Source organism: Ranitomeya imitator, chromosome 10, assembly GCF_032444005.1.
Source record: "Ranitomeya imitator isolate aRanImi1 chromosome 10, aRanImi1.pri, whole genome shotgun sequence".
NCBI classification, from domain to species: Eukaryota; Metazoa; Chordata; class Amphibia; order Anura; family Dendrobatidae; genus Ranitomeya; species Ranitomeya imitator.
In genome coordinates this window covers 15893621-16028979 of record NC_091291.1, presented here as the reverse complement: position 1 = coordinate 16028979, position 135359 = coordinate 15893621, and the positions used below count along the sequence as shown (strand labels likewise).

The 135359-nt window shown below is 45.5% G+C and overlaps 2 protein-coding genes and 1 long non-coding RNA gene across 5 annotated transcripts; 2 read left to right on the top strand and 1 right to left on the bottom strand.

Moving 5' to 3' along the window:
• Window positions 1-22040: 22040 nt before the first annotated feature.
• On the bottom strand, window positions 22041-76246 carry LOC138650885 (zinc finger protein 574-like). 2 transcript variants are annotated; one of them, XM_069740740.1, is made up of 2 exons: window positions 32333-32405; window positions 22041-25276 (listed from the first exon to the last, which is right to left on the bottom strand). In XM_069740740.1, the coding sequence occupies exon 2, from the start codon at window positions 25241-25243 to the stop codon at window positions 22499-22501; it is 2745 nt and encodes a 914-aa protein (XP_069596841.1). In that variant the 5' UTR covers window positions 25244-25276; window positions 32333-32405; the 3' UTR covers window positions 22041-22498. The 2 variants fall into 2 exon arrangements, with proteins under 2 accessions (XP_069596841.1, XP_069596842.1); XM_069740741.1 differs by lacking the exon at window positions 32333-32405 and adding an exon at window positions 76178-76246 and having other exon boundaries at window positions 22374-25276.
• A 2621-nt stretch (window positions 76247-78867) lies between these two features.
• DEDD2 (death effector domain containing 2) lies at window positions 78868-114970 on the top strand. Of its 2 annotated transcripts, none has more exons than XM_069742094.1 (5): window positions 78868-78998; window positions 93724-94243; window positions 97279-97389; window positions 98825-98953; window positions 113430-114970. In XM_069742094.1, the coding sequence occupies exons 2-5, from the start codon at window positions 93787-93789 to the stop codon at window positions 113801-113803; spliced, it is 1071 nt and encodes a 356-aa protein (XP_069598195.1). In that variant the 5' UTR covers window positions 78868-78998; window positions 93724-93786; the 3' UTR covers window positions 113804-114970. The 2 variants fall into 2 exon arrangements, with proteins under 2 accessions (XP_069598195.1, XP_069598196.1); XM_069742095.1 differs by having other exon boundaries at window positions 78917-79091.
• LOC138651696 (uncharacterized) lies at window positions 100520-107291 on the top strand. The gene is made up of 3 exons (XR_011315518.1): window positions 100520-100656; window positions 101443-101546; window positions 107256-107291. It is a non-coding gene; the product is annotated as an uncharacterized lncRNA (long non-coding RNA).
• Window positions 114971-135359: the final 20389 nt, after the last annotated feature.

Sequence of the window (135359 nt, the reverse complement as noted above, 5' to 3'; positions counted from 1 at the left end):
CAGAGCCTACGGCAAAGTCTGGAAAAAGTTCCTCTCCACGTCAGGGGTTATCCTATCAAATCAGATGCCAATTCAGGAAATTTTAGAATTTCTTCAAAAAGGATTAGAGAAAGGCCTAGCAACAAATACTCTGAAGGTTCAGATTGCAGCATTGGGTGCCCTTTACAACTAGGATTTGGCGGGGAATCACTGGGTAAAAAGATTTATTAGAGCATCTACTAGGTCCAGACCAGTTATACATCTCACCGCTCCTCCCTCGGATCTGAACTTAGTCCTTTCAGCACTAACTAAGGCACCATTCGAACCTTTATCTCAGGCTTCACTGAAAATAATATCTTGGAAAACCTGTTTATTGGTGGCCCTAACCTCAGCTCGCAGGATTAGTGATCTGCAGGCCTTATCAGCCTACCCACCTCTAACACAAATATTAGATGACAGAGTAATCCTTAAAACTGACCCTTCTTACCTTCCCAAAGTGGCGTCAAAATTCCACAGATCTCAAGAGATAGCGTTACCATCTTTTTGCCCCAATCCAAAAAACAAAAAAGAGGAGGCTCTACACACACTAGACGTAAAGAGATGTCTAACACACTATCTATCAGCCACAAGGGAGTGTAGGAAAGGGAGGGCTCTGTTTGTCTGCTTTCAGGGACCAAATAAGGGTCACAAGGCATCGAAAACCACGTTGGCGAGGTGGGTAAGAGATGCCATCAAGATGTCATATACCTCTTCCGGAGAACAAGCTCCGGACACAATTAAGGCTCATTCAACCAGGTCGGTGGCAACCTCTTGGGCTGAACGTGGTGGAGCATCAATAGATCAAATATGTAGAGCAGCCACTTGGTCTTCCCCCTCTACATTCTTCAAGCACTATCAGCTTAATCTATCTTCTCCCTCAGACTTAACTTTTGGTAGGAGAGTTCTTGAGGCAGTAGTCCCACCCTAAAACTTTCATTCTTTGAAATTCTCTCGTTAGTGCCGTCATGGGGTAAGAGAATATCGTAGTTACTTACCGATAACTGTATTTCTCTGATCCCATGACGGCACCTGTATATTCCCTCCCTTCACGTATGGGTGTCCACACTACTAATAATGTAAGTCACGAGGTGTGCAAAAAAAATAAAAAATATATATATATATAAGTTATATAGTTATGACTTGTTGTGTAAAAATAACCAATTAAGTTACAGCAGAAATTCCCTGCAAGGCTCTGTAAACCAACTGAGGTGGAGGAGAGGTCCCGCCTTTTTAACCTGTGGGTTTCCTGTCCCTGAGGGCGGATCCCTCTCTCGTTAGTGCCGTCATGGGATCAGAGGAATACCGTTATCGGTAAGTAACTACGATATTTTTAGCCCTCAATTTTTTTTTCCCCCCCAAGGGTAGCATGAGAAACTGGACCCCAAAAGTTGTTGTCCAATTTGTCCTGAGTATGCTGAAGCCCCATATGTGGGGGTGCACGGCAGAGCTCAGAAGGAAGGGAGCACCATTTGACTTTTTCAATGCAAAATTGTCTGGAATCAATGGTGGAGCCATGTCGTGTTTGGAGACCCCTGATGTACCTAACCAGTGGAAACCCCTCAATTCTTACTCCAATCCTAACCCCAACACACCCCTAACCATAATCCTAATCACAACCCTAACCCCAACACACCCCTAATCACAAACCTAACCCTCATCCCAACACACCATAACCCTAACCATATCCCAAACCTAAGGCTTCTTTTACAGTTACCGGGTTTTTTGCGGCCCGTTGTTGCGGGCCTTTTTTGCAGGCTGTATTGCCGCAATTTTCAGTTTGCCGCAATAACGGACAGCAAAAAACTTGTGGATTGCAGTTTATCGGGTTTGCAATACTATGGCAAAAGTATTGTAAAAAAAAAAAAACTGGCGGTCCGCAAAACCAGACGTCACGGTGCACCGCAAAAACAACCTTCCGTTGTTTTTGCGGGCGCATTTAATTACAATGTGTGCCGTGTCCGTTAGCTGTGAAAAATATCGAGCAGGCTTGATATTTTTTTCACAGCCGTAAATACGGCGCGCCGTAGAATTATTGCAGCCCGTTTTTGCAGCCCCATAGAAATCTATTGGGACTGCAAAAACGAGACGCAAAACCACGGTAAGTGTAAAAGAACCCTAACCCCAATTTTAGCCCCAACCCTAATGGGAAAATGGAAATAAATGCATTCTTTTGTTTTATTATTTTTTCCTAACTAAGGGGGTGATCAAGGAAGGGGGGGGGGGGGGGATATTTACTTTTTTTTTTTTTTTTTTGTATTATTATTTTGAATACTGTGATGGGGTTTAACACAGTGACCAAAATGAACCAATATTATTTTGAATACTGTGATGGGGTTTAAGACAGTGACCAAAATGAACCAATAGGAAAAATCTTCCTATTGTTGCTGGGTGCCTGCAGGCAGATCTCGGCAGGCGCACTGCGCATGCGCCCGCCATTTTTTCCCTGATAAAGATGGCGGCAACCACCAGAGGAAGCAGGAGGGCCGAGGAACATCGGGAGACAATGGTAAGTATCGGGGACTTATTTCTCTCTCCTCTGATGCACGATCACCTCAGAGGAGAGAGAAATTACATTGCACATCGGACTTTTTTTTTTTTTTTGCTGCCACTGCTACACTGTTAGTAGCAGTGATCACAAACCCGTGTCGGTAAAAACCGACCCGAATTGTGTTCTGTGGGGTCTCGGCTGAGACCACCGAGATCTGCAGAGTACCGGCCGGTAGATCTAGGCGGGTGCACTACGCATGCGCCCACTTTTTTTTTTTTTTTTCCTTCCCTGGAAAAATGGCGCCCATGGGGGGAGGAAGCAGGAGGACCCACGGACACCAGGAGACATCGGTATGTATCAGGGGGGATCGGGGACCCTCTTTCCTCTGATGCACGATTACATCAGAGGAGAGAGAAAGTAAATGAAATGGCAAACTAAGTTTTTTTTACTTGTTTTTTTTTTTTTAGGTTGCCGGTAAACTGTTAATTACCGGCGATCGCAACCCGGAGGTCGGTAAAAAACGGACCCGAATCATGTTCTCTGGGCTCTCTGCTACCCCCGGCAGCCGAGACCCCAGAGAAAATCCGACTCTAGGGGGCGCTATACACTTTTTCCACAGCGCCGTTAATTAATGTTGCTGTGGTTTAAGTACCTTAAACTACCGCCGTTAAAAGGTGTATTGGTGTTCACTAAAGGGTTAACTCAGGAAGAGTTCAGAAATCAATATTTTGTGGAATAACCATGATTTTTAATCACAGCTTTCCTGCGTCTTGGCAGCTTTCCGCCAGTCTTTCACACTGCTTTTGGGTGACCTTATGCCATTCCTGGTACAATAATGTCAGCAGTTCTTCTTTGTTTGATGGCTTGTGACTATCCATCTTCCTCTTGATTACATTCCAGAGGTTTTCAATGGGGTTCCGGTCTGGAGATTGGGCGGCCATGACAGGGATTTGATGTGGTGGTCCTTCATCCACACCTTGATTGACCTAGCTATGGGGCATGGCGCATTGTCCTACTGGAAAAACCAGTTCTCAGAGTTGGGGAACATTGCCTGAGCAGAAGGAATCCACTGTTTTTCCAGGATAACCTTGTATGTGGCTTGATTCATACGTCCTTCACAGAACTACCTGCCCAATTCCAGCCTTGCAGAACCATCCCCTGACAGAGCTGTATGGCAGCTTGTTTTTTGCGGGACAAGATGATGTTTTCAGCTGATCCATTTTATTTACATTGTCTTCTTGATCGTGTTTTATTGCACTTTGTTCGGCAGTATGTTAACGTGTTTTTTTTTGCCTCATTTTCTATTTATTTTTAAAGCCTATACAGCAGCATTCTTCAACTCGAGGCTCTCCAACAAAAACAAAAATAATAAAAAAAATAAAAAAAATTATTCATTCCTTCTTTCCAGCGAACGCTGCTGGGGAGAAGGGATGAATACCGGCTTCAGCACCGCACGCAGGGGACAGCGCTTAACTCTAGCGCTGTCTCCTGCACGGTCCGTGTGGTCCTCAGTCGGCACATGGGCGGCACATGGCTGCCGCACGTGTGCCACACTGATGTTCAACGTAAGCACACGGATAATTCCGGTACCGATTTTATTTTTTTTCCGGTACCGGAATTATCTGGACGTGTGAGACTGGCCTTAGTAAGTATATCATGCCTTGATTCTCAGCTGGATTTTGTGCTCTCATGGTCTGTTTAGGCCCCTCATGCATTATGCACTTTCCTAATTATGTGATTTCTTAGCTACAAAACTTTTGCACGGACAGTTTGTCCAGCCTTTTCTTATATGCAATCATAGGGCATTGAATAACTACTTATTTCAATTGTTATTACTGGCTTAGTGTGCTGGTCACTTTGTGTCCTGTATATTGGTTTTCAGTGGTTCTTATTTTATTGTGTCTGTTATTTATTTACTTGAATTGTTGCAATAAAATTAACATTTTAGGATTATACTCGGTTGTGGTGTGTTCATATCCACCTATTGTTGTAATAATTCTATTTGGAGTTTTTGGTCCTTTCTACTGATGTTCAGGACATTTGTCTAGCGTTAGTACCGACAGGCTGCAGAACGCTAGGCTGAGAGAGGCTGCAGAACGCCAGGCTGCTGCTGCAGAACGCCGGGACCGGGCTGAGAGGCTGCAGAACGCCGGGAGGACAGAGCTTCCAGCTTCAGATGGCTCAAATAGAGCGGCGTATCAGTCCTCAGATAACCCCCCCTCCCAGGACAAAAATCCAAGGAGACCACGTCTTGAAAACTTCCCTGTGATGGAGAAGGATACGGACTTAGATACTTTCCTTCGGGGGGTTTGAAAAAACCTGCAGGCAGTACCATCTACCCCGTGAGCAGTGGGCAAAGTATCTAACCCCATGGTTGAGAGGCAAAGCCCCGGAAGTTTTTGCTGGCCTCCCACCAGAGCTAGATGCGAACTATGAGGCCATAAAAGAGGCCCTGATCAGGAAATACAACCTGACACCAGAAGTGTATCAGAGAAAGTTCCGGAACCTACAACATGGATCCACTGACAGCTATGCGGATGTTGTGAGCACCTTGAGGACCACGTTCCACCAATGGATTAGGGGACTATCTGTTAACAGTTTTGAGGACTTAATGGATCTTATGGTCAAGGATCAATTTCTTCACATGTGTCCCCACGGATGTACGACAATTTGTGTGCGATCGGGAGCCACAAACTGCGGATCAGGCTGCATGGATTGCGGACTGCTATGTGGCTAACAGGATGCCTGAGGTGCGGAAGCCATCGGAATTCAGCTGGAAGGGAGGTAAGCCAAACGGGGACCCTTCTCCCTCTGCCGGCCGATCACCAGTGCTGTCCAAGCCCACCTTCTATGGGCCCCGGGAAATAGACATTCTCTAGGCGATGCACGCCGATGCTTCTCCTGCAACAAAGTGGGACATGTTAGCGCTGTCTGTCCTGATAGGGAGAAACGCCCAACTACCACCACAAAGCCGTCTGTCCTCTTTGTAGCCGGCTCTGATGCGAGGGCAAATGAAAACTGTCAATCTGTCACTGTTGGCAAAAAAGTCACCATTGGTCTCAGAGACACTGGGGCAGAGGTGACCCTGGTGCATCCAGCCATGATAACCCCTGCCGATATCATACCAGGAAAGACTATGTCTATAACCGGGATTGGAGGCGTCAGCCCTGCCGTGCCCATGGCCCGTGTGTACCTGGACTGGTGAGCAGGGAAAGGACTGAGAGAAGTGAGAGTATCAGAGGCTATCCCCACCAATGTGTTGCTAGGCACGGACCTGGGTAGGATGGTGTCCCACTATGTTCCTCCCTTGCAAGTAAATGATGCAGAGAAGGTGGAAGAAAGTGACCCACCTGAGATCCCGTGCGAGGAGGGAAAATGTCCCAATGCACAGGACAGTAATTATGTGGCAGCTGTGACCCAGAGTCAGGCTGCGACTCAGATTCAGGTCCAGAGATTAGAGGATGAGTCTCAAACAGAACTGCCAGGGCAGGAGGCCCATACTGTGGTCCCGGAGCCTCCATCCATGGCAGACCCACCAATGTCCCTGATAACAGATACTGAAGACTCATCTTCAGACCAGGGCCTGGCAGTCACACTAGGCCGGGGCCTGCAGGCTGACAGTCAGAGCTTCCAGGAGGCCCTGCAGACCGATGTCAGTCTGGAGGAGCTCTGATGTCTTGCAGACCGACCCCCCTGCTGCTTCTGACAAAGAGAGTATACTGGGACCAGGGCAGACTGTATACAGAGACTATCCCCACGGATACTACAGTATCTTGGGACTATGAACGGCGGCTGATCGTCCCTTATCCATTTAGGGAACAATTATTGAGAATTGCCCATGAAATTCCTTTGGCCGGACACCTTGGAATACAAAAGACTAAAGCTCGCCTGACACGTTACTTCTATTGGCCCAAGATGGGGACAGATATTGCCAACTACTGCCGATCGTGCGTAGTTTGTCAGAGAGTTGGAAAGTCCAGGAATATACAGAAGGCTCCATTGATACCACTGCCTGTGATCGATGAACCTCTCCAGCGAGTGGCTGTGGACATCATAGGGCCACATGCAATCCCTAGCAGCTCTGGCAAAAAGTACATCCTCACCAGTGGTGGACTATGCTACACGATACCCGGAAGCTGTGGCACTATCCTCCGTCCGAGCAGACAAAGTGGCGGATGCTTTACTGACTGTGTTCTCTCGTGTGGGTTTCCCCAGGGAAATGTTGACCGATCAGGGAACCCAGTTCATGTCTGATCTGATGGAAAGCCTCTGTGAAAGAACACAAGCACAGCATTTTGTGGCCAGCGCCTATCATCCCCAAACCAACGGACTCTGCGAGCGTTTTAACGGAACGCTAAAGCAAATGCTGAAAATGCTCGTGGAGACTGAAGGGAGAGACTGGGAGCGGTACCTTCCCCATCTGCTGTTTGCCTACAGAGAGGTACCCCAGGCGTCTAATGGATTATCCACCTTTGAACTGGTTTATGGGAGGAGGGTCAGGGGGCCACTTGATTTGATTAAGGACTGTTGGGAGGACGACTCCAGAACCACTGGAGTCTCAGTGGTTGAATATGTATTGCGGCTCAGAAAGAGGATGCAAAAACTGAGTAACCTGGCCCATGAGAACGTGACCCAGGCCCAAATCAACCAGAAGGTCTGGTACGACCGTAATGCCAGACTGAGGGCCTACGAGGAAGGGCAGAAGGTTTGGGTGTTGGTCCCTATGTTACAGAACAAATTGCAGGCCGCATGGGAGGGACCATATACTGTACATAAGCGGCTGAATGATGTTAATTATGTGGTGACCCTAGATGAGCATGCAAAGCGTTTCATGTAAATATGATGAAGGCTCATCATGCCAGGGAGGCCTGTGTCTTACCTGTCTGTAGCCGGCCTGAAGAGGGGGAGGCTGATCTGTTATTAGATGTGGAGGCTGGGACTCAGTACATGGAGTCCCTGGAGTCAGCAGAGTTTAACCCTGAGCTATCCCACAGTCAGAGGTCTGAGCTGATGGGGGTGCTCAGCGAGTTCACCGAAGTCTTCACAGGGGAGCCTGGGAGGACACACTTAGCAGTTCACCATGTGGACACAGGTACTAATCCCCCAGTACGGCAGTCGGCGTACCGTGTGTCAGCAGAGGTGAAGGCCCACATGAGGGAACAGGTAGAGAAGATGCTGAAACTCAAGGTGATACAAAAATCTGAGTGCCTGGGCCTCGCCTGTGGTTCTTGTCCCAAAAAAGGACCGTACTACCCGGTTCTGTGTAGACTACAGGAAATTAAATGTACTGACTACATGTGAGGTCTACCCCAGGCCGGGCGCAACTGCACCGTGATCACAGATCATCATAACCCATTGAGTTGGCTCAAAAGAGTAGTTGGGGGCAATGGGAAATTGCTTAGATGGAGTTTGATACTTCAGCAATATGATTTCACAATTCAGCACAAGAAGGGAGTTGATCATGGCAATGCTGATGGCCTCTCTCGTCAAGACAGGGCAGCACCAGCTACGTGCTCGGGAGCTGACCTGTAAGTCAACCCCCATGCACGTTCATAAGGAGGGAGGTGTGGTGAAATATGTGTATATATATCTACAGGTCCTTCTCAAAAAATTAGCATATAGTGTTAAATTTCATTATTTACCATAATGTAATGATTACAATTAAACTTTCATATATTATAGATTCATTATCCACCAACTGAAATTTGTCAGGTCTTTTATTGTTTTAATACTGATGATTTTGGCATACAACTCCTGATAACCCAAAAAAACCTGTCTCAATAAATTAGCATATCAAGAAAAGGTTCTCTAAACGACCTATTACCCTAATCTTCTGAATCAACTAATTAACTCTAAACACATGCAAAAGATACCTGAGGCTTTTATAAACTCCCTGCCTGGTTCATTACTCAAAACCCCCATCATGGGTAAGACTAGCGACCTGACAGATGTCAAGAAGGCCATCATTGACACCCTCAAGCAAGAGGGTAAGACCCAGAAAGAAATTTCTCAACAAATAGGCTGTTCCCAGAGTGCTGTATCAAGGCACCTCAATGGTAAGTCTGTTGGAAGGAAACAATGTGGCAGAAAACGCTGTACAACGAGAAGAGGAGACCGGACCCTGAGGAAGATTGTGGAGAAGGACCGATTCCAGACCTTGGGGAACCTGAGGAAGCAGTGGACTGAGTCTGGTGTGGAAACATCCAGAGCCACCGTGCACAGGCGTGTGCAGGAAATGGGCTACAGGTGCCGCATTCCCCAGGTAAAGCCACTTTTGAGCTACAGAGAAGCAGCACTGGACTGTTGCTAAGTGGTCCCAAGTACTTTTTTCTGATGAAAGCAAATTTTGCATGTCATTAGGAAATCAAGGTGCCAGAGTTTGGAGGAAGACTGGGGAGAAGGAAATGCCAAAATGCCTGAAGTCCAGTGTCAAGTACCCAAAGTCAGTGATGGTGTGGGGTGCCATGTCAGCTGCTGGTGTTGGTCCACTGTGTTTCATCAAGGGCAGGGTCAATGCAGCTAGCTATCAGGAGATTTTGGAGCACTTCATGCTTCCATCGGCTGAAATGCTTTATGGAGATGAAGATTTCATTTTTCAGCACGACCTGGCACCTGCTCACAGTGCCAAAACCACTGGTAAATGGTTTACTGACCATGGTATTACTGTGCTCAATTGGCCTGCCAACTCTCCTGACCTGAACCCCATAGAGAATCTGTGGGATATTGTGAAGAGAAAGTTGAGAGACGCAAGACCCAACACTCTGGATGAGCTTAAGGCCACTACTGAAGCATCCTGGGCCTCCATAACATCTCAGCAGTGTCACAGGCTGATTGCCTCCATGCCACGCCGCATTGAAGCAGTCATTTCTGCCAAAGGATTCCCGACCAAGTATTGAGTGCATAACTGAACATTATTATTTGTTGTTTTTTTTGTTTGTTATTAAAAAACACTTTTATTTGATTGGATGGGTGAAATATGCTAATTTATTGAGACAGGTTTTTTGGGTTATCAGGAGTTGTATGCCAAAATCATCAGTATTAAAACAATAAAAGACCTGACAAATTTCAGTTGGTGGATAATGAATCTATAATATATGAAAGTTTAATTGTAATCATTACATTATGGTAAATAATGAAATTTAACACTATATGCTAATTTCTTGAGAAGGACCTGTATATGTGTATAGTGACATGTCTAGGGTTATATGTGTGGCTAAGATAATGTAACATCTGTCCTGAAGGCAAGTCGCACCTAGGTGTTAATAGGTACTTCCTTGGGACTACTAGAAATTGTGTCTCCATATCTCACCAGGAGGTCTAGCTAGGGCCAAGAAGAAAAGTAACATTTGGCACCTCCTAGGTCTTGGAGGGGAGATGCTAATTGCGGCCTGAGGGAATCAATTCCTGAGAACCTTTTCACAAGAGAAAATAATATATTCATTGGGGGCGCAGCTGTGGCCCAATCAAACAGGCAGCAGTTATGATATTGACCTGAGGGGCCGGTCTAGAAACCTGACCTGCAGACCAAAGTTATAAATTTAGGCTGCAGACAGAGAATTGTGTTCACATGATGGGGGCAGCCTGAGAAGCTGGTGTGATCCAATCTACATTGTCCTACACCCAGGAAGCAGAAAGCAACTACCAGTTAGATAATTAAGTTGTATGTCTTTTTATTATCATGTTTTTATACCTTTTTCTTATTGTAAGCATTGAACATTTTGTTATTAAAATATAAAACGTTAACAAGTTGAACCTTGAATGTTCTAAAAGTATCCATAGCCTAAGGTGTATGAGCCTTATGAGTGATAGACATATTTTCATTAGCATAATTATTTCCGGGACTAATCGCCCGTGTATTCGATGAGTGGTGGCAGCATGTGTGAGCAGGTGTGTGGACTGGGTCGGTGTGTGATTTATGCTCCCATTACAGCATAGGATAGAAGCTGAATGCTGGACTGAGAGTGGGGAGATAGATTAACCCTTGCAGGCACAACCCCAAGTCACGTGTGAGAGCATGCACGTGACGAATAAGTGACACCATGGAGAAGGGATCCGTGACACAACTGATGAGCATCGGCCGGCGAAACATTCTGCAGTCACGGCGAGGATCCGGGCCTTCCCTGCCCTCGGGTGGATTGTTAGTAGCCTCCGTTTTCTTCTTTACGTCGGCCAGTTCTTCCTTCACACTCACAAGTTCTTTCCTGAGTTCTTCCACCCATTGGGGTTCAGCAATGGCGTTTACAGACACCCCCACGCTTTGGACCTTCCCCGCTGGAACTGTCACACTCCTGCTCCTGTTAACGCATGCGTGCCTCACTCCCTACCTCAGGGAAAGTCATTCAGGGGTTAGTGATTCAGGGGTTTAAGGTACCGTCACACTTAGCGACGCTGCAGCGATACCGACAACGATCCGGATCGCTGCAGCGTCGCTGGAGAGCGGTCTGTGTGACAGCTCTCCAGCGACCAACGATGCCGGTAACCAGGGTAAACATCGGGTAACTAAGCGCAGGGCCGCGCTTAGTAACCCGATGTTTACCCTGGTTACCATCCTAAAAGTAAAAAAAACAAACACTACATACTTACCTACAGCCGTCTGTCCCCGGCGCTCTGCACTCCTCCTGTACTGGCTGTGAGCACAGCGGCCGGAAAGCAGAGCGGTGACGTCACCGCTCTGCTTTCCGGCTGACCGACGCTCACAGCCAGTACAGGAGGAGTGCAGAGCACAGCACTGGAGACAGACGGTTGTAGGTAAGTATGTACTGTTTTTTTTTTTTTTTACTTTTAGGATGGTAACCAGGGTAAACATCGGGTTACTAAGCGCGGCCCTGCGCTTAGTTACCCGATGTTTACCCTGGTTACCAGTGAAGACATCGCTGAATCGGTGTCACACACGCCGATTCAGCGATGTCAGCGGGAGATCCAGCGACGAAATAAAGTTCTGGACTTTCTTCCCCGACCAGCGACAGCACAGCAGGGGCCTGATCGCTGCTGCCTGTCACACTGGACGATATCGCTAGCGAGGACGCTGCAACGTCACGGATCGCTAGCGATATCGTCTAGTGTGACGGTACCTTTACTCACACACGCTCTCGCAGGGCTTGTTTTGTCAGCACGTCTTGTAAACCAGTCACTAAGAGGTCTCATAGCATTATGTAGGTGGGACCTACCCCATACCATCATTTCTAGCAATCGCAGTGTGTAACTCCTGCAAAGCAATCCTATATTGGGTTACTGTCTCCCCCTGCCTCTACATTCTGATAAAGAGACGTGTCCTCAGTTCCCCTACGTTTGTGGGGTCTCCATGAGTCTCCTCCAAGATCTGCAACACCTTATTAAAGGTATCTCGATCTCGGGGAGTCCGCAACATCACTGAATCCCTGGCTTCCCAGTCCAGTGCCATGATAGCCACCTCAACCTCCAGAGCCTACGTCATGTGGTGCATTCTCATCGTGCCTCTAATGCGTTCAGCTCCATACCATAGTGTTGCTCCCTGTGAATTTTGGCAAATTACTCAGCATGGCCCCCAGTGAAATGCTGGTCCTGGGGCCACCCCCAACTGTTTGATCTGCCGCCTGCGTGCTATTGGACTGCATCCTGCCGACTACGCCAAGTGTAGGAAGCTAGCAGGTGCGTAGGATGCAGTGACACGCAGGAGGCAGAGCAAGGGTTAACAGGTATTTTATGTAAAACAATAGTAGGTCAAGCAGGGGGGTACTATTATAAAGGTAACAATAGTTTAACTTATCAGTCAATGGGCTTTGGAGGAAGGTGACTGGAAGATCCCTCGGTTGCGCCACAGGAGGCGTGAGATGTCTCAGATCCAGTCCCGCAGAAAGACGATGCACTGTTTCCTTGCGGTGGTGAATCTTCGGGTCCTTCGGCACGTGGTCTCCTGGTACGAGATGTTGTAGAACTGTAGGTCTGCGACACAGCGGACGAAGCAGACAAGGGCGCAGAAGAAGTACACAGTGCAGCGGTCACGGCCATAGGAGCAGGCCGGTTCTCAGTGGGCACCACAGGGATATGACTGAGCGGTGCCTTCGCGGTGGTCAGCGGAACAATGCTATGCAGTCCGTACTGGTGATTGTACGGTGCGAAGGTCTCTCTGGGCTCTGTGGTGTCAGTCGGGATGGACTTGCTAACCGGGTATGAAAGCACGGATAGCTGGCGTGGGTAAGTCGAGAGGGAGTCAACCGTCTCTGTGCTCACACGCTGGTTCCCCGCCAAATGCCCCGTCTTCCCGTGCACACCGCTATTTAAGTCAGACCCACCCCCCACCAGTCAGGTGTCCTGGCCTGCTCTGGTCAGAAAATCTCTTCCCCCCCTGGAATAATGGTGACAGCTCCGACAGTTCAGGCCCAAACACAGGAGGGATGGACCGTTAGCCTGGTCAACCTCCCTACACGGTCACTCTTTTCAAAGAGACAAAATGAACCGTAGAAATACGGCGTGCATTTAAAGGGAATGTGTTATCAAAATCACATTTGTGTTAAGTGTATTAAAACAAAAATGTTTTCTGTAATTAACATTGCCAAAGTCTTCTGTTCAAACACTTATAATGACTCTGGATACAGCAGATAGCGCATGATCCACACTAGGTGATGTCACAGCTCACCTCCTCCTCCTGTACAATGACCGATAACACATCTATGTACAGTGGATAACCCAGGATCCACCATACACAATAGGTGATGTCACAGCTCACCTCCTCCTCCTGTACAATGACTGATAACACCTCTATATACAGTAGATAACTCAGGATCCACCATTCACAATAGGTGATGTCACAGCTCACCTCCTCCTCCTTCTGTACAATGACTGATAACACCTCTATATACAGTAGATAACACAGGATCCACCATTCACAATAGGTGATGTCACAGCTCACCTCCTCCTGTACAATGACTGATAACACCTCTATATACAGTAGATAACTCAGGATCCACCATTCACAATAGGTGATATCACAGCTCACCTCCTCCTCCTTCTGTACAATGACTGATAACACCTCTATATACAGTAGATAACACAGGATCCACCATTCACAATAGGTGATATCACAGCTCACCTCCTCCTCCTGTACAATAACACCAGTAGGTAACTGGATCCACCAGTCACAATAGATGTCACAGCCCCCCTCCTCCCATCCCTTCACAATGCCCTTTTGCACATGCTCATTAAATGCTTCAACAAATAATGGGGTCTGAATCTATCGCTCCTAATGAAAGTGTGATGTTTCTTGGTTGGGGATGGGGGGGGGGGGGGGGTGACAGGATTTCATTAATATCAACAATTTTTGCATCTTTTTTTAAAGTTGCAATTTAAATTGCGGTAATAAGAAGAAAACAAAAATTCAAAAGAAGGGACGAATAAATAGAAAAACTTGGTGCAAAACTAAAACGGGTTAAAAAAAACAAAGTGCATATGCAGTAATGAATGGGCCCCTGATGCAGTAGGTGATAAGGGCCCTTTAAGGACTTCGCTTTCTGGCTGCGGCCTCTGTCCTCCACTTTCCATTATGAGCCTGTACCTCGCGCTGCAGAATACGAGCCAGTGTAAATGATCCAGTCCATTAATTGCTGCCAGTTTATACCCGCTGACCTCGAATGCATTCTTTTGGAAAGTCATTAGCGTGTTGGAACGAGCCAGGTTCATTGCTGAGTTCTTCCAGCTCTTAATGTATCGGCGAAATAATTCCGCACATAGGACAAATGCAAACTCGTCAGCGTAGAGGCTACCAGCTCGCCTACCTGAGAGCACGGCCCGGAAAAAGCTTTCAAGACCGAGCTGAAAGAAAGCCGAGGACGCTGCTAACTGATTCCCTCTGAGCCGCGGCACCAGATAATCCTGCTTATGTAAGAACGTCGCTTGCAGCGGTCACAGAGCTGCTTGTTTTTTTGGCGGATTCTTCTAATTTGGGTAAAAAAAACCTGTCACCTTAAAGGAAAACATGCCTGTTTCCAAACGCCCTCCTCCGTGAAACAGCGCCACCTTTCATATATGGCTTACGACTGGAATTGCAGCTAAACTTCTTGAAAGGTTCCAGCACGGAACAAGGTTTCCTTCCTGTACACAACCAGTGTCCTCCCATTCCTAGACCTGCAGCTCCTCCATCCTGCCTTGAGGAACACGGCTGTAAAGGCTCAAATACAATTTAGGTTTTTGGAAGTTAAGGTTGGGGCTAACTTTTATTTTTTTAACCCTGCCCAATAATCCAACCATTAGAAGCTGGTATCAAATGTATCTCTGACAACCTCTTGTATCAATGAGAAACGGTACTGTTACCTTACTAACGGAAAAATATACTGTAGAAATAAGGTGTGCATTTAAAGGGAATGTGTAATCAGAAAATCATGTGTTAAAAGTACAAAAAAAAATTGGGCCAATTTTCTGTAATTAACATTGTTAAAATCACAGCTCACCTCCTCCTCCTGTACAATGACAGATAACACCTCTATATACAATAAAAAAAGGCTCCACCATTCACAATAGGAGAAAGCACAGCTCACCTCCTCCTCCTGTACAATGACTGACACCTCTATATACAGTAGATAACACAGGATCCACCATTCACAATTTGTGATGTCACAGCTCACCTCCTCCTCCTGTACAATGACTGACACCTCTATATACAGTAACAAAGGCTCCACCATTCACAATAGGAGAAAGCACAGCTCACCTCCTCCTCCTGTACAATGACTGATATCTACTGTATATAGAGGTGTTAACACAGGATCCACCATTCACAATAGGTGATGCCACAGCTCACCTCCTCCTTCTGTGCAATGACTGTTAACACCTCTATATACAGTAGATAACACAGGATCCACTATTCACAATAGGTGATGCCACAGCTCACCTCCTCCTGTACAATGACTGATAACACCTCTATATACAGTAGATAACACAGGATCCACCATTCACAATAGTTGATGTCACAGCTCACCTCCTCCTCCTGTACAATGACTGATAACACCTCTATATACAGTAGATAACACAGGATCCACCATATACAATAGGAGAAAGCACAGCTCACCTCCTCCTCCTGTACAATGACTGATGACACCTCTATATACAGTAGCTAACACAGGATCCACCATTCACAATAGGAGAAAGCAAAGCTCACCTCATCCTCCTGTACAATGACTGATGACACCTCTATATACAGTAGATAACACTGGATCCACCATTTACAATAGGTGATGTCACAGCTCCCCTCCAACTCCTATACAATGACTGATGACACCTCTATATACAGTAGATAACACAAGATCCATCATCCACAATAGATGATATCACAGCTCACCTCCTCCTCCTGTACAATGACTGATGACACCTCTATATACAGTAGATAACACAGGATCCACCATTCACAATAGGTGATGCCACAGCTCACCTCCTCCTCCTGTACAATGACTGATAACACCTCTATATACAGTAGATAACACAGGATCCACCATTCACAATAGGTGATGTCACAGCTCACCTCCTCCTCCTGTACAATGACTGATAACACCTCTATATACAGTAGATAACACAGGATCCACCATATACAATAGGAGAAAGCACAGCTCACCTCCTCCTCCTGTACAATGACTGATGACACCTCTATATACAGTAGCTAACACAGGATCCACCATTCACAATAGGAGAAAGCAAAGCTCACCTCATCCTCCTGTACAATGACTGATGACACCTCTATATACAGTAGATAACACTGGATCCACCATTTACAATAGGTGATGTCACAGCTCACCTCCAACACCTATACAATGACTGATGACACCTCTATATACAGTAGATAACACAAGATCCATCATTCACAATAGGTGATGCCACAGCTCACCTCCTCCTGTACAATGACTGATAACACCTCTATATACAGTAGATAACACAGGATCCACCATTCACAATAGGTGATGTCACTGCTCACCTCCTGTACGATGACTAATAACACCTCTTGTGATGGTGTGATATGTTATGTATCATTTTGTGTATATTTATATTTTACTGATTTTCAGTGTTCTCTTGTTGCCCTGTATCATTCCGTGTATTTCCCATATTGTCTAGAGTCTCAATTACCTTCCAAAAGGCTGATAATTGAATTAGCTCACTTACTGTCTGCAGCCTGACTGTATCTATGCCTCTTGATAAACCCCTTGTAGTGCCTTAATCCCCGAGGCACCTTCGTCAGGTCTGGGAGGTCTGAAAACCGCCCCAACCTGTCTGACTACCCTTGGACATAACGAGGGGGCTGGCGGAGGACAGGAACTGGAAGTCAGACCCCGTGTAGTGAGGATGGTATGAACACAGCATGTCACAGAGAAAAGGAAGCATACGGACCATTTTTATCCTCTGTCTGCTGGATTATTGGACTCTCGTCTCCTTGGACATTTATCCTGTTACTGAACTGCATTCGTGTTCTGGACTATTGCATCCTCAGGGTGGTGGATTGTTTATGGACCTTTTAGTTTTGCCTATAATAAAGGTCATGAGATTGTTCACACTTCCCTCGCTCTGTTGATTGGTATCGGAGTAGGACCCCGTGACAACTGGTGGCAGCAGTGGGATCAACAGAGTGTAACCCAATGCAGAACCACCCACAGTGAGTACAGAAATTGGACTGTATCCAGTTTACAGGAGAGAGCCAGAGACCTGGGCCTGAACTACCAGGGACTGACTAAAGACTTAATTGACCTACTGGTGGGTGCTAGCCCGGCCACCTCCTCCCAGATGTCTGAAGGACAAGCACTGGAGACAGGGATCTCCACCCCAAAAAGCCAGTGGTTGGTGTAGTACAAAGAAAAGATGGCGGTTCTGGCCCAGGCGTCTCTCAGGAGTATAAGGAGGAGGATGCCCGCCGGGCACAGTGGAGACAAGAAGTAATGGAGCTTGAAAGAGGGAGTAATGCAATGTGGAGTGTAAACCCAACGATCCGGGAGCCTATGCGGATCACCCGGACAGAGTTGAAGCCATTTGATGAGGTTTCTGGACATGTGGAGGGGTTCTTCAAGGAGCAGCAGTGTGCTGTGATGGAGGTGCCCCACTCTGGCTGGATACGTTTGTTAGTGGGACTCCTGAACGGTAGCCTGGCGGAGGCTTACCGAACCATTGACTCACAGCAGAATCAGGATTCTAGCATTGTAAAGTGGATTATCTTGGAATACCATGCTATCACCCCAGACTTATATAGGGCCAAGTTCCGAGACCTCCCATGCACCAGGGGGGGATTGTTTAGGATGTATGCACATAAGATGTCCCAGGCATGTTGGAGATGGCTGGAAGCAGAAAACGCCTTTACTGTGGAAGATGTTATACAGGCGTTCGTTATAGAACAATTTCTTGCCAAGTGCCCCGCAGAGGTACAGGAATGGGTCCGGGAGCGCACGCCGTGTATCGTAGATAGAGCTGCAGCCCTGGCCGATGAAGCCCTTACTATTCGACCGCAATGGAGGAGGCTTCTGGAAAATATACAGCCTAATCCCATGCCCCATCCACCTCCGATTATATCCGCCCTTCCACCTAGTTGCAAGACGATGACAATCACACCCAGGGCCGCCATCAGGGCATTACAGCCGTGAATGGCGTATGGGGCCCGGTGAGCAGAGGGTGCCCGCATCGGGCCCCGTCTCATCTGCTCACCGGGCCCCCCCTGCAGGCGCTGCGGCAGCGGCACACTATTGACGTGCGGGCCCGCGCCCGCACGTCAATAGTTAACAGCCGCCAGCCAGTCTGAGGCTGGCGGCTGAATAGGGCCGCAGAGCGCACTCGCCGGCGTCGGACGTCATTGTCAGCTGCCGGGCCCGGCGAGTGCGTCTGTGTGGAGCCTGGAGGGAGCTTCACCCGGCGCAGGAGCTTGGCCAGGTAAGAACTCTTGTTTTTTTTTTTCTTTGCGAGCTGCGATCCAGGGGGGCCCGGGAGAGGGGGGGGGGGGGGGGCGGAAGCGAAATGCTGGACTCAGTGGGGCAGAAATGCTGGACTCAGTGGGGCAGGCAGAAATGCTGGACTCAGTGGGGCAGGCAGAAATGCTGGACTCAGTGGGGCAGGCAGAAATGCTGGACTCAGTGGGGCAGGCAGAAATGCTGGACTCAGTGGGGCAGGCAGAAATGCTGGACTCAGTGGGGCAGGCAGAAATGCTGGACTCAGTGGGGCAGGCAGAAATGCTGGACTCAGTGGGGCAGGCAGAAATGCTGGACTCAGTGGGGCAGGCAGAAATGCTGGACTCAGTGGGGCAGTGGGGCTGGACTCTGTGTAGACCTCATGGCGTGCTCACTTATTATGAGGGGGGAGAGGTTGTGATGGTGTGATATGTCATGTGGGTATCATTTTGTGTATATTTATATTTTACTGATTTTCAGTGTTCTCGTTTCCCTGTGACATTCCGTGTATTCCCCATATTGTCTAGCAACTCAATTACCTTCCAAAAGGCTGATAATTTAATTAGCTCACTTAAGGTACCTTCACACTGAACAACTTTCCAAGGAGAACGACAACGATCCATGACGTTGCAGCGTCCTGGATAGCGATCTCGTTGTGTTTGACACGCAGCAGCGATCAGGATCTCGCTGTGACATCGCTGGTCGTTGCTGAAAGTCCGGAACTTTATTTGGTCGTCAGGTCGGCGTGATTCGTCATGTTTGACAGCAAAAGCAACGATGCCTGCAATGTTTTACATGGAGCTAACAACCAGCGAGAACGATAAGTACGTCACTGGATCGCTCCTGCATCGTTCTGCTGTTACAGTGTTTGACGTCTCCTAGCGACCTAAACAGCGACGCTGCAGCGATCGGCTCGTTGTCTATATCGCTGCAGCGTCGCTTAATGTGACGGTACCTTTACTGTCTGCAGCCTGACTATATCTATAGAAAATGCAAGTAAGAAAAAGAGCACTCACCGACCGCTGCAATCGTCTTTACTTTATTGTGGCATCAATACAAACATAGCAATTTTGGCAGGGAGAAACTGTGGTTCCTTCAGACTACGGCCGTTTCGCGCCGATTGCGACCCGTTGAAGCGCAATTGGCGCGAAACGGCCGTAGTCTGAAGGAACCACAGTTTCTCCCTGCCAAAATTGCCATGTTTGTATTGATGCCACAATAAAGTAAAGACGATTGCAGCGGTCGGTGAGTGCTCTCTTTTTCTTACTTGCATTTTCTTTGGATGAATCCTTTTTTCTTCAGAGTTTGCACCCGGATACTGCCTGGGAAACTGCATGTTTTTCCACACAGTGGACATGAATGGCACTCTAGACTGATTGTGCGATATACTGTTTTCTCTAGCTGTGCATAGGACTGACTATATCTATGCTTCTTGATGACCTCCTGTAGTGCCTTAATCCCCGAGAAATACAATGACTGATAACACCTCTATATACAGTAGATAACACAGGATCCACCATTCACAATAGGTGGTCACATCTCACCACCTCCTCCTGTACAATGACTAATAACACCTCTATATACAGTAGATAACACAGGATCCACCATTCACAATAGATGATGTCACAGCTCACCTCCTCCTCCTGTATAATGACTGATAAAACCTCTGTATACAGTAGATAACACAGGATCCACCATTCACAATAGGTGATGTCACAGCTCTCCTTCCTTCTTCCTGGACCTGCAGCTCCTGTATCCTGCATCACACACTACATAGACCATAAAGTTTCCTTCTCAAACCTTGCGCCAAAGAGCAAGTTTGTGAGATGTCACAGTTTGCACAGGATTGGAGACGCGCGTCGGGGCCCACCACAGACTTATGCCAGCTCCTTCCAACAGAACAAGACTAAGGGTACCGTCACACAGTGGCATTTTGATCGCTATGACGGCACGATCCGTGACGCTCCAGCATCGTAACAATATCGCTCCAGCGTCGTAGACTGCTGTCACACTTTGCAATGTACGACGCTGGAGCGATAATTTCACGACGTTTGGGCGATGTAGAAGCCGTTGGTTACTATGCGCACATCGTATACAATATCGTGCACACCTTTGTTACACCATGCGATCATGCCGCCACAGCGGGACACTAGACGACGAAAGAAAGTTTCAAACGATCTGTTACGACGTACGATTCTCAGCGGGGTCCCTGATCGCAGGAGCGTGTCAGACACAGCAAGATCGCTGGAACGTCACGGATATATCGCTGGAACGTCACAAATCGTGCCGTCGTAGCGATCAAAATGCCACTGTGTGACGGTACCCAAAGAAAAAAAAAAAAAAGCTTAGTTTTTTTTTTTTTACTGTTCTTGAACCTTATTATAATTTTAGCCTACACTCCCAATAGTGCAGGATTTGACTGCAGAAAAAAAAACTGCTGCGAGTGCACATTGCAAGTTAGTAGCCAAGCAGCACTGCTAGAGGACCAAAAGCTCCCCAAATATCTCATCTGTAACCCACCACCCTGGATAGATGACGTCGGGGGAGAGATCGATCTGGAATTTTATGTTTCAATGGCCGATCCTTTTATTCTCAGAGATGAACCGCTATCAGGGGAGATGTTGGGCTAATGGCGATCTAATGGGCATGGCGGCCTGTAGCCATTTAGGGGCCTCTGAGTTAGAGGTTACTGGGACGGTTGTGGCACAGTCTGGAGAGACCTCGGTGTCCTCCCGGGCTGCTCCTCTCTGCCATCAGTCCGTCAACGTCCATTTTAATATTTAACAAAAAAGACACAGGATGACGAGTTCATCTTGACACAAGGGTCACAAGCTGGGAGTCAGGCACACACCAAACCCCAAACAAGAAAAATAACCCAAGAAAGTTTTAGTTTACACTTAGATGTTGCAATTATTCCTTAAAAGATATCTGGCAAAAATTATTGCAAAAACCAAAATACAACTGCAGCACGCGAACCCATGGTGGTGGGAGTTTCCAATCCCTTTTATCAGTCGTGCTCTCCTACAACAAGATATCACCAGTGCAGCAAGTGATCGATCGGCTGCAGCGGTCCCACCATTATTGGAGCCCGGTGAGCACAAAGAGGAGGTATAGAAGCAAAATGGCAGCAGCAGGGATTCATTTTATACGATTGCTGTTTGTAAAAAAAAAAAAAAAAAGTTATATGTTCTAAGTGACGCGATGCGCAGGACCGGAGCAAGACACGACCGTTCTTCCCTTGCAATCCCGTACCGGTAAGGATAGTTATAATGCTATTAATGGTCATAACCCATAACGTGTCACCACCCATCGATGAGACCCTCCTTTTTTTTCCCCCTTCAAGTCTACGTTCCCACATTGAGCTTTTGGTGAGTGTTTGACGCTGCGTCAAAAAAAAAAAGTAGCGTCTTACAGTTCCAGCCCAGTGCATGGGATTTCTAGAAATCTGCTGCCCCCCACCCCGTGGTTCTCACTCAGCGTAAACTGATCTACGGAGTGGGTTTCAGATCTCCAGCGTGGCGAGTTTTTCTGTGCAGATTTTTCCCGTAGACTTACATCAGGTGCATTTTTAGTGCGTTTCTACAGCGCAAGCACATCAAAAACACGTGTAATTCGCACCTAAAAAAACAAAGGTTTGACAAGGCCAAAAAAAAGTATCATCAACAAACAAGCTTTATTTAAAGTATCACACACCAGAGTAAAAAAAAAAACGCTATAAAAACACGTTAAAAAAAAAAAGGCAATGAAAAAAATCCGCAAATAACCTATTTACCCATCATGAAAAACTCACCATGGGAACATGAACTTAAATATATCCAATAAAAAAAAAATTCAAAGATGCCTCATGGTCAATCCAAATTAGGGTATGTTCACATGCTGCGCTTCTGCAGACCTTTTTTTTTTGTGCGAAGGAACACGTCCATGTCAGGACAGCGCAGGCAGAGTTGGCTAATAATTAATGGCCGCTTTGTGCCCAACGTTACGTCAGGAAAGTGCAGTAATGAAACGACGACCATTTGTAAATCTAGGCCTTTTATATTATTAATAAATACCTCCTATCACATTAATGAAACAGAAAAAAACAACTATAATATACACTGAGCACAGGGGGTCTCTATATCGTCACATTATCCACCTGTAAGTTCCCCTCAAGTGCGGCCTGGTAGATTTCGATTGTTTCGGCTAAAGGGAGAGGCTCCACGCTCTCGATGATGGCTATGGTTTCGCCCAGTTCTGTGCACATGATGGTCTGCTGCGGCTGCGCCGGGGTCCTGTGCGTTAGTATATGGCTCTGAAGGTTAGAAAGGGACTTGAACCCCTTTCCGCAGTCTGGATACAAGTGGGGTCTTACTCCGGCGTGGGCGCGTTTGTGTTCTGCTAGCTGCAAAGACTGGACAAAAGTCAGGCCACAGACGGGGCAGTGATAAGGCCTTTCGCCTGTGTGAATTCGGCGGTGCTCACTTAAATGAGAAGCCTGGCGAAACTTTTTGCCGCAGTCCAGACAAGGAAATGGCCGCTCCCCTGTGTGCGTTCTGAGATGGAGTCGTAAACTGAAAGAGGCGGAAAAAGCTTTCCCGCAATAGGTGCACTTATGAGGTCGGACCCCGGAGTGAAACTTTTGGTGCCTTGTCACTGTTCTTTGGCTGGTGAAACATTTGCCACATACAAGGCACTTAAAGGGGCGTTGACCGGTGTGTAGGAGAAGGTGAAGGTTTAAGCTAGACTTCGAATTTAGGACCTTATTACACGTCGGACAGACGTGCTGACTCGAGCGTCTGCTCCGGCATCTATGTTCGGAGAGTTGCGATTCGTCCGCGAACACCGCTCCGCACTCCTTGCAGTGGATCGGAGCTTTGCCCTGGTGATCGAGCTGATGTAACTGCATTAATTTTTTCCGCAGGAAGGCCTTATCGCAGTCTGGACACTTGTAAGGGAGGACGCCCGTGTGTTTGATCTGGTGCAATTTAAGTTTGGAGGTGGTGTTAAATTCTAGGCCGCACACGTTACAGGGGAAAGGCCTGGACCCGGTGTGCAAGGCGCAGTGCTGCTGCAGGTTGGAATTCTGGGTGAAGCAGCGGCCGCACACCTCGCATGTGTACGGCTTTTCTCCCGTGTGGGTGAGGTGGTGACGTATCAGATTGGCATGGGTCCCAAACGCCTTGCCACACGCTGTACACGAAAATGGCCGCTCGCCCGTATGAGTGCGCATGTGGTTCCGCAAGTCCACCTTTTTCTTAAAGTTCTTCCCGCACACGCTGCACTTGTGCTTCCTTTCGGTGACGTGCACGGCCCGTCTGTGCTGCACCATTTTCAGACGGGTGGGAAATTCTTTGCTGCACTGAGGGCACTTGAAGCACTCGGTCTGACAGTCCAGCACAGTCTTTGGTTCTTCCGATGAAATGTGGGTGGTAGCCAATCCATTTTCTTTGGACCCTCCGTTCTCTATAGTCTCTTTTTCATTGGGCACGACCACAAATGGCACCTCTGGGGCGTGCAATTTCTCTGGAGCCAGCATTGCAGAAATCTGGGAAAAATGACCCAAAGAAAGAAGCTTCTCCTTGCTGAAGATGGCAGGCCTCTCTGGCCGGGGTATACGTGTGCCGCTTTTACCGACATGGGTCCTTCTGTGATATAAGAATTTTGTCATGTTGCTGAAGGTTTTCCCGCAGTGGCAGCGATGCAGAGGGTCTGCCGTGTGGCTTTTTCTATGCAAGACTAAGGTGATTTCTGTTCCGAAACCTACACCACAGTCCACACATAGGTAAAGAGCCTCCCCCCGATGGACTCGCATGTGCTGCTCTAAGGACGCCTCTTTTTTAAAAACCTTATAGCAATTTGGGCACTGTAAGGTGCCCTCCACATGCACCCGACGGTGGGATTGCAATCTGCTGGCAGAGGTGAAGAGGCGGTCACAGTCTGGACAGGGGTACTCTTCGTTCTGGTGTTGCTTACGGTGCTTCCGTAGCTCCTCGCTAGAGCCGAACTGTTTCTTACACTCAAGGCACTGGTACACCCTATGAACTACCCCAAACCTATCCTTGGTAAACTCATCTTTTGATTCTACCATCCAGTCTTTTCGCACCCGCTCTAGAAATACGGATGAAGGGGTGGCATTATCTGAGCTTCCGTAGAGTGAAGACGCCGAACTTTCCTTCTCCGATGCCAAGAAGTGTCGACCTTGGTGGTCAAGGAACTCCTCGGGCGTGTGAAATATCTGGCTGCACTCAGAGCACTCGTACGGATGCATCTCCGGGAGCTGGATCACCTCTCCCTGTGCAGACGGGTTTTCAGATGACGCTCTTGGCACAGGTTCTATGGTACCGTCAGCCGCTACCACAGCCGGCATTTCCACTCCCCACCCGTTTAACGTCCTTTCGTCTAAGAGAACATTTTGCAAACTGAGCACGGCCTGGATGCCAGATCCGGTCTGGAGGACAACACTTTGCTGAGACTGGTGCTCCTGCTTCTCATGCTTCTGGCGGTGAGCCAGCCACAGTTCTGGAGACGTAAAGAGTTCTTTACAGTCAGAGCACTGGTAATGTATCTGGCCATTGGTTAATGAGGGAGATGCGAGGGCATGAGGAAATTCCCGCATGTGGATCTCTTGGTGATGGAGCAGGTCGTCCGAGGACACCAGGACTTGTTCACACTCTAAACACTGGAACTGGCTTTCTTGTACTAGGCCTTGCAACTCTCCCAACTGCAGGGACACATCCTGGGAGAGCGTCGCTTGGATGCCACTTCCAATGTGGTTCTGCTGATGAACTAATACGTCTTCTAGAGCGTTGAATAGCAAACCACATTCTGAGCACATGTACTGGTGCTGAAAGACCACCGGAGCCTGGACGTCCTCCGCCATGACGGCAAACAGGGATCACTGCTTGTACGACAGCTGTAAAGAGAAAATGAGAAACCAATAAAAAAATACAATAAAGCAACATATCATGCCAATCACCAACACCCGTCCTAACACATCAGATGCCACTCCCTTACAATTCTGGAGACTCCAAGGTTTAAATCTCCAATCATGTCCTACTTATCCTGTGTTACATCCTGTATTATACCCCAGAGCTGCACTCACTATTCTGCTGGTGCAGTCACTGTGTACATACATTACATTACTGATCCCGAGTTACCTCCTGTATTATACTCCAGAGCTGCACTCACTATTCTGCTGGTGCAGTCACTGTGTATATACATTACTGATCCTGAGTTACATCCTGTATTATACTCCAGAGCTGCACTCACTATTCTGCTGGTGCAGTCACTGTGTACATACATTACTGATCCTGAGTTACATCCTGTATTATACCCCAGAGCTGCACTCACTATTCTGCTGGTGCAGTCACTGTGTACATACATTACATTACTGATCCTGAGTTACATCCTGTATTATACCCCAGAGCTGCACTCACTATTCTGCTGGTGCAGTCACTGTGTACATACATTACATACACCATCCCTGGGAACGGAAGCTGCCGGGAGCGCTGCTGAGGAGATCGAGGGCCATCGGAAGGTGAGAATAACCATTTTTTAAATTATTTTTAACATTCTATCTTTTACTATTGATGCTGCATAGGCAGCATCAATAGTAAAAAGTTGGTCGCACTTGTCAAACTCTATGTTTGACAAGTGTGACCTACCTGTCAATCAGTTTTCCAAGCGATGCTACAGATCGCTTGGAAAACGCTAGTGTTTAGCGGTAATACACATGCCAATTCCACATGCGTTTTACCCGCAGCAGGGAGTTCTGGAATTGCAGTGGAAATTTCTGGGGCAATTCCACAACGTGTGCACATAGCCTAAATCTGTGATTGGTGAGGACGTGGTGCAGAAGTGGAGTTTTTCCAAGAGAGGGCAGTGGGACTGTGGATGGTACGAGGGGTAGAGGCGGGGCTCGGGTGGAGCCTGGGCGGAGTCTCAAGGGGGGCCCCGAAAATTTTGCCAGTATGGGCCCCCGAAATTCCTAGTGGCAGTCCTGTACACAGTGGTGAACACAGCAACTCTATGGGCCCTGCACCGTCCAACGAAGGGAGAAGTGGCCCCATTGACGCGCCCCATTGAAGAAGCTACGGCGAAACAGCGCTTGTCGGGCGCATGGGAACCGCATCTGCACCTCACCAGCGCTAGTTACCACCGCACTTGCTTGGCACTACAGGTAATTCATTCCCTGGCAATATATCCTTCCCCTTGCAGGCCCTTTGTTTATATTGGCACACTACCTTGGATGTACTCAGCAGGACATTAGCAGGTTTTTCTCTTGCTTTGTATTCCTGGTCAGACATGTACTCACTTTGTGCTTATTTATTAACCCTTCAATAGGATACTCTTTAGGTTGTTGGGGATTATACCTTGCCCTGTGTGGATATTTATTTTGCTCAGCGTAACTAGATCGCCCCCCTTTTTTTGTACCAGTATTACCATCATATTTTCATTGGGTTTATTTATTTTTCTTTAAACCCTTTATGGTATAGTGCAGATTCGTTTCTCTAGTCTGGTGGTTTAACCCCCTCCCTTTCTCCTTTTTTCCTCCCCCATATTAAATGTTCTGTGTAATTTTAAACATATTGTTTCAATACATTTATTACTTTTTAAAAATATCCTTTTTCCTTCCTCACTTCTGTTTCTCTTGTGGTATCCCACAATTGAAAATGTGACTTACTCCTCTTGTATATAGAATATACCTGTGTGTCATCTGCTCCTGTATATAGTATATACCTGTATGTCATCTCCTCTGTATATAGTATATACCTGTGTGTCATCTCCCCTGTATATAGTATATATCTGTGTGTCATCTCCTCCTGTATATAGTATATATCTGTGTGTCATCTCCTCCTGTATATAGTATATATCTGTGTGTCATCTCCCCTGTATATAGTATATATCTGTGTGTCATCTCCCCTGTATATAGTATATATCTGTGTGTCATCTCCTCTGTATATAGTATATACCTGTGTGTCATCTCCCCTGTATATAGTATATATCTGTGTGTCATCTCCCCTGTATATAGTATATATCTGTGTGTCATCTCCCCTGTATATAGTATATACCTGTATGTCATCTCCTCTGTATATAGTATATACCTGTGTGTCATCTCCCCTGTATATAGTATATATCTGTGTGTCATCTCCTCCTGTATATAGTATATATCTGTGTGTCATCTCCTCCTGTATATAGTATATATCTGTGTGTCATCTCCCCTGTATATAGTATATATCTGTGTGTCATCTCCCCTGTATATTCCCCAGCCAACAGGAAGCCCTCCCCCCGGCAGTATATATTAACTCACACAAGCTTTGTTATACTGAGAATGTCCTTTGTTGCCTATATTAACCAACTAGAGCTCAGATTAATTAACTAGCAAAATAGAAGCTGAGCTGTGATTGGTTGCTATTGGCAGCCTGATAAATCCCCAGCCAACAGGAAGCCCCCCCCCCCGGCAGTATATATTAGCTCACACATACACATAATAGACAGGTCATGTGACTGACAGCTGCCGTATTTCCTATATGGTACATTTGTTGCTCTTGTAGTTTTTCTGCTTATTAATCAGATTTTTATTTTTGAAGGATAATACCAGACTTGTGTGTGTTTTAGGGCGAGTTTCATGTGTCAAGTTGTGTGTGTTGAGTTTTGTGTGGCAACATGCGTGTAGCGACTTTTGTGAGATGAGTTTTGTGTGGCAACATGCGTGTAACAACTTTTTTGTGTGTCGAGCTGCATGTGACAGGTTAGTGTAGCAAGTCGTGTGCAGCAAGTTTTGCGCATGGCGAGTTTTGCGCGTGGTGAATTTTATGTCTGGTGAGTTTTGAGTATGTGCAAGTTTTGTGTGAAGCAACTTTTGTGCATGTGGCAATTTTTCCGCGTGTGCAAGTTTTGCGTGTGGCGAGTTTTCCATGAGGTGAGTTTTGCACGTGTGGCGAGTTTTGCGTGAGCCTAGTTTTGCATGTGGCAAGTTTTGCGTGTGGCAAGTTTTGAGCGGCGACTTTTGTGTTTCGACTTTTATGTGGCGAGGTTGGTGTATGTGTGGTGAAATGTGTGCTGAGGGTGGTATATGCGTTCAAGCACGTGGTAGTGTGTGGTGTATTTTGTGTGTGTGTTCATATCCCCGTGTGTGGTGAGTATCTCATGTCGGGGCCCCACCTTAGCAACTGTACGGTATATACTCTTTGGCGCCATTGCTCACTCTTTAAGTCCCCCTTGTTCACATCTGGCAGCTGTCAATTTGCCTCCAACACTTTTCCTTTCACTTTTTCCCCATTATGTAGATTGGGGCAAAATTGTTTGGTGAATTAGAACGCGCGGGGTTAAAATTTCACCTCACACCATAGCCTATGACGCTCTCGGGGTCCAGACGTGTGACTGTGCAAAATTTTGTGGCTGTAGCTGCGACGGTGCAGATGCCAATCCCGGACATACATACACACATTCAGCTTTATATATTAGATATATATAATCTACTATATAATTGTCTAAGGGTCACTTCCGTCTTTCTGTCTGTCTGTCATGGATATTCATTGCTCGCGGCCTCTGTCTGTCATGGAATCCAAGTTTCTGATTGGTCCCGGCAAAACAGCCACGACCAATCAGTGACGGGCACAGTCCGGAAGAAAATGGCCGCTCCTTCCTCCCCGCAGTCACTGCCCAGCGCCCGCATACTCCCCTCTGGTCAGCGCTCACACAGGGTTAATGCCGGCGGTAACGGACCGCGTTATGTCGCGGGTAACTCACTCCGTTACCACCGCTATTAACCCTGTGTGTCCAAGTTTTTACTATTGATGCTGCCTATGCAGCGTCAATAGTAAAAACATCTAATGTTAAAAATAAAAAATCATTATATACTCACCTTCCGCCGCCTTTCCCGCTCCTCGCGACGCTCCGGTGACCGCTCCATGCAACCGGCAGGTTCCGGTGGCAAGGATGGTATGTGACAAGGACCTGCCATGACGTCACGATCATGTGACCGCGACGTCATCACACCCTGGGACCGAAAGCTGCCCCGCAGTGACAGAACTACAACGGGCCCTCGGATCCGAAGGTGAGTATATGTTTATTTTATTTTTTTTAACCTGTGACATACGTGGCTGGGCAATATACTATGTGGTTCTGTGCTGTATACTACATCGCTGGGCAATATACTACGTGGCTGGGCAATATAATACGTGACTGGGCAATAAACTACGTGGCAACGTAATATACTATGTGACTGGGCAGTATACTACGTGGACATGTATATTCTAGAATACACGATGCGTTAGAATTGGGCCACCATCTAGTGTGTGTGTATAGTATGTATATAGCAGCCACATAGTATATAGCACAGGCCACGTAGTATATAGGAGTACTACGTGGCCTGTGGTATATATAGTATATAGCAGCCACGCAGTATAAAGCAGCCACGCAGTATATAACCCAGGCCCACGTAGTATGTAACACTGGCAACGTAGTATATATCACACAGTATAGCACACAGCCCACGTAGTATATAACACAGCCCACGTAGTATATAACACAGCCCACGCAGTAGATAACACTGGCCACGTAATATATAGCACAACCCACACAGTATATCACACAGCCCACACAGTATATAACACTGCCTATGTAGTATATAGCAGCCACGCGGTATCAAACACAGCCCATGTAGTATACAGCAGTGTGGGCACATATCCCTGTTAAAAAAATAATTGAAATAAAAAATAGTTATGTACTCACCCGGCGGGATCCGGCTTAGATCCAGCGAACCTCTGGCGATGCGCGCGGTTGCCGCCATCTTGCGTTCCCAGGATGCATTGCGAAATTACCCAATCACTTAGCGGTCTGGCGAGACCGCTAAGTCTTCTGGGTAATTTCGCAAAGCATCTCTGGGACCGGAAGCTGGCGGAAGGCGCAAGTGCGTCGTCGGACAACGGAAGGTGAGAATAACAGGTTTTTTGTTTTTTTATTATTGTTAACATTAGATCTTTTTACTATTGATGCTGCATAGACAGCATCAATAGTAAAAACTTGGTCACACAGGGTTAATAGCTGCGGATATGGAGTGAGTTACCCGCGGCATAACGCGGTCCTTTACCGCCGGCTTTAACCCTGTGTGAGTGGTGACTGGAGGGGAGTAGGGAGCGGGCACTGACTGCGGGGAATATGGAGCGGGCGCCGGGCTCTGACTGCGGGGAATATGGAGCGGGCGCCGGGCTCTGACTGCGGGAGTATGGAGCGGGCGCCGGGCTCTGACTGCGGGGAGTATGGAGCGGGCGCCGGGCACTGACTGCGGGGAGTATGGAGCGGGCGCCGGGCACTGACTGCGGGGAGTATGGAGCGGGCGCCGGGCACTGACTGCGGGGAGTATGGAGCGGGCGCCGGGCACTGACTGCGGGGAGTATGGAGCGGGCGCCGGGCTGAGTATGGAGCGGGCGCCGGGCACTGACTGCGGGGAGTATGGAGCGGGCGCCGGGCTGAGTATGGAGCGGGCGCCGGGCACTGACTGCGGGTAGTATGGAGCGGGCGCCGGGCTCTGACTGCGGGGAGTATGGAGCGGGCGCCGGGCACTGACTGCGGGGAGTATGGAGCGGGCGCCGGGCTCTGACTGCGGGGAGTATGGAGCGGGCGCCGGGCTCTGACTGCAGGGGAGTATGGAGCGGGCGCCGGGCACTGACTGCAGGGGAGTAGGGAGCGGGCGCCCGGCTCTGACTGCGGGGAGTAGGGAGCGGGCGCCCGGCTCTGACTGCGGGGAGTAGGGAGCGGGCGCCCGGCTCTGACTGCGGGGAGTAGGGAGCGGGCGCCCGGCTCTGACTGCGGGGAGTAGGGAGCGGGCGCCCGGCTCTGACTGCGGGGAGTAGGGAGCGGGCGCCCGGCACTGACTGCGGGGAGTAGGGAGCGGGCGCCCGGCTCTGACTGCGGGGAGTATGGAGCGGGCGCCGGGCTGAGTAGGGAGCGGGCGCCGGGCACTGACTGCGGGGAGTAGGGAGCGGGCGCCCGGCTCTGACTGCGGGGAGTAGGGAGCGGGCGCCGGGCTCTGACTGCGGGGAGTAGGGAGCGGGCGCCGGGCTCTGACTGCGGGGAGTAGGGAGCGGGCGCCGGGCTCTGACTGCGGGGAGTAGGGAGCGGGCGCCGGGCTCTGACTGCGGGGAGTAGGGAGCGGGCGCCGGGCTCTGACTGCGGGGAGTAGGGAGCGGGCGCCGGGCTCTGACTGCGGGGAGTAGGGAGCGGGCGCCGGGCACTGACTGCGGGGGAGTAGGGAGGGACTAATCGGACTGTGGCCATCGCTGATTGGTCGCAGCAGCCATGACAGGCAGCTGGCGAGACCAATCATCGACGTGGGATTTCCATCACAGACAGAGGCCGCGACCAATGAATATCCTGGACAGACAGACAGACAGACGGAAGTGACCTTTAGACAATTATATAGTTGTTGGTTTTTTTTGTAAACAAAAAAATTTATATTTTTTGCATTTTTTTTATTAGACCCCCTTGAGCGAGCAATCCTGATACATACGTATATATTATATACTCAGTGTTAATACTAATATATTGCAACCCGCTGCAGTGGGGTCAAATGTTGTCAGGGAAGGGGACATCCGCCCAATTTCTAATGCCTCGCACAGGCCGTAGGTGTGTGAGTCGAGCTGTAAAATCTGGGTGTAGCTGGGAGTTGTAGTTCTCCTTAAAAAGGACAAAACAATGGAAAATAGCAGAACAACCAATCAGCACGCAGCTCTCATTTACAGACCCCTGACGACAATAAAAGCTGGCTGCTGATTGGCTGCGCCAGGAGACAGGGCCACTTCCCTCGCATATTCCCAGAGCTGCCAGCCTTTCCCTCACACCCGGGGCCGTGTCTCCACCTCACCCTTCCGGGCTGACTCACACTGACCTCCCGCCTCCCGCTCCCTGCCCCTTTGCCGCCATGTCTGAGGCCATCTCTCCGCCCTCCCGCTATCCCGGCACTTACACACTGAGTCCCCGACTTCCCCTCCTCCTTCTCAGCTGCCGTCTCTTCGGGAACCTTCCAGCATCCTCTCACCTGATTGGCTGCAGCTCCCCGTCCTATAGGAACGCGGCGCCTCCACTTCAGGAATAGAGGACTTGCACAATGACATAGCCTGAAGTCAAAACGAGGCTGAGGTATCCCATAGTCCTTTGCGGTTACTCTTTTTTTCTTTTTTTTTTAGCAGAGCTTCAGTATTGGGCTAAATGCTGTGTACTGAGGCTGCTGATGCCATAATTTGGGGGGTTCTTTCATAATAACAGCTCAGATTGATTATTATTATTATTATTATTATTATTATTATTATTTTAAAGTATATTGGGCCTGACCATCTTTTTGGGGTTTTGCATTGAAGCCGTTGATTTTGCCCCCCTGAAGATCTCAGTGTCACATTGTTACATTGCCTCTAATGATTGTCGCTGCTATCAGACGTCGATACGTCCCGAGCATGTAAATACCATAAAAAAGTTGCATATTTGGTATCACTGGTATAACATAATAATTATTCAATAATTAATATAAATGGCAGAATCAGGTTTTCTGAGTCTATTTTCCTCTCGAATGAATAGGATACAAATAGATGAGAAAGTCTTAGCGTCCCCCTTACACTTACACATTATGGTCTTTGAGGGTCTCACAAATTTTCTCCGGCCGATGATGTCAGGGAAGAAAAGGCTGTTACGTGTCCGATTGCTGATAACTAGTGGTGTAGCTGGGGGGTCAGTTCTTTAATATCTATGTGGCCCCTAACCACGTAACACTGTGGTGGCCCCTAATTGTGGACACAGGAGAACCACAGCAGATGACCGTGCCGTTACTGAAGTCATCGCCTCTCCATATTACACACTGAGCCAACCAGTGGGGTCACTTCCAGGGGAAGGAGAAGTCATCGCCTGCACATATTACACACTGAGCCAACCAGTGGGGTCACTTCCAGGGGAAGGAGAAGTCATCGCCTGCACATATTACACACAGAGCCAACCAGTGGGGGCACTTCCAGGGGAAAGAGAAGTCATCGCCTGCCCATATTACACACTGAGCCAACCAGTGGGGGCACTTCCAGGGGAAGGAGAAGTCATCCCCTGCACATATTACACACAGAGCCAACCAGCGGGGTCACATCCAGGGGAAGGAGAAGTCATCGCCTGCCCATATTACACACTGAGCCAACAAGTGGGGGCACTTCCAGGGGAAGGAGAAGTCATCGCCTGCACATATTACACACAGAGCCAACCAGTGGGGGCACTTCCAGGGGAAGGAGAAGTCATCGCCTGCCCATATTACACACTGAGCCAACCAGTGGGGTCACTTCCAGGGGAAGGAGAAGTCATCGCCTGCACATATTACACACTGAGCCAACCAGTGGGGTCACTTCCAGGGGAAGGAGAAGTCATCGCCTGCCCATATTACACACAGAGCCAACCAGTGGGGGCACTTCCAGGGGAAGGAGAAGTCATCGCCTGCCCATATTACACACTGAGCCAACCAGTGGGGGCACTTCCAGGGGAAGGAGAAGTCTTCGCCTGCCCATATTACACACTGAGCCAACCAGTGGGGGCACTTCCAGGGAAAGGAGAAGTCATCGCCTGCCCATATTACACACTGAGCCAACCAGTGGGGGCACTTCCAGGGGAAGGAGAAGTCATCGCCTGCCCATATTACACACTGAGCCAACCAGTGGGGGCACTTCCAGGGAAAGGAGAAGTCATCGCCTGCCCATATTACACACTGAGCCAACCAGTGGGGTCACTTCCAGGGGAAGGAGAAGTCATCGCCTGCCCATATTACACACTGAGCCAACCAGTGGGGTCACTTCCAGGGGAAGGAGAAGTCATCGCCTGCCCATATTACACACTGAGCCAACCAGTGGGGTCAGTTCCAGGGGAAGGAGAAGTCATCACCTGCCCATATTGCACACAGAGCCAACCAGTCGGGTCACTTCCAGGGAAAGGAGAAGTCATCGCCTACACATATTACACACAGAGCCAACCAGTGGGGGCACTTCCAGGGGAAGGAGAAGTCATCGCCTGCCCATATTACACACTGAGCCAACCAGTGGGGGCACTTCCAGGGGAAGGAGAAGTCATCGCCTGCCCATATTACACACAGAGCCAACCAGTGGGGTCACTTCCAGGGGAAGGAGAAGTCATCGCCTGCCCATATTACACACTGAGCCAACCAGTGGGGTCACTTCCAGGGGAAGGAGAAGTCATCGCCTGCACATATTACACACAGAGCCAACCAGTGGGGGCACTTCCAGGGGAAGGAGAAGTCATCGCCTGCCCATATTACACACTGAGCCAACCAGTGGGGTCACTTCCAGGGGAAGGAGAAGTCATCGCCTGCCCATATTACACACAGAGCCAACCAGTGGGGGCACTTCCAGGGAAAGGAGAAGTCATCGCCTGCCCATATTACACACTGAGCCAACCAGTGGGGTCACTTCCAGGGGAAGGAGAAGTCATCGCCTGCCCATATTACACACTGAGCCAACCAGTGGGGTCACATCCAGGGAAAGGAGAAGTCATCGCCTGCCCATATTACACACTGAGCCAACCAGTGGGGTCAGTTCCAGGGGAAGGAGAAGTCATCGCCTGCCCATATTACACACTGAGCCAACCAGTGGGGTCACTTCCAGGGGAAGGAGAAGTCATCGCCTGCCCATATTACACACTGAGCCAACCAGTGGGGGCACTTCCAGGGAAAGGAGAAGTCATCGCCTGCCCATATTACACACTGAGCCAACCAGTGGGGTCACTTCCAGGGGAAGGAGAAGTCATCGCCTGCCCATATTACACACTGAGCCAACCAGTGGGGTCACATCCAGGGAAAGGAGAAGTCATCGCCTGCCCATATTACACACTGAGCCAACCAGTGGGGTCAGTTCCAGGGGAAGGAGAAGTCATCGCCTGCCCATATTACACACTGAGCCAACCAGTGGGGTCACTTCCAGGGGAAGGAGAAGTCATCACCTGCCCATATTGCACACAGAGCCAACCAGTCGGGTCACTTCCAGGGAAAGGAGAAGTCATCGCCTGCCCATATTACACACAGAGCCAACCAGTGGGGTCACTTCCAGGGGAAGGAGAAGTCATCGCCTGCCCATATTACACACTGAGCCAACCAGTGGGGGCACTTCCAGGGGAAGGAGAAGTCATCGCCTGCCCATATTACACACTGAGCCAACCAGTGGGGGCACTTCCAGGGGAAGAAGAAGTCATCGCCTGCCCATATTACACACAGAGCCAACCAGTGGGGTCACTTCCAGGGGAAGGAGAAGTCATCGCCTGCCCATATTACACACTGAGCCAACCAGTGGGGTCACTTCCAGGGGAAGGAGAAGTCATCGCCTGCCCATATTACACACAGAGCCAACCAGTGGGGTCACTTCCAGGGGAAGGAGAAGTCATCGCCTGCCCATATTACACACTGAGCCAACCAGTGGGGTCACTTCCAGGGGAAGGAGAAGTCATCGCCTGCCCATATTACACACTGATCCAACCAGTGGGGTCACTTCCAGGGGAAGGAGAAGTCATCGCCTGCCCATATTACACACAGAGCCAACCAGTGGGGTCACTTCCAGGGGAAGGAGAAGTCATCGCCTGCCCATATTACACACTGAGCCAACCAGTGGGGTCACTTCCAGGGGAAGGAGAAGTCATCGCCTGCCCATATTACACACAGAGCCAACCAGTGGGGTCACTTCCAGGGGAAGGAGAAGTCATCGCCTGCCCATATTACACACTGAGCCAACCAGTGGGGTCACTTCCAGGGGAAGGAGAAGTCATCGCCTGCCCATATTACACACTGAGCCAACCAGTGGGGTCACTTCCAGGGGAAGGAGAAGTCATCGCCTGCCCATATTACACACAGAGCCAACCAGTGGGGTCACTTCCAGGGGAAGGAGAAGTCATCGCCTGCCCATATTACACACTGAGCCAACCAGTGGGGTCACTTCCAGGGGAAGGAGAAGTCTTCGCCTGCCCATATTACACACAGAGCCAACCAGTGGGGTCACTTCCAGGGGAAGGAGAAGTCATCGCCTGCCCATATTACACACTGAGCCAACCAGTGGGGGCACTTCCAGGGGAAGGAGAAGTCATCGCCTGCCCATATTACTCACAGAGCCAACCAGTGGGGTCACTTCCAGGGGAAGGAGAAGTCATCGCCTGCCCATATTACACACAGAGCCAACCAGTGGGGTCACTTCCAGCGGAAGGAGAAGTCATCGCCTGCCCATATTACACACAGAGCCAACCAGTGGGGTCACTTCCGGGGGAAGGAGAAGTCATCGCCTGCCCATATTACACACTGAGCCAACCAGTGGGGTCACTTCCAGGGGAAGGAGAAGTCATCGCCTGCCCATATTACACACTGAGCCAACCAGTGGGGTCACTTCCAGGGGAAGGAGAAGTCATCGCCTGCCCATATTACACACAGAGCCAACCAGTGGGGTCACTTCCAGGGGAAGGAGAAGTCATCGCCTGCCCATATTACACACTGAGCCAACCAGTGGGGTCACTTCCAGGGGAAGGAGAAGTCATCGCCTGCCCATATTACACACAGAGCCAACCAGTGGGGTCACTTCCAGGGGAAGGAGAAGTCATCGCCTGCCCATATTACACACTGAGCCAACCAGTGGGGTCACTTCCAGGGGAAGGAGAAGTCATCGTCTGCCCATATTACACACTGAGCCAACCAGTGGGGGCACTTCCAGGGGAAGGAGAAGTCATCGCCTGTCCATATTACACACAGAGCCAACCAGTGGGGTCACTTCCAGGGGAAGGAGAAGTCATCGCCTGCCCATATTACACACTGAGCCAACCAGTGGGGTCACTTCCAGGGGAAGGAGAAGTCATCGCCTGTCCATATTACACACAGAGCCAACCAGTGGGGTCACTTCCAGGGGAAGGAGAAGTCATCGCCTGCCCATATTACACACTGAGCCAACCAGTGGGGTCACTTCCAGGGGAAGGAGAAGTCATCGCCTGCCCATATTACACACTGAGCCAACCAGTGGGGTCACTTCCAGGGGAAGGAGAAGTCATCGCCTGCCCATATTACACACAGAGCCAACCAGTGGGGTCACTTCCAGGGGAAGGAGAAGTCATCGCCTGCCCATATTACACACTGAGCCAACCAGTGGGGTCACTTCCAGGGGAAGGAGAAGTCATCGCCTGCCCATATTACACACTGAGCCAACCAGTGGGGTCACTTCCAGGGGAAGGAGAAGTCATCGCCTGCCCATATTACACACAGAGCCAACCAGTGGGGTCACTTCCAGGGGAAGGAGAAGTCATCGCCTGCCCATATTACACACTGAGCCAACCAGTGGGGTCACTTCCAGGGGAAGGAGAAGTCATCGCCTGCCCATATTACACACAGAGCCAACCAGTGGGGTCACTTCCAGGGGAAGGAGAAGTCATCGCCTGCACATATTACACACTGAGTCAACCAGTGGGGTCACTTCCAGGGGAAGGAGAAGTCATCGCCTGCCTATATTACACACAGAGCCAACCAGTGGGGGCACTTCCAGGGGAAGGAGAAGTCATCGCCTGCCCATATTACACACTGAGCCAACCAGTGGGGGCACTTCCAGGGGAAGGAGAAGTCATCGCCTGCCCATATTACACACTGAGCCAACCAGTGGGGTCACTTCCAGGGGAAGGAGAAGTCATCGCCTGCACATATTACACACTGAGCCAACCAGTGGGGTCACTTCCAGGGGAAGGAGAAGTCATCGCCTGCCCATATTACACACAGAGCCAACCAGTGGGGGCACTTCCAGGGGAAGGAGAAGTCATCGCCTGCCCATATTACACACTGAGCCAACCAGTGGGGGCACTTCCAGGGGAAGGAGAAGTCATCGCCTGCCCATATTACACACTGAGCCAACCAGTGGGGGCACTTCCAGGGGAAGGAGAACTCATCGCCTGTCCATATTACACACTGAGCCAACCAGTGGGGTCACTTCCAGGGGAAGGAGAAGTCATCGCCTGCCCATATTACACACAGAGCCAACCAGTGGGGTCACTTCCAGGGGAAGGAGAAGTCATCGCCTGCCCATATTACACACTGAGCCAACCAGTGGGGTCACTTCCAGGGGAAGGAGAAGTCTTCGCCTGCCCATATTACACACAGAGCCAACCAGTGGGGTCACTTCCAGGGGAAGGAGAAGTCATCGCCTGCCCATATTACACACTGAGCCAACCAGTGGGGGCACTTCCAGGGGAAGGAGAAGTCATCGCCTGCCCATATTACTCACAGAGCCAACCAGTGGGGTCACTTCCAGGGGAAGGAGAAGTCATCGCCTGCCCATATTACACACAGAGCCAACCAGTGGGGTCACTTCCAGCGGAAGGAGAAGTCATCGCCTGCCCATATTACACACAGAGCCAACCAGTGGGGTCACTTCCGGGGGAAGGAGAAGTCATCGCCTGCCCATATTACACACTGAGCCAACCAGTGGGGTCACTTCCAGGGGAAGGAGAAGTCATCGCCTGCCCATATTACACACTGAGCCAACCAGTGGGGTCACTTCCAGGGGAAGGAGAAGTCATCGCCTGCCCATATTACACACAGAGCCAACCAGTGGGGTCACTTCCAGGGGAAGGAGAAGTCATCGCCTGCCCATATTACACACTGAGCCAACCAGTGGGGTCACTTCCAGGGGAAGGAGAAGTCATCGCCTGCCCATATTACACACAGAGCCAACCAGTGGGGTCACTTCCAGGGGAAGGAGAAGTCATCGCCTGCCCATATTACACACTGAGCCAACCAGTGGGGTCACTTCCAGGGGAAGGAGAAGTCATCGTCTGCCCATATTACACACTGAGCCAACCAGTGGGGGCACTTCCAGGGGAAGGAGAAGTCATCGCCTGTCCATATTACACACAGAGCCAACCAGTGGGGTCACTTCCAGGGGAAGGAGAAGTCATCGCCTGCCCATATTACACACTGAGCCAACCAGTGGGGTCACTTCCAGGGGAAGGAGAAGTCATCGCCTGTCCATATTACACACAGAGCCAACCAGTGGGGTCACTTCCAGGGGAAGGAGAAGTCATCGCCTGCCATATTACACACTGAGCCAACCAGTGGGGTCACTTCCAGGGGAAGGAGAAGTCATCGCCTGCCCATATTACACACTGAGCCAACCAGTGGGGTCACTTCCAGGGGAAGGAGAAGTCATCGCCTGCCCATATTACACACAGAGCCAACCAGTGGGGTCACTTCCAGGGGAAGGAGAAGTCATCGCCTGCCCATATTACACACTGAGCCAACCAGTGGGGTCACTTCCAGGGGAAGGAGAAGTCATCGCCTGCCCATATTACACACTGAGCCAACCAGTGGGGTCACTTCCAGGGGAAGGAGAAGTCATCGCCTGCCCATATTACACACAGAGCCAACCAGTGGGGTCACTTCCAGGGGAAGGAGAAGTCATCGCCTGCCCATATTACACACTGAGCCAACCAGTGGGGTCACTTCCAGGGGAAGGAGAAGTCATCGCCTGCCCATATTACACACAGAGCCAACCAGTGGGGTCACTTCCAGGGGAAGGAGAAGTCATCGCCTGCACATATTACACACTGAGTCAACCAGTGGGGTCACTTCCAGGGGAAGGAGAAGTCATCGCCTGCCTATATTACACACAGAGCCAACCAGTGGGGGCACTTCCAGGGGAAGGAGAAGTCATCGCCTGCCCATATTACACACTGAGCCAACCAGTGGGGGCACTTCCAGGGGAAGGAGAAGTCATCGCCTGCCCATATTACACACTGAGCCAACCAGTGGGGTCACTTCCAGGGGAAGGAGAAGTCATCGCCTGCACATATTACACACTGAGCCAACCAGTGGGGTCACTTCCAGGGGAAGGAGAAGTCATCGCCTGCCCATATTACACACAGAGCCAACCAGTGGGGGCACTTCCAGGGGAAGGAGAAGTCATCGCCTGCCCATATTACACACTGAGCCAACCAGTGGGGTCACTTCCAGGGGAAGGAGAAGTCATCGCCTGCCCATATTACACACTGAGCCAACCAGTGGGGGCACTTCCAGGGGAAGGAGAACTCATCGCCTGTCCATATTACACACTGAGCCAACCAGTGGGGGCACTTCCAGGGGAAGGAGAAGTCATCGCCTGCACATATTACACACTGAGCCAACCAGTGGGGGCACTTCCAGGGGAAGGAGAAGTCATCGCCTGCCCATATTACACACAGAGCCAACCAGTGGGGTCACTTCCAGGGGAAGGAGAAGTCATCGCCTGCCCATATTACACACTGAGCCAACCAGTGGGGTCACTTCCAGGGGAAGGAGAAGTCATCGCCTGCCCACATTACACACAGAGCCAACCAGTGGGGTCACTTCCAGGGGAAGGAGAAGTCATCGCCTGCCCATATTACACACTGAGCCAACCAGCGGGGTCACATCCAGGGGAAGGAGAAGTCATCGCCTGCACATATTACTCACAGAGCCAACCAGTCGGGTCACTTCCAGGGGAAGGAGAAGTCATCGCCTGCCCATATTACACACTGAGCCAACCAGTGGGGTCACATCCAGGGGAAGGAGAAGTCATCGCCTGCACATATTACACACAGAGCCAACCAGCGGGGTCACATCCAGGGGAAGGAGAAGTCATCGCCTGCACATATTACACACAGAGCCAACCAGCGGGGTCACATCCAGGGGAAGGAGAAGTCATCGCCTGCACATATTACACACAGAGCCAACCAGTCGGGTCACTTCCAGGGGAAGGAGAAGTCATCGCCTGCCCATATTACACACTGAGCCAACCAGTGGGGTCACATCCAGGGGAAGGAGAAGTCATCGCCTGCACATATTACACACAGAGCCAACCAGCGGGGTCACATCCAGGGGAAGGAGAAGTCATCGCCTGCACATATTACTCACAGAGCCAACCAGTCGGGTCACTTCCAGGGGAAGGAGAAGTCATCGCCTGCCCATATTACACACTGAGCCAACCAGTGGGGTCACATCCAGGGGAAGGAGAAGTCATCGCCTGCACATATTACACACAGAGCCAACCAGCGGGGTCACATCCAGGGGAAGGAGAAGTCATCGCCTGCACATATTACACACAGAGCCAACCAGCGGGGTCACATCCAGGGGAAGGAGAAGTCATCGCCTGCACATATTACACACAGAGCCAACCAGCGGGGTCACATCCAGGGGAAGGAGAAGTCATCGCCTGCACATATTACACACAGAGCCAACCAGCGGGGTCACATCCAGGGGAAGGAGAAGTCATCGTCTGCCCATATTACACACTGAGCCAACCAGCGGGGTCACATCCAGGGGAAGGAGAAGTCATCGCCTGCACATATTACACACAGAGCCAACCAGCGGGGTCACATCCAGGGGAAGGAGAAGTCATCGCCTGCCCATATTACACACTGAGCCAACCAGCGGGGTCACATCCAGGGGAAGGAGAAGTCATCGCCTGCACATATTACACACAGAGCCAACCAGCGGGGTCACATCCAGGGGAAGGAGAAGTCATCGCCTGCACATATTACACACAGAGCCAACCAGCGGGGTCACATCCAGGGGAAGGAGAAGTCATCGCCTGCCCATATTACACACTGAGCCAACCAGCGGGGTCACATCCAGGGGAAGGAGAAGTCATCGCCTGCACATATTACACACAGAGCCAACCAGCGGGGTCACATCCAGGGGAAGGAGAAGTCATCGCCTGCCCATATTACACACTGAGCCAACCAGCGGGGTCACATCCAGGGGAAGGAGAAGTCATCGCCTGCACATATTACACACAGAGCCAACCAGTGGGGGCACTTCCAGGGGAAGGAGAAGTCATCGCCTGCACATATTACACACTGAGCCAACCAGCGGGGTCACATCCAGGGGAAGGAGAAGTCATCGCCTGCCCATATTACACACTGAGCCAACCAGTGGGGTCACTTCCAGGGGAAGGAGAAGTCATCGCCTGCCCATATTACACACAGAGCCAACCAGCGGGGTCACATCCAGGGGAAGGAGAAGTCATCGCCTGCACATATTACACACAGAGCCAACCAGCGGGGTCACATCCAGGGGAAGGAGAAGTCATCGCCTGCACATATTACACACTGAGCCAACCAGCGGGGTCACATCCAGGGGAAGGAGAAGTCATCGCCTGCACATATTACACACTGAGCCAACCAGTCGGGTCACTTCCAGGGGAAGGAGAAGTCATCGCCTGCCCATATTACACACAGAGCCAACCAGCGGGGTCACATCCAGGGGAAGGAGAAGTCATCGCCTGTCCATATTACACACAGAGCCAACCAGCGGGGTCACATCCAGGGGAAGGAGAAGTCATCGCCTGTCCATATTACACACAGAGCCAACCAGTGGAGAAACTTGAAGCTCATGGGCCCCAATGCAAAAGTTCCAACAGGGCCCCCAATTATTGCAAGATTTTATTGGTATTGGTGTTTTTATAAAGTTTATCTGATCCAGTGCAAGTACCATATGATATATCAAACATAAGATACTACCTTGACCCTATAAAACATATGGTACCTTACTATTAGATTGTTTCCTGCACCCTCTATCCTCTAAACAGGACCATCCAGGGTAAGGGAGGGACAAACAATGAGCGGGGGCGCCACTGCGCAGGTTTAGGGCGCCACCTCCGCAGGCAGGTAGGGAGACACTAGTTACATTCTAGGGTGATGAAACCTTCCTCCTTTTGAATACAGACAAAAATTGGGACCTAAGTCTATATTTTTGGGAAAAATGTTAAAATATATTTTAAGTATTATAATAAAGGATTTGTTTTATACGATTTAACTATAATATTTAGTACCTATTGTTGGTGAATGGTCTTTTTATATAGGCAAAATGGACTTTTGGGACCCCTTGGCTCCAGGACACAGGTGTGATTGCAACCCCTGTATCTATTATAGTTATACCACTGGAGCCACCAGTGCTGCTGCAGATCACGGGTGGCAAAGCAGTCATCAAAGCAAAAGGTGGCTACTTTGAAGAACCTAGAATATAAGACATAATTTCAGTTGTTTCACACTTTTTTGTTAAGTATATAATTCCACATGTGTTAATTCATAGTTTTGATGCCTTCAGTGTGAATGTACAATTTTCATCGTCATGAAAATACAGAAACATCTTTAAATGAGAAGGTGTGTCCAAACTTTTGGTCTGTACTGCATGTTGGTCAGATGTATGGGCCCTTGTAGCATTCTAGATCTTATAAAGACATGTGTGTTTGCGCCCCCATGTATTAATGTCCCCCGTCCTGGCTGTTTCCTTTAATAATCTCACCTATTGTGGCCCCTATACTGTAATAATGTATCTCATCATAGGTCCCTTCCTGGTATAATGTCCCCCATCCTGTGCTCCTTGATGTTATAATATCCCCTGTCCTGGGCCTCTTTCTGTTATAATGTACCTCATTCTGGTCTCCTTCCTGGTGTAATATCACCCTTCCTGGTATAATGTCCCCGATAATGGGCCCCTTCCTGGTATAGTGTCCCCTATCCCAAAACAATTTACATTATCCTGGTCCCCTTCCTGGTATAATGTTCCTCATCCTGAGTCCCTTCTTGGTATAATGTCCCCCATCATATAACAATGTACGTACTTCATCCTGAGCCCCTTCCTGGTATAATGTCCCCCATCCTAAAACAATGTACTTCATCCTGGACTCCTTCTTGGTATAATGTTTGCCTTCCTGGGTCCCCTTCTGGTATAATGTGCCCAATCTTGGGCCCCTTCATTATATAATGTCGCCATCATCGAAACTTCCTTGTATAATGACCCCCATCCTTGACTGTCAGTGCAATGAGGATACAGTGAGAATTTCTGGGAGGTGTTTTATTAAACAGGGTCATTGGTGCATCTGTTTTTCATGAATTAGATAGGGACAATAAGGGCAAATTCAGGTGGGATTTTCAGCATAGCATAGCTGAGCTGTGCTGCAACGCGACTGTCAGATGTTTTATTAGACAAGGTCATTTGGTGCATCTGCATGTTTCTATTGCCTAATATTGACTAGCATTACAAGCCGCCCCATGCCTCTTTATTGGGTTGTAGTGGCAGGGGCAGCAGTATAATAATAATAATAATAATAATAATATTACCGTATATTCCATTATTACTATTATTTATAGGGAATCTGTCACCACTTTTTGGGGATATCAGTTAAAAATATCATTCAATTCAGAGTCACCTATGCATTATACAAGTACTTTTGATACCACTTGACTCCCCACCTATGATCCATAAATACCGTTTTTATTCCTCCCGCGATGTATGTAAATCTACTTGGTCCGGTCCAATGAGCGAGGCTTAATGTCCATCTCCACCCCCCTCCTCGGCTTGCTGCACGTATTCTTTTCTGTGAATATCACAGATCGCGTATAGTTTTGGCGCGTGCGTATTCAAATGGTCCCTTGCGCGTGCGCAGTATGCTTTGCCCAACTGTAGGCAAAGCATAAAATCATGCGACAGCATATGTCATGGCTTTCTATGGCCCGGAAGTGTACAAGTATACTTCCGGGCCACAGAACACAATTGCATATGCCGGCGCATGCGCAATATTGTTTTTCGGCTTTGCCCACAGTTGGCGGCGGGGTCTGTGTGTGCGGGCGGGGTCTGTGCGGGCCTGTCGGGGGTCTGTGCGGGCCTGTCGGGGGTCTGTGCGGGCCTCTCAGGGGTCTGTGCAGGCCTCTCGGGGGTCTTTGTGTGTGTGTGCAGGCTATGCCTGCTACAATGACAGTGACTGACACATTAGCCAATGATGGGACAGTAGTAGTCCCATCATCCGGCTAATGTGTTGAATGTAAAAAAAAACACAAACATACATACTACATACACACAACATACATACAACATACTACATACATACTACATACATACATACAACATACTACATACATACAACATACATACAACATACTACATACATACTACATATATACAACATACTACATACATACATACAACATACTACATGCATACTACATACATACCACATACATACAACATTCATACAACATACATACAACATACTACATACATGCTACATACATACATACTACATACAATACATTCATACTTTACATACAATACATACATATAACATATAGTACATATAACATAGAGTATATACTCACCATCACTTGTCACTTTGATCCTCGAAGCCAGTGTCACCTGTAAAAAATATTAAAATAACAAGCAAACACTATACTCCCTGATACGCAGAAATCCACGAGTGTCTCACAACGATCTCCCGTGGAGAACAGCAGCATCAGCTGATGCGACCGCTCTCTAGGGGCTCCAGGAATACAATGATGGGAGGAAGGTATCCATCAACACTGTATTCCTCCGGCGCTGTAAAAAATAGTCCCTAGTCTCACTTTTGGCACTGCTGTGTGAGAAAGTTCCCAAGCAGCAAATGCCATAAAGTGAGACCAGTGAACCACAGTAACCTCTCAGTGATGCACTGCAGGAGCCATTGTCTCCTGTCAGTGTGTCACTGAGGGTCCTATAGAGCAGTGACATCACCCGATGTCACTGTTCTATAGGGGAGATCGTCGTGGGACACTCGTTATTAATTGGACTGCGTCGGACAGGGAGTATATAGGTTATTTTACATTTTTTGCAGGCGCTGAAGTATGGTAAGTATGATGAAATTAGGAATAATAAAATACTTTTTTCTGCCTGTGTCTTTGTTTTTAACTCTTTCACGACTGTAGGATTAATAATGGATAGACGTCTTATTGACGCCTCTACATTATTAACCCGACTTAATGTCACCTTACAATAGCAAGGTGACATTAACCCCTTATTACCCCATATCCCACCGCTACACGGGAGTGGGAAGAGAGGGGTTAAGTGCCGGAATTGGCAGATGCACCATTTCTGGGGCTGCTGGAGGCTGGTATTTGTAGCCGGGGGGGGGGGGGAGGGGGGGAGGGCGAATATCCATGGCCCCTCTCTAGGCTATGAATATCAGCCTGCAGCTGTCTGCGTAGCCTTTCTGGCTATAAAATATAGGGGGACCCCACGTCATTTTTTGGGGGGGTCCCCCTATTTTAATAGCCAGTAAAGGCTACGCAGACAGCTGTGGGCTGATATTCATACCCTGGGAGGGGCCATGGGTATTATCCCCTTCCCAGGCTTCAAATATTGGCCCCCGACCGTCGTCTTTCCCCCTCTGGCGCAGAAAATTGCGCGGGAGCCCACGCCATTTTTTTCCCGTTATTTTTCTTTATGCTCATTAATCAACATCGGCCTATCTATGGATATATCTATCTATAGATATATCTATAGATACATAGATGTTTCTATCCATATATCTATCTGGCTAATTTCACACATCAGGTTTTTGCCATCAGGCACAATCCGGCGAGTTTTGGAAAAAAAAGATCCTTTTTTTTCTGCTGGATCCGTTTTTTCTCATAGAGTTGTATTAGCGCCGGATTGCGCCTGATAGCCACACGTTTCATCCATTTTTTGCCTGATCCGTCAAAAAAGCTGTTTCTGCCGGACGTAAAACACAGCCACGTAGTTTATAGCACAGCCCACGCAGTATTTAACACAGCCCATATAGTATATTGCCCAGCCACGTAATATATTGCACAGCCACGTAGTATATTGCCCAGCCACGTAATATATTGCACAGCCACGTAATATATTGCCCAGCCACGTAATATATTGCACAGCCACGTAGTATATAGCACAGCCCGTGCAGTATATAACACAGGCCACGTAGTATAGAGCACAGCGATGTATATTGCCCAGCCACGTAATATACACCACAGCCACGTAGTATATACAGTAGTACAGCGATGTAGTATATACCACAGCCCACATAGTATATAGCACAGAGATGTAGTATATAACACAGCCCACGTAGTACTGTATATAGCAATGTGGGCACCATATCCCTGTTAAAAAAAAAGAATTAAAATAAAAAATAGTTATATACTCACCTTCCGGCGGCCCCTGGATCCAGCCCAGGCGTTTACCGATGCTCCTCGCGACGCTCCGGTCTCAAGAATGCATTGCGGTCTCGCGAGATGATGACGTAGCGGTCTCGCGAGACCGCTACGTCATCATCTCGCGAGACCGCAATGCATGGACCGGAGCGTCGCGAGGAGCAGCGAGAAAGGCCCCGGAAGGTGAGAATATAATGATTTTTTATTTTTCTTATTATTTTTAACATTAGATCTTTTTACTATTGATGCTGCATGGGCAGCATCAATAGTAAAAAGTTGGTCACACAGGGTTAATAGCGGCGGTAACGGACTGCGTTACACCGACCGCGGCATAACACGGTGTAACGCAGCCATTAACCCTGTGTGAGCGCTGACTAGAGGGGAGTATGGAGGGGGCACTGACAGAGAGTTGGAATCGGCGAATTCGCGGCCAGACTGTGCCCGTCGCTGATTGGTCGCGGCCGTCAGGGGTCTCCGTGACAGACAGACAGACAGACAGATGGAAGTGCCCCTTAGACAATTATATAGATTGATTATTTATATTTATTTTATATCTGTGTATTTTATTTTGGATTATTTATATTTATTTTATATTTGTGTTATTTATTTTGTATTATTTATATTTGTTATGTTTGTGTTATTTGTCTTGTATTATATATATATTTATTTTATATTTGCGTCTTTTAATTTTGTATTATTTCTTTGATATTTGTATTGTTTCCACTCTTCTATTACATTAATGCTATGATATAAATGCACAATAAACATAAATTAAAAAAACAATATTTTCACTGTAAAAATAATAATAATAATAATAATAATACATTTTTTGGTCAGTGACCTCTGCATTGTATTCAATCAATTTGTCAGCCAGGACTGGAGTGAATGTTCCACCACCTGTAGGGAATTTTCTGCAATCCTGCTGTCCATATGAATTAATAATTTGCTTTGTACTGACCTCAGTGATGTATCCTTGGCATTGTAGAAAGGGCAGATATTCCAGGACCAAGTGCGCTGTTACATAATAGATTATTTACAGATTAGATAGAACCGTTCGCAGGTGCATAAACTTCTCCGTATACCCGTGCAGTATATATGCCGCCTGTAGTGCACTGAGGCATGCGGAGGAAATCATCTACTAGTTGCAGTTCAGTCATTGCAAAGCCTGGAGGTGCTACTGCAATCTTCTGATCCTCACAGTGCGCAGAGCAGACGCTGTCGGGATTTGCCGCTATTGCAGAATAGAGAGAAGCCGGGCACCAGGGGCAGAAGTCACGACCAGGCCCATGTGGGTGAGGGGCCCACCGATGGCAACGCAAACTTCAACTGGACGAATGTGTGTCCTCCGACGCACATTCAGCTGAAGTGTATTGCGGTGCTCAGACCCGCCGGGTCCGTGCACTGCGCTACACACTGACGGCCAATCAGAGGCCAGCAGCTGACGTCGGCGCGCACGTGACTGGGGGCGTATGGCAGTGATGTAATTGTGTTCCTGTCGCTTGCACGCTGAAGTCAGCCGCCGGCTTCAGAAGAGGACTCCGTGCGGCGGGGGAGCGGATGGAAGGGGAGTAGATTCAATTCTTTTTTTTCTATGCGTTAAAGAATAGAGGCAGAATGGTGGACATATATACCAGGATGGGATATATATATATATATATATATATATATATATATATATATATATATATATATATATATATACCAGGATAGGAGACATATATACCAGGATAGGTGATATATATATATACCAGGATGGGGGATATATATACCAGGATGGGGGATATATACCAGGATGGGGGACATATATACCAGGATGGGGGACATATATACCAGGATGGGGGACATATATACCAGGAAGGGGACATATATACCAGGATAGGTGATATATATACCAGGATGGGGGACATATATACCAGGATGGGGGATATATATACCAGGATAGGTGATATATATATACATCAGGATGGGGGACATATATACCAGGATGGGGGATATATATACCAGGATGGGGGACATATATACCAGGATAGGTGATATATATACCAGGATGGGGGATATATATACCAGGATGGAGGACATATATACCAGGATAGGAGACATATATACCAGGATGGGGGACATATATACCAGGATGGGGGATATATATACCAGGATAGGTGATATATATATATATATATATATATATATATATATATCAGGATGGGGGACATATATACCAGGATGGGGGATATATATACCAGGATGGGGGACATATATACCAGGATAGGTGATATATATACCAGGATGGGGGACATATATACCAGGATGGGGGATATATATACCAGGATGGGGGACATATATACCAGGATAGGTGATATATATACCAGGATGGGGGATATATATACCAGGATGGAGGACATATATACCAGGATAGGAGACATATATACCAGGATGGGGGACATATATACCAGGATGGGGGACATATATACCAGGATGGGGGATATATATACCAGGATAGGTGATATATATATATATATATATATATATATATCAGGATGGGGGACATATATACCAGGATGGGGGATATATATACCAGGATGGGGGACATATATACCAGGATAGGTGATATATATACCAGGATGGGGGACATATATACCAGGATGGGGGATATATATACCAGGATGGGGGATCTATACCAGGATGGGGGACATATATACCAGGATGGGGGATATATATTCCAGGATGGGGGATATATACCAGGATAAGGGACATATATACCAGGATGGGGGATATATATACCAGGATAAAAGACATATATACCAGGATAAGAGACATATATACCAGGATAGGTGATATATATACCAGGATGGGAGACATATATACCAGGATGGGAGACATATATACCAGGATGGGGGACATATATACCAGGATAGGTGATATATATACCAGGATGGGAGACATATATACCAGGATGGGGGACATATATACCAGGATGGGGGATATATATACCAGGATAAGAGACATATATACCAGGATAAGAGACATATATACCAGGATAAGAGACATATATACCAGGATGGGGGATATATATACCAGGATGGGGGATATATACCAGGATGGGGGACATATATACCAGGATGGGGGATATATATACCAGGATAAGAGACATATATACCAGGATAAGAGACATATATACCAGGATAGGTGATATAGATACCAGGATGGGAGACATATATACCAGGATGGGGGACATATATACCAGGATAAGAGACATATATACCAGGATGGGAGACATATATACCCGGATAAGGCCGGTTTCACACGTCAGTGGCTCCGGTACATGAGGTGACAGTTTCCTCACGTACCGGAGTCACTGACTTACGTAGACACATTGAAATCAATGTGTCTCTGCACATGTCAGCGTGTTTTCACAGACCGTGTGTCCGTGTGCAAAACACGGAGACATGTCAGTGTTCGTGGGAGCGCAATGATTACAGGGATCCATGAAAGTCAATGGGTCCGTGTAAAACACGTACCACACACGGACGTCCGTGTGCAGTCCGTGTGCTGTGCAGGAGACAGCGCTACAGTAAGCGCTGTCCCCCCCACATGGTGCTGAAGCCGCGATTCATATCTTCTCTGCAGCAGCGTTTGCTGTAGAGAAGATATGAAAAATCCTTTTTTTTTTTTTTGTTTCTCGTGTTTAAAATAAAGATCCCTGTCCCCACCCCCCTCCCACCCCCTGTGCGCCCGCCCGCTGTTAATAAAATACTCACCCGGCTCCCTCGCAGCATCCTGTCGTGGCCGCAGCTTCTCCTGTATGCGGTCATGTGGGGCCGCCCATTACAGTCATGAATATGCGGCTCCACCTCCCATAGGGGTGGAGCCGCATATTCATTTCTGTATAAAGCAACACTGATTGACAATCAATTTCACATGCTGTTGTGCAAATGGAATAGACAACAGATGGAAATTATTGGCAATTATCAAGACACCCCTATAAAGGAGTGGTTCTGCAGGTGGGGACCACAGACCACATCTCAGTACCAATGCTTTCTGGCTGATGTTTTGGTCACTTTTGAATGTTGGTTGTGCTTTCACACTCGTGGTAGCATGAAACGGACTCTACAACCCACACAAGTGGCTCAGGGACTGCAGCTCATCCAGGATGGCACATCAATGCAAGTTGTTGCAAGAAGGTTTGCTGTGTCTGTCAGCATAGTGTCCAGAGGCTGGAGGCGCTACCAGGAGACAGGCCAGTACACTAGGAGATGTGGAGAGGGCCATAGGAGGGCAACAACCCAGCAGCAGGACCGCTACCTCAGCCTTTGTGCAAGGAGGAACAGGAGAAGCACTGCCAGAACCCTGCAAAATGACCTCCAGCAGGCCACAAATGTGCATGTGTCTGCACAAACGGTTACAAACCGACTCCATTAGGATGGTCTGAGTTCCCGACGTCCACAGATCGGGGTTGTGCTCACAGCCCAACACCGTACAGGACGCTTGGCATTTGCCATAGAACACCAGGATTGGCAAATTCCCCACTGGCGCCCTGTGCTCTTCACAGATGAAAGCAGGATCACACTGAGCACATGTGACAGACGTGACAGAGTCTGGAGACGCCGTGGAGAGCGATCTGCTGCCTGCAACATCCTTCAGCATGACCGGTTTGGCAGTGGGTCAGTAATGGTGTGGGGTGGCATTTATTTGGAGGGCCGCACAGCCCTCCATGTGCTCGCCAGAGATAGCCTGACTGCCATTAGGTACTGAGATGAGATCCTCAGACCCCTTGTGAGACCATATGCTGGTGCGGTTGGCCCTGGGTTCCTCCTAATGCAGGACAATTCCAGACCTCATGTGGCTGGAGTGTGTCAGCCGTTCCTGCAAGATGAAGGCATTGAAGCTATGGACTGGCCCGCCCGTTCCCCAGACCTGAATCCGATTGAACACATCTGGGACATCATGTCTCGCACCATCCGCCAACGTCACGTTGCACCACAGACTGTCCAGGAGTTGGCGGATGCTTTAGTCCAGGTCTGGGAGGAGATCCCTCAGGAGACCATCCGCCGCCTCATCAGGATCATGCCCAGGTGTTGTATGGAGATCATACAGGCACGTGGAGGCCACACACACTACTGAGCATCATTTCCTTGCCTTGAGGCATTTCCACTGAAGTTGGATCAGCCTGTAACTTCATTTTCCACTTTGATTTTGAGCATCATTCCAACTCCAGACCTCCGTGGGATATTAGTTGTGATTTACGTTGATCATTTTTAGGTTTTATTGTTCTCAACACATTCCACTATGTAATGAATAAATATTTACAACTGAAATATTTTATTCAGTGATATCTAGGATGTGGGATTTTATTGTTCAATTTATTTTTTTGAGCAGTGTATATATCAGGATGAGGGAAATATCTATCAGGATAGGGAATATATATATACCAGGATGGGGGACATATACACTAGGATGGGCCCAGGATGGGGGACTTTACTACATAATGTGGGAGAGGAGGTACAACTTGTAGTTCCTAATAGGATTTAGAACGCTACAGTGACCCATACATTTGACCAACGTGCTGGGCTTGGCGGGCTGGGGGGCTAGGCCCAAATCTTGCACCGGGGGCCCATCAGATTGTTACCTCAGTGCTGGGCACGTCTAGTTGGAATGTGGCTGGAAGTATGCAAATCAGATTGTTGCAGTCACGTGACAGCCCTCTCTTACTGGCAATACCGGTGAATCCTGACAGTGTGCGCACCACACAATAGAATGACTGCAGACTATTCAGACCCCCAGACATTCACTTTAAACTTTGTTATGCCAAGTTCTGATAGTTACCTAGAGGGGCAGATACCAACTGCAGGCGAACAAGGGCCCAGGAGGTAAAGGGGCCATTTCTACCACCAATGCAGGTGGAATTGTGCATTATGATGAGCTATATATGTATATTGTTCTTGCACAGGGGCCTCTTCTGTCTGTGTCCATCCACCATTGTACTTTTATATGTTCTTTTTCGGCATGCAGACTGTTTTTTTCCCCTTTTTTTTATCCAAGTAGGCGTGGTCCTACTCTCTTCTCTATGGGAGTCTTGAGCATCATGCCCAGTTGGCTAACAAGACTAGATTCTTATACAGGGAAGAGGAGGCCATATCTCGGGAATAAAAAATGCCAAAAAACAATTGTGGATTTGCAATTTTTTTGCAATTTTTTGGATTTGGAATTTTTTTTCCCCGTTTTCCAGCACGCTATGTGTTAGAACGAACGGTGCCATTCAAAAGTACAACCTGCCCCACAAAAAAAAAACAAGCCCTCATACAACGGCTATGGGGATAGAAAATTTGTAAAAAAAAAGTTATTGCTCTTGGAAGGAGGGGGGAAAAAAACAGAAAAAAAGGAAAATCTCCATGTTATAAAAGGATTAATACTTTTTTCTATGCAATGTGCCATCGTAGCGAGAATATGACATTATGCAAAACGAAACGGAAATTTAAGGCGCAAACGCCGTGTTACCACATTCTTCCAGCAGGTGGCAGTATTGCAGAGCTGCTGACCATTACTAGTCCCAGCTGAGGGATGATAATAGGCAAAAACTGAGCCATGTCAGGTCTTCCAGGATGTGACATCTGCAGATTAACCCTATATATCATGAACTGAGAAGTGATGCAAAAAGATTTATATTTGTTTGCAATCGACGATACAAGGCAAGCACATGTGTTTAAAGGGGCTTTAAATGCCCATATTTTATGCATGCACCTATGTTCGCTATATGTATAGGGTCTGATCTGTACAGCTGAGGATATGCACTTCGACACGGTCACCTATTTTGCAATTGTCTTACCCAATCCCAGACCTTGGCACCTATATGATAAGAGCTCTCTAATGGGGGAAACATCCTAATCCACCTGGGTAACCAGGAAAAATGACTTTTTTTTTCGGCCATTGCATGTTAGAATTCTTGCTATGACTTGACCTAATATGACGGATACTAGCAGTAATCACTATAAATGGTTAATGGCCATAATCCATTGGATGCAGTCACTGTCTGACCTATATACAAGTCTCCTACATGTAATTGCCACTATCACTATGATAATTGAAGGGGGATCCATTAAGGGGAATATATGACCTTTCATTTGCTAGAATGGGAACAATTTTTACCCTCTTAACCCCCCCTTCCACCCACCACCCCCTGGAAAACAAAAGGGAATAACTCCACCATGGAGCGATTATTGTGACGCCGGAGAGGAGATTGATAGACGCCGGGGCTGAGGGTTCAGGAGTCAACCTTGCAATCAGGTGCGACCTTGGAGATGATGTGATGACAGCAGTCACATACGAGACATCCTTGTGTTATAAGTGTGGCCACAGGAGCTGACACTGTTATCATGTGACATCAGGACTACGCTGTACGTGGCCTTTACCATGGCGGAGCGTCCATTCAATTTCCAGGGATTTTTTTGGGTGGGGAGGGGGCAAAAATTGATTAGATCCATGTCAAGCCGAGTGGCATTGAGATCTGCTAAAACACGACTTGTGAACATAGTTGCGACAATTGAAACCTGATTAATTTCATTGCGACCACATCCATTATCAATTTTTGCACTACTGCCAAACCTGGACTGGTCCACTGGAGAGCAGGAGAATCCTCCAGTGGGCCACCATACTCTTATATGAGCAGTACTACTAACAGGCCTGGACTGGTCCACTGGAGAGCAGGAGAATCCTCCGGTGGGCAACCATCCTCTTATATGAGCAGTACTACTAACAGGCCTGGACTGGTCCACTGGAGAGCAGGAGAATTCTCCGGTGGGCCACCATCGTCTTATATGAGCAGTACTACTAACAGGGCTAGACTGGTCCACTGGAGAGCAAGAGAATCCTCCGGTGGGCCACCATCCTCTTAGATGAGCAGTACTACTAACAGGTCTAGACTGGTCCACTGGAGAGCAAGAGAATTCTCTGGTGGGCCACCATCCTCTTATATGAGCAGTACTACTAACAGGCCTGGACTGGTCCACTGGAGAGCAGGAGAATCCTCCGTTGGGCAACCATCCACTTATATGAGCAGTACTACTAACAGGCCTGGACTGGTCCACTGGAGAGCAGGAGAATTCTCCAGTGGGCCACCATCCTCTTATATGAGCAGTACTACTAACAGGGCTGGACTGGTCCACTGGAGAGCAAGAGAATCCTCCGGTGGGCCACCATCCTCTTACATGAGCAGTACTACTAACAGGCCTGGACTGGTCCACTGGAGAGCAGGAGAATCCTCCGGTGCGCCACCACCTTCTTACATGAGCAGTACTACTAACAGGCCTGGACTGGCCCACTGGAGAAGAGGAGAATCCTCCAGTGGGCCACCACCTTCTTACATGAGCAGTACTACTAACAAGCCTGGACTGGCCCACTGGAGAAGAGGAGAATTCTCCGGTGGGCCACCACCTTCTTACATGAGCAGTACTACTAACAGGCCTGGACTGGCCCACTGGAGAAGAGGAGAATCCTCCGGTGGGCCACCATCTTATTACATGAGCAGTACTACTAACAGGCCTGGACTAGCCCACTGGAGAAGAGAATCCACCGGTGCGCCACCACCTTCTTACATGAGCAGTACTACTAACAGGCCTGGACTGGCCCACTGGAGAGCATGAGAATCCTCCGATGGGCCATCATCCTCTTATGTGAGCAGTACTACTAACAGGTCTGGACTGGCCCACTGGAGAAGAGGAGAATCCTCCGGTGGGCCACCACCTTCTTACATGAGCAGTACTACTAACAGGCCTGGACTGGTCCACTGGAGAAGAGGAGAATCCTCCGGTAGGCCACCACCTTCTTACATGAGCAGTACTACTAACAGGCCTGGACTGGCCCACTGGAGAGCAGGAGAATCCTCCGGTGGACCATCACCCTCTTATATGAGCAGTACTTGAATCAATATGTACAGACAAAGACGGAACCTTATTCATTTAACAATCTACCCAGTTATCAATTCTTGCACTACTGACAGACCTGAACTGGTCCACTGGAGAGCAGGAGAATCCTCCGGTGGGCCACCACTCTCTTACATGAACAGTACTTGAATCACGATGTACAAACAAAGGCGGAATCTTATTCATTTAACAAAGTACCCAGATCATTGTTATATAAATGTGTGATTGAGGATAATGTCACATTTACATGTAGCTGAAACGTGGGGCCCTGGAGTTAGTTACTGGTGGACCCTTGGCATTGATGGTCTGCATGGAAAAAAATTGCTTTAGTTTATTTTCTGCAGCGCAATAATGCATGCAATGAATTGGGAGCGTGCAGAACCAGTTACTTGATTGAGTTGCGACAGGCCCAATTTTCAATACAGCCAATTGGACCCATCCTAACAGTAATTCCCCCCCCCCCCCCATAATCTTCGAGCCTCCCATAGCACAATAGAAGTGTACAGGGGAGGCGTAACTGTCCCCCTATGTTTGATGTTAGGGATCAAGCATGCAGAACTTTTCGCACGTCTGATAAGCAGTGCCAGATTTATCTGGCAGCCTCCTCTCTCTAGGATGTGAACATGTATATTGAGGGTTTGCTTGATTTGTTCCTTAATAGTATTCTGCACCATAAAACCACCTATCTCCAAAACCTAACAAAATACTGATTTACTTTTATTACACTTTACCCATATCCAGGGGCAGGGGGTCTCAATTGCTCTATATGATAAGATCAATGCTAATACTAATAAAGACCATGTTTAGGAAGTTATTACTTATCCTGTGGATAGGTTATGCCTTTCTTACTAAGGACATTTCAGTTAAAGGGGACCTGTCACTTGCCTTAAATATGTGATTTTTTTTACCTGGTGTGAATTCCGCTGTTCTCCTGAATCCGGCGCTGTTTTTCTTTTGTTCCTGAACCTCTCTGTTCCTGAGATACGGCCTCCTTTTCCTTGAATGTAAATCTAATCCTGTTAACAAAGTGGGCGTGGTCCTGACTTTTTTCTCAGTGGGCATGTCTGAGAGTACCACACCCAGTTGCCTAACAAGAGTAGATATATATATACAGGGAAGAGGAGGCCATATCTCAGGATAGGAGAGGCGTAGGAAGAAAAGAAAAACATCGCCGGAATCAGGAAAACAGAGGCTTTTACACCAAATATTACATATTTATGGCAAGTGACAAGTCCTATAATAATGGGTTTAAGTAACATTTTTACTTGACCAAACATAGCCTAGTCTCTTAATGTGGCTTTTTACAATACATAATTTCTGTACATGAGCATACATTTTCTTTATTGTCACATTATATGATTTTTTTTTTTTGTTATAAAGGCCTCCTTAAAATGTGGTGACTAATAAGCAACCGCTAAGTACCGGTGTGGGTCTGCCTGTAACCACGTGGCGATAGCTATATTCACGTCCTAAAATGTAAATGTGCGCGATGATCAATGTAGGGAAGGAGAATCGATGGGACGTCTGCGGTCACATCCACACAGGGCAATTATAATTACGAGCGCTCATTATTAGCCATGTAGACGGGTAATTGCTGCTTGTAAACAGGATGCCATAGTGTATATATATATATATATATATATACACCTCTGGTCCCGCATACATTGCATTGTCCGATGACGGCTACACTTGACACCGGTGATCGTTGATGTGAGATATCTTTAGGATTCGCTTTATTCTGACCCTTTCTGACTCCATCCTTTTCCTGTTGCGTTTTTTTTTTTGCTTTTTTCTGATATATGACTCGAGGTTACGATACGGGGGCCCCTGTAATGTCAGCTCATAAAGTGTAAAAATTAAATTCACAATATAAGCTCCGGCCGTGCAGGGACGTCGGCGGTCTCCTTGCAATCTTGATGACCCCCCCTTTTGTCCTGTTAATTTGCCACGTCCGTGTCCTTTGCAATCACCGAAGCCCCCCCCCCTCCTTTAGTGCTGTAGGACAAAGGGTTAAGCCGTACTTCATAGCTGACCAATCTGTGCACCGGCGGCCGCGGGTTATCCGGATTTTTATCCGTAAGGTCTTACAAAATACTGATTTTTCTAGATGCAATGGGGGGGTTAAGGGAGAGTATAGCCCCTTTAAGAAAGATATTGTGCATGTAGGTCTGTGGCATTTGCTAGCCTTCCTCCCCCCCCTAGCGTGTGGGGGTACTTCTGGCTGAGGGAGGTCAGGGGTCAACCCAGCCAGCGTTGTCACTGGCTGACTGACGGAGCGAGAGAGGTAGAGAGTGCTGTTGTCACGGCAACCGAATACCCAGGACATTTCATTATTACAAAATAATTGTTTTTTTTTTCCCCTTATCGATCGGTTCTGGCAGAGAGCGGAGTCCGGGCGGCCGTAAAGACACCGAGGAAATGGCAGCTGGAGGGAGGGGTGTGGGGGGGGAAAAAATCCTGAGTGATCATGGTCAGAGACACATAGAAAATATCACAATATGTGCGCGGACATATCCACCGATACAGACGATGTAAATACATGTATAAAGACATCATACGTACAGTATATGTACACAAATTATATATATATATATACATCTGGTCTATGGCAGGCTCACCACATACAGTAGGCCCGATGCGACGCCATCTGTGAGCTGTGCTGTAGCGTCATGACGACACACGGCCTAGAAATCAGAAGAGGCACCAGGGATGTCGGCAGACAGGAAGAGGGGTGCAGGGCTATGGAGAGGCTGTCATAGACTACCGATGGGGTCTCCAAACCAGGGCCCTGCATATCTTTAATAATTGCAGATGATCCTGGTCTAGAGGACATATCGGTAGTCCATGGCTGATAATCCAGATGATCCCGGTCTAGAGGACATGTCGGTAGTCCATGGCTTCCAATCCAGATGATCCTGGTCTAGATGACATATCGGTAGTCCATGGCTGCCAATCCAGATGATCCTGGTCTAGAGGACATATCGGTAGTCCATGGCTGCCAATCCATATTATCCTGGTCTAGAGGACATGTTGGTAGTCCATGGCTGCCAATCCAAATGATCCCAGTCTAGACGTGTCGGTAGTCCTTGGCTGCCAATACAGATGATCCTGGTCTAGAGGACATGTTGGTAGTCCATGGCTTCCAATCCAGATGATCCTGGTCTAGAGAACGTCGGTAGTCCATGGCTTCCAATCCAGATGATCCTGGCCTAGAGGACGTCGGTTGTCCATGGCTACCAATCAGGATGATCCTGGTCTAGAGGACATATCAGTAGTCCATGGCTGATAATCCAGATTATCCTGGTCTAGAGGACGTCAGTAGTCCATGGCTACCAATCCAGATGATCCTGGTCTAGAGGACATGTCGGTAGTCCATGGCTTCCAATCCAGATGATCCTGGTCTAGAGGACGTCGGTAGTCCATGGCTTCCAATCCAGATGATCCTGGCCTAGAGGACGTCGGTTGTCCATGGCTACCAATCCAGATGATCCTGGTCTAGAGGACATATCGGTAGTCCATGGCTGCCAATCCAGATGATCCTGGTCTAGAGGATATATCGGTAGTCCATGGCTGCCAATCCAGTTATCCTGGTCTAGAGGACATGTCGGTAGTCCATGGCTTTCAATCCAGATGATCCTGGTCTAGAGGACATGTGTGTAGTCCATGGCTGCTAATCCAGATGATCCCGGTCTAGAGGACATGTCAGTAGTCCATGGCTTTCAATCCAGATGATCCTGCTCTAGAGGACATGTGTGTAGTCCATGGCTGCTAATCCAGATGATCCCGGTCTAGAGGACATGTCGGTAGTCCATGGCTTCCAATCCAGATGATCCTGGCCTAGATGACATATCGGTAGTCCATGGCTGCCAATCCAGATGATCCTGGTCTACAGGACATATCGGTAGTCCATGGCTGCCAATCCAGTTATCCTGGTCTAGAGGACATGTCGGTAGTCCATGGCTTCCAATCCAGATGATCCTGGCCTAGAGGACATATCGGTAGTCCATGGCTGCCAATCCAGATGATCCTGGTCTACAGGACATATCGGTAGTCCATGGCTGCCAATCCAGTTATCCTGGTCTAGAGGACATGTCGGTAGTCCATGGCTTCCAATCCAGATGATCCTGGTCTAGATGACATATTGGTAGTCCATGGCTGCCAATCCAGATGATCCTGGTCTAGAGAACATATCGGTAGTCCATGGCTGCCAATCCAGATTATTCTGGTCTAGAGGACATGTTGGTAGTCCATGGCTGCCAATCCAAATGATCCCGGTCTAGACGTGTCGGTAGTCCTTGGTTGCCAATACAGATTATCCTGGTCTAGAGGACATGTTGGTAGTCCATGGCTTCCAATCCAGATGATCCTGGTCTAGAGAATATATCGGTAGTCCATGGCTGCCAATCCAGATGATCCCGGTCTAGAGGACATGTCGGCAGTCTGTGGCTTCCAATCCAGATGATCCTGGTCTAGAGGACATGTCGGTTGTCCATGGCTGCCAATCCAGATGATCCTGGTCTAGAGGACATATAGGTAGTCCATGGCTGCCAATCCAGATGATCCTGGTCTAGAGGACATGTCGGTAGTCAATGGCTGTCAATCCAGATGATCCTGGTCTAGAGGACATGTTGGAAGTCCATGGCTGACAATCCGGATGATCTTGGTCTAGAGGACATGTTGGTAGTCCATGGCTTCCAATCCAGTTGATCCTGGTCTAGAGAACATATCGGTAGTCCATGGCTGCCAATCCAGATGATCCTGGTCTAGAGAACATGTAGGTAGTCCATGGCTGACAATCCAGAGCCCTGCAAACCTTCTACTACCTGTGTCATCCAGGCGCCTCTTCTGATTCATAAGGCCACCGTGTGTTGTCCCGCAACAATCATGCCGTGCTGGGTAGAGATGAAGAACCCAAACTGTAAGTTTGAGGTTCGTACCGAATACCTAATGTCCGGGGCTCCCGGAAGTCTGTTTTAGTGTTCAGAAGGAAAGAGAGACCCCTGGCCCTTATTATGGCCATCTTACAGCCCTTTTACATCAAAGATGACTTCTATGGGGTTCTCGCTCAAGTTCAGGTAGAGTTCTGGTACCCAAACCGAACTTTGGATTAAAGTTCGGTTGAACTAGACGAACCCAAACATCCACAGGTCTGCTCATCCCTAGTGATGGGCTTAGTGTCGGGGATGACAGCAGGTAGGAGAGGTGTTGATTGAAAATCACGGATTACCAATATGGCTGCTGTACCAGGGTCCTGCATCTACTATATAATTGTCTAAGGGTCACTTCCGTCTGTCTGTCTTTCTGTCTGTCTGTCACTGATATTCATTGGTCGCGGCCTCTGTCTGTCCTGGAAATCCAAGTCGCTGACCAATCAGCGACGGGCACAGTCCGGAAGAAAATGGCCGCTCCTTACTCCCCGCAGTCAGTGGCCGGCGCCCGCATACTCCCCTCCACTCACCGCTCACACAGGGTTTATGCCGCGGGTAACACACTCCATTATCGTCGCTATTAACCCTGTGTGTCCCCAACTTTTTAATGTACTATTGATGCTGCCTATGCAACATCAATAGTAAAAAAATGTAATGTTAAAAGTAATAAAAAAAACAAAAAACCTGCTATACTCACCCTCCGTAGTCCGCCGAGCCGCTCGCGCCTGCCGCCATCTTCCGTTCCCGGCGATGCATTGCGAAATTACCCAGAAGACTTAGCAGTCTCGCGAGACCGCTAAGTCATCTGGGTAATTTCGCAATGCATCCTTGGAACGGAAGATGGCGGCAGCCGCGCACATATTCTCGGAGCTCCGCTGGATCCCAGGAGGTGAGTATATAACTATTTTTTATTTTAATTATTTTTTTTAACAGGGATATGGTGCCCACACTGCTGTATACTACGTGGGCTGTGTTAGATACCGCGTGGCTCTGTGCTGTATACTACATGGCCAGTGTTATATACTCCGTGGGCTGTGTGATATACTCCGTGGGCTGTGCTATATATTACGTGGCTGTTATATACTGCGTGGGCAGTGTTATATACTACGTGGCTGCTATATACTGCGTGGGCAGTGTTATATACTACGTGGCTGCTATATACTGCGTGGGCTGTGCTATATACTACGTGACTGGGCAGTATACTACATGGCTCTGTGCTGTATACTACGTGGCTGGGCAACATAATACGTGACTGGGCAATATACTACGTGACAGGGCAATATACTACGTAACTGGGCAATATACTACGTAGCTGGGCAATATACTACGTGGCTGGTCAATATACTACGTGGCTGGGCAATATACTACGTGGCTGGGCAATATACTACGTGACTGGGCAATATACTACATGGCTGTGCAATATACTACGTAGCTGGGCAATATACTACGTGGCTGGGCAATATACTACGTGGCTGTGCAATATACTATGTAGCTGGGCAATATACTACGTGTCTGTGCTGTATACTACGTCTCTGTGCAATATACTATGTGACAGGGCAATATACTACGTAACTGGGCAATATACTACGTGGCTGGGCAATATACTACGTGGCTGGGCAATATACTACGTGACTGGGCAATATACTATGTGACTGGGCAATATACTACGTGGCTAGGCAATATACTACGTGGCTGGGCAATATACTACGTGACTGGGCAATATACTACGTGGCTGGGCAATATACTACATGGCTGGGCAATATGCTACGTGGCTGGCCAATATGCTACATGGCTGGGCAATATACTACGTGGCTGGGCAATATACTACGTGGCTGGCCAATATACTACATGGCTGGGCAATATACTACGTGACTGGGCAATATACTACGTGGCTGGGCAATATACTAAGTGGCTGGCCAATATACTACATGGCTGGGCAATATACTACGTGGCTGGCCAATATACTACATGACTGGGCAATATACTACGTGACTGGGCAATATACTACGTGGCTGGCCAATATACTACATGGCTGGGCAATATACTACGTGGCTGGGCAATATACTACGTGGCTGTGCAATATACTATGTAGCTGGGCAATATACTACGTGTCTGTGCTGTATACTACGTCTCTGTGCAATATACTTTGTGACAGGGCAATATACTACGTAACTGGGCAATATACTACGTGGCTGGGCAATATACTACGTGGCTGGGCAATATACTACGTGACTGGGCAATATACTATGTGACTGGGCAATATACTACGTGGCTGGGCAATATACTACGTGGCTGGCCAATATACTACATGGCTGGGCAATATACTACGTGGCTGGGCAATATACTACGTGGCTGGGCAATATACTACGTGGCTGGCCAATATACTACATGGCTGGGCAATATACTACGTGGCTGGGCAATATACTACGTGGCTGGCCAATATACTAAGTGGCTGGCCAATATACTACATGGCTGGGCAATATACTACGTGGCTGGCCAATATACTACATGGCTGGGCAATATACTACGTGACTGGGCAATATACTACGTGGCTGGGCAATATACTACATGGCTGGGCAATATGCTACGTGGCTGGCCAATATACTACATGGCTGGGCAATATACTACGTGACTGGGCAATATACTACGTGGCTGGGCAATATACTACGTGGCTGGCCAATATACTACATGGCTGGGCAATATACTACGTGACTGGGCAATATACTACGTGGCTGGGCAATATACTAAGTGGCTGGCCAATATACTACATGGCTGGGCAATATACTACGTGGCTGGCCAATATACTACATGGCTGGGCAATATACTACGTGACTGGGCAATATACTACGTGGCTGGCCAATATACTACATGGCTGGGCAATATACTACGTGGCTGGGCAATATACTACGTGGCTGTGCAATATACTATGTAGCTGGGCAATATACTACGTGTCTGTGCTGTATACTACGTCTCTGTGCAATATACTATGTGACAGGGCAATATACTACGTAACTGGGCAATATACTACGTGGCTGGGCAATATACTACGTGGCTGGGCAATATACTACGTGACTGGGCAATATACTATGTGACTGGGCAATATACTACGTGGCTGGGCAATATACTACGTGGCTGGGCAATATACTACGTGACTGGGCAATATACTATGTGACTGGGCAATATACTACGTGGCTGGGCAATATACTACGTGGCTGGGCAATATACTACGTGACTGGGCAATATACTATGTGACTGGGCAATATACTACGTGACTGGGCAATATACTACGTAGCTGGGCAATATACTACGTAGCTGGGCAATATACTACGTGGCTTGGCAATATACTACGTGGCTGGGCAATATACTACGTGGCTGGGCAATATACTACATGGCTGGGCAATATACTACGTGGCTGGGCAATATACTACGTGACTGGGCAATATACTACATGGCTGGGCAATATACTACATGACTGGGCATGTACTGTCCACATCCCCACCGCTCTCTCTTGGAAAAACTCCACTTGTCACTAATCACACATTAACAGTTCCCATCACGGGCCCACGGGCAATATACTACGTGGCTGGGCAATATACTACGTGGCTGGCCAATATTCTACATGGCTGGGCAATATACTACGTGACTGGGCAATATACTACATGGCTGGGCAATATGCTACGTGGCTGGCCAATATACTACATGGCTGGGCAATATACTACGTGACTGGGCAATATACTACATGGCTGGGCAATATACTACGTGACTGGGCAATATACTACGTGGCTGGGCAATATACTACGTGGCTGGCCAATATACTACATGGCTGGGCAATATACTACGTGACTGGGCAATATACTACGTGACTGGGCAATATACTACGTGGCTGGGCAATATACTAAGTGGCTGGCCAATATACTACATGGCTGGGCAATATACTACGTGACTGGGCAATATACTACGTGGCTGGCCAATATACTACATGGCTGGGCAATATACTACGTGGCTGGGCAATATACTACGTGGCCGGGCAATATACTGTGTGGCTGGGCAATATACTATGTGGCTGGGCAATATACTACATGGCTGGGCAATATACTACGTGGCTGGGCAATATACTACGTGACTGGGCAATATACTACGTGGCTGGGCAATATACTATGTGGCTGGACAATATACTACGTGGCTGGGCAATATACTACGTGACTGGGCAATATACTACGTGGCTGGGCAATATACTATGTGGCTGGGCAATATACTACGTGACTCGGCAATATACTACGTGGCTGGGCAATATACTACGTGACTGGGCAATATACTACGTGACTCGGCAATATACTACGTGGCTGGGCAATATACTACGTGACTGGGCAATATACTACGTGGGCTGTGCAATATACGTGGACATGCATATTCTAGAATACCCGATGCCTTAGAATCGGGCCACCATCTAGTAACTTTATAAATGAGCAGGTCTGACGTACATGCCGATCCAGAGACTTAATAAGCTGGACGCAACGTCATAATTACCGCGTGACACGCGCATATGGTCGCGTCTGGCTTACTAATCAGATGAAGCATCAGAGATGCCACCAGGTGGTAGGAGGTTTGCATGATTCTGGTGTGGCAGTTGTAGGCCACCGATTTGACCACTGAACCAGGTTCCAGCAAAGCCTTTTGATTTTGTCTAATATGTATCACGTATATATCACACGGTACGGAGCGGCAGGGCTGCCACTATTGGCAACATTTTCGGGGCCCCCATCAGACTCCGCCCAGGCTCCACCCCTCGAACTGTCCACATCCCCACCGCTCTCTCTTGGAAAAACTCCACTTGTCACTAATCACACATTAACAGTTCCCATCACGGGCCCGCATGGTAATAGAGTAACTGAACCCTGCGTCTCGGCAAAATCCCGCTGCCGGGGCCCAATCAGCAGAAGAGACGGGGCCCGATGCGGGCCCCCTCTGCTGACTGGGCTCCATATGTCAATCAGGGCAGTAATTCCCTGATGGCAGCACTGCGGCACGGGCTCAGGAGCTGGGCCCGCTCCATGCAACGCAGGTACAGGTTGTAATACATACAGTGGCGTAACTTGAAGCTTGTGAGCCCTAATGCAAAATATTCAACAGGGCCCCTAACTTTCATTGTGCTGTAATAATATTGATCTTCTAATATGGGCAAAAAGTACGAAGGCATCCATGTCTGCCATTGTTACATCTCTTACAAAGAAAGGCCTGTGACTGGGTTTTATAGGATATTGTCTACTTCACGATACACTGCAATACTGTAGTATTGCAATGTACCGCACAGGGGATCAAGAGATTGTAGGTTCAAGTCCCATAAGGGGACTAGTTAAAAAAAATACATAAAATACATATATATTTATATATTACAAAGAACGCAGTATGTATATATATATATATATATATATACAGTTAGGGCCAGAAATATTTGGACAGTGACACAATTTTCGCGAGTTGGGCTCTGCATGCCACCACATTGGATTTGAAATGAAACCTCTACAATAGAATTCAAGTGCAGATTGTAACGTTTAATTTGAAGGGTTGAACAAAAATATCTGATAGAAAATGTAGGAATTGTACACATTTCTTTACAAACACTCCACATTTTAGGAGGTCAAAAGTAATTGGACAAATAAACATAACCCAAACAAAATATTTTTATTTTCAATATTTTGTTGCAAATCCTTTGGAGGCAATCACTGCCTTAAGTCTGGAACCCATGGACATCACCAAACGCTGGGTTTCCTCCTTCTTAATGCTTTGCCAGGCCTTTACAGCCGCAGCCTTCAGGTCTTGCTTGTTTGTGGGTCTTTCCGTCTTAAGTCTGGATTTGAGCAAGTGAAATGCATGCTCAATTGGGTTTAGATCTGGAGATTGACTTGGCCATTGCAGAATGTTCCACTTTTTGGCACTCATGAACTCCTGGGTAGCTTTGGCTGTATGCTTGGGGTCATTGTCCATCTGTACTATGAAGCGCCGTCCAATCAACTTTGCAGCATTTGGCTGAATCTGGGCTGAAAGTATATCCCGGTACACTTCAGAATTCATCCGGCTACTCTTGTCTGCTCTTATGTCATCAATAAACACAAGTGACCCAGTGCCATTGAAAGCCATGCATGCCCATGCCATCACGTTGCCTCCACCATGTTTTACAGAGGATGTGGTGTGCCTTGGATCATGTGCCGTTCCCTTTCTTCTCCAAACTTTTTTCTTCCCATCATTCTGGTACAGGTTGATCTTTGTCTCATCTGTCCATAGAATACTTTTCCAGAACTGAGCTGGCTTCTTGAGGTGTTTTTCTGTCTATTTTTGGTATTGGTGAATGGTTTGCATCTAGATGTGAACCCTTTGTATTTACTGTCATGGAGTCTTCTCTTTACTGTTGACTTAGAGACAGATACACCTACTTCACTGAGAGTGTTCTGGACTTCAGTTGATGTTGTGAACGGGTTCTTCTTCACCAAATTAAGTATGCGGCGATCATCCACCACTGTTGTCATCCGTGGACGCCCAGGCCTTTTTGAGTTCCCAAGCTCACCAGTCAATTCCTTTTTTCTCAGAATGTACCCAACTGTTGATTTTGCTACTCCAAGCATGTCTGCTATCTCTCTGATGGATTTTTTCTTTTTTTTTCAGCCTCAGGATGTTCTGCTTCACCTCAATTGAGAGTTCCTTTGACCGCATGTTGTCTGCTCACAGCAACAGCTTCCAAATGCAAAACCACACACCTGGAATCCACCCCTGACCTTTTAACTACTTCATTGATTACAGGTTAACGAGGGAGACGCCTTCAGAGTTAATTGCAGCCCTTAGAGTCCATTGTCCAATTACTTTTGGTCCCTTGAAAAAGAGGACGCTATGCATTACAGAGCTATGATTCCTAAACCCTTTCTCCGATTTGGATGTGGAAACTATCATATTGCAGCTGGGAGTGTGCACTTTCAGCCCATATTACATATATAATTTTATTTCTGAACATGTTTTTGTAAACAGCTAAAATAACAAAACTTGTGTCACTGTCCAAATATTTCTGGCCCTAACTGTATATATATATATATGTATATATATATATATATAGATATATATATATATATATATATATATATATATACTAAGATGTAAATGTTTAATTTATTTCCCTTTTTTCCAATAATTAATATCAAAGTGTAAAAAAATAATAAAAACTGTATACACGGTATTTTATATTACTGCATGCGAAATTGCTCAAACCAATAAAATCTAAAAATAATTATACCATAAAATCAATGGTGAAACAGGAAAAATTTAACTACCAGAATTGCCTTTTTTTTTTCGGTTGCCACCAACCCCCTCTCCACTTCCCCCCCCCTAAAAAAAACATTAAAATAAATTAATAAATTTAGATATGATATGTACACCAAAATGTTATCAATAAATCATCAGTTCGATGCACACAAAAAAAAGAAGCCTTCATAAAGCTTTGTCGATGGAAAAATTTAAAAAAAAAAACAAGTTATGAGACTCAGAATGTCATGACTCTTGAAAGAAGGAGGAAAAACACAAAATCGCAAAAACGTGTAGATTGTAGGAAGCTGAATATAATAGAACTATCTTCAGCATAAAAGAACAAGGAGTCATGGAAGGGATGGTCCGGCCCCCACGGAGCCCTGATCTTAACATCTAGGATTTCTACAAGTGACATCCATAGAAGATCTGTGGTTAGTTCTCCAAGATGTTTGGAACAATCTCCTGCCAAGTTCCTTCAAAAAGTGTGAGTAGGTAAAAGTACCTAGAATATTCATTGAATGAACATACAATCATACATGGAAATATGCAGGGACTATGCTGCACATATGGACAGTTGAATATAGATAGCTATGTGTATGTGCACTAATTGTTTGAGATAAGAATTGGGTTTCTTGTGTGATAATGTTCGGCGATAACCTACAGATCGCTGAGACTCTGACTACTGTATACCCTTGATTCTTGATTCTTGATTTAGAACAAAGGGTTGCGTTCCCATTACAGAGATTTTGAAAAAAAATGAATTTCGCTCCATTGAAGTTCCTGCACAGTGCAGGTCAGGTGCAAGAAAATATCTGAAGGGGCTACTGTTCTGCAGGACCCCCGCACCGATGCCAATAGACTGCTGTGTGTCCACCACAAGACTCAACCCAACAATCTGACGTGAGGCTATCAAACTGCTGCAGCCTAGTGACAGTCCGAACACTGACATCGAAGGTGTGGGATGACATAAAGAAAGCCTTTCTCCATCAATATACATGCATACACAATCAAGTGAAAAACTAAGTACACCTTTTCCAAATGCTATGGTTTTAAGCGTCAGGGCATAAAAAAAAATCTTATCCTTAAAAGACTCTTAAAATTAGGTAAAGACAACCTCAGATGAACATCCAACCATGACAAATTACACAGTGTCATTATTTATTTACCAAGCAGTGCGTTATTAATTAAGTACACCCCAGGTATCAATAGTTTGAGGAACCACAGTCAGCAGCAATAATTTGAAGTAATAGTTTTCTGTATGACTCTATCAGATTCGCACATCGATCTGGAAGAATTTGGTCCAGTTTTCTTTACAACATTCAGTGAGGTTCGTGGGCATTCGTTTAAGGTCCCACCAGGAGCATTTCTATTACGTTGAGGTCTAGACTTTGATGGCGGCATTGCAAGATCTTGTTTCTTGTCTTGTCATCTGATGTAAGTTAGCTTCTGAGGATTATTGTCCTGTTGCATAACCCAGCTTTTTTAGGTTTTGGAAAGATGGCCTCATATTTGACTCTAGAATACTTTGGTGTACACTGGAGTTCATGGTCAACTCAATGACTGCAAGGTGCCCAGGTCCTGTAGCTGTGGCCCAAATCATCACCCTTCCACCATTGAGATTGATGATTGGTTTGAGGTATTCGTGCTAATATGCTGTGTTTGGTTTTCGCCAAACATGGTACAGGGCATGAAGGCCAACTATCTTCACGTTGGTATCATCTCTCCATAGGACACTGTTCCAGAAGTCTTGTGGTGACTAAACTTTTAAAACTTTAGCTTTGCTGCCATGTTCCTCTAAGAAAAAAAGATGTTTTCTTCTGGAAGTCATACCAAGCAAGCCATACTTCTTTATTCTCTTTTTTTTTTAAGTGTACTACCATGAACTTGGATAAATAACATGCTAAATGAGGCCTTTAGAGTCTAAGCTTAGGCTCTTATTTTTATTATTTGCAGTTTCTCTGATTACTGCATGGTTTTACCTTAGGATGACGTTTCTAAGAGGTCTACTCCTGGGAAAATAGTCAAAGGTTTTGAATGTTTTACACTGATGAATTTTTCTTAATGTAGAATGATGGACTCCAAGGGTTCTTTTTGGGGGGAATGGCCTTATAAACCTTCCCGGATTGATGGGCAACAATAATTGCTTTTCTAAGATGTTTGGTGATGTTTTTCCTTCTTGGCACTGTGTTTACACAAGCCTGAATGCTTTGGACCAGCAAACTGCCAAAACTTCTGCTTTTATAGAGGTGGTCACACATGTTGATGTTGCTTGTACTGAACTTTCCACACTGCTTCTGCATTTTGACCAAGTTTATGTTAAATAGATAATGACTCGGTGCTTTCTTCACTCGAGGTTGTGTTTGCCTTATTTTAAGATCTTCTAAGGACCAGATGTTTGTTTTATTATTTCCTAACACATAAAATCATAGAAGTAAAATGGTGTGCTTAGTTTTCCTCATGACTGTACACCGATCAGCCTATCCACTCCGGAATTATCTGCTGGATACTGTGCAGGTCACACCACTTCCCCCTTGCCACCAAAACAGGTCTGCTGGTCAGGCGTGGAGTCCTCATGATCCACAGAACCTTTATGTCATGCAAGTTGCCCTGCATAGCCTTTATGAGTGGGACTTTGTTTTATCTAGCAGACAATCGATCAGACAGGAGTTGTCTTCAAGGGACAGCCCCTTTAATGCATTGAAATATACACATACCAAGCTGTAATCATTATTTTGTCATTTTCATAGTATATCCCTATTTCCCATAGGGCGGAACGGAATGCGTATCGATCAGAAAGCCGAGACACATGACTGAAATCGAATGACAAATTGCCGCTCTAATTCATTTGTCTGGAATAGGTGGTTCAGCAGGGACGAAGACAAACACAACAGGGAGACAATTAGGGACAAGTGGGTCAGGTAAAAGGAATCCGCGTGTAGCAATAAAGCAGGTTTTTATGTTGAAGGATGGAGTCGTGGTGGATACTTTTGTGTGGCGCAAACACCAACAGTAATATAAAAGCAATACTATCAATGACTAACAAACAAGTAATAGGCGCAGACCTCCGGACGTACCGACCCCGGATATGAAGTTTACAAAAATTGCCGAAACTGACAATTTGCCAAATTGGCAACAGAAATTCCCGTTTTATTATACCCAGATCCCCTTAACATTTAGCTTTTATTTTCTACATGCAAAAAGATTTATTTGCAAATTACAAGCTAATAAATATTCTATCACTTTAAAAACTCTGGCGGTCCCGCAACGTCCTTTTTATCCTTTCCGCCTGATATTGCTGTTCTTTAACCACTTATCAACCTTTACAAAGACAATCTGGTGATACCCCATTAATCTATAAACATCTATAGAATCCTTAATTCAGCCATGTATGCCAAACCTTAGTTTTAGTTCTTTATTTATTATTATTATTATTATTATTATTATTACTTGTTTTTTTTTTCTATATATATATTTTTTTTTATATTTTTTTTTGCTTTACAGTCAGTTTCTATTTTTTACAAAACCTTACAAAACCAATGTGGTGCTACGCCCTTTAATCTACAGAATCCATAATCCAGCCATGCCCGCCAAAACTTAGTTTTAGCAATTTTTTTTTGTCTTATTTCCTTTTAGCTTCACTTTATTCTTTTTTTTCTATTTTTTTTTTTTTGCTGCAATTTCCAAAGCTTTATAAAAAACAATCTGGCAAAGCCCCTTTAATCTCTAGACTTCTACACAATCCATATTCCAGCCATGTACACGAAACCTTAGTTTTAGCTGTGCTTGTATTTTTTATTTTAGGTTTTATATCTTTTTTCATCTTTCTTTTTTTTTTTTTTGGTTTATTATTTTTACCTTTTCGTTTCTGCTTTGCCAGTCAATCTCCAACCTTATAGGGTAGGTTCACTCGAGTGTATTAAAAATTGGTCAGCTTCATTCAGAAAAGTGGAATTATTTTTTTGTTCTTTTGTTATACTTATACAATCCGTTTTTTTTTTGTTTTGTTTTTTTTTGCAGCTATTAACCATTTACAGTTTCCTATGCTACAGAACTGCAATGTATCTGTAAATGTGTTTCTGTATGGCGTATGATTTTTTTTCACGCGCCCATGATTTGAATGGGTGAGCTATGGATGAAACTAGTGTGGGTACAATAGTTGTACAATCGCTCATCTGCACTGCCTCATTGAATAACATTGGACGGAGTGCTGTCCGTTTTTTTCACGGACAGCGCTCAGACCGTCCTATGTATGAGCCCCTACAAAAAATAATCTGATGATGCCCCCTTCAATTTAAAGAATTCTGTAGAATCCATAATCCAGCCATGTAAACAAAACTTTAGCTTTAGCTTTTTCTTTCTTTTTTTTATATTTTTGTTTATTTTTTTTTAATCCTTTTTTTGCTGTAACAGTCAATTTCCAACCTTTACAAAAACAATCTGATGATACCCCCTTAAATCTACAGAATTCTATAGAATCCATAATCCAGTCAGGTACACAATACTTTAGTTTTAGCTGTTTCTTTTATTTTTGTTTTTTTTCCTTTTTTTTTTTTTTTTAATTTTTTTTACCCTTTTTTGCTTTAACAGTCAATTCCCAACCTTTACAAAAGCAATCTTGTGATATACCCTTCAATCTATAGAATTCTATAGAATCCACAATCCAGCCATGTACACAATACTTTAGTTTTAGCCGTTTCTTTTATTTTTGCTTTGTTTTTGTTTGTTTTTTTATTCTATTTTTGTTTATTTTTTTACCTTTTTGTTTGCTTTAACAGTCAATTTCCAACCTTTACAAAAACAATCTGGTGATACCCCATTCAATCTATAGAATTCTATGGAATCCATAATCCAGCCATGTACACAAAACTTTAGTTTTATCTGCTTCGTATATGTATTTTTTTATTATTTTTGCTTATTTTTTTAACCCTTTTTTTTGCTTCAAATAGTCAATTTCCAAACTCCAAAAACAATCTGGTGATACCCCCTTTAATCTATAGAATTCTGTATCATCCATATTCCAGCCATGAACACAAAACTTTAGTTTTATCTGTTTCTTTTATTTTTTGTTTTGTTTTTGTTTTTTTTTTACTATTTTTGTTTCTTTTTTTTTACCCATTTTTTGCTTCAAACAGTCAATTTCCAAACTCCAAAAACAATCTGGTGATACCCCCTTAATCTATAGAATTCTATATCATCTATATTCCATCCATGAACACAAAACTTTAATTTTGTCTGTTTTGTTTTTTACCATTTTTTTGCTTTAACTGTCAATTTCCAACCTTTACAAAATCAATCTGGTGATACCCCCTTCAATCTGTAGAATTCTATGGAATCCATAATCCAGCCATGTACACAATAGTTTAGTTTTAAGCTGTTTCTTTTATTTTTGCTTTGTTTTTGTTTGTTTTTTCTTCTATTTTTGTTTATTTTTTTACCCTTTTTTTTTGCTTTAACTGTCAATTTCCAACCATTACAAAAACAATCTGGTGATACTCCCTTCAATCTATAGAGTTCTGTAGAATCCATAATACAGTCATGTACACAAAACTTTAGTTTTATCTGTTTTGTTTTGTTTTATTTGCTTTGGTTTTATTTTTGTTTCTATTTTTGTTTTGTCTTTTTACCCTTTTTTTGCTTTAACTGTCAATTTCCAACCTTTACAAAAACAATCTGTCGTTGCCCCCTTTAATCTATAGACTTCTTTCCTAAAGTTGCACTCACACCAGATAATGTGCTGTCACGCCAGTTACCCTGCCATTTCCTGCTCATTTCACCGCTACCATTTCCAGTGTTCTTCACGTCCAGTCATTCTCAAACACCTGCCATTTACACTTACAAGAATACTTTACCTTACATTTTATAGGTGCAGGGAAGAGCTCTTAAGATTTGCTAAAGATTGAAAAAAAAAAAAAAATCTGAAAAAAATCCCTTCTCGAAACGCTCGGATGTAAGTGAACATATCTAAAATCCTGGAATAATATATATATAAAATTAAAAAAAAAAAAAAAAAAACATTATAAAATATAGTTTGATATCTACCGCTTAAATATAAAATGGTATAAAATAATACAGAAGCACATAAGAAATTCTTAAAGGGAATCTGTCAGTAGGATCGATCCTCCTAAGCCGTCTACATGGAAGCTGAATAAAATGATATCCCGATATCTGTGATCCGATTTCTTCTGCCAGAGAAATAAATGTTTTGCTTAATATGTAAATGAGCTGTTAAGATCTATGGGCCGGACATAGATCTTCATGAGACTCCGCCTCCAGTGCTTATTTTAAATGAAAGGGGGCGTTACTAGTGTGAGACAGGTAGATCAGGAGAGCAGACTGTCAGTCATTACATGTCTCATGTCAGGGCCAATGGAGGCAGCCTGATACATGACCCTACTACCAGCTCAAGCTTTTTTTGTTAGACAAAACTTGTTCTCTTGGCAGTAAAGAAGCTGCTTACAAAAAAATCAGGTTTTTGTTGCATTTTTTTTGCTGCGAATTTGCTTCGATTTTATTGTGTTTTTTTTTTTGTTTTTTTTTTTAAGTTTAGTGCATAAAAAACATGTTGATGCTTCCTTTCTGAAATTAGAAAATTGCATTTTTTGCTGCGATTTTGCACTCACTCGTTGCTTTCTATGAGTAAACGCTGCAAAAACGCTGAAAGAAGTGACTTGCTGCAGTTTGCAAAAATGCAGCAGTTTTCCAATTCAGTCAGGAAAAAAAAAAAAAAAAAAAGTTTGCGCATGAGATTTCTGAAAACTCATAGCTTTTGCTGGTACTGTAAAATTTGCATGAAAGACGGCAGTAAAAACGCGTCATGTGAACATAGCCTTAAAAGGGGACTCTGAAGCTACTCTTATTCCCCATTTCCAACCTCTTAAATGCCGCTGTCCTGATTAGCAGCATGTCAGGGGTTAAACTGTTGAGATCGGAGCTGACTCCGGTGCCGGCTGTATAACGCCATCGGAATACGGGCTTTATGGAGTCAACTCCTGATCCTGCTCCTGCACATCCGCCATACTTGTACTTCAGATGTGGTGTCACAATTCCCACCGTGCTGCCAACAATATGTCACGGATCGGGGTGACCTTTGGCCAGCACACGGCTATCACATGTGCAGGGGGCTTAGCTTAGTTATCCCTCCACTGCTGCAATGTGATGAAAACACAAACAAGTCTATTGGCCTATCAATTTACCGCAGGGATTTATTTTAGTTATCCCACTGCTGCTACAATATCATGAACTGCAGGGATTTATGTATATCCCGCTTTCCAGTTCTGCTTTGGGACTTGCAGCTCTCCGGCGCCCCCCTTATCCTCAGGTCAGTCAGGGAACTACACCTAGGATAATTGGTCGCCGGACGGGCCGCTTCACTGTGGACTGGCTAGCAGGTACACTGCAGCGAGAGAATTATAAATGCTCATGCCGCATCCAGACAATAGCTTATAAAATCCCGTTCCGTTGCTGCCAGCGGTACCCACCTAGCCCAGAACACACTTCGCTGCCACCAGCTCAGATTTCTCCACAGAGGGGTTCAGAGCCAACCCAAATTAGTAGCGTAATTAACTTCAGGCACGTGAGAAATTTGCATAGAACATGAAGAATACGAACTAGTAGTTTTATAGTTTACTCCAAAAGATTAGGCAGTGTTTATAAAAGCAATTATAAAATAAACAGGGATTAAAGAAAGATAAATCTCACATTTTGCTTAAGTCATTTCAGGCTGGTAGGCGGAGCCAAATGTCCCAGTTCATCAGACAAGACCTTCTGTAACAGCTCCTCAGGCAAGACTGAAGGCTGGGTTGAGTGCAGTAACTTATACCTGCAGGCTTGTGACATCACTAAAGGGGGTGGTTTGCCTGCCCCCTCCCCTCTCCTCAAAGTTATAGAGTGCACCAGCCATATTTATCATTCTCATAGCTTGGCTCCCGAATCTAGCAGAGTCACAACACACGCATCATTCATCTTATATTGAAATTAGCTTTCTATTGATGCCAAATTCGTACTAGTTGTTCCACACGGTTCCGGAGAAATCCGCACTTTGTACTCATTGTGTTTAGCTGCTAGCCCTTACGGTGGTTGACAGATCTACCGATGGAAAATCGCAACATGTACTCATTATTCTTGTAGCCAAAATCGGTGGCCCAATATCTTACTATAATAGAACAAAGAACCTCATGTCTTTTGAGAGAGACTAGACCAGTTTCAGCTGGTACTAGATGGGACAATTGTCTACCACAGCTACAGGAGCAATAAAAATTCCTTTGGTGGGGGCAATGAGAGGTTTGGGATTCACGCACAAACATATCAGCAGGCAGAAGCACAGAGAGAAGGGGGGTCAGAGCCCACAGCATGTGTGCTAACAGGAAAAATGAAAAATCCTTCTCCATATTATACATTATCGTGACATGTGGCCGATGGAAATCTGACTCAGAGCGGGGGCCAAGGTTCGCCAGCTGCTTACGTCAGTCCTGCTTTTTTTTTCTCCAACTGCTTACATCAGTCCTGCTTTTTTTTTCTCCAGCTGCTTACGTCAGTTCTGCTTTTTTTCTCCAGCTGCTTACGTCAGTCCTGCTTTTTTTTTCTCCAACTGCTTACATCAGTCCTGCTTTTTTTTTCTCCAGCTGCTTACGTCAGTTCTGCTTTTTTTATCCAGCTGCTTACGTCAGTCCTGCTTTTTTTCTCTCCATTAAACCCATAAAAAATGTAACTCATGCTCACACGTAACGTAACTGCTGCTTTGTTTCTGCACGTTTTCCGCACCATAAGAGGCAATAACAACCTTCTCTGATTATCGGTGTTTCTTTTGGACTTTTTCCTCTTATTTGATGCGTTTTTGGTGCAGATGTGAAGCCCCGATAACGTCACGGGGTCTCCGATCCTTTCTTCCCTCCGCCTGCTCTCTTAATGCTGGGATCGCTTTAAGGGGATAAAGTGCCGGAAGCGGTGCGGATGTTGCTCCTGGCACACAGAGCTGGGTTTCAGCTGTCAGAATCAGCTGAAGCCTGATGGCGTCTAAGGTCAGTAAGGGGTTAAGGTCGCAATAATTAAAAGGTTGAAAATTGCAAATTTTTGCAAATTTCAGATGTTTTCATAAAATTAAAACCGCATGACCCTAACGTTATCACCAACATAAAGTACAATGCGTCACAAAATTTTATTTTACTTTTTTAAATCACTCAGTCCTTTGTAACGTTTTTTTTTTTTAAGCAAAGAAAAGCTTTGATTCTGCACTTAAAAATGCAGAAGCATTTTTTTTTTTTTTTTACTGAGTTTTTTTTCAGGTTCCACATAGAAGCCTATAGAGAAAAAATGCTCCGAAACCGCACAGTACAAAAGCGCCTGAGCTTTCATGAAATCAGATGCACTTCGCTTGGATATTTAGGCCGTGTTCACGTGTAGCGTAAATGCGGCGCTTGTTTTTTTTTTTTTTGCGCGGAAATTCTCATGTGTTTAACCGTCCAAGCAAAGTGGATGTGATTTCATGAAAACTGCGCCCCCTGTGGGCTAAAGACGAAATTGAACGGTGGATTTTTTTTGTTTCTAGAGGCTTTTATGTGGAGCCTGAAAAAAAAGCTCGTGTAAAAAAATCATTTTTGTTTCCCAAAGAACTGGCAAATGGGTGTGGCTAGGGGCGTGGTCAAAAGCAAAATGCACCTCATGGTTTGTCACGCTTTCTCTGCTACAAAAGTTGGGAGGTGAGGCTTTATTATCATTGTTGTCAATGCTATACTTAAAGGGATTATTTAGGAATAATTTTTTTCTACCTTAAATACATGTATTTTGTGTTAAAAATCCCTTTTGTAATTGGATTTCATTAAAAACGTTGCACCGTTTGACTTTTTTTCAGGCCGTTTCCCTGAAAAAAAACCCAGCTTTTACGTAGTTTGTGGTCATAAATCTTCAGAGGAAAAAAAATAGAAAAAATTGACAAGCCCCCCCCCCCCAAATGGCGTCATCTTGGGGCGCTCGCTAACAGACCCTCAGTTAGCTCATTCTGCAGAGTACAATAAAAGAGGTTATAAAAGGCAAACGGTGCAAAACGTTTAATAAAACCCTATCACAAAAATGATTGTTAACCCGAGTTATTTAAGAAAATAAAATCTCTCCCCCATAAGTGGAGAACCCCTTTTAACTACTCAAAGTTAGGCTTCCTTGGATTCGTTGTACAGACAAGGCCTCAGTACACCATCGCCATAGCAACCCATCAGCCCCTGACGCATCGCTGTAGGCATTGTACGTGGCGCAGCCGTCCTTTGTGAATAGCAGGATTTACGTTAGCGTAGAGCAAGCAAGTCACGTGTGCAGCTGCGTGACTGCGTATTCCAGCTTCTCTCTTGCGCATGCGTCTGTCATGAGATGGCGGTTCGGGGGGGAGGAGAAGGGGGCGTGGTGGTTTCTAGCCTGACAGTGACGCTTGCGGTGGTACTGCGCTTGCGCGTCGCTCGGTGGAAGAATCTGCCAGATAAGCTGCGGTAACCGGACTGCGGCTCGTGTTGTTTGTCGTTGACGGCGGTGTACGGTAAGCGGGTGTCGGGCCTCGTGTCGGAGACGGTTATTGGGGCTGACGAGGCGCTGTTAGTTCCCTGGGGGACATGGCGGACGGTTTCCTGAGGTAAATAATCCTCCTCCTTGCTCTGGTCGCCGCCCTGGTGCGGTAATGGTGGCGGTTCCGCCTCCAGACTGGGGGTAATGAGGCTTTTTAGGCCTTTCATCGTGTGCTGGTTGAGCAGTAATGATTGGTGGTGCTGTGGCTCCCCGCAGGGGTTAATGGTGGTGGCGGCAGCTGTTATTACCCTGCCTGGGCTTAATGACAGCCGCCATCTCTCCGGCTCTTACCTAGGGCGGCACGTCCTGCCGGCGGCCGCTGGCTCCGGGGGCAAAGGTCGCGCGCTGCCCGTCATCTGGGTCATGTGACTCCAGTCAGCAAAATGAGGTGGCACAAAGTGACGGAGGTGCGAAGATAGGCCTTCTAAATCCGATCTCTGGTGGTCTGTGATATGTCGCACTCCCATATCGCCCCACCAATATTATGGCGATAGCCCATTTTTTGTTTCCTTCTAAACAAATAGTGCTTTACTCGCCTTCCCCTGGTCCACTGCTGCTCCCAGCGCCTCTTATTGTCTGCACCACAGCCGTCACGCTGACAGCGCTAAAGACAATCCGGTGAGCTCACAACAATAATAGACACGGCTTAGACTCACATCTGGACCCGGGGAGGGCTAGTAAGGCCCTTTAATTCTGGGGCTCTGTCCTTAATATTCTTTATCTTGTGTTTACCTGGTTCTCAGTGGTTACATGTCAAATGCCCCAGGTGACCGGTCATGGACCTCAGTAGTCATGTTGGCCCTATATGCAACATGTGCACACGATGCGGATTTTGCTGCGGATCCGCAGCAGTTTCCCATGAGTTTACAGTACAATGTAAACCTGTGGGAAACCAAAAACGCTGTGCCCATGCTGCGGAAAAAGCCGCGCGGAAACGCAGCGGATTATTTTTCCGCAGCATCTCAATTCTTTGTGCGGAATCCGCAGCAGTTTTCCATCTGCTCCAATAGAAAACTGCAGATGGAAAACCGCAATAAATCCGGATTTATCAAATCTGCTGCGGAAAAATCCGCAGTGGTCCATTCTACGTTTGCACATAGCCTAAAGGAACCTGTCAGCAGGATTGTGCTGAGTAACCTACAGACACTCTCAGGTTGGTGCTGTTATACTGATTAAAATGATACCTTGGTTGATAGCTGCTACTGTGCAGGCAGCGCCATTTTGAGACCGTTTTTTTTTTTCTATGAAGTTACAACATCAAATAAAAGAATTACTGTATATGAACATTTTACATGTGGTATATATATATATATATATCTACTAGATGGTGGCCCGATTCTAAGGCATCGGGTATTCTAGAATATGCATGTCCACGTAGTATATTGCCCAGCCACGTAGTATATAGCAATGTGGGCATCATATCCCTGTTAAAAAAAAGAATTTAAAATAAAAAATAGTTATATACTCACCTTCCGTTGGCCCCTGGATCCAGGAAGTGTTTACCGACGCTCCTCGCGCGCTCCGGTCCCAAGAGTGCATTGCGGTCTCGTGAGATGATGTAGCGGTCTCGCGAGACCGCTACGTCATCATCTCGTGAGATCGCAATGCATGGACCGGTTACCAGAGCGTCGCGAGGAGCGGGAAAGGCGCCGGAAGTTGAGTATATGATGATTTTTTTATTTTTTTAAAATTATTTTTAACATTAGATCTTTTTACTATTGATGCTGCGTAGGCAGCATCAATAGTAAAAAAGTTGGTCATACAGGGTTAATAGCAGCGTTAATGGAGTGCGTTACACCGCGGCATAACTCGGTTCGTTAGCGCTGCTATTAACCCTGTGTGAGCGCTGACTGGAGGGGATAATGGAGTGGGCACTGACTGTGGGGAGGAAGGAGCGGCCATGTTACCGCCGGACTGCGCCCGTCGCTGATTGGTCGTGGCAAAACGCCCAATCAGCTACTTGGATTTCATGAGACAGAGGCCGCGACCAATGAATATCTGTGACAGAAGGACAGAAAGACGGAAGTGACCCTTAGACAATTATATAGTAGATATCAATATGTAAAATAAGGGACAGGTCACTGAGGGATCAGACACCTGTCAGAAGCCATACAGATGAATAGCTAAGCAGAGCACCACATGATAAAGATTAAACAAAAACCATAAGATGGATTTCATCAATAAAGGTATCATCGTAATCAGTATAACAAAGCCAACCCTGTGACTGGACACAGTCACTGTAAACAATGTTTCTGTTTGTTTTCACCTTCACCCCTATAATCCTTCACTTTCTGCTAACTCCCCTAATCCCTACTCCTAGTAAAGAACTGTTCATCTCTTCTTCAATCCTCTCCATCCATCTCACCTTCTCCTCAGAACTGTTCCTTAACTTACAATCCTCTGTCTCCAAGCACAGACAGCCCCCTCATGCCCTCTCCTGCTCCCACCTGCTAACACTTTCTCTGCTGGTGATATCTCTCCAAATCCTGGTCCTCCTCACCACATCCACCACAGTCATTTCTACCTCCCATACACGCTCTATCACAAATTTCCGAAACCTCTCCAACCTTATACCCATTCACCCAGCCCCCGCTTCACCAGTCCCACTAACAAGAGCTCTGTGGAACGCTCGCTCCGTCTGCAACAAGCTTTCCTACATCCATGATCTTTTTGTTACTACCAAACTTTCCTTCCTCGCCATCACCGAAACTTGGCTCACCCCTTCTGACACAGCCTCTCCTGCTGCACTTTCGTATGGTGGCTTCCACCTTTCTCACACACCCCGCCCCAGCAGCAAGCATGGCGGAGGAGTTGGTTTTCTCCTGTCAGATAACTGCTCCTTCACCCCAATCCCACTGCCTCCCTCTGTTGCCCTCCCTTCCTTTAAAGTGCACTCTGTTCGCATCTATGCCCCCATCAACCTCCAACTGGCTGTCATCTACCGCCCCCTAGGGCCAGCCACCACCTTCTTTGACCACTTCACCACCTGGCTACTTCACTTCCTTTCTGCGGACATCCCCACTATCATCATGGCCGACTTCAACATCCCCATTGACACTTCCCTCTCAGCTGCCACTAAACTTCTGTCTCTCACTTCCTCCTTCGGCCTCACTCAATGGTCTTCTGCAGCCACTCACAAAGATGGTCACACATTGGACCTCATCTTCACCCGCCTCTGCTCCCTATCTAACCTCTCTAACTCACCTCTTCCTCTCTCTGACCACAACCTTCTCACATTCTCTTCCCTCTCCACTCCTTGTCTACAATCCCCACCCCACAAACTTGCACACCCTCGCAGAAATCTTAAACACCTCAATCTACACTCACTCTCTGAATCCCTCCTCCCTCTCACAGACATAAGTTCCCTACACAATGCGGATGACGCTGCCGCTCTATATAACACCACAATAGCTGCAAATTTGGAATCTCTTGCCCCTCTCACACATACCAAAGCTCGCAAAATCAACAGACAGCCCTGGCACACCAGCCTGACCAGAGAACTGAGGCGAGCTTCCAGGGCTGCAGAGCAGAGATGGAAAATATCCCACTCCAACAAGCACTTCATCGCATTCAAACAGTCCCTCACTACCTTCAAGACCACACTCGCCACAGCTAAACAAACCTATTTCTCATCTCTCATATCCTCCCTGTCTCACAACCCTAAACAGTTATTCAACACCTTCAACTCTCTCCTCCGTCCCCCAGCACCTCATCCCTCCGCACTCATCTCAGCTGAAGACTTTGCCTCATTTTTCAAGCAGAAGATTGAGAACATCAGAGACAGTTTTAGTCGACAACCCCAGAGCCCTTCCTCCCAAATACCCAGCCCTCCACCTCCAAAACCAACTTCTCCACTATTACAGAAGATCAACTCTCCACTCCACTCTCAAGATCGCATCTCACCACCTGTGCACTTGACCTGCCCCCATCCAACTTCATCCCAAACCTCGCCACAGTCTTCATCCCAACTCTAACCCATCTATTCAACCTATCACTAACAACTGGTGTTTTCCCCTCAAGCTTTAAATATGCCTCAATCACACCTATCCTCAAAAAGCTCTCCCTTGACCCATCCTCTGTATCTAACGATCGCCCTATATCACTTCTCCCCTATGCCTCAAAACTACTGGAACAACACGTCCATCTTGACCTTTCCTCCCATCTACCTGCTCCCTTTTCGACCGCTCACAATCAGGCTTCCGGTCACACCATTCCACTGAAACTGCCCTAACTAAGGTCACCAATGACTTATTAACCGCAAAGAGCAAGCGACACTACTCTGTCCTCCTCCTCCTGGACCTGTCCTCTGCCTTTGACACAGTGGACCATTCACTATTACTACAGACCCTCTCATCCCTTGGCATCACAGACTTGGCCCTATCCTGGATCTCATCATATCTAACAGACCGAACATTCAGCGTCTCCCACTCACACACCACCTCCTCACCTCGCCCCCTATCTGTCGGAGCCCTACAAGGTTCAGTTCTAGGGCCCCTGCTCTTCTCCATTTACACCTTTGGCCTGGAACAGCTCATAGAATCTCACGGTTTTCAGTATCACCTCTATGCTGATGACACACAGATCTACATCTCTGGACAAGATATCACCTCCCTACTCACCAGAATCCCTCAATGTCTGTCCACTATTTCATCCTTCTTCTCCGCTAGATTTCTAAAACTTAACATGGACAAAACCGAATTAATTGTCTTTCCCCCATCTCACGCGACTCCCCCCAACGAACCTATCCATTACAGTAAATGGCTGCCCACTCTCCCCAGTCCCACAAGCTCGCTGCCTCGGGGTAATCCTTGACACTGATCTCTCCTTCAAACCGCATATCCAAGCCCTTTCCACTTCCTGCCGAAAATATTTCACGGATCCGTACATTCCTAAACCAAGAATCGGCAAAAACCCTAGTCCATGCCCTCATCATTTCTCGCCTTGACTACTGCAACCTCCTGCTCTGTGGCCTCCCCTCTAACACTCTCGCACCCCTCCAATCATTCTAAACTCAGCTGCCCGACTAATCCACCTGTCCCCCCGCTATTCCCCGGCCTCTCACCTCCGTCAATCCCTTCACTGCTCCCCATTGCCCAGAGACTCCAGTACAAAAGCCTAACCATGACGTACAAAGCCATCCACAACCTGTCTCCTCCATACATCTGTGACCTCGTCTCCCGGGACTTACACGCAACCTCCGATCCTCACAAGATCTACTCTACTCCCCTCTTATCTCCTCTTCCCACAATCGCATACAAGATTTCTCTCGCGTATCACCCCTACTCTGGAACTCTACTCCAACATATCAGACTCTCGCCTACCATCGAAACCTTCAAAAAGAACCTGAAGACCCACCTCTTCCGACAAGCCTACAACCTGCAGTAACCACCGATCGACCAAACTGCTGCACGACCAGCTCTATCCTCACCTACTGTATCCTCACCCATCCCTTGTAGATTGTGAGCCCTCGCTGGCAGGGTCCTCTCTCCTCCTGTACCAGTTATGACTTGTATTGTTTAAGATTATTGTACCTGTTTTTATTATGTATACCCCTCCTCACATGTAAAGCGCCATGGAATAAATGGCGCTTTAATAATAAATAATATCCCGACAGTGTCTGTAGCTTACTGTGCACAATCCTGTTGACAGGTTCCCTTTAATGAATGAAGAGGTTGTATTTACAGCACACTACATATATGGAAGGCAGCAGGGAGGCCAGAAAACTACCGCAAAATGGCATCATATCAAGGAAAAGTACCCAGTCAATGTTAAGTGTCAACACGATCAACAATTATGATCAGCTAGAGACTTGTCACTAATCAATTTTTTATTTTAATGATGACTAGAGATGAGCTATTCGGTCCAGATCCAATTGCACATCAGTGTTCCACGGCCACGGGACAGAAGCCCTGTGAACCACCTCCTAGCTGCCAGAATTCACGGCACCTCTTTTGATTTTTAGGCCTAGAGCAATTTCATTGTTGAGGCGTGACAGGGATGAAGTCGTATCTGGCTTACTAATCGGAGGAGGTGATGGGTATTTTGGCAGGTCGGAGATTGTTCAATTGGATCCCTTCCGGGGGCCACGGAATAATGACATAGCTACTTGGCCAGGGTCCTGAAAATCGATTCACTAATTTCTAATAATTACCGTATATACTCGAGTATAGGCCGCCCCGGGTATAAACCGAGACACGTTATTTTGCCACAAAAAACTGGGAAAACGTAATGACTCGAGTATAAGCCTAGGGTGGGAAATGCAGCAGCAGCTACTGGTAAATTTCAAAAATACAAATAAATACCAATAAAAGTTAAATTAATTGTGACATCAGTAGGTTAAGTGTTTTTGAATATCCATATTGAATCAGGAGCCCCATATAATGCTCCATACAAAATACACCCAATAAAATGCTCCATAAAGTTTATGATGGGCCCCATAAGATGCTTCATACATTGTGCCCCATATAATGCTGCACAAAGGTTGATTATGACCCCATAAGATGCTCCATAGAAACATTTGCCCCATACAATACGGCATAAAGGTTGATTATGGCCCCATAAGATGCTCCATAGAAAATGTGCCCCATATAATGCTGCATAAAGGTTGATTATGGCCCCATAAGATGCTCCATAGAATATTATGCTGCTGCGATAAAAAAAAAATGACATACTCCCCTCTTGTCCGGAGCAGGCGAGGACACCGGCACTCGTGATATTCACCTGTCCCCGTTCCACCGCTGCGCACACCAACCACGTCCTCGCACCCTCTGACCTGAGCGTCACAGCCAGAGGACGCAGAAGACACAGTGCGGTGGTGGAGCGGGGACAGGTGAAGATCGCATGGCTCACCCTCCCCCGTTATACTCGCCCTCCTGGCGCGGTTTGCACATCCCTGCTTCTCTGATGGTCTCCAGCAGCTTGCTCCTGTGTTCAGCGGTCACTGGTACAGCTCATTAAAGTAATGAATATACGCTCCACCCCTATGGGAGTGGAGTCGCGTCATATTCATTACTTTAATGAAGAGGAGATTGAATACTCCATATGAATATGCACTCAGAATTTTTTTTTTTTTAAAGAAAACAAAATATATAAGGCCACCTAGGAGACGCTATTTAGAGCTGACCAGCTACTCCATTAGCCTAATTTAAGGTAATGCCCTCATGTGAGGGAGTAGCTCCTGATGAAGACATGGCGAAACGCACGTAGTGGCGACAGGCTGGGATCCTTTTACCAGTCTAATTTAGTAAGTACTTATCTATTACATGCACCTTATCACATCTAATGCTTTGCACTTATCGCACTTTACTTCACACGGACACATGTACACAGCTACGTGCTGTCATCTACTCCCTCACATGAGGGCATTGCCTTACATTAGGCTAATGGAGAAGCCGTTCAGCTGTAAATAGCGTTTCCTAGGTGGCCTTATAGATATATATTGTTATAGAAAAAAAAAAAAAATTCTGAGTGCATATACATAGGGAGTATTCAAACTCCTCTTGATACCTATATATGTGCTTCTGACTGTACACTTTTACTATGGGTCCCTAATTATTCCCTGCTCCGGCAGTGATATTCTGTTTGTATATTTTAATAGTGTGTGTAATTATGTTACTAAAATTTACTTGTATTGTTGAAAAGATTGATTCCTTTTTGTGCTCTAATCAGTTTGCTGGAGTTTGTTGTAATTACATTATATACTGTTCACATGTCTATTTAAAGGATTATTCTCGCATTGTCTCCCCACTTTTTGGTTTCTGGGGGGCAGGCTCTCCTCTAAGGGCTCATACTCACTTGCGTGAAATACGGCCGAGTCTCGCATGGTAACACCCGGCTCTGCCGCCGGCTCTTGGGAGCGGAGCGTGCACCTCCATGTATTGCTATGCGGCCGCACGCTCCGCTCTGGAGTCCCAGCGGAAGAGCTGGGTTTTAACATGCGAGACTCGGCCGCATTTCACGCAAGTGAGTATGAGCCCTAAGGGTAAAGGTACCGTCACATTTAGCGCCGCCGCAGCATAGTAACATAGTAACATAGTAACATAGTTAGTAAGGCCGAAAAAAGACATTTGTCCATCCAGTTCAGCCTATATTCCATCATAATAAATCCCCAGATCTACGTCCTTCTACAGAACCTAATAATTGTATGATACAATATTGTTCTGCTCCAGGAAGACATCAAGGCCTCTCTTGAACCCCTCGACTGAGTTCGCCATCACCACCTCCTCAGGCAAGCAATTCCAGATTCTCACTGCCCTAACAGTAAAGAATCCTCTTCTATGTTGGTGGAAAAACCTTCTCTCCTCCAGACGCAAAGAATGCCCCCTTGTGTCCGTCACCTTCCTTGGTATAAACAGATCCTCAGCGAGATATTTGTATTGTCCCCTTATATACTTATACATGGTTATTAGATCGCCCCTCAGTCGTCTTTTTTCTAGACTAAATAATCCTAATTTCGCTAATCTATCTGGGTATTGTAGTTCTCCCATCCCCTTTTTATTAATTTTGTTGCCCTCCTTTGTACTCTCTCTAGTTCCATTATATCCTTCCTGAGCACCGGTGCCCAAAACTGGACACAGTACTCCATGTGCGGTCTAACAGCGATCTAGACAACGATGCCGATCGCTGCAGCGTCGCTGGAGAGCTGTCACGCAGACAGCTCTCCAGGGACCAACGATCCAGAAGTCCCTGGGTAACCAGGGTAAACATCGGGTTACTAAGCACAGGCCCGCACTTAGTAACCCGATGTTTACCCTGGTTACCATTGTAAATGTAAAAAAAACAAACACTACATACTTACATTCCGGTGTCTGGTCACGTCCCTCGCCTTCAGCTTCCCGCACTGACTGAGCGCCGAATGTAGGAGGCAGATGAGCAGTGAACTGATAAATAGCAATCATTGTGCTGTATGGAGGTGGCAGGGATATTAGGAGTTAACTTCTCTCCTGGAATGTAGCTACTGTGCATTGGTCTGGGCAGGCACTGGTGGTGTGGGGGTGGCCGAGCTCCATGGAAACCAGCTGTACACTATGAAAGATGAAAGCTGTAATTGCAGGAGAATTACATCAGATAGAAAAAGCAAGCCACTTTCAAACTTGCTGATGTCCGTGCTGTTTAACAAAAGGAATTTAATAACTTAAAAATACCTCTTTATTCCATTTGTTGCATTTAGAGAAGACAATCTGAACAGGCAAACAATTAGTACCCATTGATTAATATAGGGGGTCTGTCTGTTTCTGCTTATTTTCAGAACATAAGAAAATGCTTGCATGGAAGATATAGTTGTGTGTTGTGTGGTTTTTTTTTTTTTAAAGAGCACCAGACAGACCACATATAAATCAATAAGGTCCCTCTGTTTCCATTTACATAAGTAATCGATTTTTGGACTCTGCTAGTTCGTCAAAACGGAACAGATAATGACGTGTGAACGGAGCCTGAGTGATGTAGCACTACTGACACAGAAGTCACAGGTCGTGATCAAATTGGAGCCGCCATATTTTTTGTACAGTAATCATTGTATAGATGATCATTGTTATGTATATAATACAATGCTATGTATGTAACAGATTACTGTCTTCTACTCCGGCTACTATTGGACGTAACATGAAATGGTAGTGTGTGACTACATCTTAAGATTCTGGTGGACACTATGTCTCCAGATTTTTTCCAAGGTGATATAGGCCACATGGTCCTCACCATACTACTAGAGTTAAAGCTTCCGTAGAGAACATGGTGTTGCATTCCTGAAGTATGACTGTGTACGCTGCTTAAAGCTGCTCTGCCGCCAGGACATGGGATTGCCACCAAGTTTGTGTAATTTATTGCTGTGTGTGAATTGATGCTTTTAGTTTGCGTAAATCTGGCTTCCTCCACCAACACGCAGGAACTGGCAGCTCGCTCTGCTTTACTGTGCATTCAGCATGCGCCATTGTCAATCAGGCTGTGGGCAGGTGAAGTGTCGCTCACTGTGGAGCATTTACAAGGATATTTATGGGGCGATAAAGCAGCAAATCATACAAAATGATATCTATGCTATGGCATGACTTCCTGGAGTATATAACTACTCTGCTGTTTCCGTACCTTGAGTAGTGTATTAGGTGACCAAATGCTTACATTATCCACCCCAAGTAGTACGGTTACGTTGATTAATGCTCGAGTTGTAGTAATCTGGCGTATTACCTTTTGGGTTACGGTCTGTAACCACATGTTGCACTCTGCCCTCACAAAACGTGACTAGAATGATTAATTTTTATTGGATACATTAGTTGGATTGCTAATTGCTGGATTCTCACCTCAATAAATAGTCACCTTTCACATACTTATATGATTACATACTGTACATATGCAAAGTGAGCCTACCTGTTACATTTATCAAATACCACATATAATTAAATATGTAAAATTTGATGGCCTATACTTAAAAGGTTTATTCGCTTATAAACCCTGCCCATCACGTTTAACATCATGTGAATGGGGCTCCTGCAACCCCGTTATATCCTCTGAAATGTTCCTGCATACCTCCAAATATGTGTTTTTATACATGCCCTGCGCTACATGGAAATTGCGCTGTCCTGTCCAGTGGTGGATCTCTCCAGATTGCGATCTGCACAGCCCCAGTCCCTTCAAATGTTGCCTCTTCTCTCTGGATGCAAGTAGAGACATCAACTACACTTTGCCCGAAATCTTGCACCTGCGCAGTGGAAACGAAGAGCTGCACAGGCGCACTCCACTCTGCCCTATTGAGCAGCCAGGGAGGGTTACTTGACTTAACGGCGCTGCTGGTCTGATTCCACTGCTCCAGCGTGATACTTTGTGGATGACAAAGAGACGTCATCTGCTTATATCTAGCTGGAAGAGGCAGCGTTTGAAGAGACCGGGGTGGTGCTAATTGCAATCTTAAGATTCCCATTAAATCGTACTACTGAATTTACATGCAGAGCAGGACCTAAATGAAACACGTTATCGGAGGTATGCAGGGACCCCATTCGCATGATTTTAAATGAGATGGACGAACATTAAAGTTCGGCGTCCGTACTGAACACATACTGTTTGGGCACGGACATCGAACACTGACTTCACTAGGAAGTCTGTGTTACTGTTGGGGTTCGGCTGCCCGAACACCAGGTGACTGTCGTGCTGTCATGTGTTTGGCAGCACGGCAAACACTAAAGGTACCGTCACACTTAGCGACGCTGCAGCGATACCGACAATGATCCGGATCGCTGCAGCGTCGCTGTTTGGTCGCTGGAGAGCTGTCACACAGACCGCTCTCCAGCAACCAACGATGCCGGTAACCAGGGTAAACATCGGGTAACTAAGCGCAGGGCCGCGCTTAGTAACCCGATGTTTACCCTGGTTACCATCCTAAAAGTAAAAAAAAACAAACACTACATACTTACCTACAGCCGTCTGTCCTCCAGCGCTGTGCTCTGCACTCCTCCTGTACTGTCTGTGTAAGCACAGCGGCCGGAAAGCAGAGCGGTGACGTCACCGCTCTGCTTTCCGGCTGACCGACGCTCACAGCCAGTACAGGAGGAGTGCAGAGCACAGCGCTGGAGGACAGACGGCTGTAGGTAAGTATGTAGTGTTTGTTTTTTTTTAACTTTTAGGATGGTAACCAGGGTAAACATCGGGTTACTAAGCGCGGCCCTGCGCTTAGTTACCTGATGTTTACCCTGGTTACCAGTGAAGACATCGCTGAATCGGTGTCACACACGCCGATTCAGCGATGTCTACGGGGAGTCCAGCGACGAAATAAAGTTCTGGACTTTCTTCCCCGACCAGCGACAGCACAGCAGGGGCCTGATCGCTGCTGCCTGTCACACTGGACGATATCGCTAGCGAGGACGCTGCAACGTCACGGATCGCTAGCGATATCGTCTAGTGTGACGGTACCTTAATTGTGATCGGCGGTGAAAACATCTCCACTGGTCACAGAGCCGCAGTTCCCACACTATCAAAAAGACAGTGTGAATGCTCCGCTTTGATCAGAGGTATAAAGTTTACCTCTGGTCACTGGTGTCAGCTGATGGGACTACTACTGATGGGTGTATTAATTAGCCGGCTCCTGCACTGTCAATAAATAAGAAAACAACAAACAAAAAAAGACTGTGTGGGTTCCCCTGTATTTTTGATAACCAGCAAGGCAAAACTCACAGCTGGGGGCTGCAACCCTCGGCTTCAACAAGGCTGGTTATCAAGAATAGGAGGGGTCCCCACCCTGTTTTTTTTTTTTTTTTTAATTAAGTACATGTCCCCCTCCCATTTTTGACAAACAGCCTTGCTAAAACAGACCTCTGGGGGCTGGTGTTCTCTGGCTGGTAAGGGGCCATGGATATTGTCCCCCCAGCCTAAAAATAGGAGCCCGCAGCCGCCCAGAAAAGGCACATCTGAAAGAGGCACCAATACTAGCGCTTTGCCCAGCTCTTCCCACTTAATGTTTTTGGGGTTGATGTCGCCTTTGTATTGTCAGGTGACATCAAGCTCACTAGTCCTATAGTTACATGGTAAATAAAGACACAACCAGAATAAAGTCCTTTATTAGAAATAAAACAAAACACACTTACTTTTTTATTGAAAAATAACAAAGTCACATTCGTGTAACGCCTATTCCACTGAAGCCCTCGTTATCCGGTAATAAACCAAAAATAAAAAAAACACAACCGTATCCCTCACCTATCCATTATTCTGTCCCACACCGTAATCCATGTCTGGGGGAAAACCAGTTTTCAACCTGAACGGTGCCAATATGTGACTGTCCAGGCTGAGAACCACTGGTGACGGAGCTGCTGGGAACGCAGCGTCAGTGACTAGCGGTGACGTCATCGAGGTTCCCTACGGTCACTGAAGCTGTGTTCTCAGCCTGGACAGTCGCATATTGGCACCATCCAGGTTGAAAACTGGTTTTCCTCCAGACATGGACTATGGTGTGGGACAGAACAATGGATAGGTGAGGAATACGGTTGTTTTTTATTTTTTGGTTTATTAGAAGCATTGCGTTAGCGCAATCCGCTAGCGAAATGCGCTTAACGGATTGCCCTAACGCAATGGGAACCGAGCCTAAAGGATAACTTCCAAACTTATTTTTGGACGATTTTAATTGGGGATCATGTGATAGACATTATCTTATTAGCCAATGCCTCCTAAAGGTCAGAAGAAATTCTATTTTCACATCCTCTATAATGTAATATCTGATGCATAGTAATTTGCCTCCACTAGGTCATCGCTGGTGTCGTATTTTCTGTAGTGTTGATGGTCAGACCTGATTGACGTTCTCACAGGCAGTGCAAGATTGCTTTGTGTGGAGCAAGTCCTGAAACTGCAAATCGGAAACCATCATCTTTTTACAAGAGGACCTGTGGGTGAAACAGTCCATGCTTTATTTGTACATATAAGACACACCAGGGTATTGGATTAATATTAAGGGTTGTGTAGACATCATTGATCAGCGCAGTGTTAGATTAACACCTGTTGTATATTTATAGATTGACAGAAATGAGCTGTATTTTCTGTCTCCTTATTAAGACACTTTTGTCAGGATGTTGGAAATCTATGATTCACTTGTGGTGTAATGAAGTCAGAAGTGATTAATGAGTGGCTTATGGGTGGTTTATTGATCATTAAGCATTCTGCTCAGAGAGCTGTGCTAGTAAATCTCTGCAGCTTTTTGTTGCTCTAGGATAAAAGTACCATATAACGCCTTGGCGAGAGAGCAGAAATCCCCCCAAAAAAGGGCATTATATGGCTTTTAGCAGGATTTTTTTGTGTTAGTCTTTTTATGAGATAGGAAAATAAAATTTCCTCAACATACTTGTTAAATGCGAGTACCTGAATAATACCTGTATTTGTTTTGGATCCGCTTTAATTTTTATATTTTCATTATATTTCATTTTATATTTTTCCATCTAGGCATAAAATATTGATGACCTAGCCCTCGGAGAGGTCCTCTATATTAGACCGTTGGTGGTCTAGCACCCCCACTAATTAGCTGTTATGATCTCCGGTGGTGGCAGCTTTGTTCAATGTGTAGCAGCACTGCTGAGAACTGCAGATCAGCTTCTATTCTGTCCTTTAAAATATGGATGTAAAATCCGCATATGTCCATGGAAACATGCCCAGTGACATCTGGGAAGCCTAAATGCCAGTATGTGAACTACTCCTATTCAAAAGTTAGTTTTATGATATTCTGGATAGGATATTCATGGTGCCGACAATTCCGCGCTCCTCCAAAATCAGGCAAGGGAATCACAGAGTTCAGAAGAGTTGCATACTTTATTCAGGGCTATAAAACGACGCGTTTCGTGGACGTCCTGTCCACTTAGGTATATAGACATGTACCTGAGAAAGTGGACAGGACGTCCACGAAACGCGTAGTTTTATAGACCTGAATAAAGTCTTCAACTCTTCTGAACTCTGTGATTCCCTTGCCTGATTTTGGAGGAGCGCGGAATTGTTGGCATCTTGAATATCCTATCCAGAATATCCTATCCGGTGCCATCTGCATCCCTCCGATCATACTTACTATATGTGTCGTGCATACTCACAACGTGTAACTGTGAGAATTTTTACCTAAACTAATTATTTTGATAACTGTGCTATTGCGCCCCTCTCTTTACCGTTCCTTTGTTTTATGATGACACTACTTCCACTACTTTTAATACCTTTTTTATTTGTAAATACATTATTTTTTTTTTTCATTTCAGGAGTTTGTTTGCATTGTACTGAAGTGTCAGCTGAAGTTGGACCTCCTGAAGTTGTTCGCCACAATGGCTGCAGCCAGAAAGTCCGTTTTCTGTCATTCTTGGGAGGAGGAAGAATGCCTGGAGTATTATGGCATGCTTTCTCTGCACCGTGTGTTTGATGCCATTGGATCCCAGTTAACAGACAGTGACATTGAAGCCTTGTCATTCCTATTGAACGAGTCCTACCCATTTACTCACCCTCTCGACCCTAATATCTGGACTGTTGAAGAAGCTGGAGAAGTTCCTGGAGGTGCTCTGCTTGCTGCGTGGCAGAGGTGGAACCGGCACTCCAATGCATCGAACAATGCTGACTCGGATACTTCTCATCTACGAAGGCCTAAAAACGGCACTGAATTGCTTCTTGAACTGGAGCGAAGGGGAAGATGTGACGAATCCAACTTCAAGCACATTCTTCAGCTATTGCGGGTATTAACCCGACACGACCTCATTCCATACGTGTCCTTAAAAAGACCTCGTACAGGTAATACCCATCAAATGCCTCACATGTCGTGTTTACCTTTTTAGTTGTCTACAGCGTCCACCTATTAACCGGCAATAACACATCTCTACAATTTGTAAACGTATTTTCCTAGCGCATAGTCACACATTTTTTTTATTTTTTTTAATTCTTTCCTCATACAGCTCTTTACCTCTCCTATAATCTGGCCATAAGTACAAGTAGGGCTTAACCAGTCATTGTCATTTTTGATAGGACATAATTTTTTTTTTTTCCTCCCATCTACATCCGAAAAAATTGTGTGGGTTATGTTTACATGATGCGATCCTGCTTTTCTTTTTTTCCCTTTTTTTTTTTTTTGGGAAACTCAAGTAAAAATGTGTATCCTTTATTGCGGTTTTTGGGAAGTACTGGCAAAAAACTCATCATGTAAGCATATCCGAAGAGCCTCATTATATTAGTCTAAACTGTTTCTTATGTGGTATTTCCTGATGGAGTTCTTTGAAACTCAGAAACGCGTTGAATAAAAACCACTTTTAATAATACCTCTTGGACTACAATGATTCAGCAGCGCAGAGTTTGACCACGTTCTCCTATATTGTATTAGTCTAAACTCGGGAGAACATGCCGGATTGCTTGACTGTCTGGTTTTCTGATGTCTGCTCCTTTTTGTTCTCTTGGAAGTAAGACCCTGGCAGTGGCTGCCTTGGAGAACACAGGGGCACTTGGAAAAGCTTGTGTTCCCGTATGTGGGGCACTCGGGAGATAGCTGTCGTTTGGCAGCCATCTCACGTATATGGGGTAATTTAGACTGGAATCTTGCCTTCAGTGATTTATTTTTTTTTTAATCCCACTTTAGTAGTGGATTCAAAAAAGGAGAATAAAGGTATCAAAAAAGACTAACCGTATCCTGCGGACTATTAGATGCATCGGACTATAAAACACACTCCAAAATTTGGGGAGATTAGTAAGATTTTTTTTTTTTTTTTTTTGGTGATGCTTCTTGTAGTCCCATTTTACGGTAGCTTACCCGGGGAAAGGTGGGGGGCTGCGGTGAAGCAGGGTCACCGGAGGCAGGCTTTCTGCTTTAGGAGGCCGGCAGCGGCATGAGTGGGGGCAGTGCTGCGGGCCCCGGCTGGGAGGAGGTGGTGTCCTGGCCCTGCAAGGCTGTTGGGCCTTCGGCTCTCCTAAGATGTTGGTGCTGACCAGAATCCGCCTTCCCATTGATTACCCTCAGGTGGGCTTCCGGGAAAAGTGTCTTACGAAAGCCAACCTCAGGGTGATCAATGGGAAAGAGGATTCCGGTCAGTCTTAGGAGAGCTGAGGGCCCAACAAATTTACAGGCCCAAGGGTCCGCAGCATCACTTCCACTCTTGCCGCCGTCAGACTGGTGAAGCAGTGACCCACCCCTGGTAAGCTGCCTTCGGATTATAAGATACACACCACCGTTTTGCTCTCAAATTTAGGGGATGAAAGTGCCGCTTAAAATACGGTATACTTTTTTTAATTTATTTATTTTTTTTATTTGTAGCCACTCCTTTGTTTGGGTGTTTAACAAACTTTGTGTAGTTTCAACCTTTGGTCACTTCTGTATTCGTAAGAGCTTTCACGTTGCGTTTAGGCCAGGGCTTTGGAGTCGCTGTACAATGGACCGACTCCTAAAATATAAAAATGGGTACAGTAGTTCAGTGCAGTATGTGCTGAATATGTGTTCAGAAAGTTATGAAAAGTCCTATAAATAAATGTCAGTTCTGTTCCTGATCTAAGGATCATGGCTTTTAGCTGAGATGAATCTGTGCTGCACTTTATGGACATGCTCAGTAGTGAAGCGTGTATGACGGAGTCAGGGGTTTGGCTTACAGACTCCAGAGCCCTGGTTTAGGCACCTGTTCAGTGGTTCACGCCAAAACCCCTTCCCTGCAAAATGGGATTCGGATGTATACACCGACGGGGTCATAAACTATAATGGTGCGATCTGCCGTGCGTCATTTTCAGGAGGCGGACACTGTCTGCTACATCTGGGAGTCCACCTTCAGTAGACGACACGGCAGAGCGCATGTTCGCACTGCTATAAATCTATGGCCCTGTCGGCGCATATGTCCGAATCTCGTTCTACTGGGGGTTCGGACGTGAGTCACTGAAATGCTGCCAAAACGCAATGTGAAAGCACCCTTGGTAAAAAACCATGAGGGGAACAAAAACCGGGAAAAGACCTAATAGGAATATATGCACCTTTTTCTAAATTGTGTTTCAAATTCTTGTGTAAGATACTGAAAATGCTGATACGTGAAAATTGGTCATAACCCGCCATCCAGTAAAATACAGTTTGCGATGACGTGAAACCTGCTTTCCGCACAGAACTCTTTAATGCTTGTCAATTTTTCAAGTGCTGAGCGCTGTGAATCTAAACAGCACATTTTGTGTTAGCAGCCGATCTTCCTGGAGCTTCTTTACTTTTACAAGTACGTTATAATGCAAAACGTGTCAAATATTCCAGATTGTGGACAAAGACTGTCAGGAGGTTGTCTTCTGCCTTATGTAATAATGCAGATCAGAAAGTCTCCAGGTTAGAGGCCGCCGATTCAGCAAGAACCTCCGGCCTTCACTGTGGTGTTTGCAGTGGGAGAGCGGCAAATTAAAATGGACCCGTCCGTCCCCAGGTGAAAGAACAGAGGAGTTTAAAATGCAGAGCTGACTTGTCTGCAGCATTTCTTTTACGCTATTATTCACACAATGCCACTGTAGATTTGTCAGCTATTTTCCTTTTATTGCTAGAAACGAAGTCCTCATTATCTGGTTAAACATCTCTTATGCTTTGTGCGCATTCTGACATCCGTGCAAATCAGTCCAATATGGAACCGCAGCGCGCACAGTCTGGCCGTGGGTCTCCCCACCAGACTGCTTCATAGAAATATATTAAGCTGTCAACCTTGGGTAGACTCGTGGCCAGTCCGTGCATTGTGGTCCGATCTTGGACTAATTTGTACGGATGTCTGAGTGTGTCTTAGACCGCCATGTTATGCTAGATTACAGTGACAGTTGTCTGATGTGCTTCACAGTGTCCCCTGAAAGATGCACATACGGCCCTTCAATTGTGGACTCTGACAAACAAATGGATGGATGTCTGAATTCAACAACATCACAGACCAGAGAAGAAAGCTGGGAAACTGGTAATTACTGTTTGTTTGTTTTACTCCCAGAATTTTGCATTGATGGATTAACTGAACATGGATTAACTGAACATGGACAATCAGTGTTTTATTGGTGGGGATATAATCTGACGGCCCCCAATTAACAGAACCCTTCAGAATGTTTCTTTAATGGCTTGTTCTACATCTTGCCCCATTGAAACTAACAGAGTTGTAATAATTGCTCTATCAGTACTTGAGTAAGGCTATGTGCACACGTTCAGGTTTTTTTCGCGGTAAAACGCTATAAAAACTCATTAGGATGCATAATGTATGCATTTTTATCATTTAGAATGCATTCTGCATGTTTTGGGCACATGATGCGTTTTTTCCGCAAAAAAAAAAACCGCATCGCGGTAAAAAAAAGCAGCATGTTCATTAATTTTGCGGATTTTCTGCATTTTTCCCGCTATTCTATGCATTTGGGAAAAAACTAAAAAAAAAACGCGAAAAAAACGCATGCGGATTTCTGGCAGAAATGTCAGGTTTTTTTGTCAGGAAAATTTCTGCAAGAAATCCTGACGTGTGCACATAAAAGGACTGCAGATGTCGAGAGAACCATCAGTGTAAAGTCCTGGGGTGCATGTTGAATGTGTAAAATCTGTGTCATTACTTTAAACAACTCAGGTTTAGGCTGTGTGCACACGTTGCGTTTTTTTCCGCGGTTTTTCCCGATAAAAACGCTATAAAAAGACAAAAAAAACGCATACAATAAGCATCCCATCGTTTAGACTGAATTCTGCATGTTTTGTGCACATGATGCATTTTTTTCCGCGAAAAAAACGCAGCGCAGTAAAAACCGCAGCATGTTCATTCATTTTCCGTTTTTTTTGCGGATTTCCCACTCCAAAATGCATTGGGAAGTGTCTGGAAAAAACCGCGGCAAAAACACGTCAAGACCGCGGCAAAAACGCATGCGGATTTCTTGCAGAAAATGTCCGGAATTCTCAGGAATTTTCTGCGAGAAATCCTGAACGTGTGCACATAGCCCTAGGTTTGTTTTTTTTGTGCTTCAAATATTTAAAGGGCACCTGTAACTAGCTTTTTTCATAGTGTAAGGGCAGAGCACTATTGTGGTAAAATCCCTATCGGCAGGAGATTCACGGGAGGACTAGTTGGCTCACTTCCATGTAGTCCTCCATATTCATGAGCTCTGTATAACCTCGCTCCGAGCACTAAATGGCGGCTTTGTGTCTATGCAGTGTAAATCAGTGGTGTGGGTGGGCTATGCAGAGGATTGCTAGATCTGCAGCGGATAAAACAGGGATTCTGATAAAACAGGGATTCTATCAAAACTGCAGCAATCGGGATTCCTCCGTCTACTCTAAATCATGCGAGGTAGCAAAAGTCTGGTGTCGGATTCCCTTTAATTATGCAATCGTAATTAAAGATTTTGCTTTCGGGTTTCATTTCCTAGGCTCTAACGCGAAGAAAAGAAAGCGAGTGGGGAAAATAAACAGGCGCCGTTGCACAAACCAAAATAAGAGCAAAGTGAGCAGCAGCGCTCCCCCAGCAGCTGAAACAACCCAGAGCAAAGTAACCTGCGGTAAGTGCGGCCACGTATCACTGTCGCCATTCTCTCCCAGCATCTCTCCTGAATCCATATGTAATGAAGAACCACCGCCTCACTGAGAACAATCCTTCATCTTTCGTTATTAAAGGGCACTGCTTGCCTAGAATTGGCATTTTTTTTTTCTTCTTCTTTCAGTGGTTCAGACTAACGTTTTTCTAAAAAAGTTAAGTCATTTGCCCTGGTGTCTGTCCACTAACATTTTTCCTCTTACCTGCAATAATGCTTGATCCTCTGGTCATCTGTTACGTTCCACCTCTATGTAACAATCCAAATAACACCATAGATCCGTTTGCTGGAGCTGCATGTGTCCAAAGCTCTGAAGTGTTGTGGCGCTGCCGTTAGTACAGATGAGACCACTATATCACACTACCCAGTACTCGCTGATCCACACAGACTGGATGGCTTGATTTGCGTTGCAATTTCCTCCTGGGCATAATTTCTTCCTCTAGCTATAACATCCTTCTGTTTGGATTGTGTTGCTTTCCTTTATGAAGCTAAGCCAAGAAATAGGACCACACAATACAGGCACTGGCTCGAATAATATATTTAAAAAAAGAAAAAAGTGGCTTCATATTTGTCATTCGTCTTAAAAGACGCTTTATACAGCTACAAAACAGTGAAGAAATTCCTATAACTTGACACCCATTCTCAGTATCCCAAGTTTTGGATGTTTCTGTCCTTATGTAAATACTTGGGTGTACAGTTTTACTCCTGAAATTGTGTGCCCTCTACTTTTCTTTTTCGATGCCATTTTATATAGCCGTTTGCATCCGGAAAGCAAAACGCTTACGGTTCAAACCTGTCTACCTGCATGATTTGAACGCTAGGATTGCCTACCTTCATAGATTTTCTGAATTCAAGTGCTTAAAGAGATTGTCCGAGACGTTAACATTGATGGCCTATACTTAGGACAGTTCATCGATGTCTGATCGGTGGGGACCCCTGCCGGTCAGCTGTTCCTACTGTCGGCTGGAACTGCTCAGTTTCAGAGCTGCATAGCATAGCTCCGTCTAAGGCCGGGATCACACATGCGAGAAACACGTCCGTGTCACGCATGTGAAACCCAAGCTCTGGCGCCGGCACTCCAGAGCGGAGCGTGCGGCCGCATAAGAACACATGGAGCTGCACGCTCCGCTCCCAAGTGCCGGTGCCAGAGCTTGGGTTTCACATGCGAGACATGGACGTGTTTCTCGCATGTGTGATCCCGACCTAAGGAATAGTGTCTGACTCCGGATACACACCGTAGGCGATGGATGTGCAGTACCTGTCCACGGCCACTACTGCGCCGACGGAGCGGTGCTGTGGCAGCTCTGTAACTGAGCAGTTGGGGCCGCCGCAGACACCCGGAACAGCTGATCGGCCCACCTATCCTAGGGATAGGCCATCATTGTTAAAGTCCAGGACAACCCACTTTTATATGCACGCCCTAACCTGCTGCTGAAAAAACCACTCAAGCAGCTCATCCTTCCACCATTGCACGTCTGTTAGCTTCCCATTCTGTGTGTTCCCCCGGAACAAGGCCTCGGTTCAATGTGTCATGTCAATTTTATTTTTTTCCTGTGCTCCAACGTTTCATTTTGACAGTTGCAGGAAACAGTGCTCACGAAGAGATTTACTAATAAATCTAGTAAATGCAAAAACACAAATCTTCAAACCTGTGCTACCTGGATGAAACAGTAAGACCTTTCTACTCTTAAGTGTTGTGGTTTTTTTTTTTTTTCTTTTTTTTTGTCCTACGTAGAGTAACTTTTTTTTCACTTGCCAGATGGACCCGTTTGACTCGAGATTGGTCCTTTCTGACGTTGATAAAATACTATTAAAATTTTTCTAGTCCTCCGCATTGAAGATATCGATTTCTCTTCAGCAATTGCTGTGACAAATGCCCAATCAGTCTGTGTGATTTGTTCATTGGTTCAGCACTTGCAAAACACTGTTTTTGGTTTTAGAAGCAAAGAAAGTTCACACTTTGCATATGTATATAAAAGACTAGCGGAGAACCTTCCCTCAATTTCTTAGTCTTACCAGTGTGTTGCACCCCTGATATTTTTTTTTCCTTGAAGTATCCACGCTACTCTCACAAATTGTATATTAATAATTCTGTGGCACAAGGAATGGGGATGTGCTCAAATATTGCACCAAAGAAAACTAGAACCTCTTATTAATTCTCGCCCCAAGGGCATTTTTTTTAAAAAGCTCAGTTTGAGTTTGTACAAAAAAAAAAAAGATAACATTTCCATTTCACAAGGTGTACATCTATTAATATGTGGCTAAATATTTTTTTTTTCTACGGATCTCTTTCCGACAGGCGCTATTTCCAAATGTACAGTATTAAATGTGCATCCCCATTTTAGATTGTTGCTGTCCCTTTTACATAAAGTGCTCCTCCTAGATGTTTCATGTACATGTCATGGTATTATGTTGCTCTCTTCTTCAGTCGACTCTCTCTAAAATTTAACTTCCAGGTTTACTGAGAAAAGGTTGATGCTTAAGAAAGAGAGACAATCTCTCTGTGTAAAGAAATGATCATGAGCTCTACCCTTCAGAAATACAAGCATACCATGAAAAGGTAAATGTATGCCTTCTACAAGTCAGAGACAGACGAGGCAGTCAGTATTCCCGAGTCAGCCATGAGCGTCAGTATGGGTCCTCTTGCCCTCTGCATGCAGATACCGGACCCGCGTGCTCGACTATTAGATGTGTTACATATAATGCTGCTAGTCTACATGTTCACCTAGTCAGCCTTAGTTTTTTTTTCCGCTTAGAGCCCTTACTTTTCAGTAGTGGGCGATTTTTATTTTTATTTTTTTTTTTACAGTTTTTAGATCTATTAAACTGTTAATCCATTTCATTGAATGATTTGCCTGCTCTTAGTGCTCACTAGCTTTCTTGCCAGACTGTTGTTCATTTGCTGCAGATAACAGAAATAAAAGGTGCTATCGTATAATTACTTTGGACATAAGGTGTACATATGCTTTTTTATTTTATTTTTAAAGACCGTTTTAAGGAGGCTCTGTGGCGTTGGATAAAAAAAAAAAAAAAAAAAATTGCGCCTCCATACTCCAAAACTTGGTCAAGAATGCAGCGATTTCTGTAAACGCCCCTAGGATAGGTCATTAATGTTGGATCAGTTGAGATCAAATACCCGGCACCTCCAGCTATCAGGTATAAACCATATACAGAGAGGAATAACACGGCTCTGGTAATGGCTGATCTGTGCCGGACCCCTCTCCGACCTAATATTGATGACCTATCCGGAGGAGAATACTAGTGGACAAACGTTTAAAGAGGAACTTCAGTCACATATGAAAATTAATGAACACTACAGGAGTCAGTAATTTATTTGCTTAATAATAGATGCCCCATTATGGCTGAGATTGGAGCTGCAGCTACAAGGGCTTTTCGCAAAATTAGAATAGCATCAAAAAGTTAATTTTTATTTTAGTTCTTCAATACAAAAAGTGAAATGGATATATTATATAGTCATTACACACAGATCTATGTCACTTGTTTGTTTCTGTCAATGTTGATGATTATGGCTTGGAGCCAATGAAAACCCAAAAGTCATTATTTCAATAAATTAGAATACTCTATAACACCAGCTTTAAAAATGATTTTAAAATCTGAAATGTTGGCCTACTGAAACATATGTTCAGTAAATGCACTCAATACTTGGTCGGGGCTCCTTTTCCATCAGTTACTGCACCAATGCGGCGTGGCATGGAGGTGATCAGCCTGTGGCACTGCTGAGGGGTTATGGAAGCCCAGGTTGCTTTGATAGCAGCCTTCAGTTTGTCTGCATTGTGGAGTCTGGCGTCTCTCATCTTCCTCTTGACAATACTCCATAGATTCTCTATGTTAAGGTCAGGTGAGTTTGCTGCCAATCAAGCCCAGTGATACTGTTGTTTTTACACCAGGTATTGGTACTTTTGGCAGTGTGGACAGGGGCCAAGTCCTGCTGGAGAATGACATTTCCATCTCCAGATGTGTAAGAACTTGTTCTTTGCTTCGCAGGCTGATACCATTTTTGGGGTAGATACGATATTTTGATCACTCGTTGAATTTTTTTTCCCAGTGATTCGATTAGCAAACGGCATCCTGTTGTGTGTTTTTTTTTTTGTTTTTTTTTGTTGCTTGTTTTTTTTTAATATGCCATTTACAAAATTAATTTTATATTTTGATATACAAGCTTTTACCGATACTGAGATACAAAATGTTTTAGTTTTTTTTTTTTTTTTAAATGAGTGTGTCTTTGAAAATTTTAAAATTTGTGCTTTTTATATTTATATTATATTTATTATTTATTTTATATTTTTTAGTACCCTCATGGGACTTGGGGGAATTGCAGCATAGTGAAAAAATTATTATTTTTTTTAATGTATGAAGTCCATCCATAGAGTGGGCTTCACCGGAGGACCAAGACAAGCGTGTTGGGGGGCCTTCGGCAGGCCACTGGCTGTCGTAAAAACTCATCAGTTCCCCCCGCAATTGCGTCACGGGAAGCCAATGACATCTGCATTCTCGCAAGTTAAATGCTGCTGTCTGAGATTGACCGAGGCATTTAAGCAGTTTAACTTCAGCGATTTGGCTCATTCTCCATCCATTATAGTTACGGACATATGCCAGCAACATTACAGCTGTGGTATGGTAACACGACATTGCCCCTCTTTGGGATTGTAGGTAGCGTCTCGCTGCCTGCATACTACCATAGATTTACCAGGGAAATCATTAAAATGAGAGAAAAGGGCATATCATAATATTCTAATAAACTCTACTTAAATTTGTCAGGTCAGTATTTCAGTTGAACCACAGATGTTGAAGAATCGCAATAATAAAAATAAGCTAGTCCATCTGTCGTTAATGTCGCTTGTGGCTGAAGTTACTCTTTAAGCGTGGATTCACACGCTTCATATTTGTTGACGAAATTACTGATTCAAGTGCATGTTTCTGCATAGGAAGCACATGTGTTTTTCTTTGGAAGCCTCAATCGAGTGACTGGGTTCAGAAATATTTGGGCAGTGACACAAGTTTTGGCATTTTTAGATGTTTACCAGAACGCATACAGGATAGTTACCATATTTTGCAGTTTATAGGACGCATCCCAAATTTTGGGGAGAAAAATAGGGGGAAAAAAACTATAATAAAATGGTGGTGCAAATCTGTGCGTCTTATTGCTTACCGGGAGTGGCGGCTGCAGTGGAGTGGGATCCCAGGGTCTCTGCTGGCGGAGGCAGGAGTTGGGCGATGCTGTAGACCAGGGGTCCCCAACTCCAGTCCTCAAGGCCCACCAACATGTCATGTTTTCAGGATTTCCTTAAGGTACCGTCACACATAGCGACGCTGCAGCGATACCGACAACGATCCGGATCGCTGTTTGGTCGCTGGAGAGCTGTCACACAGACAGCTCTCCAGCGACCAACGATCCCGAGGTCCCCGGTAACCAGGGTAAACATCGGGTAACTAAGCGCAGGGCCGCGCTTAGTAACCCGATGTTTACCCTGGTTACCATCCTAAAAAGTAAAAAAACAAACGCTACATACTTACCTACAGCCGTCTGTCCTCGGCGCTCTGCTTCTCTGGTCTGGCTGTGAGCGCCGGGCAGCCAGAAAGCAGAGCGGTGACGTCACCGCTCTGCTTTCCGGCCGCTGTGCTTACACAGACAGTACAGGAGGAGTGCAGAGCACAGCACTGGAGGACAGACGGCTGTAGGTAAGTATGTAGTGTTTGTTTTTTTACTTTTAGGATGGTAACCAGGGTAAACATCGGGTTACTAAGCGCGGCCCTGCGCTTAGTTACCCGATGTTTACCCTGGTTACCAGCGAAGACATCGCTGAATCGGTGTCACACACGCCGATTCAGCGATGTCTACGGGGAGTCCAGCGACGAAATAAAGTTCTGGACTTTCTTCCCCGACCAGCGATCTCCCAGCAGGGGCCTGATCGCTGCTGCCTGTCACACTGGACGATATCGCTAGCGAGGACGCTGCAACGTCACGGATCGCTAGCGATATCGTCTAGTGTGACAGTACCTTTAGTCTTGCCCAGGTAATAATTGCATCACCTGTGCAATGCAAAGGAAATCCTGAAAACATGACCTGTTGGTGGGCCTTGAGGACTGGAGTTGGGGACCCCTGCTGTAGACCCCAGCCTGGGAGGAAGGGGTGTTTGGAGGTGCGACGCTTCGGGCTTTCAGTGGTGTGAAAATCTCCACTTATATATGCGGCGCCCTCAGCGGCCATTTTCCTGGAGTCCACCTCAATGTAAATGATATAAGTGCGGGGGCTCCAGGCTTTCACAAAATGTCGGCAGAGCCTCCGCACCACCGAACACCCCCTTCTCCCAGCCTGAGGCCTGCAGCATCGCCCCACTCCTGCCCCTGCCGGCAGCGACCCTGCTCCACTGCAGCCGGCAAGGTATATTCTAATTATAAGATGCACCCCCCAAAAAGTCTCTTATAATCTGAAAAATATGGTATATAATCAATATGGGCTTAAAGTGCAGACTCTCAGCTTAATTGGAGTAAGTGTTGAGGAATTAGTTAATATGCAGCCGCCTCTTTTCAAAGGGACCAAAAGTAATTGGACAATTATCTCAAAAGCTCTTTAACATTCTGCATGGGCTATTCCCTTGTTAATCCATCATCAATTAAGCAGGTAAAAAGTCTGGAGCTGATTCCAGGTGTGGCGTTTGCATTTGGAAGATGTTACTGTGAACCCACTACATGCGGCCAAAAAGAGCACTCAATGGAAGAGAAGCAGACCATGGCGGGGGGGATCCATCAGAGATGGTAGATATGTTAGGAGTGGCCAAATCAACAGCTCGGTACATTGTGCACAAAAAGAATAAAAGCACATTGCTGAGCTTGGGAACTCAAAAAGGCATGGACGTCCACGGAAGACAAAAGTGGAGGATGATCAAAGAATCCTTTCCACGCGGAAGAAAAATCCCTTCACAACATCCACCCAAGTGAAGAACACTCGCCAGGAAGTGGTTGCTTCAGTAGTCAAGTCTACCATAAAGAGAAGACTTCATGAGGGCAAATACACAGGGTTCACCACAAGGTGCAAATTATTAATCGTCCTTAAAAATGGGCCATGTTACACTTTGTCAGAAACCTCTAATGAAGCTGCCCAATTCTAGAAAAGTATTCTATGGACAGATGGCACTAAGGTCAACCCGTACCGGAACTATGGGAAGAAGAAAGTACGGCGAAGTCTTGGAACAGCCCATGAGCCAGAGCATACCGCATCATCTAACACACGCAGGCCGTGCGATGGCTGCCAGTGCACTGGGCCACTAATGTTTACTGATGATGTGACTAAAGACAGGAACAGCCAGATGAATCGTGTGTGTGCACAGGGCTATACTTTCTGCTCCGATTCAACCAAATGCAGCAAGGTTGACTGGACGGTGCTTCACAGAACAAATGGACATTGACCCAAACCATACTGTGAAAGTAAAGTGGAATATTCTGCATTGGCGAATGCGAGGGGCATTTCACATGCTTCAGACAAAACGTAAGGCTGAAAGACCCACAAACAAGCCACAAACTGGAGTCTGCTGCAGTAAAGCACCACAAAGAAGGCAACCTTCGATGGTAACCTCTATGGCTTCCAAGACTTCAGGCAGTTTGCATTGAATCCTTTGCAGGCAATGACTATTACGAATTTAATTTTGTCCAATTACTTTTGAGCCCCTGAAATGAGGAGGCTTTGTCGAAAAACGGCTGCAAATCCTAAAATATTTTGCAGGATATTTTTGTTCAACCCCCTTTTAATTAAACCCAAATGTCTTCACTTCAATTGCATCCAAGTCAGAGCTGAAATCACGAAGATCCGGTCCCTGCCCGAATATTTCTGGACCCAACTGTATTTCTGAAACCAACGCATACACAACTAAACTTTTCCTAAACTCGTGGGGACGCTGTCCTTTTAACAAAAGGACAAAAACAAACTAGCAGCGTGCCGTATTCCTTGCAGTTTTTACAGCCACATTATTTTGTTGTTTTTTTTTCCCCATACACGAGTAGTGCTAGAAAACATGTATGTATAGATATGCCTTATTCCAAGATGCACCTTTTATCTTCTGCTATCTGCCGCTACACCAGATTTATTTTATTTTTTTCAGTTTAGTACAGAGGAAAAAAGTATATTGTGTAACGATACTTATAGAAAGGACACCTTTTTTTTTTTTTGTCATGAAAGTGAATATGTTGCTACTTAGAAAAGAAATGTTCTGTGTATTTGTCAAAAGCTCAACCTGTCTCTCTCGGTTCACAGTTAATACCGCCAATGGAAAAAACCTTAAAAAGCTGCTCTGACAGCCTGGCTCTGCAACTCAATGGTAAACATGGGAGCAAAAAAATACAAGCTCGTGTTGTTTCTGCTTCCGTCCGCGCTGTATTATACGAGCTGCTCCGGTCCTCCGACGCGTTCTCGGTCTCCTCGTGGACAATCACTTTATTCAGGAGTCCTAAACCTGACTGCTGTGGGTGTTCTTTCAGTTCTGATGTAAAAATAAAGATTTCAATTTTTTTTTTCTTCCTAGTGTAATTTTAAGAAAAGAATAAATGGAAGTTCAGATCTAGTATGGCTCATTGTATACGACTGCACTCCACGGATGCTTTAAAATTAGACTCGTACTGGTGACTATGTACAAAAATAAAGCTGTCTGTCAAATTGGTACAACGTGAATGTCTGAGGGGTGGCTTCCCCGCTTATTGGGAATTTTATTACCAAATTATGTCATGTGGATGTAAAAAGACTATACCATTGATTTTTTTTTTTTTTTTTTGGCTGGGAAAACAACCTTTTTTAATAAAAATTTGATTTTTGAATAACATCAGCTCTATAGTCATCGTATCTAAAACCTGCATGTGTCTATGTATAGTGTGTGTGTAAAATCTACAGAGATGGCTGCTTGTGCCATCAAATAACACGTGCTACAGTCAACGCATAGATGACTATCCAGCCATCGTTGTTCAAAGCCAGATCTTCAATGAAAATCTGGGTGAGGAAGGTGAAGTGTGTAAGGCTTTGTTCACACCAATAGTTTGCCATGATTCATTTAAAAACGAAAGAGTAAGTCACATGGCCGTATAATTCAGAGGAGGGTAACACAACGCTCGGACTGGCCATCAGCTCTCACGAGAGGAGCGGGACAGGACGTTTTTCTATGCAGCTGTCGCGCTTTGGTCGGGAAAGGTGACGGCCAGTCCGAGCATTGCAATCTTAGTCCGAGCTATACAGCCTTGTGAGTCTCCCCTTCAGGGGGTTTTTCAGGACTTTTTTTTTTTTTTTTTTTTTACCCTGTATGGTGCGAAGCACTTATCACAAGGTAGTTGCTAATAACGACCTACCTGTTCAGTCCTGGCAGCAATTCTTCTTCTGCTTCCATTGATGTCCTGTTGCCAGATCAGTGCCTTCTCTTCTGCTCTGCTGACATATTGACAACCGAATCTCCACTGCTTAAAGCTGAACCAACATGACCAACAGAGTGGAAGAGAAGGCACTGCTCCGTTGATGTCGCAGGAAGCGGAAGGATTGTCACCAGGAGCTCTTGTCACACAGCAGAACAGGTAGGTAGTTAGGTAGGTAGTTGGCAACCATCTGCTGAGAAATGCTTGGCCCCATAAAAAAAGAAACTAAGAAAAAAAAAAAAGGTCCCGATAACAGTCTTAGGCTAGTTTCACACCAGCGTTTACCTGATCTGCGGCGGGCTGCGGACTTCCTGCGTGAAGCCCCACCCTCGACCGCACCTCTGCCTCCAGCTCCGCCTACTTCTGCATGCGGCCTGCGTACCTATCTTTAACATTAGGTACGCAGGTCGTGCGGCTGTATGCGGATGCTTCCGCATGCGTCGTTTTGACGATGCGGAGAAAAAAAATGCTACAGGCTGCGTCCTATGCTGGTCGCCGCATCGTCAAAACGACGCATGCGGAAACATCCACATATAGCGGCACGACCAGCGTACCTAATGCTAAAGATGGGTATGCAGGCCGCATGCAAACGTAGGTGGAGCTAGCGGCGGAAGTGTGGCCGAGGGCGGCCCTTCACGGAGGAAGTCCGCAGATCAGGTAAACGCTAGTGTGAAACTAGCCTGAAGCTATGTGCACACGCTGCGGATTTTGCTGTGGATCTGCAGCGGTTTTGACGCTGCGGAGTCCCAGCAGTTTTCCCTGAGTTTACAGGACCATGTAAACCTATGGAAAACCATATCCGTAGTGCACATGCTGCGTAAAAAAAAAAAAAAAAACGTGCGGAAACATAGCGTTGTTTATTCCGCAGCATGTCAATTCTTTGTGCGGATTCCGCAGCGGTTGAATCCACAGGTGTAAAACCACATGTGAAATCTGCAAAAAAAAAAAAAACGCGGTAATTCGCAGTGCGGTTTACTTGCGGATTCACCAAAATCAGCCTGGAAAAATCCGCGGGACTTTCCACAACGTGTGCACGTAGCCTCAAGTATTTTCTAATGAACTCCAAGCTTACAAAAGAAAAAAAAAATCATTAAAAAGGTTAGTGCAGAGTGTCTTCCCCATGATTTAATGTCTGGTGTGGCAGGGCAGTGCCGGTATCCTGTGTGTGGCCTGTTCTATTAGTCGGACGTGTGTATACGGTCTGCAGTGGTCTTTCTGCACTTCTGATGTCAAATTCAGAAAGAGGGGGCTGCACAAACCCTTTCATTTACTAATGGATTGAAATGGTACCGGATATCCCTTTTAGGAAAAAAGCATGGTATTTAAATAAACCCTTGACATTGCCACTAATTGTGGAGACAAGATTGGTCAGTGAATTCTCGAAATATTCAGTGAAAGGCAATCTGAAGCGTATCAGAATTCACATAATTGTCTGCCTTTGTTTTGCACAAAATGCCACATGAAAAATAAACTATTTGCTCATTTTCCTGACGTGGCACAGTGTCTCATCTGCAACAATTTTAGTATTTGCTTATCAATGTATTTTTAATAATTGAATGTAAATCTTCCTGTACAATGCATCTACAGGTCCTTCTCAAAAAATTAGCATATAGTGTTAAATTTCATTATTTACCATAATGTAATGATTACAATTAAACTTTCATATATTATAGATTCATTATCCACCAACTGAAATTTGTCAGGTCTTTTATTGTTTTAATACTGATGATTTTGGCATACAACTCCTGATAACCCAAAAAACCTGTCTCAATAAATTAGCATATTTCACCCATCCAATCAAATAAAAGTGTTTTTTAATAACAAACAAAAAAAACAACAAATAATAATGTTCAGTTATGCACTCAATACTTGGTGGGGAATCCTTTGGCAGAAATGACTGCTTCAATGCGGCGTGGCATGGAGGCAATCAGCCTGTGACACTGCTGAGATGTTATGGAGGCCCAGGATGCTTCAATAGCGGCCTTCAGCTCATCCAGAGTGTTGGGTCTTGCGTCTCTCAACTTTCTCTTCACAATATCCCACAGATTCTCTATGGGGTTCAGGTCAGGAGAGTTGGCAGGCCAATTGAGCACAGTAATACCATGGTCAGTAAACCATTTACCAGTGGTTTTGGCACTGTGAGCAGGTGCCAGGTCGTGCTGAAAAATGAAATCTTCATCTCCATAAAGCATTTCAGCCGATGGAAGCATGAAGTGCTCCAAAATCTCCTGATAGCTAGCTGCATTGACCCTGCCCTTGATGAAACACAGTGGACCAACACCAGCAGCTGACATGGCACCCCACACCATCACTGACTGTGGGTACTTGACACTGGACTTCAGGCATTTTGGCATTTCCTTCTCCCCAGTCTTCCTCCAGACTCTGGCACCTTGATTTCCGAATGACATGCAAAATTTGCTTTCATCAGAAAAAAGTACTTGGGACCACTTAGCAACAGTCCAGTGCTGCTTCTCTGTAGCCCAGGTCAGGCGCCTCTGCCGCTGTTTATGGTTCAAAAGTGGCTTTACCTGGGGAATGCGGCACCTGTAGCCCATTTCCTGCACACGCCTGTGCACGGTGGCTCTGGATGTTTCCACACCAGACTCAGTCCACTGCTTCCTCAGGTTCCCCAAGGTGTGGAATCGGTCCTTCTCCACAATCTTCCTCAGGGTCCGGTCTCCTCTTCTCGTTGTACAGCGTTTTCTGCCACATTGTTTCCTTCCAACAGACTTACCATTGAGGTGCCTTGATACAGCACTCTGGGAACAGCCTATTTGTTGAGAAATTTCTTTCTGGGTCTTACCCTCTTGCTTGAGGGTGTCAATGATGGCCTTCTTGACATCTGACAGGTCGCTAGTCTTACCCATGATGGGGGTTTTGAGTAATGAACCAGGCAGGGAGTTTATAAAAGCCTCAGGTATCTTTTGCATGTGTTTAGAGTTAATTAGTTGATTCAGAAGATTAGGGTAATAGGTCGTTTAGAGAACCTTTTCTTGATATGCTAATTTGAGACAGGTTTTTTGGGTTATCAGGAGTTGTATGCCAAAATCATCAGTATTAAAACAATAAAAGACCTGACAAATTTCAGTTGGTGGATAATGAATCTATAATATATGAAAGTTTAATTGTAATCATTACATTATGGTAAATAATGAAATTTAACACTATATGCTAATTTTTTGAGAAGGACCTGTATAACAAGCCGAGCTTGTCTTCAGTCTCCTCTGTATGTTTTATGTACCTGTTTAAAATAGAAAATCAGATTCGGTCGTCACACAGGCAAGATTTTTTTTTTAATGCTCCACCCAAGAGCCTTGTGCACTTGTGATATCCCATTGGTTAACGCGTTATTCCAAATCATCATTCCGCGGTTTCTTCTGAATCGATTTTATGGTGCGGTGAATCAGAAATTATCCAGAAAATATTTTGCCTGTTGGCGGTGGCGCATCTGATCTGTGCAACCAGGAAAAAAAACAAAACCGTAAAGCATTTGTGGGATGACTACCATTCTTGTTAATAATGTGGTAAATGTTTCATGGCACAATAAAAACACAACTGTCTCGTGTGCAAGCCTCTAATCCCGGGAAGATAGAAGATTGTGTCCTGCCAAGATTACTAGACCTCTGTATAAAGCCTAAATAATATGCCAAGTGGATAGTGAGCGCGGAGTACAACATTGTATGTGTTGCTGGTTTGAGTTGGATCAGTTTGTCCTTGCAGTGATCACCTGGAAGCTTTCCACATGGGCAGAATTACAAACAATGATGAAGCTGCAACTTGAGTATGGTACGCCTTCCTTTTTTGTTCTTTGTTTACTTTGGGCTCAAGAACTAACAGGCAAATCTCTGCTGGCTCAGAGCAGTCAGATTGCTCCAGCTGGTTGACTCTACGCTTACCACCGACGTCTCTGCAACAAAGCAACCACTTGTCTTCTGCTCCGCTCTGTCCATGGGGTGTGACGGTCTGTTATGCTGATTGACAGCCTGCTACTTAGCTGCAGAGAGCAGCTGTCAATCTGCATGACGTCAACCGAGCAGCATGGAAGAGGAAGGGCTGCTCTTGCAGCAGGAGCAGTCCATGACCGCCCTGAGGCGGCGCCGGGCAGAACAGGAAGGTTAGCAGCGACCTGCTTTTTTTCCACCTAAGACCTAGAGTAAAAAATAAACTAGTCCTGAAAACCCCCAGCTTTATTCTAGCGTTGACCTATAATGTATTGCCTCCTTTTCTGAGAGCAAAATACTTGGTCCTGACATTTTTCTCTAGCCTTAGCGGCTTTTTCATAATTTTTTATACAGGATTCATCATTAATCCTTAACCCTTTTGTCCACTCAAAAGGGGGGGAATCTCGCTTCCGCTAGAATAGGCTTCCTATAGCTCCCGATTTTCCCGCTCCCCTTTCATTGATCTTAATACTTCAGGGAGATGTCATTTGTATGTACAGACAAGCGCACAGAAATGTTCTATTTTGCACTCTTGGTTAAATACTTCTACAGGTTGACTGACCTTCAACAAGAACAGAAAAAAAAAAAAAATCACGTAAGCGTATGTAACAAGCCACCTATCTGTTCTCCTATCCAAGTGGTATTCATTCTGGTCGTATATTCCCATTCCTACTTGTTCTTGTTAATTAATACTATAACGAATCCAGTAAAAGCTGCAGATACTTTACCGAGCCATTTTACCTTGCAACCATCTAAAAACAAGACTCAGACTTGAAGCGATTATACCTACATGTCCTGTTGCCATTAAGAGAAAAAAGCTCGGAAATACGAGGACAAGTCTGTTTCAATTGTAGGACATCTCCTAAATCTTAGCATTGGCTGCAAACTGGTAACTACAATGTGCTCTCTAGTGCTTTAGAGCCGTTACAGTTTTGCTGGTCCTTGGTATTTTGAAGGATATACTCTAATAGTGGTTAAAGTTGCATGATTTTGTAGAATTTTATTTGTTACTTTTTCCTAATTGTTTCTGTTTTGTTCTTCCCTCCCTTTTTTTGTTTTTGTTTCCCCCTTTCCACCTACCTCCCGTTTTTCAGGAATCAGATTGCGCGTTCGAGCAGAGTACTGCCGCCACGACGCGATTCTTAACCAGAACGTTCTGTCCATAAAGCAGGATCCGCTGGAGAAGCAATTTGATCTGTTTAGCCAGTCCAACACTGTGCTAAAATCCAGAGACCTGGGCTCCATCATCTGCGATATTAAGTTCTCCGAACTGTCTTACCTGGACGCTTTTTGGACGGACTACATGAACGGCTCCCTGCTGGAAGCGTTGAAAGGCGTTTTCATCACAGATTCTCTGAAGGAAGCTGTAGGACAAGAAACCATTCAGCTTCTCGTTAATGTAGATGAAGACGATTATGAAGAAGGTCGGAGGATGCTGCTGGAGAGCTTCCCTCAACGGGCGGATTGAGCGCCTCAAATAAACTCGTGTTACCGTTGAGAAGCACTTAACTGTGTCACCAGGAATAAAATATATAGAAACTGCGTTTTGGCTTTTCCGCAGAGTCCTGCGTTTCTAAGGAGTTGTTACTACTTGGACGGGAAAAAAAAAATTGATTTTTCAAAAGGGGGATGTGAAATATCAAAAATCTCCAGATCAGAGGCTGATGTATTCATGATCCCATTCCAGTGCGGGAGATTATTACAGTAGTTTGTTTTTTTACAATTTGGGGAAGCGCTTACTACATCTTCCCATTCCTATATATACACCAGGCAGTACCATCTATACTGACTGCGTATTTTTGTCTGCAATCATACCCCTGAAGGGTAAAAAAAAAAAAAAAATTTTTTTTTTTATTAAACAGTCTATAAGCAAAATAAATATGTTGCGCTAACTTGTATGGCTAAAATTTAATAATTTGCGACTGGAGGTCTTTGAAGACCTCTTTATTTTGGAATTCTAATTTTCTTGTTTAAATATAAAAAAATGTATGTATGAATATAACCGTGAACATAAATGGATAGAGACAGCAATATAATATAATATTTATTGGCAGCAGATGCTGCTGGTTTATTATATCTCTACCTCGTGGCTCTACTCATGTTCCTACTACGGCTGTAGCCACACTAACGAGTACGATAACGGGGGGAGCGGAGGATATAGTAAGAAAGGTAATCGGTTGCATGGCATCACATGCATAGGTCTTGCATCTGGTAAGCGGATTGGCGTAATTTTCATAGATGGAGTCCGCCTACAAACACGATTGCTTCTGGTTTGCCTAGACAAACGCTTTACTACACTGTACTGCCGGTCAGCATGACTTTAAATGCAACGGTAGTTTCACAGAACAGTGCAGAAGATTGGGGGGGAAGGGGGACGCTTTTCGGTTTTGCTTTTCCACTATGAAGAGATGAAGGACCCCGCACCAGGTATTCTCGTTTCGTTAAATGTGCTCCTTGTCATCCCTTTTGACTTGTATAACAAAATGATCTTTGTACTGGATCCCATTTAAAGGGATATTTTTTTTTACTATGTACATAAAAGGCTTTTAGAGAAAGCGTTGAAAAAAAAAAGTTTTTTTGTAACATTTCAAAATCTCTTGTAAAAACATAATAAAGACGTCTATTCAATATTGAATGTTTTTTTTTTTTTATTCTTGGCCTTTATCAAAGTGCATCGTGGAGCTTTTGAAGACTTTCTGCATTTATTTCATAAGCAGTTTTTTTTTTGTATAGAATGGTGGATGAGGGAGAAGTGATTCAGAAAGTGATCATCCTGAAAACAAGAAAACTGGGTACTGAAAATGTGACCGTTGTGTGAAAGCGTTGGCCCCTTTCCTGATTTCCTATTCTTTTGCATGTTTGTCACACTTAAATGTTTCAGATCACCAAATGATACAGGAAAGAAATATATCTTGGTACCGTGTTCGCCAGTAGATAGAAAAATATTTAGAATTGAGAGTCCTCAGTGGTTGATACCTTTTAATGGCTAACTGAAAAGATGGTAACAAATTGCAAGCTTTCGAGACTACACAGGTCTCTTCATCAGGCAAAGACTAAAATTCTTCAGCATTTGTTTTAGTCTTTGCCTGATGAAGAGACCTGTGTAGTCTGGAAATCTGCAATTTGTTACCATCTTTTCAGTTGGCCATTAAAAGGTATCAACCACTGAGGACTCTCAATTCTAAATATTTTTCAGATCGCCAAACACATTTAAACATTAGACAAAGATAACACAAATGAACGCAAAATGCAATTTTTAATTGAAGGTTTTTAAGAACCCCTTCATGCCACAGCCCATTTTTGCATTTGTTTTTTTGCTTCCCAGAGACGTAACTTTTTTTTTTTCTCTGTCCATATGGACATGTGAGGGCTTGTTTTTTTGCGGGACGAGATGTACTTTCGAACGACACCATTTGTTTTACCATATAGTCTATCGGAAACAAGAAATTCCAAGTGTGGTTAAATTGCAAAAAGAGTGCAATTCCACAACTTACTTTTTTTTTTTTTTTAACCATATTCACCAAATGCTAAAACTAAAGGTCATCATAACGAGTTTGTAGATACCAAACGTGTCTGGGTTGTTTTTCAAGTGGTGAAAAAAAATCCAAAGTTTGTTTTAGAAAAAAATAAAAATTTGTGCCATTTTCCATGATTTGGGGCTGGGTGAGGGCTTGTTTTTTGCGTACTGAACTGACTTTTTTTTTTATACCATTTTGGTGTAGAAACGTACAATCTCTGCTTGCTGTCATCTGTTGCTTATCATCCTGCAACATTTCCCTTAATGGTATATAACAGTGCCTGATGAATGTTTGCTAAATTCATTTGTTGCATTGTATTCAATACTTATTGCTGTACAGCCATGCTTGGGTCATAATAGATACTGTCGGGTGCAAGGTGTTGCAGCATATGGTTGTAGCCAGGCCCAGTGCCTTTGATCATGTAACCTCACCCGGTGTGTTGGCCAGTTGCTAATTTATCCCAAATCTGCTCCCACAATCCCTCTCACCTGATCCTCTACTTAAGGTACCTTCACACTGAGCGACTTTAGAACGATAGCGATCCGTGACGTTGCAGCGTCCTGGATAGCGATATCATTGTGTTTGACACGCAGCAGCGATCAGGATCCTGCTGTTACATCGCTGGTCGGAGCTAGAAGTCCAGCACTTTATTTCGTCGCTGGATCACCCGCTGACATCGCTGAATCGGCATATGTGACGCCGATTCAGCGATGTCTTCACTTGTAACCAGGGTAAACATCGGGTTACTAAGCGCAGGGCCGCGCTTAGTAACCCGATATTTACCCTGGTTACCTAAAAAAAAAAAAAAAACACTACATACTTACATTCCGGTGTCTGTCGCGTCCCTCGCAGTCAGCTTCCCGCACTGACTCTGAGCGCCGGCCGTAAAGCACACACCGCTGTGCTCTGCTTTATGGCCGGCCGGCGCTCACAGTCAGTGCGGGAAGCTGACTGCGAGGGACGCGACAGACACCGGAATGTAAGTATGTAGTGTTTATTTTTTTTTTTTTTTAGGTAACCAGGGTAAATATTGGGTTACTAAGCGCGGCCCTGCGCTTAGTAACCCAATGGTTACCTGGGGACCTCGGCATCGTTGGTCGCTGGAGAGCTGTCTGTGTGACAGCTCTCCAGCGACCACACAGCGACGCTGCAGCGATCGGCATCGTCTATATCGCTGCAGCGTCGCTTAATGTGACGGTACCTTTAGTCCTTTAAATTTAGTAGAATTCTAGAGGGGCACGCGTGCGGGTCAGGCACGAGTCTCTCGGCAGCAAAGTATCATGGCAGCTAAAGTATCGTGAAGTGCAGTTATTTCAACGGCAGGAGTCAGGACCCCACTCTATGCATCTGTCTCTTTTGGGTATGTCTGCTGAATAAGCACTTCTTATTACTTGGACCTAGCTTTTGTATTAACCCATCTTACTCCTTCATCATGTTTACATATGCCCTTACAGTATTTGCTCCACTAATCCTCTCTCTACTTCGCTATCCACAAACCCCGGCACCCCCTAACCAAATAATCATCCTCCCTTCCCTCTTTCCTCCCCACCTGACCTCCTCCGCTGACCTGCTCCTCAACCTCAGATCTCTCCTAATAAAACACAAAACAGGCCGCCCACTCTCCTTGTCCCACCTGCTGTCTCTCTCTGCTTCTCCTCTCTACTGTCGTCATATCTCCCAACCTGGACCCCCACAGCTCATACCTCCCATTACTAACCCTCCTACCGCTTCCTATCTAATATCAACTACCGCATTCTTTCCAACATAAAACCCGTGCCCCTGACTACCCCCACCCCCCCTGCTCCCTCTGACAGCCTCCCCTGCTGCGCTGTTACGGTGGCCTCCACTTCACCCACACCCCTCGCCCCGGCAACAGACATGGTGAAGGAGTGGGTCTTCTCCTTTCTTCAAACTGCACCTTAAACCCAATCCTACCTCTACCCTGCCTTATCCTCCCCTCTTTTGAAGTCCACTCTGTCCGCATCTACTCTCCCTCCAACCTCCAAGTGGCCGTCATATACCGACCTCCGGGCCCGGCCACTGCCTTTATTGACCAATTCTCCACCTGGCTTCTTCACTTTCACTTCTTCACTTTCTCTCTGCTGACATTCCCACCATCATCATGGGTGACTTCAACATCCCCACTGATACCCTTCAGACAGCAGCCTCCAAACTTCTGGCCCTTACTTCATCTTTTGGACTCACTTACTGGTACTCCGCAGCCACCCACACAGACGGACATACCTGGTCTTCACCACCTCCCCTCTCCCTCTTTCTGACCACCATCTGCTCACTTTCTCATCCCTGTCCTCTTCACCGGTCACCCATGTCCAGCAACATGCACACCCCCGCAGAAATCTTGCACCTAGACACCCACACGCTCTGACTCTATCATACCACTGGCATCCATATCCTCACTCCATGACACAGTGCCACTGCTTTCTACAACGCCACTCTCGCATCAGCTATTGACACAGTCGCCCCTCATTCATGGCAGAGTGCGACGTAATAATAGACAACCCTGGCACAATAACACCACTAAAAACCTCCGGCAAGTGTCCAGGGTTGAGAGCGGCATTGGAAGAAAACATTCGCAAGACTACGTCACTGCATTCAAACAGGCAACACTCGCTTTTAAATCTGCTCTTACCTCTCCTAAACAGGCCTACTTCACAACCCTCGTATCTTCCCTATCCTACAACCCCAAACAGTTATTCAAAACCTTTAACTCCCTCCTCCGCCCCCCACTGCCCCTCCAACCTCCCTCATCTCTGCTGAGGACTTTGCCACACACTTTAAAAATCAGATCGTCCAAACAAGGCAAGACTTCATTGTTCAACCGCCACAACCCCTTTGTATACCAGACCAATGCCCAAACCCCATAACCTCCCTATCCAACATAACTGAAGGGTGACTTAATGGTCTCCTCTCTAAATCGCACCTCACCACCTATGTGCTCGACCCCATCCCACCTCCCCAAACTCACCACCACTCTTATCCCATCCCTAACCCAACCTCTTCAACCTATCACTATCTTCTGGCACCTTCCCTTCTGCTTTCAAACATTTGTATATGACCTCTTTCTCATGTACAGCACCACAGAATCAATGGTGCTATATAAATAAATAATATATTGATCGCCCGTTATTGCATTTTAATGAAAGGTTGCGGTGAACAATAAAAAAAAAAAGCAATTCTGGCAATTTGCCGTTTACCGATCGGATTAATTATTTTTATTGCTTGATCGGGCGATTCTTAACGGGACAATTCCAAATGTGTATTTTTAATTATTTTTTTTAAATTGTTTTCTTGTTAATGCTGGGGTGATTTAAATTTTCAAAGTTTTAAAAAAAAAAAAAGTCACTTTACACTGGCTTCAATAGTCTCCACGGGAGACTAGAAGCTGCAATCATCCGATCGCTTGTGCTACATAGACCAGAAATACTCACTTGCTATGAGTGCCGAGCGGCGCTCATAGCAATCCGGCAATGACAACCACAGGGTACTGCAGACCCCGGGTTGTCGTGCCAACCCATCAGAGACATGTGGTCATGTGACGGGCGCTGATAGGCGGGATTAGTGATGCGCTTCCGATGCAATCTCATTAAATGCCGCTGTCTAGCGACTGTAAGGGGCACATGTCAGCTGTTCCAAACGGTCGACATGTGCCAGGAAAGATGTCGGCTCCGCACCAGAGCCCACATCAAAGGTAGAGACACAACATACGCTGTACATATACGCCACATGTTGTGAAGGGGTTAATGGAAAAAGAAATCCAAGCCTACAAGTCCCTGAGTTCAAATTCCCTGGCCACAGGCGAGTCTGAACACACCTGTTCTCCATCAAGAAATCACTTAAGTAGGACCTGCCTGACACCGTGAAGTAAACCAAAACATCGTCAAAGATAAACATACCGTTATCCAAAGAAATTCTGGAACAAATGAGAAAATAATTGAGATCAAGCAGTCTGGAAAAAGTTTATAAAGCTTTGAGACTCTACCAAGCTACCGTAAGAGCCGTTATTCACAAATGGCGAAAACATGGAACAGTAGTGAACCTTCCCAGGAGTGGCCAGCTGACCAAAATTACCCCACGAGGGCTGTGGCGACTCATCTGAGAGGTCATAAAAGAACTGTAGGCCTCAGTTAAGGTTAGTGTTCATGACTAGGGTTGAGCGAAACGGGTCGTTCATTTTCATAAGTCGCCGACTTTTGGCAAAGTTGGGTTTCATGAAACCCGACCCGATCCCTGTGTGGGGTCGGCCATGCGGTCGGCGATCTTGGCGCCAAAGTCGCGTTTCGTATGATGTGTTTAGCCCCATTTTTTCAGCCAATGAAGGAGCGTGGGCAGAGTGATGACATAGGTGTCAGGGGCGTGCACATCTATCGGCATTTGTTTTGCTTGTGCGCTGTAGCGATTTGCAATGTGTAAACCCAGCTTTTCTGTGTGAGAGAGAGAGAAAAAAATAAAACCCACTGACTTTGCATTGGGTTTCGTGTTTCGGTCAATCCCCGACTTTTTGCGATAATCGGCCGATTCCACTCGACTCGACTTTTGATATAGTCGGGTTTTGCAAAACCCGACTCGACCCTAAAAAAGTAAAGGTCGCTCAACCCTATTCATGACTCCACCATAAGAATGAAACGGGGCACAAATAGCCTACATGACAGAGTTTCAAGACTAAAACCACTGCAGAGCAACAAGACCATAAAGACTCGTCTCAGTTTTGCCAGAAAACATCTTGATGATCCCCAAGACTTTTGGTAGACTGCTCAGTGGATTGACAAATCAAAAGTTGAACTTTTTGGAAGGTGTATGTCACATTACATATGCCGTAAAAGTAACAGCATTTCAGAAAAGGAACATCATACCAACAGTAATGGAAGTCCGCAAGGACAGGGTCCTTGTCCTCTCTATACCAGTCTGTCATTGTAAAATGTATTTACTGTAAACGATATCTGTAACTTCATATGTTACCCCTTCTCATGTACAGCACCATGGAATTATTGGTGCTATATAAATAAGAACAGTAAAACATGGTGGTGGAAATCTGGTGGTCTGAGACTGTTTTGCAGATTTAGGACCTGAAAGACTTGCTGCGGTAAATTGAACCATGAATTCTACTGTCTACCAAAAAGTCCGACCATCTGTTCCTGACCTCAAGCTGAAGCACACTTGGGTTGGTGAAGCAGGACGATGAACCAAGTCATACCAGCAAGTTCACCGCTGAATGGCTTAAGAAAACCAAAATTATGACTTTGGAGTAGCCCAGTCAAAGTTCTGACCTAAATATGATTGAGATGCTGTGGCATGAACTTAAAAAAGGTGATTCATGCTCAGAAACCCTCAAATTTGGCTGAATTGCAACAAATCTGCAAAGAGGAGTGCTGCAAAAAGACTCACTATCAGTTATTGCAAATGCTTGATTGCAGTTGTTGCTGCTAAGGGTGGCCCAATCAGTTATTAGGTTTAGGGGGCAGTCACTTTTTCACACAGGGCCTTGTAGGTTTGGATTTCTTTTCCCCTGTGTTCCCGTAAAGCGCAGTATATATGGCACCGTGATTGCGCTGGCTCATGCTGAGTGGGAAAATGCCAGCTGATTTTCCCACACTGAAGAGTTTATTTTAGTTCAGGCCGCCAGAGAGCGCAGCTTCGGTGACGTCACCGAAGCGCCGCTCCCAGCATTTCATTCACTCACCAGTAGTTTACAGTCGGGAGCGGTCGCATTAGCAGCGCTCCCAGTTGTAAATTTGTAAAGGGACATGGCTTGTCTGTGCCTGTTGACAGCAGGCGCCGGGAAGCCTCCTGCACTGCCTGTCAGATCGCTGATCTGACACTATGAAATGATGTCCCACCCTCGGTAAATGTAAAAAAAAAGTTAACGTGTAAAAATATATTTTTTTAAATTCCTAAAAGAAAAAAAAATATATTGTTAGAATACATTTTTGTGTAAAAAAAAAACAACAAAAAACCACCAACACATATTTAGTATCGCCGCGTCCGTAACGACCCGACCTATAAAACTGTCCCACTAGTTAACCCCTTCAGTGAACACCGTAAAAAAAAAAAACGAGGCAAAAAACAATGCTTTATCATCATACCGCCGAACAAAAAGTGGAATAACTCAATCAAAAAGACATATAAATAAACATGGTAGCGTTGAAATCGTCATCTTGTCTCGCAAATACGAGCCGCCATAGAGTCATCAGCAAAAAAATAGTTATAGCCCTCAGAATAAAGCGATGCAAAAATAATTTTTTATAAAAAATAGTTTTTATTGTATAAAAGTGCCAAAACATAAAAAAATATAAATAAGGTATCACTGTAATCGTACTGACCCGAAGAATAAAACTTCTTTATCAATTTTACCACACGCGGAACGGTATAAACGCCCACCCAAAAGAAATTCATGAGTTGCTGGTTTTTGTTCATTCTGCCTCCCAAAAATCTGAATAAAATGCGATCAAAAAAAATGTCATCTGTCCGAAAATTGTATCAATAAAAACGTCAACTTGTCCCGCAAAAAACACGACCTCACATGACTGTGGGCCAAAATATGGAAAAATTATAGCTCTCAAAAATGTGATGCAAAAACTATTTTTGAAATATAAAGTCTTTTAGTGTGTGACAGCTGCCAAACTAAAACCCGCTATAAATAGTAAATCAAACCCCCCTTTCATCACCTACTTAGGGAAAAATAATAAAAATTAAAAAAATGTATATTTCTATTTTCCCATTAGGGTTAGGGCTAAGGTTAGGGTTGGGATTAGGGGTGTGTTGGGGTTAGGGTTGGAGTTAGAATTGGGGGATTTCCACTGTTTAGGCATGGCGTCCGATCTCAATTCCAGCCAATTCTGCGTTGAAAAAGTAAAACAATGCTCCTTCCCTTCCAAGCTCTGCCGTGCGCCCAAACAGTGGTTTACCTCCACATATGGGGCACTCAGGACAAATTGGACAACAACTTTAAAAATTTGGGGGCTAAAAAAATCATTTTTGTGGGAAAAAATGATTTTTTTTTTCACGATTCTGCATTATAAAACTGTAGTGAAACACTTGGGGGTTCAAAGCTCTCAAAACACATCTAGATAAGTTCCTTGGGGGGGTATAGTTTCCAATATGGGGTCATTAATTGGGGGTTTCTACTGTTTAGGTGCATCAGGGGCTCTGCAAACGCAATGTGACGCCTGCAGACCATTCCATCTAAGTCTGCATTCCAAACGGCGCTCCTTCCCTTCCGAGCTCTGCCGTGCGCCCAAACGGTGGTTCCCCCCACATATGGGGTATCAGCGTACTCAGGACAAATTGGACAACAACTTTTGGGGTCCAATTTCTCCTGTTACCCTTGGGAAAACAAAAAATTGGGAACGAAAAGATCATGATTTTTTATTTTTATGGCTATAAACTTCTGTGAAACACTTTGAGGGTCAAAGTGCTCATCACACATTTAGATAAGTTCCTTAAGGGATCTACTTTCCAAAATGGTGTCACTTGTGGGGGTTTCCACTGTTTAAGCACATCAGGGGCTCTCCAAACACGACATGCTGTCCGATCTCAATTCCAAGCCAATTTTGCATTGGAAAGTCAAACGGCACTCCTTCCCTTCTGAGCTCTGCCATGCGCCCAAACATTGGTTTACCCCCACATACAGTTAGGGCCAGAAATATTTGGACAGTGACACAAGTTTTCTTATTTTAGCTGTTTACAAAAACATGTTCAGAAATACAATTATATATATAATATGGGCTGAAAGTGCACACTCCCAGCTGCAATATGATAGTTTCCACATCCAAATCGGAGAAAGGGTTTAGGAATCATAGCTCTGTAATGCATAGCGTCCTCTTTTTCAAGGGACCAAAAGTAATTGGACAATGGACTCTAAGGGCTGCAATTAACTCTAAAGGCGTCTCCCTCGTTAACCTGTAATCAATGAAGTAGTTAAAAGGTCAGGGGTGGATTCCAGGTGTGTGGTTTTGCATTTGGAAGCTGTTGCTGTGAGCAGACCACATGCGGTCAAAGGAACTCTCAATTGAGGTGAAGCAGAACATCCTGAGGCTGAAAAAAAAGAAAAAATCCATCAGAGAGATAGCAGACATGCTTGGAGTAGCAAAATCAACAGTTGGGTACATTCTGAGAAAAAAGGAATTGACTGGTGAGCTTGGGAACTCAAAAAGGCCTGGGCGTCCACGGATGACAACAGTGGTGGATGATCGCCGCATACTTAATTTGGTGAAGAAGAACCCGTTCACAACATCAACTGAAGTCCAGAACACTCTCAGTGAAGTAGGTGTATCTGTCTCTAAGTCAACAGTAAAGAGAAGACTCCATGACAGTAAATACAAAGGGTTCACATCTAGATGCAAACCATTCATCAATACCAAAAATAGACAGGCCAGAGTTAAATTTGCAGAAAAACACCTCAAGAAGCCAGCTCAGTTCTGGAAAAGTATTCTATGGACAGATGAGACAAAGATCAACCTGTACCAGAATGATGGGAAGAAAAAAGTTTGGAGAAGAAAGGGAACGGCACATGATCCAAGGCACACCACATCCTCTGTAAAACATGGTGGAGGCAACGTGATGGCATGGGCATGCATGGCTTTCAATGGCACTGGGTCACTTGTGTTTATTGATGACATAAGAGCAGACAAGAGTAGCCAGATGAATTCTGAAGTGTACCGGGAGATACTTTCAGCCCAGATTCAGCCAAATGCTGCAAAGTTGATTGGACGGCGCTTCATAGTACAGATGGACAATGACCCCAAGCATACATCCAAAGCTACCCAGGAGTTCATGAGTGCCAAAAAGTGGAACATTCTGCAATGGCCAAGTCAGTCTCCAGATCTAAACCCAATTGAGCATGCATTTCACTTGCTCAAATCCAGACTTAAGACGGAAAGACCCACAAACAAGCAAGACCTGAAGGCTGCGGCTGTAAAGGCCTGGCAAAGCATTAAGAAGGAGGAAACCCAGCGTTTGGTGATGTCCATGGGTTCCAGACTTAAGGCAGTGATTGCCTCCAAAGGATTTGCAACAAAATATTGAAAATAAAAATATTTTGTTTGGGTTATGTTTATTTGTCCAATTACTTTTGACCTCCTAAAATGTGGAGTGTTTGTAAAGAAATGTGTACAATTCCTACATTTTCTATCAGATATTTTTGTTCAACCCTTCAAATTAAACGTTACAATCTGCACTTGAATTCTGTTGTAGAGGTTTCATTTCAAATCCAATGTGGTGGCATGCAGAGCCCAACTCGCGAAAATTGTGTCACTGTCCAAATATTTCTGGCCCTAACTGTATGGGGTATCTGCGTATTCAGGACAAATTGTACAACTTTTGGGGTCCAATTTCTCCTGTTAACCTTGGTAAATTAAAACAAATTGGATCTGAAGTAATTTTTTTTGTGAAAGTTAAATGTTCATTTTTTTTTTAAACATTCCAAAAATGCCTGTGAAGCACCTGAAGGGTTAATAAACTTCTTAAATGTGGTTTTGAGCACCTTAAAGGGTGCAGTTTTTAGAATGGTGTCACATTTTAGCATTTTCTATCATATAGACCCCTCAAAGTGATTTCAAATGTGATGTTTGGTTCCAAAATTGTGCTGATGTAAAGTAAACATGTGGGAAATGTTACTTAAGTATTTTTTGTGACATATCTCTGTGATTTAAGGGCATGAAAATTCAAAGTTGGAAAATTGCAAAATTTTTGCAGAATTTCTGTTTATTACACAAATAAACGCAAGTAATATCGAGGAAATGTTACCACTGTCATGAAGTACAATATGTCACGAGAAAAAAATGTCAGAATCACCGGGATCCATAAAAGCGTTCTAGAGTTATAACCTCATAAAGGGACAGTGGTCAGAATTGTAAAAATTGGCCCGGTCATTAACGTGCAAACCACCCTTGGGGGTTAAAAACTGCATTTTGTGTTATCAGTGTCTAATATTTACATTTGTTTGGTGGTATGAAACATTCGAGTGTGACAAACGTGCAAAAGAACAGGAAATCGGGAAGGGGGCAAATCAACATCCCTTAGTGTACAGGACTTATATCGTAGTTTGCCCTTATTCTTTTTTCCAAGGAAAGTACCAGAACGCTGTTACAGCAAATATACCTCCTACTTTACTATGCAGTGCAAATTATGTGCCATTTACTAGTCTGCGGAGAGATGACCGAGAATATTAAGGTGATGCTGAAGGAAACTAGTTGCATCTAGCAAGTTATCTCGGCCATGTACAGAAGACAACAATACTACATACCCACCATGGTCCTCGAAGACCAACAACCAAACAGATACAGTAGAAGTATCAACAAGCTTTAGGATTCTCCCAATCCCGATGCACATGGCAATCTTTGGCGTATGAGGACTTTCAGAATTCCTTCTCTTGCTGCCATCAGTAAGCTCATAATTAAAGATGGTCGGTCAATTACCGATAATAATCGAAGAAGAAAAAAGGCCATTATAACTACGGTAGTATAATTCATCGTCTTACTTCAATGTCAACTGTCTGCAATATACACACAAGACCATGTGTTTGCCCCATATTTGTGCCAAATGTATAGAAAGTAGACTACATTGAGATACTATTAGTATAGGAGGCCTTGGGGCTCTTTAAGACGTCCGTCATCATCGGCCTGCCTTGCAGAAACGTATAAAGCTGTCGCACTCAGGTTAGGAGACATGTGACCAGTCCGTACGTTGGGATCATAGATCGGACCGATGATCACCGACGTCTCAAAGAGCCCATAATAGTTCATATCCTGGGGATTGGGTCATAAGTACAATAGGAGTGCACATTTCTTACCACCACATCCATAACGACCCAAGTTCTAAAAAAAAATAAAATTAAGAAACACTGCAAAAATGTTCAAAAGGTGTATAAAAAAAATGTCACTTTGGACAACCTTTCCAGCATCATTTTATTGGTTAATACAAATATATGTTTAATTAGAGTATCACTTTCAACCAGTACCAGTGATCCACCTCAGGGACAACTGTGCTGCTGCTAAATATACCATGCAGACTAACTAGCACTTTTTTTATTGGGGGAAAAAAGTATTTAGTCAGTCACCAATTGTGCAAGTTTTCCCACTTAAAAGATGAGAGAGGCCTGTAATTGATGATATAGGTAGACCACAACTGTGAGAGTCACAATGAGAAAACAAATCCAGAAAATCAGCTTGTCTGATTTGGCAAGATTTATTTTGCAAATTATGGTGGAAAATAAGTATTTGGTCACCTTAAACATGCAAGATTTCTGCCTCTCATTGAACTTTAACTTCTTCTTTAAGAGGCTCCTCTGTCCTCCACTCATTGCCTGTAGTAATGGCGCCTGTTTGACCTTGTCATCAGTATATGAGACACCTGTCCACAACGTCAAATAGTGACACTCCAAACTCCACTGTGGTGAATGCTAGGGTGGTCTCCGAGTATTTATGACTGCTCGGAGATTTAGTTTTCATCCCGGCAGCTGAATGATTTACAGCCATTAGCCAGCCTAAGTAAGTACATGTGGGGGTTGCCTGGTTGCTATGGAATCCCCACATGTAATCAAGCTGGCTACTAGCTGTAAATCATTCAGCTGCCGCGATGAAAGCTAAATCTCCGAGCAGTCATAAATACTCGGAGACCACCCTAGCGTGCTTGGGAAAACCCGAGCAATAAGCACACTCGCTCATCACTAGTGAAGACCAAAGAGCTGTTGGAGGACACCAGAAACAAAATTGTAGCCCTGCACCAGGCTGGGAAGACTGAATCTGCAATAGACAAGCAGCTTGGTGTAATGAAATCAACTGTGGGAGCAATAATAAGGAAATAGAAGACATACAAGCCATGGATAATCATCCTTGATCTGGGGCTCCATGCAAGATCTCACCCCGTGGGGTCACAATGATGACAAGAACGGTGTGCAAAAATCCCAGAACCACGCGGGGGGACCTAGTGAATGACCTGCATAGAGCTGGGACCACTGTAACAAAGGCTACCATCAGTAACACACTACACCGCCAAGGAATCAGATCCTGGAGTGCCAGATGTGTCCCCCTGCTTAAGCCAGTATATGTCCGGGCCCGTCTGAAGTTTGCTAGAGAGCATTTGGATTATGGATTATCCGGAAGAGTATTGGGAGAATGTCATATGGACTGATGAAACCAAAGTAGAACTGTTTGGTAGAAACAAAACTCATTGTGTTTGGAGGAGACAGAATGCTGAGTTGCATCCAAAGAACACCATACCTACTGTGAAGCATGGGGGTGGCCACATCATGCTTTGGGGCCGATTCTCTGCAAAGGGACCAGGACAACTGATCCGTGTACATGAAAGAATAAATGGGGCCATGTATCGTGAGATTTTGTGTGCAAACCTCCTTCCATCAGCAAGGGCATTGAAGATGAAACGTGGATGGGTCTTTCAACATGATAATGATCCCAAGCACAAAGCCAGGGCAACAAAGGAGTGGCTTCATAAGAAGCATATGAAGGTCCTGGAGTGGCCTAGCCAGTCTCCAGATCTCAACCTCATAGAAAACCTTTGGAGTTGAAAGTTTGTGTTGCAAAGCGAAAAGCCAAAAACATCACTGCTCTAGAGGAGATCTGTATGGAGGAATGGGCCAACATACCACCAAAAGTGTGTGCCAACCTTGTGAAGACTTACAGAAAAAGTTTTAAAAAATTGACCGTCATATCCAAACATAGACTAAGTGTGAACAGGTGCTGAACCTAGAGTCACCAGTTCGTATATAATCAAATAAGGCAGCATACTGTAGCGCCAAAACTTGCAAATATGAAAATTGAATTGCATTACTGCACTAGAATTATGAAAAATTGAGAAAGTTTAGCGCATAAATTGGCCAATTCATGTGTACCTGGTAGCCACAATAAGGCATTTCTCGTATACCAGGACCTGACAATGCCTTTCCTCTCTGAGAAAGTCTTCATCTGAATGGGAACCTAATGTGAGTCCTCTCAGACTAAAATCTATATCTCTGTGGAGGGGTAGTGGTCCTGCTGTGATTAAAAACACCCGTGGCTAAAAGGCGGAGTGCTCAGTCAGAAAGCTAATGAATAAAAATTTCAAAAAACTGACCGTCACATCCAAACATAGACTAAGTGTGAATTGGCCAATTTATGTGCTAAACTTTCTTAATTTTTCATATTTCTAGTGCAGTAATAGAATTCAATTTTCATATTTCATGTTTGCAAGTTTTGGCTCTGCAGTGTGCTGCCTTATTTATTTGATTGTATACGAGTTGGTGACTCTAGGTTCAGCACCTGTCCACACTTAAGTCTATGTTTGGATGTGACGGTCAGTTTTTTTAAATTTGTATTCATTAGCCTTCTGACTGAGCACTCCACCTTTTAGCCACAGGTGTTTTTAATCACAGCAAGACCACTACCCCTCCATAGAGATATAGATTTTAGTCTTAACAGAGGATTCATGTTCCCATACAGATGAAGACTTTATTCTAAGTGAGGAAAGGCATTGATAGGTCCTGGTATACGAGAAATGCCTTATCGTGGCTACCAGGTACACATGAATTGTCCATTTTATGTGCGAAAGTTTCACAATTTTTCATAATTCTAGTGCAGATATGCAATTCAATTTTCATGTTTGCAAGTTTTGGCGCTACAGTGTGCTGCCTTATTTATTTGATTACAGAAAAAGTTTGACCTCTGTCATTGCCAACAAAGGATATATAACAAAATATACTGATTTCCCACCATAATTTGCAAAATAAATCTTGCCAAATCAGACAAGGTGATTTTCTGGATTTGTGTTCTCATTTTGACTCTCATAGTTGTGGTCTACCTATGATGTCAATTACAGGCTCTCTCATCTTTTTTACGTGGGAGAACTTGCACAATTAGTGGCTGACCACATCCTTTTTTTCCACTGTATATTTTTAATGCTGTGACCTTGGGGTAAAGGTTTATTCACAACTTCTTTAATAGTAAAAATTGCAAAGTGTAAAAACAAGCAACTTTGCAATTCCTGTTGACTTCTTCATGACTTTGGATGTATAGGTAAGTCATAGGTCACGTCTCTCCCTTTTGATGCCGACTCCGGCGCTGAGCCTGCATCTTTTTTGGAACATGACAGCTGATTTGAACATGTGCCCCTATCAGCCGTATATGGAATCGTGAACCACCCACAGCTGTTAACATGTTAGATGCCAGTCAATCTGTGACAGCGACTTTTTTTTTTTTTACAAATTTTTTGATTTTTTTTTCACCATTTAAATGAAAAAAGAGCCTGTATGTTTGTCATCTATGAACTCATAATGACCTGGAGAATCATAAGGTAAGGTAAGCAGGTAAGCAGCTCATCACTTACAAGCTCTTTCCAATAGGCCGAGTCAACCCCAGTGCCCCCTGCTCTTCTCTGCAATGGAAAGCGGTCTCCTTGCAGTATAAACACATGCACTGTTAGGCCACGTGCACACGTTGCGGAAAGGTGTGCGGATTTTTCCGCACTGATTTTGGTAAATCTGCAGGAAATCTGCACTGCGGAATTACCGCGGTTTTTTATGCGGATTCCTATTATTCCTATCCGCACAAAGAAATGACATGCTGCGGAATAAACAACATGTGTCGTGTATTTGGAATGTTAGAAAAAAGTCAGATTGTGCTTTAGTCTGAAATTTGCTTACTTTGTCCTACACATTTATTGTTGGGGTTCATAAATTTTGACACATTGCCACATTTTTATACCAAGAAATTGGCACAAATGCATCCTTACATCTGATTTTCTGTGGCGCTCACTAATATATAAATGCGTTGAAAATATTGTGCTCCCCGATTGCTTCTGTATAAATAAATGTGCAGTTAAGAGTAAACTTTCTGATCGTTTCCCCCTTCAATTTTGAGCTGTAGATCAATATGTGCAGGAAATGAAATTACAGCCAGTGTTTCCTCTCTGGATCTATAGAATGCCGTATTGCCTGCCTATCCAGGGGTTAATCTGTGTATGTCCCACATGTGTGAAGCTAGCAGGCAATCTCCGAGGGTTTAATAAGGCCGTTCTTCATTTGAGCAAGGCTGAGATGTGTCCCTGCGGGAGATTCCCGATCTTCCAGCTAGGCCGGATAACCAGGTGGCCGCTTATTGAACAGACCGGGGACCTTTCTGTGCGTTATTAATGCTTTTTAATTAATGTCTTTGGCCGAGATGTGTTTGAGTTCTCCCCTTGGTGAGGTGTAGCACGTACAGTTTGTGACGGCGGAGTTTGTGATAAGCGTCCAACTAAAATACACAATGCTGCCCGACATCTAGACCGTCCTAGAGATTCTTATCCCCTCGAAAGACACAGCGGGAAGGGTTTGCTCTTAACGGGAAGTTTCTGCCTCGAAAAAAAAAAAAAAGAAATCTTTAAACCGTTAATGTTTATAAACGTGTAGTATTTCTTACTACCGTACGGTTTTGATGTGCTTGGTTGAAACCCTTATGTTATTTACTGGGAAAGTGATGGAAGTACAAATTGAAGGCAGCAGCCATTTGCTTTTTCCAGCAGATCCCAGCGAGGTACGATTCAAGTCTCCAAATGAGTCTTGATAAGCCGCTCCGTTGTGGTTGGTCCGTAGTTCCATAATCTTGATTGTGGCGAAAAGCAAAGAGTTCCATTCAGAATCCTCGATACGTAGCGCGGCGTGTCTGAGCCTGATAATGCACATTTAGGGTAAGGCTCTACTAGCGTTATCGGAAACAAAGTCGGAAGGAAGTGCACTTTTTTTATAGAGAGATTATATCGCGAGTACACAAATTTAAGTTCTGAAATTCACATTTTTTTTTTTAATCAAATCTTGTCAACACGTAATGTGTTAAAAATATCGGCCCTCTAGGAGCACATGGCATAATGGAGGCCCATTCACTTTTTTTTTAAAGGGTTTTTCCAATTCCTCGTCAATAAAATTTAATAGAAATCATGAAGATAAAAATAATGTTTTCCAGATCTCGTAGTTTCTTCAGTCTTGGGGATGGTTAAGGTGATGCAAGCCAAAATGTTGCTGTGCAGTATTCAAGGGATGGCATGCATATCCATGGAAATAGAGGATAGGCTTTATACAAGGCTTCGTTCATATAGGTAAAGATATTTCGGGGGACGTTCCTGTAGGGTGCATATACAGTAGGGAAAATAAGTGATGATACTGTCATGATCCAGTTCTGAGTTTATGTTCAGCTGTTTTATCTCTGGACTGGTCATGTGGGAGTTAATCCCCTCTGCCTCACTTTGAAGCTGGCTGAGCTATTTAAGTCCTCTGCAGCCTGTGGGCCAGTGTCAGCTATAGTTCATCCTGCACTGTTTGAGCACCTGACCTGGATACTTGTACTAGTGTTCCTCTTTGCCTCTGACTGCCTGCACCCGTTTATGACTTGTTCTGACCTTTGGCCTGTACCCCGACTCAGTCTTACGTCTCACGTTTTGGTTACCACGTTCCCGGTAGGTTCCGACGTCTTGCTTGTCCCCGACTATTCTCTGCTCGCCCCTTCTGTACCGCGCTGCTATCTCCGTGTATGTCTTTGGCTTGTCTCATGTCCCTTTCATTACCTGTGACACCTGTGTTGTTGTTCAGTGTTGCTGCGCTGTGTGTGCAGCCTCCTTTCCTTAACCAGCACCCCCTGGTGGAGGTTGCTCTATACTGCACTGCAGCAGCACATTACAGATACACTGCAGAATTTTCAAGTTTTCCCACCTGCAAAGAATGGAGAGGCCTCTCATTTTTATCGTAGGTACACTTCACCTGTGAGAAACGGAATCTAAAAATAAAATCCAGAAAATCACATTGTAGGATTTTTAAATAATTTTATTGCATGAAATTAGTATTAGATTACCTACCAACCAGCAAGAATTCTGGCTCTGAGAGACTTGCTAGTTTTTCTTTAAGAAGACTCCTACTCTGCACTCATTACCTGTATTACCTGCACCTGTTTGAACTCGCTACCTGTATAAAACACACCTGTCCACACACTCAATCATACTCCGACCTCTCCACCATGGCCAAGACCAAAGAGCGGTCTTAAGGACACCAGGGACAAAATTGTAGACCTGCACAAGGATGCGATGGGCTACAGGACAATAGGCAAGCAGCTGGGTGTAAACACAACTGTTAGCACAATAAATTAGAAAACAAGAACCACAAGATGACAGTCTGGCTCCATGCAAGATCTCGCCTCCTGGGGTAAGGATGATTCTGAGAAATCAGAAATCAGCCCAGATCTACATGAGAGGACCTGGTCAGGTCAGCGTTCTGAAGACCAGCTGGGACCGCAGTCTCAAACATTACCATTAGTAACACACTACGCCGCCATGGATTAAATCCTGTGGGGCAGGCAAGGTCCCCCTGCTCATGCCAGTACATGTCCAGGCCCGGTTTGAAGTTTGTCAGCGAGCATGTGGATGATCCAGAGGAGGCATGGGAGAAGGTCATGTGGTCAGATGAGACCAAAATAGAACTTATTGGTATCAACTCCACTCGCCGTGTTTGGAGGAAGAAGGAGTACAACCCCAAGAACACCGTCCCAACCGTGAAGCATGGTGGGGGAAACATACTCCAGACCTGAACCCAATAGAAAATCTTTGGAGGGTACTGAAACTCAATGTTGTCCTGCGAAAAAAAAAATTTAAAGTGAGATAGGAAGAAAAACAAGCAAACTCCTTTTTTGCCAAAATAGCTTCAGTCATGGCTGGGTCTAGTATTATTGTCCACCTTTATCCAAATACATTATTGGGCAGTTTCTGCAAAAAGGTATTATTTTTCTGATCCTCTTGAAAAATCCGTGGTCAACATTGAATACACAAGTCATGCATGGGGCACTTATCCTCTATTTCTACGTGTTCTGATCCCATGTATGTTCTGAGCAGAAGAAAAGTGTAAATATCGCTCTATCAATGGCTCACTGTAGACATAATATCTAGTGTAGTCTTTGCTTAAAAACACAGTTGATACCATCGGAAGAGAAGAAAGGCAGACCGGTATCCTGAAAGCAGCAGAATAATGTCCGTGGCCTACGAGGTCCTGATTGGGGATAACTTCCTTAATGCTTGAAAAGTGCACATCAAAGGCAGAGCGCCTACTCCTTCCTCTCATCTCCCCATCATTGCTCCGTGAAAGGTGTAGAGAACTCATTGCAGAGACTTGATTGAATGGCCCCATTTCTTGTTTCTTTTACAAATTCCGTATTATGCTTTCACGTAATAAAACATCTCCATGTTATACAAATGAGCTTTGATTTTTTTAAGGGGACATTTGCAAAATTTTACTCATCTGAATATACATCTTTGCACAGGGTTACCATCTTTTCAGCTAGCCATTAGATGGTATCAACCACTCGGGAATCTCAAGTCTTAATATTTTACTCAATTGAATATAGTTTTCAATGCATCATCTTTAGGTAATGAACCAACCTCCAAACTGTCTGGGATTTGACATGACGGGTTTTCTTGTGCAAATTGTCATAGAATTGACGTTCAATTCCCGGGTTAAAACAAAAATCAGGCAAAGCGAAGTGGCAAATTGCAGCAAGACGGAGCCAAAATGGCAACTTGTGACTGAAGCTTGTATAGCAACATCACATCTAATGATTGTTGTTTTCTTTGCACTCCGTCAATATGGATCTCATGGTAAGTTGCATAAGACTGTGACTTGTGATCCGAGTTTTAATTATTCTTTTACAGCCAACTTGCTACCCTAGAGTAGCTGCACAAGAGCAAATGCATAGTTATTTTTTTGTTTCATATGTACTGTTACACGACAAAATTTGCCAAGTAGTCCTAGTCTTATTTTTTTGGCAAGATGTAAAGTATTCTGAGCAACTCCTCCATGCTGTAGAATGTCCTGAAAGGAGGACCCCCTAATCTGTATTTTTCGATTCCACAGAAGTTGGCACTTTTACTATTGTAAATTTTTGGTACCAATGTTGTTGTTTTTTTTCCCTTTCACAGCACCTGGAGCAACACTCTTGACCCCGGTTCTGAAGCGGTCCTTCATCAAACAGCCACGGACCCGTCCCAGCCATCCAGCAGCGCAGCAGCAAGTGGGCCTGCAACACAGACTGGAGACCAGGAAGCTGGTCCATCAGGTGTTCCCCTGTCCCAGTCCTCTGCCTCTTTTTTTTGGGGCTCTTCCCGATGGCGGCAGAAGGCCTCGGACAGGTCACTCATGCCCGAGTTTTTGCACTTGAGCTCGATCTTTCATGATGGACTCAAGGCGATGGGAGACAGACTGGATAGTGCCTTCAACCTTATAAATACACTTATCCAGGATGTCACCCGAAGCCTTGACCAAGTGAAAGCCGACCTCCGGAGGCCAGCACATCACTTTTTTAATCAAATAGAAAAGGGCATGTCGGAACACCTTACTCCTGATCTCCAGCTCAGTGTCATGCAGGCCTGCAATGCTGCTTACATGCAGGCTATGCAGCAGACTCGGTATTTTCAGCAGCCAGTGGTGGCATTTCCACCTGAGCCAACACTGTCACGCTTAACCTCAATGCCGACCTCTGCTGCATA

Excerpts from the sequence above, each read along its gene's own strand:
- LOC138650885 (XM_069740741.1), bottom strand. The coding sequence starts at position 25,243 with ATGGCGGAGGACGTCCAGGCTCCGGTGGTCTTTCAGCACCAGTACATG.
- DEDD2 (XM_069742094.1), top strand. The coding sequence starts at position 93,787 with ATGGCTGCAGCCAGAAAGTCCGTTTTCTGTCATTCTTGGGAGGAGGAA. Across the intron at positions 94,244-97,278 it reads CTTAAAAAGACCTCGTACAG|TGTCCCCTGAAAGATGCACA; the intron begins GTAATACCCATC and ends TGTGCTTCACAG. Across the intron at positions 97,390-98,824 it reads AGAAGAAAGCTGGGAAACTG|GCTCTAACGCGAAGAAAAGA; the intron begins GTAATTACTGTT and ends TTCATTTCCTAG.